Source organism: Sturnira hondurensis, unplaced genomic scaffold, assembly GCF_014824575.4.
Source record: "Sturnira hondurensis isolate 20B ecotype Veracruz unplaced genomic scaffold, ASM1482457v3 Scaffold0002597, whole genome shotgun sequence".
NCBI lineage: Eukaryota > Metazoa > Chordata > Mammalia > Chiroptera > Phyllostomidae > Sturnira > Sturnira hondurensis.
This window is the reverse complement of record NW_028075228.1, coordinates 1-144179: the sequence shown is the minus strand read 5'-3', so window position 1 is coordinate 144179 and position 144179 is coordinate 1. Positions and strand designations below refer to the sequence as shown.

Genomic DNA, 144179 nt, shown 5'->3' with positions numbered 1-144179 from the left:
TAAAGATATAACTAAAGTATATATAAAGTAAATATAAAACTCGATGCCAATAATATTGAAACTTTATACAAAAACTTATTCATGATCAAACAGAAAACTAGAATTATACCATACCCACTAAAGTAAATAAACCACTGCGTAAAAACTTTCCTCTAGGCTTATAAATAAAAATAAGAATAAAAAAAACTGAGCAGAGACATCAACGGCCACATACTATAGGAAAACAAACCACAGAATTAGTCCAAACAAGTCACTAAACAAACAAATTTTAAAGAAAAAAATAAAAACAGCAATAATTCCTGGAAGGATAGAAGTTGCCACATTATATTACCTGAAATGTCATATTTTCAACAAAAATCACAAAACACTAAAAAAAAAACATAAGTGTGTGTGTGTTGGGGGAGGGGCATGAAGGGAAAATAGTTAATAAAAACCATCTCCCAGGAAGCCCAGAAAAACACTTCAAAGCCACCAAACAAGTCTTAATAAATTTGAAGACACTGAAATTATACTAAGTATTGTTTCCAATCACAATGAAATAAAACTAAAAATCAACAGATCAAGAAATCAAGAGCTAAAACTATAAAACTCTTATAAGAAAACTAAGAGGAAAAGCTTTATGAGATTGGATATGGCAGTGATTTCCTAGACATTACACCAAAAGTCATATACAAAATAATAATTTAATTTTGAGCATCAAACAACACCATGCTGTGGTCTCAATGTTTATGTTTCTCCCCACCTTTGGAGGGTGCTGAGGTTGTGAGGGTAGAGCCCTCACAAATGAGATTACTGCATCAGAGTCTCCACAGAAATCACTAGCCCTTTTCACAACATGAGGACACAGTGAGAAAGCAGCAACTATAAACCAGAAAGAGAGGGCATTCTGGTACCATGATCTTGAACTTCTAGTCTCCAGAACACTGAGAAATAAGTGTTATTGTTTATCAGCTACCCAGTATATGACACTTGGTTATGATAGTTCAAATGGACTATGATGCACCATCAACAGAATGAAAGGCAGTTACTCACAAAATAAAATACTTGCAAAGTACATATCCAATAAGTGATTATATACCCAGATGATATAAAGAATTCCAACAAAAACAGAAAAACAAACAATCCAATATTAAAATTGGCAAAAGACTTGAATAGCTATTTCTCCAAAGATATACAAATAGATAATAAGCACAATTGGCAAAGGACTTGAATAGCTATTTCTCCAAAGATATACAAATAGATAATAAGCACATGAAAAAATGCTCAAAATCACTAATCATTAGGGAAACACAAATCCAAACCACAATGAGATACCACCTCATGCCCATTGTAATGGCTATTTTTTAAAGATTTTATTCATTTATCTTTAGAGAGGAAGGGAAGGAGAGAAGGAGAAAAATATCAATCTATGGTTGCCTCTTGTGAGTGCCCTGCGGGGAACTGGCCTGCAACCCAGACATGTGCCCTGACTGGGAATCGAACCACGATCGTGTGGTTCGCAGGCCCAAGCTCAGTGGCTATTATTTTAAAAAAAATAAATATTAGTGAGAATGCAGAGAAATCAAAACCTTTGTACATTGCTGATGAGAATATAAAAAGGTATGTTCAATGTGAAAGACAGTGACAGATCTAGGTAGGCCTAGGAGGGATGGAAATCACCAGGCAGGAAAACTGTACCGTGGGAAACTGTAGTCTGGAAACTGTAGCCTTCCTGGGAAACTGCCTGCTGACCCTACCCAGGACAAATAGATGCCTGGCTAAGATTGGGGTCTGGGGTCAGCCTATCCAGCATAACAGGATGCAACTTTAACATCAGTCTGACAAGATGTATCAAGAACAATGGTCAGCAGAGATGACACCCAGCAACCAGCTCTAGCCAATGACTCTGACAACCCAACGAGTTACCCTTCTCGGGTTTTTGCACTCAAAAACCTGCCTTAAGAACAACCGAGCGAATCCTAACCTCCCCTTGTTCGCTACACGTTCCGTAATCCCCAGCACTCAAGTCCCAACCTCCCTTTGTTGGCTCCACTTTTCCCTCTTATTCCCCGCTAATAAACCCCGCTCCTTAGCTTGCTGCGTCTGGTTTCTTGAACGACTCCAACCCAACAGACAGTATGGCAGTTCCTCAAAAAATTAAACATACAATTACCATATGATCTAGCAATTCCACTTCTGGGTATCTACCCAAAATCTTAAAAGCAGAGACTTAAAGAGATATTTGTACACCATGTTCCTAGTAGTATTATTCACAACAGCCATAAGATAGAAGCAACCCAAGTATCCATCAATGGATGAATGGATAGATAAAATACAGTAAATGTATACAAGAGAGTATTATTCAGCCTTAAAAAGAAACTTCTGACACATGCTACAACATAGATGAACCTTGAGGACACTATACTAAGTAAAATAAGTCATACACAAGCCCTGGCTGGTATTGCTCAGTGGATTGAGCACGGGCCTACGAGCCAGAGGATCACGGTTCGATTCCCAGTCAGGGCACATGCCGGGTTGCAGGCCAACTCCCAGCAGGGGACGCATGAAAGGCAACCATACATTGATGTTTCTCTCCTTCTGCTCCCCTCTAAAGATAAATAAATAAATAAAATCTTTTTTTTTAAAAGGCATACACAAAAGGACAAACATTGTATCATTCAACTCACATAAGTTCCCTTATGGGAAAAATAGGGGAGAAAGGAATTGAGAGTTATTATTTAATGAGGACATAGTTTCACTTTGAGAGACGAAAAAATTCTGCAGTTGAATGCAGTGATGGCTGTACGACCATGTGAATGAACTTAATGCCAATGAATTTTTGTACTCAAAGAAGTTAAGACGGTAATAAATTTGATTATTCATATTTTACAATTGTATGTAAAGAAATAAATGACTCCTATCAAAATAATTAGTACTAAGAAAATAATTTAAACAGCCTAGTGACAAAGTGGCAAAATTTCATATAAAGAGTAAGGATAAATAGCAAATATACTTTAAAAAATGTTAAATCTAATTAATAAAAACTAAAAATATAGTACAATTTTACATTCACTATTATGTAGTAAAAATAAGTAACTTTCTCTAAAGGAGGTCAGACATTTCTCCTGGATCCTGGAATTGTCCAAGAGATAGGAGTGTCTTTGTTTTCATAGTGAGGCCCTTGGACCACACTTGACTGTTTACATTTACTCAGTGATTCCTCGTGGGAGTTGCTCATGCCAGAAAGATGAATTATATGATTAAAGGGTTGGGTCTGTGGGTCAGATGAAATCAGATTCCATAGAAAGGAAGAAACATGGACATTAAGTTCAACCATATGTGCAATAGCTTAATCAATCATGCCTATGTAATTAAGCCTCAATTAAAAACTTTGGACACTGAAGCTCAGGAGAACATCCTGGACTAACAATATTCCATGCATCCAGGGTAAGGCAGAGTAGGTTTATCATTGTTCATGTAGAAAATAACACTGTAAGAATAAACTCTGTGTTTTGCATACTCCCAGATGTAAGCCTACTTTGGACCCACCCTGTACTGTCATGCATGAATGACAGGAAAATGCACCCGAGGACATGGAAACTTCACCTGTGGAACCGTCCCAGATTCGGCCCTGTGTCTCTTCCTTTGGCTGGTTCTAATCCTTTTGCTGGTATTCTTATGCTATAATAAAACTAATCATACATACAGTATTAGGTTCCTGAGTTGGGTGAGTTGTTCTAGTCAATTACCAAATTTGAGGGAGTCCATGAAGATCCTCAACTTTGTAACTAGCTGATCTGAAATGAGGATGACTCTTGGACCCCCCCTTGAATTTTCAGCAAGTGTCAGCAGTCTCGGGCATATTTTGCAGTCTGGAGGACTGTGCACTTAACATAGATGAATACTATAAATGTCCTATTAAGTGAAAAAAATCAGGGACTATGCCATATAGTATGAAACAATTTTTATAATATCCAGTAGCAAAAAAACTAAACACATTGCTTAGGGATACAAACGTACAGGATAAAACTATTACAGTGGCCTTATAGTATAGTCTGATATCAGGAGTTGTGATACCTCCAGCTTTGTTCTTCTTTTGTAAGACTGCTGAGGCTATATGGGGTCTTTAGTGGTTCCATATGAATTTTTGAAAATTTTATTCTAGTTTGGTAAAATATAACATCGGTATTTTAATAGGAATTGTGTTGAATGTATTGATTGCTTTGGGTAGAAAAGACATTTTAATGATGTCAATTTTTCCATTCCATGAACTCAGCATATGCTTCTACTTATTTGTATACTATAAAGTCACTAATAAAAACAGCCTGGTACCAGCATAAGAACAGACATATAGATCAATGGAACAGGAAGAGAGCCTAGGAATAAACCTATAGGGAACCAGTCTGCCTGGCAATGACAACTGTGGCTCAGCCCTACTGAAAAGCCCAACAGGCGTGTTGTGGCATGCAGGAGCCAAACCCACGGATCGGTTCTCCCGTGGGAAATAAGGCCGGCATTATGCCTAGGCTGCTTTGAGACTTGCTCTTGCTAAAACTCCCTCACCCTGAGTTCAGGCCACAAATGCTTACTGCATATATTTAAAGTAACTCCCTGAAGTCTGTGCTAATTCTCCCAAGGACTGAAGTGTAACCAGACCAATTACTCTTATCCTTCCCTTGCATTTGCAACATTTTTTCCTTGTTAATCTGTAAGAAGTAATCAGTAACTTCCTTTCCATTGCTATCTGTAAAAAGTAATTACCTAAAGCAAACCTAAGCATAATGAATGAAAACCTTCTTTGATGTATGATATTAGAAAGTTGAGGGGACTTCCGCCAAGATGGAGGCTTAGGTGGAAACACTGTGCCTTCTCCCACAACCAAGTTTGAATACAACAAAGGTTTGGTAAACAAACATGCAGCCAAAGAACAGAAAATTTAACTATACAGAAGTCCAACAACAACGAACCGTTCAACCGGGACCGGTAAGAGGGGCGCAGCCAGCAGCAGAGCAGAGTCGGGCAGCAAAGATCCCCCAACCCAGGCGCGCAGGCAGCTGGAGTAGCAGCGCGGACCCAGTGAGGGTGCAGGACAGGCCGGCCACGGTCACAAATTTGTGCACAGATAAACCAGCAGAGGAGTGAGCCGTGAGACGGACCACGCAGGCCCCAGTGGGCCAACCCAGTGAGTGCACAAAGCGGCGGGCTGACTGCGGTTGCACATTCGTGTGCAGTGGGATGGACGCGAAGCCCCGGTGGTGGAAGGCATTATGTCAATTGGCGGTCCCTGCCATTGCTTTCCTTTGACCCCGCCCCCACATACAGCCTCAAAATCCAGCAACTGAGTTGCCCCGCCCTGGTGAACACCTAGGACTCTTCTCCTCATACATAACAAGCACAAACAGTCCAAAATATGGCTCAAGAAGAACTCAAAGCCCCAGAGCCAATAACTCTAAGCGACCAGGAAATAGCCAGCCTCTCAGATACACAGTTCAAAACCCTGGTCATCAAGATGCTCACAGAACTGGTTGATTATAGTCACAAATTAGAGGAACATATGAAGGTTAAACTAACTGAAATGCAGGGAAATGCACAGGAAACCAATAGTGATGGAAAGGATACTGGGCCTCAGATCAAGGGAATGGACCAGAAGGAAGAATGAAACATCCAACCAGAAAAGAATGAAGAAACAAGAATTCAAAAAAAGCAGGAGAGGCTTAGGAACCTCCAAGACATCTTTAAATGTTCCAACATCTGAATTATAGGGGTACCAGAAGAGGAAAAGAAACAGCCACGAGTGGAAAACTTATTTGAACAAATAATAAAGGAGAACTTACCCAGTCTGGCAAAGGAAATAGACTTCCAGGAAATCCAGGAAGCTCAGAGAGTCCCAAAGAAGTTGGACCCAAGGAGGAACACACCAAGGCACATCATAATTATATTACCCAAGATTAAAATGAAGGAGAGAATTCTAGAAGCAGCAAGAGATAAGGGGGCAGTCACCTACAAAGAAGTTCCCATCAGACTGTCAGCAGATTTCTCAAAAGAGACCTTACAGGCAAGAAGGGGCTGGAAAGAAGTATTACAAGTCATGAAATCCAAAGACCTACAGCCAAGACTGCTCTATCCAGAAAAGCTTTCATTTAGAATGGAAGGGGAGAAAAAATGCTTCTCAGATAAGATCAAATTCAAAGAATTCATCATCACCAAGCCCTTATTATATGAAATGTTAAAGGGAGTCATCTAAGAAAAAAAAGATGAAAAATATGAACAGTGAAAGGACAGCAAACTCACAGTTATTAACAACCACACCTAAAACAAAAGCAAACCAAGAGGACAGGTAGATCAGGAGTGGAACCATAGAAATGAAGAACACATGGAGGGTTAGCAACAGGGGAGTGGGAGAACGGGGAAGAAGGTACACAAAATAGCATAGACAGTAGGTAGAAAACAGATAGGGGGTAGGGCAAGAATAGTAGGGAAAATATAGAATCTAAAGAACTTGAGACACATGGTCATAAACTAAAGGGGGAAATGGTGGGGGAGGGGGTGTGCAGGGTGGAGGGGAATGAAGGTGGGGAATACAACAACTGTAATGGTATAATCAATAAAATATATTAGAAAAAGAAGAAAGTCGATAAAAGCCTGTCAGGGCAAGGGTCGGGGTGCTCTCCCATTCAGAGGGTGGCTGTGCTGTCCTTTTCCTACACAGGACTCAGTAGTCTGTCTTGTCTCATCCATAACGCTGCGGACACTGCTGGCCAGTATCCGTGTCATAAACCCATGGCTTTATAATAAATAGATAACTGACAAAGGTGGCAAAAAGCATACAATGGAGCAAAGACAATCTCTTTAATAAATGGTGCTGGGAAAACTGCACTGGTATGTGCAAAAAAAAAAAAAAGAAACTAGACCACCAATTTACACCATACACAAGAATAAACTCAAAATTGACAAAATCCATAGATGTAAGTCATGAAACCATAAAAATCCTAGAAGAAAACAAAGGTCCTAAAATCTCAGATATATCATGTAGCAATATTTTTTGCTGATATATCTCTTAGGACATTGGAAACAAGGAAGAAAATAAACAAATGGGATTATATCAAATTAAAAAGCTGCTGCATAACTAAAGAAATCATCAGCAAGAAGAACAGGGAACCCACTGTGTTTGGTTCCCTATATGGAAGTCTGACAACCAAGGAGTTAAAGAAGAAATATTCATCCAAACGGTAGGAGGGACAGAGACAGGAAGTCAGGGAGGCCAGGACTCATGACAGGGCAGGGGATGGCAGACCAGCCTATCCCATATTTGCCTGAAGATAAGCCAGAAGGAACAATTGATGAGACAGACCACGCAATCTAGGGTTCCACATAGGAAACTACAGCCTCAAAACCCCTGGCTGTAAAAATCTGTCGGGGTTGTGGTGTTAGAATAATTTCCCAGTCTCACAGAAGAGTCTGTTGGAGTGGCCCACAGAACCCTAAAATGTATACAAGTGCACCCACCCGGGAATCAGCACTAGGGTAGCACCTGAAAGATCACAATCCACACAATCCACAAGATCACAATCCACACAATTCACTTGAGGAAAGCAATGGAAGAGACTGAAGGCAGGGAGAAAGCCGAGCAAGCAGCATCATCCCTCTCTGACCCCTTGCCACATACAGCACCACACACAGCAAAGAGGGTTGCCCTGCCCTGGTGAATACCTAAGGCCCCACCGCTTACACTGTAACAGCTGCATGAAGACGAAGAAATATGGCCCAAAGGAAAGAACAGATCAAAACTCCAGAAAAAGAAAATAAAGTGACAAGGAGATAGCCAACCTATCAGATGCAGAGTTCAGAACACTGGCAATCAGGATCTTCACAGAAATGATTGCATACAGCTGCGAAATAAAGAAATGGAGACCACAGAAAGTGAGATAAAGGAAAATACACAGGGAGCCAATAGTAAAGGGAAGAAACCAGGACTCAATTCAATGGTTTGGAACCAAAGGAAAAAATAAACATTCATTTATCCACCTTTAATTTATTTTTGTGTATGGTGTAAGTTGGTGATGAAGTTTCATTTTTTTTGCAGGTAGCTGTCCAGATCTCCCAAAACCATTTATTGAAGAGGGTATAGTTGTAACACCATAAAAGTCCTAGAGGAAAACACTGGCAGGAAAATGTCAGACACCCCATGCAGCAACATATTCACTGATATGGCTCCTAAAGCAAGGGACATAAAGGAAAAAATAAACAAATGGGACCTCATCAAATTAAAAAGCTTCTGCATGACTAAAGAAAATAGCATTAAAATGAAAAGACAGCCAACCATATGGGAAAACATGCTTGCCAATGACACCTCGAACAATGGCTTGATCTCCAAAATATATAAAGAATTCACAAGACTCCAGGAAGACAAAAAAAGGGCAATTATAAAATGGGCAAAGGACTTGAACAGATGATTCTCCAAGGAGGACATACAGAGGGTCCAGAGACACATGAAAAGATGTTCAGTATCACTAGCCATCAGAGAGATGCAAATTAAAACCACAATGAGATACCATTTCACAGCAGTCAGAATGGCCCTTGTTAAACAGATCAACAAACAAGTGTTAGAGAGGATGTGGAGAAAAGGGAACCCTAGCAATGTTGTTGGATTTGCAGACTGGTCCAGCCACTGTGGAAAACAGTATGAAATTTCCTCAGAAAAATAAAAATGGAACTGCCTTTTGACCCAGAAATTCCACTGCTGGGATTATACCTTAAGAGCCCTGAAACACCAATCCAAAAGAACCTATGCACCCCAATTTTCATAGCAGCACAATTTATAGCAGCCAAGTGCTAGAAGCAACCTAAGTGCCCACCAGCAAATGGGTGAATCAAAAAACTATGGTACATTTACACAATGGAATTCTATGCAGCAGAAAGAAAGAAGGAGCTACTACCCTTTGCAACAGCATGGACGGAACTCGAGAGCATTATGCTGAGTGAAATAAGCCAGGGAGAGAGGGAGAAAAGGTACAGGGAATAAGTAGCATAGATGGTAGGTAGAAAATAGACAGGGGGAGGATAAGAATAGTATAGGAAATGTAGAAGCCAAAGAACTTATATGTATGACTGATGGACATGAACTAAAAGGAAAGAATGCAGATGGGATGAGGTGTGCAGGGTGGAGGGGAATAAAGCAGGAAAAATGGGAAAACTGTAAGAGCATAATCAATAAAATGCATTTAAAAAAAAACACAGGGTGTGAAGTACGTTACAGGGAATATAGCCAATAATATTATAATAACTATTTAAGATGTCAGATGGGTATTAGACTTATCAATTCAAGTTATATAAATGTCTAATTACTATATTTTACACCTGAAATATAATATTGTACATCAACTGTGATTGAAAAATAATTTTTAAAAAATACATAATAAAATAAAAAGAAAAAAGTAGACCCAATTTATATGAAATAGGATATCTCCTCAAGAGAAAAAAAGGGCTTTAAAATGACAGAATGAAGGCAGATAAGTAGCACAGAGAGTACTTTTCTCCTTATATCTTAGGCCTTTTCTCCACAATTCTTGGATGGGCCTACAAGGGACAGATTCTTGAAACATTACCTTTAGGATTCTGCCTCCCATGCCAGCTGGGTTCTTTTTATTTTACTATTATTATTTTTTTAGAGAGAGTGTAAGGAACAGAGAAAGAAGGGGAGAGAAACCTCAATGTGCAAGAGACACATCACCTGGATGCTTCCCCCATGTCCCCAGCTGGGGACCTGGGCCGCACACCAGGCATGTGCCCTGACTAGAACTTGAACCGGTGATCTTTCAGTTCACAGGCTGGCACTCAATCCACTGAGCCACACTAGCCAGGGTGGTGGGTTCTTAACTGCAGTGCCGTTCCCCAGTTAAATCCTTACTCACCTGGGCACCATCCTCCCACCATGTTCCTTTGCATCCAGGGCTCTTTCCCTTGCTCCAATAAAGAAATCACATCAGGCTTAGAAATACAGAGTCCTGTTTACACAAAAAGATAATAAGATATAGCCATGTTGTTGCTGAATTCAAACCTAGTTCTCAAGAAAATAGGCAACTACATGGAAAGCAATACATAAAATGGAAAGCAAGTTATAAAGTTCTAAAGAATGGAGAAGATAAAGGGATTACAAAGAGCTGCCCATATCCTAATCTGCAAGGCACAAAATAATTCCCTAGGAAACAGAAATGCACCCAGACAGTTGAAAAATACACTCAACATTCACAAGATGTTTGGGGATAAATAACCTTACCTAGTAAGATCAGGTTGCTGTAGTTCTCCAGCATCACATCTCTGTACAAGTCTCTCTGAGCAGGGTCCAGATAGTCCCACTCTTCCTTTGAGAAGTCTACAGCCACATCCCTGAAAGTCACCAACCACTGAAATGATAAAACTATATTGTATTGTTGAAGTTAAAGGAGGCCTTCCCCAAATGAGAATACAAGAAGTCAGCAGTCTGTAATCAGAAGAGAGCCTTCACCAACAACACTGGTACCATTTTAGTCATAAAGACAGAGAAAGGAAACACTGGAGACAATCCAGCAGAAACCTACTATTTATCAGTATTTGAGAATTCCATTGGTGCTGTAGATGACATGCTGAAGATCAAGATGTCCATTTTTAGAAATGAATTGTTGCAGAAGTTGGGCCCACCTGAACATGTAATAGTGGATGTAGTTTCTGCTTACACAACAAATTCGATATTTTGGGTTTATCTGGCAGCTCGGGGAGTTAATCCTAAGGAACATCCAGTAAAAGCAGGAATTGAAAAGAATCACAGGATACATGAACAGAGTCAAGAAAATAAAGGCAAAAAAAGGCTGCACCTCTCACCAGGTGGCTGTTGATTGGAGCATCATCCCATACACCAGATTTGTGGGTCTGATCCTTGGTCAGGGTGCAAATGGCAGGCAACCAATTGATGTTTCTTTCTCACATCGATGTATCTCTTTCTCTCTCTCCCTCCCTTCCTCTCTCTAAAAATATCCTTGGATGAAGATTTTTAAAAGTACTATATTGCACATATGAAAGTTGCTAAGAGTGCAAATAGATTCTGAGTTTTCATCACAAGAAAAAAACTTGCAGCCCTGGCTGGTGTAGCTCAGTGGATTGAGCACGGGCCTGCGAACCAGACGATCGTGATTCAATTCCCAGTCAGGGCACATGCCTGGGTTGCAGGCCAGTTCCCAGCAGGGGATGCATGAGAGACAACCATACATTGATATTTCTCTCCCTCTCTCCTTCCCTTCCCCTCTAAAGATAAATAAATAAAATCTTTAAAAAATTAAAATTAAAATTAAAAAAAAACTTGCATCTATGTATGGTGACATATATTAACTACTTATTGTGGTGATCATTATATATCAAAATAGCTAATCATTATGTTATACACCTGAAACTACATGCCAATTATACCTAAATAAAAATTAGTTTTTAAAAAAGACATTATATTTCAGGAAAGAGTAACTCACTTGGAACATGCCTTTTTAAAATTTTTATGCTGAGACTTCCACCAAGATTGAGGCATAGGTGGAAACACTGCCTTGTCTCACAACCAAGTTTGAATACAACAAAGGTTTGGTGAACAAAGACGCAGCCAAAGAATAGAAAATTGAACTATTCAGAAGTCCAACAACAACCAACCGATCAACCGGACCAGTAAGAGGGGCGGAGCCACCAGAGGAGCAGGGTCAGGTAGGAAAGACCCCCGACCCAGGCGCCCAGGGAGCCCAGCGTCAGGCAGACCCAGTGAGGGCGTAGGGCGGTGGGCTGGCTGCGGTCACACATTCGTGCACAGTGGGACGGAATGTGCGGTCCCGGCAGCAGGAGGCAGCAGGGGGACCACCATTACTTTCCTTTGACCTCTGCCCCCCACATACAGTGTCACAACCCAGCAACTGAGTGGCCCAGCCCTGGTGAACACCTAGGGCTCTGCTCCTCATATGTAACAAGCACGAACAGTCCAAAATATGGCTCAAGAAGAACTCAAAGCCCCAGAGCCAATAACTCTAAGTGAAAAAGAAATAGCAAACCTCTCAGATGCACAGTTCAAAACACTGGCAATCAGGATGCTCACAGAACTGGTCGATTTTAGTCACAAATTAGAAGAACATATGAAGGTTAAATTGAAATGCAGGGAAATGCACAGGAAACCAATAGTGATGGAAAGAAAACAGGGACTCAAATCAAGGGGGTGGACCAGAAGGAAGAAAAAAATGACCAAACAGAAAAGAATGAAGAAACAAGAACTGAAAAAAGTGAAGAGAGGCTTAGGAACCTCTAGGACATCTTTAAACATTCCAACATTCGAATTATATAGGGGTGCAGAAGGGGAAGAGCAACAGCCATGATGGAAAACTTATTTGAACAAATAATAAAGGAGAACTTCCCCAATCTGGGAAAGGAAATAGACTTCCAGAAAGTCCAGGAAACTCAGAGAGTCCCAAAGAAGTTGGACCCAAGGAGGAACACACCAAGGCACATCATAATTACATTACCCAAGATTAAAATGAAGGACAGAATTCTAGAAGTAGCAAGAGATAAGGAGACAATTACCTACAAAGGAGTTCCCATAAGGCTATCAGCTGATTTCTCAAAAGAGACCTTACAGGCAAGAAGGAGCTGGAAAGAAGTATTACAAGTCATGAAAGGCAAGGACCTACATCCAAGATTGCTCTATCCAGCAAGGCTTTCATTTAGAATGGAAGGGCAGATAAAGGGCTTCTCAAATAAGATCAAATTCAAGGAGTTCATCATCACCAAGCCCTTATTATATGAAATGTTAAAGAGACTTATTTAAGAAAAAGAAGATAAAAAATATGAACAGTGAAAGGACAGCAAACTCACAGTTATTAACCACCACACTTAAAACAAAAACAAAAACAAACTAAGCAACAGCTAGAACAGGAGCAGAACCACAGAAATGGACATCACATGGAGGGTTAGCAACAGGGGAGTGGGAGGAGAGAGGGAAAAAGGTACAGATAAGTATCATATATGGTAGGTAGAAAATAGACAGGAGGAGGGCAAGAACAGTATGGGAAATGTAGAAGCTAAAGAAGTTACGACACATGGACATGAACTAAAAGGGGGAATGTGGGTGGGAGAGAGTGTGCAGGGTGGAGGGGAGTGAAGGGGGGAAATAGGACAATTGTAATAGCACAATCAATAAAATATATTTTTAAAAAAAGAAAGAAAAGAAAATTCCTAGCAGGGCAATCAGCAAGCTCAAATGCATAGGGGACAGAATTGAATGTCAAAAATATTACAGAAGATAAAAGTCAGGGAGGTAACAGAGACAGATTACATATGGGTATGTTAAACCACTATAGAAACTTTGCTCTTTATTCTGAGTAAGATGGAAAGCCACAAAAAGTTTTAAGTCAAGCAATAATATAATCTAACTTACATTTTGGAAAAATTACACTGGTTACTCTGTTAAAAAAGGCAGGTCATGAAGGAAGTAGGGAGATCGGTGAATAGTCTATGGCAATAGACTATGAAGGACCAGATGAACTTTCACATGCAAGGCTTCCAAATTCTGAGTTCCCCTCACTCACCTAGGCATAGGCTTATCATCTTTCTCTCCACTACCTGGAACTACCCTTGTTTCCAATAATAAATAAGTCTAGCTACAACTCAAACTATAGTTTTTATAACCTAATTAATTACTGTGTGAAGTTTAGAATGTCAGATATTGCCTATGTACATGCTGTCCACTAAAACATTTGGATTACTTTATCTTTCCTCTCATCGCTCCTTCCTTATTTCCACCCCCACCAGGGCAATATGGAAGCACAAGCCTCTGGAGAAGAAAATTTTTGCCGTTTCAGAGGAGGGAAGTATTCATGGATGTAGTCATCATCTGCTAGGTGGAGGACAAAAAGCTAAATCCTATTCAGAGGGATTTTTTCAAGGATGTGATACAAGAGAAGGAAAAAAGCCTAGTTTTGCTCTTTGAGTGTTCATAATCTGCCTTTTATGACATCTTTTTGTCAAGTGAATCACAAAGGAGTATCTGAAGAGCTTAACTCTATCTAAGAATTGCTCTGCAATTTACCGAGCTGAAAGTTGTGTTCCAAAGCTTTGTCATTCTGAACATCTCAAATTCCTTTGGCCCTTTTTCAAATACTTCTCTTCCTAAAAAAATTAGGGAGGAGATTTAAATAACAATTTCTTGACTATTTCTACTTACTTTAGTGTTTAATGTTAATGTTAATGTTAGTCATAATAAAAATGCATATACTCTATCTCAAATGTAGTATTAGTTAGCTGTATAAAATGCCATCTTATATGGGGTTTACTTAAAATTTCCCTATTTATGAAAACTAATTTTAGATACTATTATCTTAAGTCTTGTCCCAATATGTTATAGTCTCTATCCATGGTTCTACCTTTTTTATAACCCTTAATGAATACCATTACAATCTTCCTTCCCTTTAGAAATCTAATGATGGAGTCCAAGGATTCCAGGTTGAGAACCCCAAGAGGACCATTTGAGTATTTAATTCCAAATAGACCTGAAAATTGACTCAGGGCTTACTTACAGATTACCTGGCAAATCCTTGGTGCTACTGGTAAAGAACTCTTTGATCAATCCCCTAATCTGACTCAAACTGCAAAAATAATGGCAAAGTGAAAGATCCTGTCACCAACTGAGACTAACCAACACCATCCCGTAAGTTCCATGGTTTTCAATAACAGGACTGTGATGTGTAATGTTACATATGCACTAATCTTATTTTCAACAATTCAGTTATTATGATACGGCTTTTATATTTGCCTCTTAGTGATCTGGCACACAGGGGAAACTGTCACAATAAAACTAAGATGAAAGGGATAGACAGGAAACTGGGTTTTGGTTCCAATCCCAAGGCCCCCCCCTTATGTATCTAAATGGGAAGTAGTAAGGACAAGGTCTATTAATTAGGCTTTGATTACTGGAAACTGTCAGAAGAGGAAAAAAATTATGCCCCGAAAAACAATAAAGATCTCAGGGAGAAAAACAACTCCAAAGCACCTTGATCTTGGTCTTTGAATGTTCAATAACCATTTTCTCTTCTTCCTCTTAGTGACAGAACTGTGGAAAGAAAAAATTGATGAGACACTTGGCTTTTCAATTCCACACTTCCTCTAGCCCCTTTTCTACCCACACATACATAAAGAGGAAGACCAGGGAAAACTGAAGAGTACAACCCAATGTACTTACAGGATGAGGCAGTCTCCTAGGTAAAGAAAGTGGTGAAGTCAAACTCACACGGTCCCAGCTCTTCATCCCCCATGTGTACCATGTGTACCATAGGTACACAGTGCTGTACCTAGTTTCCTGGTTACTTAGAATCCCATATGAGCAGGTAGGGGACTCACAAAATCCCAAGTCCACTACCACATCCACCTACCCACTGCCCCCAGCCAATCACAATCTCACACAAATACACACAAAAGGGGTCACACTACTTGCACCTGCACAGTCACAGCTGCCTAATACCACACAGTCACACGGTGCGCTGCACAATCACACACCCAACACAAGGACCCACAATTCCAACAGCACAATCACCGTCCCTCTAACATCCCGGTGCACAATGGCGCAGTCAAGCAGTCATTCTCACATTCCCACTGTGGGAATACACAGCCACAAACATTCCATCCCATCACCCACAGACTGTATGTTATCACCACATACAGTCACAATCACATACCAGGAAGACAGTAATAATCTCAATCTCTCACACACAAACGATCTCCTCACCTCAGCTCCCTTCGGGCACGGAAGACCCCGCCCGTCAGCCAGCTCCAGGCACTAAAGGCCGGGACCCGGACTCCTCACCCTAGTCCTCCCCTAGTTCGGATCTGGTGCAAACTGACCAAGCTGCACCGGGATCCAAAGGCTCCGGAGGAGGTAAGACCTCGTGGCCAACCGGCCCGCCACTCGGTACCGAGGATGCCGAAAGCCCGCGGAACGTCGCGCCAGCCTGCAAAGTCCTCTGGGAAATGTAGTCCCGAGGTGGACCACAACAGCCCGCCACAGCCAGCCTCAACCCGCGACCCGCCCCCCCCCCCCGCCCCCCCATCTCTCTCAGCGCAGAAAGGGTGTTTGAGCTGTCTACCCCTCATCCACACGAAATCCGACAGCAAGGACCTGACGCTTGAACTGCTCTCAGATGGAGTGGGTCTGCTTGACAGAGTTGTCCGTCTTACCCGTCGCTGGCAGCCTGGTTATCGCCGGTAGGGAAAGGAGGAGGGGCCAGTTCTCGGCAGAAGTCCCTTCCAAGGGCAGATCCTATGGGAAATGTAGTCCGAGCGAAAAAGCAGCCCCCGGAATGCGAGCTGATTCCTGTCAGTCAGCCCTAAGCCTAGTTTGCAGAGGCCGAGTTCCAAGGTTACAAAGAAGCATACAGAAGGTTCAGTATGGGACTGAAAGATAGTAAGTAAACAGCCAGCACATGATCATCTTAGGAGTTTCCTTCACCTCTTTCTTATGATCAGTCTCTGGTTTCCTAGCGCTTATGACTTAGTTTTTTTCTCTCAGTTTAGTTGCTTATTTTTGTAAATAAATAAATTCCTCCATTAGCACCTTTAGAAAGCTCAATTTGGAGTAAAATTTAGGGACCCTTACTGACCCGGGCACTGACAAGCAGTGCCCACGGCCTCATGGATGAGATATGAGACAAAATCTCACGAGGAAAAGAGCCGGGAGGCTACTCCCTCTAGGGGGCTAGAGGAGAAAGTCAAAACAGCCTCTCCACCCTCTCACGGGGAGAGCGGCTTGGAGCGGCTGGGCAACTCCCTCAAAGGGAGACAGAATTGCTGCAGCGGCAGGGCAACTCTCTCACCAGAGGTGGGCGGGAGAGAGAGAGAGAGCGCCCCGACCCTTGCCTAGTAGGGATTTTTGCACAGGAGTTCAAGTATGTATAGCTTATTAATCATTATCAAGCAGTAAACAGTAGATAGCATACACGGAACTATTAAGGCTTCTTCTAAATCAGGCCCTGTCAGCTAAACGGCTACAGAACTTTGGGAACATAAACTCTTTTTCTGCTTGGGCCCTTATCATCTAACTAAAAGCATTCTTAAACAAAGCAGGTCTCACAGGGTTTCACATATTCCTTCTCAGGCCTAATTACCCAGGGAGCCCGCCATTCCCAGCACAAGGCTTGCACCACCTTCCCCATCATAGGTTTTTAGGCTTAAGTGGATTAGAGCCAGGAAGCGCTTCTCCCAGAGGACACGGGGACTTGGGCTTCCTCACAGCTCCAGGGGAGAGGGTCCATCACTCCCTCTTGGTCGCAGCACCCCCCCACCCCAAGTCCTTCCATGATGGCCTCCCAAGTGATTGTGTCTGGCCTAGGTTGCCCCTCCTCTGAGGGGTCTCACCTGTCTCTGACCATCCAACCATACTTTGGGGGCAGGGAGATGAAGCAGGGGCAGCATCTGTTGCCAGAGACAAGCCTTGTCTCCTCAGTGGCTTGCATTCTGGAGGTCACTCACAGCCTTAGACATAAGAGACAGTTTACAATTCCTGAAACCAGGAAGGGCGGTCCCCAATACCTTACAACTCTAAAAATGCCTTTATTCTACTCTTTTGGGATGGTAGCTTAAATAGATTTGGAATTTTTGGTTGGACAGAGTTTTCCCTTAGAATTTCAATAGAATTGTATGTTATCGTCTAGTCTACTGTTTTTTTCCTTAAAAAACAGTGACTGTATTTTTATTAATGTAAAAAAGGAAAACTAAATGAAGATAAACAGATGTTAAAAACATAAAGAAAAATCAAGGGATTGATTACCACAGTACATGAAACTGATTATCCTTGATAAGAAGGGACAGAACATAGCTATAGATAAGTGTAGGGGCAATATCTAAGGTAGTGATTCTCAAACTTTAAGAACATCAGAATCACCTGAAGAGCTTCTTAAAAACAGATTACTAGGCCTGACTGATGTGGTTCAGTTGGTTGAACGCTGTCCTGTGTGGTTCCATTCCTGGTCAGGACCTGTACCTGGGTTAGCGGCCTGGTCCCCTGAAAGCAACCAATCAATGTTTCTCTCCCTCTCTTTCTCCCTCCCTTTCCCTCTCTCTTAAAATAAATAATAGAGGGGAAGGGAAGGAGAGAAGCAGAGAAACATCAATGTATGGTTGCCTCTCATAAGTCCCCTGCTGGGAACCGGCCTGCAACCCAGGCATGTGCCCTGACTGGGAATCGAACCGCCCGCACTCAATCCACTGAGCTACCCCAGCCAGGGCAATAAAATCTTTTTTTAAGAAAAAGACAGATTACTGGGTCCCACCACCATCTAATCTTATTCATTATGTCTGTGGCGGGGCCTGAGTATTTCCTTTTTTAAAAAAAATTTAATTGAGCCCTGGCTGGTGTAGCTCAGTGGATTGAGCGCGGGCCTGCGAACCAGAGGATCGGGGTTTGATTCCCAGTCAGGGCACATGCCTGGGTTGCAGGCTGGTTCCCTGCAGGCCAACTCCCAGCAGGGGATGCACGAAAGGCAACCATACATTGATGTTTCTCTCCCTCTCCTTCCCCTCTATAAATAAATAAATAAATAAATAAAATTTTTAAAAAAAAAAATTTAATTGAAAGCTTCTAGGAAAGGTGGCAGTGTAAGTAAATGTGGTACTCGCCTCTTCCCACAACCACATAACAATTACAACTAAACTACAGAACAACCATTGTTTAGAACTGCCTGAAATAGGGCTGAATAGAAGTTTTACCACTAGGGATTTAAAGAAGCCACATTAAGACTGAGACTGGTGCAAGGGGTAGAGCTGTGGAATGGGTTGATCCCACACTCACAGGCAGCAGATAAAAATTGGGAGGGAGGAATTCCACCAGGAAGGAGGCATAGGTGGAAACACTGTGCCTTCTCCCACAACCAAGTTTGAATACAACACAGGTTTGGAGAACAAAGACACAGCCAAAGAACAGAAAACTGAATTATACGGAAGTCCAACAACAACGAACCGTTCAACACGGATGGTAAGAGAGGCGGAGCCAGCAGCAGAGCAGGGTCGGGCAGGAAGGATCCCCAGACTTAGGCGCGCAAGTGGCCCAGACCCAGACAGTGTGTGGGGCAGACTGACTGTGGTCGCACATTCGCGCACAGTGAGAAGGACCACACAGGCCCTAGGGGGCGAACCCAGTGGTGGAGGGCTGACAGCGGAGACACACTCGCGTGCAGTGGGACGAAACGCTCGGGCCCCGGTGATGGTGGCAGCTGCAGCATCTGTGGGGGCTGTGGAGAGAGGCAGCAGACCGGATGCCATTGCTCTTCGTTAACCCCACCCCCACATACAACGTCACAACCCAGCGACTGAGTTGCCCCGCTCTGGTGAACACCTAGGGCTCCGATCCTGCTACGTAACAAACACGAACAGCCCAAAAGATGGTGCAAGAAGAACTCAAAGTCCCAGAGCCAATAACTCTAAGCAACCGAGAAATTGCCAGCCTCTCAGAAGCACAGTTCAAGACACTGTTTATCAGGATGCTCACAGAACTGGTTGATTATAGTCAAAAATTAGAGGAACATATGAAGGCTAAACTGATTGAAATGAAGGGAGATGCACAGGAAATCAATAGTGATGGAAAGGAAACTGGGACTCAAATCAATGGAATGGACCAGAAGGAAGAACGAAACATCCAACCAGACAGGAATAAAGAAATGAGAATTCAAAAAACTGAGGAGAAGCTTAGGAACCTCCAGGACATCTTTCAATGTTCCAACATCTGGATTATAGGGGTACCAGCTGGGGAAAAGAAACAGCCATAAATGGAAAACTTATTTGAACAAATAATAAAGGAGAACTTCCCCAGTCTGGCAAAGGAAATAGACTTCCAGGAAATCCAGGAAGCTCAGAGAGTCCCAAAGAAGTTGGACCCAAGAAGGAACACACCAAGGCACATCATAATTACATTAGCCAAGATTAAAATGAAGGGGAAGCCCTGGCTGGTGTAGCTCAGTGGATTGAGCACAGGCCTGTGAAACAGAGGATCGCGGTTCGATTCCCAGTCAGGGCACATGCCTGGGTTGCAGGCCAGTTCCCTGCAGGCCAACTCCCAGCAGGGGACGGACGAAAGGCAACCATACATTGATGTCTCTCTCCCTCTCTCCATTCCCTTCTAAAGATAAATAAATAAATAAAATTTTAAATAAAAAAAATAATTACATTAGCCAAGATTAAAATGAAGGAGAGAATCCTAGAAGCAGCAAGAGATAAGGGGACAATCACCTACAAAGGAGTACCCATCAGACTGTCAGCGCATTTCTCAAAAGAGACCTTACAGGCAAGAAGGGGCTGGAAAGAAGTATTCCAAGTCATGAAATCTAAAGACCTACAGCCAAGATTGCTCTATCCAGCAAAGCTTTCATTTAGAATGGAAGGGCAGATAAAGTGCTTCTCAGATAAGGTCAAGTTCAAGGAGTTCATCATCACCAAGCCCGTATTATATGAAATGTTAAAGGGACTTATATAAGAAAAAGAAGATAAAAAATATGAACAGTGAAAGGACAGCAAATTCACAGTTATTAACAACCACACCTAAAACAAAAGCAAACCAAGAGGACAGCTAGATTAGGAGCGGAACCATAGAAATGAAGAACACATGGAGGATTAGCAACAGGGGAGTGGGAGGAGGAGAAGGGGGGAGAAAGTACAGAAAATAGCATAGACAGTAGGTAGAAAATAGATAGGAGGGAGGGCAAGAATAGTAGGGGAAATATAGAATCTAAAGAACTTGAGACACGTGGTTATAAAGTAAGTGGGGGAGAACTTTGGGGGAGGAAGTTTGCGGATGGAGGGGAATGAAGGGGGGGAATAGAACAACTGTAATGGTATAATCAATAAAATATATTAAAAAAATTTGGGAGGGACATCTCTGGTGCAGAAGGTCTCCATGAAGAGGAAGTGGTCCAATCCAGAGACCAGGACCCCAGCCCCAGGTTTTAGTGCCAGAAAGTGACATCCTCACAACTTCTGGCTGTTAAAACCATCAGAGATTGTGATGGAAGGTGTCAGGATGGGAGGGGTAGGACAAAATGGCGGCTGGACTACAACCTGGAAAAGACAGCTGACATCAAACCAGAGAGCTAAAAGGGTGGGCTTTGCCAAAGTGGATATCCCATAGCAACCTGAGCCTGAGGAAAGCCACCAATGCCACTTTGTTCAGCTCCCAGGAAGAGAGCCAACCAATAAAACCCTGCCATATATGGCAGCAGTTTTCAACTTTTTTATCTTATGGTACACATAAATTAATTACTAAAATTCTGCAGCACACCCAAAATACATTAGACCTTTCACCAACCTGACAAAAAACAGGTATAATTTTGATTCATTCACACTGAATAACTATAGTTGTATTGCCTGTTGTCATTTTTTTATTTGACAATCTAAGGGAAAAGAGATCAGTGCCCCTAACTAAATAGTCAGGTATTATATGTTTTAAAAACTCTGAGGCACACTGGTTGAATGAAAATCACATCTTTAACCCAGTAATTCCCAATTTTTTTCCTCAAAACTTTAGTTCTTTTAACTCTTCAAAATAGACATTATCATTGTTTTATAGTCACTATTCATTTAATCAAATATTTATCTGTCTTGGCTGATGTGTCTCAGTGGGTTGAGTATCATCCCACTGACTGAAATGCCTGGTCAGGGCCTATACCTGCGTTGCAAGCCAGGTCCTTGGTTGGGGGCATATAAGAGGCAACCAACTGATATTCTCTCATGCATCAATATTTCTTTCCCTCTTCCTCCCTCCCTTCCTCTCTCTAAAAATAAATTTAAAAATTTTTAATATTTTTCTTTAAAATTATTTAAAGAAATAATTTATTTCTTTAAATAGCCCAATTTACCACATTCAAGTAAATGACCTTGGGCAACTTATTGGAGTAGGTACCTTATTTATTTCCATCTAGTGGATTCATACTCCTCCTCTCACAGCTAGTGTTTTAGACTGGTGGGTTGTCACTAAAGGTATGGTATAGGAGGCCAAGGAGACTATCTGAACAGTCCACTGTTCTTACACAGGGTAAAGCAATGGCCTATATACTATCTACCAGTGCTGATTTGTCTCTGTTGGTGCTTGCTAAACATTTGTCTTGTTCTCCTTATTTCAGTGCAGACTAACAGCTTTGCAAGATAGGGTGAAGAAGACTTCTCTGGTTCAATGTTTCAAACCGTTGAATGTATTCAGAGATGCCCCTCTGCTGTCCTGGCTTGGAATATGAATCCAGTCAACTTAACAGAATGATCCTATCTCAACATGGTTTGGAAACTTGAGTGATCAGCTTTATATACTTTGTTACTGATATGTTTAAGTCTGTTATTCCTGTACAAATACATATACCAGTCATATATTTGTTTTTCACAAAACAGTGTTTCTGGACATTTTAATGTAAAAATTCTTATTCTCATTGTAATGACACAAATTTAGCATTCACCTTGGAATGGAAAACTTGCTTGTCCAGGTTACTTCATTCTTTTTCTCTTTATCAAAAGTGCATCTCATAGTGCCAACTGCTTGTTTTGGAAGGCACGTTTATTTTTTTGAGTGGACATTATGCCTGTACCACATGCTGTGGAATATAGACACAATGGCTCACCCATTCTCCTCTCTCTCCAGAACATATGCAAAAGATGTTAATAGGCAGATTTATGGGAGTAAAGAAAGGTACCATGTTGAGGTGGAATGTGTGGTATGTGAGAACATGGGCCCCTTCCTAAGCCCCAACTCCCCTTCCTACCCTATGGGAATATAATGAAAGCCATCTGTAAGTGGGCTGCGGGACCTTGGGAACTGGCCAGCTCCTTGGTCAAGAAGTGGCCAAAATGAAACTATTCTTGGATGTGAGCCAGGATTATAAATAGCTGTTATTTTGATGTCAAACAGCTTGCACACACACATGACCACCCTGCATGCCCTTTACTGTTTTCTGTACTCTATACAACCCTGTGCTGGGAAAGCCTGTGTTATGAAGACTTCACCAGCAGGCTGCCCCCACCCCTCCACCTTCACAATCATGTAAATCCTAATAAACTCCTGTCTTTTGCAGCCAGCCCTCTGGGTTCCTTCCTTCTTTGGAATTGGCAAGCAATATGCTGAGGACTTCTCAGACCTTAGCTCTTTGCATAACACCTTGGTATATTTTGGTCTGGTCATTAGTATTTTCTCCTGTTTTACTTAACCTGTTTTCTACAAGATACCTGATGCATCACTGCCAGGAATTTCCTAGCCTTGATATGCTAATTAACTCTACCCAGCTAACAAAGATGCCCTCAAGTTCATTCCTCCAACTGTAGAAGGGTGCAGCCAGGGGGCCCCCAAAAGAATTTGTAATGGGGTCCAGAACTCAGGGTGTCCAGGAAATATTAAAAACATTGCTCACCCCCACAAGTCTGAGTTGGGGGGATGGGATACATGGAGCAGGGCAATTGAGTTGTTTTGCATAGCAACAGTTTCACAGATAATCTCTAGAATGGTCATTTAACATATCTATAACCTTTAACTGGCTGCATAGATATATTAAATAGCTGTGGCCATACTTTGAACCAGGGAGAAGGGAGTGACTTCCACCCAAGAGGTAACTGGCAGGCAACTCCCAGCCCGTTACAGCGCCTGCGTGAGAGCTTGGAGATGATTGGCTCCACGCCATGGGGCCGCACCTGCCCGGACTCACCATGGCAGCCCAGGAAAGCTGGGAGAATATGGGAGTCCTGGCAAATGCAGCCAATGGTGGGAGGAGTTGGAAATGGGGCTACAGAGGAAGATTGGCACAGGGACTTAAACACAGACTCTGAAGCCATTGAAGAGAGAACCATCTGATTTGGGCCAGAATGAGGACTCCCGCAGCCATGTGAGAGAAATCACCATTGTAGCTTTAGCAGAGAGAACCACGCAGCTTCAGCCAGAGTGGGGGGACCACCCCGTCCCACCGCAGCCATGAGAAGAATCATCAGGCAGCTTTAGCAGAGGACCACCACGCGGCTTTCTATTTCTTTTCCTGAGATACGGTATCTTAGACTGGGCAAAGGGCGAAAGAAAAACTGTGTGTTTTTGTGGGTGTTTTAAGAGACTTTGGGATTTTGATGAAGACATTAAGTCATTACTCTTAAGTCTGTATAACTTGAATAAATGAGTCTTTTCCTTTTCACCAATCTCTAACATGGAGAGCTATAACTCTCTGGCAAAGGGAAAGGCAAACCTAGTACAGGGGGACCCCAGGAGAAGGGGGGGGTCAACTAGGTAACATTGTAGGACCCCCTTCCCTGGCAGCCAATCCGGGAAAACCATGTGAGACCACATGTGTGGTAGCTTTAAAGTAATACTGTTACAGAACAACAGCCCTCCACCCCCCAAGGACAGTATATAATACTGTCCTGACCACCTACTGGGATCATCTGTCTGCCAGAGGAAAGACATCTCTCAATAACAGAGATTTGTGAAAAGGAAAGGAAATGTTTATTTAATGCTATACAGATTTAAAGTAGTGACCCAGCCCTGGCTGGTGTAGCTCAGTGGATTGAGCGCTGGCCTGCGAACCAGACGGTTGCGGTTCGATTCCCAGTCAGGGCACATGCTTGGGTTGCAGGCCAGTTTCCGGCAGCGGTCAGTTCCCTGCAGGGGATGCACCAGAAGCAACCATACACTGATGTTTCCTTCCTCTCTCTTTCCCTTCCCCTCTAAAGATAAATAAAATATTTTTAAAAAAAGATTTTAAAGTAGTGACCCAATGTCCCCATTAAAATACCGAAGTCCTTTAGAATAACCACAGTGTCCTTTAGACGCCCACAGCACTTCCTTCTCCCCCTGCCCTAATTTGGGGTACCGTAACTCTGGAAAAGAAGCACATGCCTGTGTTTCAGGCCGCTGGCACCGTCAGCTGTGTCACCATCAGGCAGGATCTCTAATTAATCCAAAACCATGTGGCACCTTTGCATGGTCTTCTGACAAGAGTTCTTTCACCCTTTTTCCAGGCAAAGTCTCTCCAGGCCACATGGCCAAAGGGAGCACCCCAAAGCCCTGTGGTCCTCTTCGACCAAAGCTGCAGGGCTCTGCACTCTGGTCAAAACCTCACGATTCTTTCCTTCACATGGCTGCAGGAGTACCCACTCTGGCAAAGCCACATGGTTCTCTCTCCAATGGCTGCCATGTCTGGGTTTTAAATCCCCGCGTCAGTCCTCCTTTGTAGCCCCATTTCCAACTCCTCCTACAATCAGCTGCACTTGCCAGCATTCCTGTATTATTCCAAGTTTACTGGGCTGCCACTGTGAGTCTGGGCAGGTGTGACCACTGTAACTCGGGTACCTGCCCCCAGTTACATCTTGGGTGGAAGTCACTTCCATCGACCTGGCTCAGAGCATGGCCACAGCTATTTAACATACCTGTGAAACCAGTTAAAGGTTATAGGTATGTTAAATGACCATGCCAGAGGTTAGCTGCAAAGCCTTTGCTGTACAAAACAGCTCTCAATGGCCCTGCTCCATTTGTCCCTTCCCCCAACTGATACCTGTGAGGGGAGAGGGGGGAGGACATCTTAATATTTCCTGGACACCTTGAGTTCTGGACCCCATTCCAAACCCCTTTTTGGGGCCCCCCTCTTAGCTGCACCCTGTTACAATACAACTACTTCTACACGCACAGTAAAAGCCTGCCAAAACTAGACAGGAAGGATCCACCCTATAAGAATAAGGAGTCCCTCCAGCCCATGAGGTCAGTCTCTGCTTGGAGTTAGCCTGCTCCCATATTCTCTGCTATAAACTCTGGGTGTTCGGTTCAATTCTTTGTCCCAATGACCAAGAACCTGGTTCCCTGTGCCCACTTGTGACACAACCATCTGCATTTTATGTTAAGTTGTGTAGGATGATAATTCCACTATACAGAACTTTCATTAAGTAACACTGCTGAAATTCCCTTTCATGTGGCAGGGTGTCTGAATAAAAGTCTCTCAAGTGTAATAGTCATCTTAGGGTAGAAAAAAATCACTGGAGAAGAACCACCATGAATATGTTTTAGATCAACTCCACAAGATCCCAAAGGCATGCTTCAAACTGGACACATCTTAAGGATGTCTGAAATGATTGCCTGATGAGGAAAAAGAAATTTTTAAAAAAAGATTTTATTTATTTATCCTTAGAGGGGAAGGGGAGAAGAGAAATATCAACGTATGGTTGCCTCTTGTGCTCCCTCTGCTGGGAACTGGCCTGCAACCCAGGCTTGTGCCCTGACTGGGAATCGAACCACAATCCTCTGGTTCCCAGGCCTGCACTCAATCCACTGAGCTACACCAGCCAAGGCAGGAAAAAGAAATTTTTACTAAAAAATTTCAGAATCCTGAACAAGACAGATTTTATTGGAGATGTGTGAGCATGACTCAACAATTAAGAAAACACACATCTTTTTATCTTATCAAATTTTGCATATTTCCTCCTTTTTCATTGTAACCAAACTACTTCACCTGATATTTCACTGGGAAAACAACCAGATAGAAACTTTTATTCTCCACACCACTAAATTCTCAGATCTGCTTGTATTTACACCTATATTCTCCTTCTGTTCACAGAGAAAGTAACCCAGTTCTTATCAACCACTAAATGTATCACCTATGCAACAGGTCATCTTCACTTGGCTTCTCAAATACTTTGCCATGAAGTTATCTTACTGGGTCTTTCCCATAGTTTATAAAAATATATTCTATGGATTCCATCTTTAATAACAAACCCAAAACAAAGAATCAAAAATCCTTTCCTTAATCTTAAATCTGCCTCAAGCTGACACACCTTTGGGCTTCCGACAAAACATTACAACATTAATCTGTCTACACTTGCGGTCAGGTTTTACTACCTTTATGTTATGTTCACTTTTAACCTCAGTAAAATACTGAACATTTACTATGTGTTGAGCACTACTCTACAATTTAAAAAATGTGAATTTAGTTCAACTCTATGATACACTGGAGATAAGGCAACTGAGGCAGATGTTACAAAACTTGCAGAAAGGCTTAAAAACAGTGGTAGATAGGACCAGATTTCAAAACCAGGCAGGATGACAGCAGAGCTATGCTCTTATCAATTTAACCTATGCTACTCCAATCTGGTTTAACACAGGGAACCGATCTGCATGGCAGTAACAAATGTAGCCCAGCCCAATTCAGAAAACCAGCAGGAGCGAGTCTGCACACAGGAACTGGGCCCACAGATCGGTTTTCCAGTAGGACACCACGCCTATATTGTACCTAGGCTGCTTTGAGGTTTGCTTTTGCTAAAACTCCCTCACTCTGAAATGAGGCAGCAAATGTTTACTACATATCTTTAAAATAACTTCCTAAAGTCTGTGCTAAACCTCTGAAGGATGGAGTATAAGTGATGTGGATATCAGCCCACAGTATCCGTGTCATTATGGATGAAATGAGACATTCACGAGTCCGGTGGAGGAAAAGGGATAGCATGGCTTTTCTCTCAAGGGGAACAAAAGCTGAGGCCCTTGCCATGACTAGCTTTTATTGGATTTCCTGGCACATTACATTATCGTCCTCATTTACTTCCGCACAGGTTTGCTATAGATGGTTACCTTTTACAGACAACAAAGGAGTCAATGCTGCTAATCACATCACAGAAGAGGGATATTTGCAAATGAAAAGTGGCTGAACCGGTTACATTCCTCCTTGGAAAGTTTAGCATGGATTTTAGGAAGTTACTTTGCAGTAAATGTCTGCCACTGGGGACTGGGCCCACACCACGCAGAATGATCTACAGTGAGCAGTTCAACCACGTTTCCCCTTGCATTTGCAACATACTTTCCTTTGTTATCTGTAAAAGGTAATCACCTAAAGCAAACCTGTGCGTAATAAATGAGGACCATCCTTGATGTAATGTGCCCAGAAAAGCAATAAAAGCTTGTCCAGACAGGGGTCAGCACTCTGTCACTGAGAGTGGCCATGCCGTGCCTTTCTCTCCACAGGACTTATGCAGTCTGTGCGAATGTTTGTCGCATCCACAACACACACACCCTTCTGGCTAGAGTCCACATCAGTTTGACACCAACAGAGCACCAAAAAGGCTTTTTGTTGACAAGGGCCTGCACAGTGCCAAATCTAAAGGACACTGTTCATTTTATAGTATTTTGTAGCAGCAATCAACAGAATGACTGTATCTTCATACACTTTGCTGTCTTGGCTACTAAGGCATCACACCTGCCTTGTTAGGAGACTGGCAGCATTTTTCTATACGACATGCTGGAGTGCCAAGGCTCAAACCTAGGCTTTCTTGTCCTCTCTATATCCTTTCCCTAAATGACCATATGCTATTACCTGTCTTTAATGCTTAAAGGCTTGATTCCAAAGTTAACAAGTTGTCCCCTCTGATTTCCACAAAGTGTCAAAAATGTTTTCAAATCTAAAACACTGCAAACTAAATTCTATTTGCTTCTAAAGTGCTTCCCCATATCCTAGAACATCTTAACCAGTTGTCAAGGTTCCAAAAGTTGGCACAGTACTTAATGCCTTCCTTTATCATACACACCGCATAAATCTCAGGACTATTCACCTCCACCTATCTCCAATGTACCACCTCTGTTCCAACCTTTACCACCTTGCTGCAGTGATTATTTGGCCTCTAAAATGGTCACCCTGCTTGTACTCTTGCTATTTCAACCCACTCTACACAAAGCCTCAATGTTCTAATAAAAATGTTTGTCACATCACTGCCATTCTTTAAAACCCACTGCACTTATAAAATCCAAGACTGTGACCCAAACATGTGCTCCATGCCCGTATCAACCACATCCCACACTTTGCCCTTTCCTACTAATGTATTATACAAGGCCTGTCCAGAAAAAGGCCAGCCATTGTTAATATAATGAGAATGGTTCATGAAATATGACATTACCCAATAGACAAGGAAAGTCAACCGGAATGCGCATGTGAACAGTTATAACTTCACTGTTCTAGTCAGTGGGTACAGTAGACAATGTTGAACGAGCATGTGTACTGTGTGGCCGTGGCATTCAAAATGACTGAGTGAGCAGAGCAATGCATCTACATCAAATTTTGCATGAAACTTGTAATATTCCTCTACAGAAGGTATTCAGATTTAGCAGGCCACACTTACTGGCAACTTGTCATTGGAAGCTTCATCAGAACCACACACCTGTTCATACATCACATCTCATGCAGTTTTTTGGTAAAACATCAAACCACCCAGGTGACTCAGCCTCTTTACAACCCAGACGTGGATTCCTGCAACTTGTTTTTTCCCAAAATTAAAATCACCTTTGAAAGGGAAGAGTCAATGAGATTTAGGAAAATATGACAGGGCAGCTGATGGTGACTGGGATAAGTGTGTGAGGTCCCCAAATACCTACTTTAAAGGGGACTGAGGTATCATTGTCCTATGCACGTTTGTCTCTTCAATAAATGCCTCTATTTTCATAATACATGGCTGGATACTTTCTGGGCAGACCTTGGTTTTTTGGACATTTTTGAGTGATTTTTAAAAATTTAATCTTTATGTTTTCATTACCATTTAGCCCCCTTAAACCTTCCTGCCCTAGTAATCACCATTGTTATCCATGTTTATACATCCTTTTTCCTCAATTTCTGTACCCCCTAATTTGGCCCCCTCCACACTGGCTGTCATGCCAGGTTATCATTACTTTGTGTAACAAAAAAAAAATCACACTTGAGTTATTCAACAGTAATTAGTAAAATTATAAAGTCATGTTTTTTTAAAAAAACTTGTTAGTTCACAGTATTTTAAAATAAAAAACACCTTAAATGTGAAATATATATACAGCCACGCAAGGAAAGCAGACAGTAGTACTGTTTATATAACAAACAACTATCAAGATTATGACTTGCATTAGTATACGAGTAAGAATAAACAAGGCTATTTTTAGGTCCCTCACATGGACTGGGCACTATACAAGGACATCCAGTGTGGAATTAACCGATTTGACAACTTAGGTGTCTAATATTCAAGTCACTTATACCTAAAGTCTGTCAATTCAGATGGAGTAAGATAAATGTGCTGAGATCTGCCTCCTAACTCAGAGTGAAATGATTCTGAGTTGTTTTTAAGGTTTTTTTAAGACGGGAACGGAGATAAACAGCAACATGTGGTTGACTCTCGAATGTCCCTTACTGGGTATCTGGCCCACAACCCAGGCATGTGCCCTGACTGGGAATTGAACCAGTGACCCTTTGATTCATAGGCCAGCACTCAACCACTGAGCCACACCAGCCAGGGGAGCTCTAAGCACTGGCTTATAAATACATTATTTAAAATATTCCCTGGTTTTGTTATCAGTCACACACAACTTCATTCTGTTGACTCTGAAGCTGCAAAAACAAAAGCAGAGTTCAGAGTTAAGTGAAGTAAAAGAGACTGACTAGTAGTAGCTTAAGAAAACATCTTTTGACTAAAGTCTTGTTTTACCTACTGTGGGTGATAAATGCAGACAATTTTTAAATGTTTACACACATCTGACATAACTTCTTAGTAGATTTAGTATATAACATCCTCTAAAAAAGGGGGTGAGGGATTCCATATTATAAAGGACTGTTTCCTTTAGATAACTATGTATATAATTCATTTTCATCCCTCCAAAAACGCTAATAAAATACACAGTAATGCTGTGGCAATTAACAAGTTCAAAACCTTTGGAAATTTTTTAAAAAATGTATTTGAGTGGGGAAGGGAAAGAAAAAGAAGAGAGAGGGAGGGAAAACATCAATGTGCAAGAGAAACATCAACTGGTTGCCTTTTGTACACTCCTTGACCAGGAACCAAGCGAGCAGCCCAGGCATATACTGTGACTGGGAATCCAACCCATAACCTTTTGCTTCAGGAAACAAGGCCCAACAAATGGGTCAAAGGAGTCATGGCTTAAAAGCTCTTTAAAAAGCAGGTTTGAAGTCAACCTCAAATGCCGTATTGCTGACGTTCACTGCTATTCAAGAAAATCTTTAATGACATAACAATTTACACTGCAAATATGGGCAAAGAAAAAACACCTTCAGGAAGGATTGGTTTACACATAATTCTTCTTAGGATCTGTACCACTTTTCTCATACCATCCCAACCTCTACACTTCTGTAAAAGAAACAACTTGACTGGGGGTGGGATTCCCTTTACAAGGTATATCAAATCACCACATTGTACACTTTTAGTATCTTACAATTTTATTTGTCAACTACACCTCAATAAAGCAGGGGGGGAAACTCAAAGGGATATCAAACCACTGGGAGGGGTAAGAGTCTGTAGCTTGTAAATGAGATCCAGGTGTTAGCATTTAGCTCATATTGTGGATGCTGTAGGAAGCTTTTTTAAAAATAAAACTATCAAAGACATTTATTAATGCATATCTGTTCCCATGGAAATTTACAGACAGGAAATTTGACATTCCAGAAAGTTTATCTAAAACGGCAAGTTATATGAAGTTTGTGTATCTTTAATTTAACTAAAAGTTCTAAAAATTTTCTAAGCTTAAATGTTGCAAAATGTTACAAATGTAGACCAACCATATAGTGTGTACCATAACATGATAAAAAAAAAGACTTGAATTATGCTATAATTTGTAATTTTAATAAAATAGATAATTTCATACTACATAGAGAACAGGTCCACCCACTCATCATTGATAAAATTTTAGAAATATTTTCTATAAAAAGTTTAGTATTTGGGAATAAATCCATTCAAACATGATTTCTATAGGTTATGTTCCCATCCTCACCCCATTCTTATTAATTCTGAGAAAATTTAAAAATACAGAAAAGTACAAAAAATAAGACAAGATAGCCATATACCACAATCCAGAACTACCCAGTATTTTGATATATGTATTTACTTGCAGTCTCTTGTTTTAAAGAGAAATGGATGTTTACATATAAAAAGCAAGTCCCCTTTAACCAACCCCCAATCCACCCCCCCCCCCAACACTTATCTCCTTCCCTTTTCAACTCTTCACAGGAAATCACTATCAAGAGTTTGGTCTGTATCCTTCCAATTCATTTCAAAAACACACATACATACATACATATATGTATCTGTTACTAATATATGGTACTGAACTTTGAGGCAAATATTAATTCAAATATACAAAAATGTCATGGTATTCAGATGTGTCATTCTGCAACTTCATTTCCCCTCTTCAACATATTTGATAGCTTTCTCTGTAATACATGTAGGTAGATTTCATTTGTTACATTTTACAGATATGTATCCCATCATTCAGTACTTTGCACTTTACTCCTCATGGGCATTTGTTTCCAATTGACGGCTACCACAAATCAAGCCACAGTAAATAGCCCGGTACATATTTCCTGAGCATACAGACTCAAGAGTAGAAATGTTATGTATTCTTCAATTCATTATAAGGAATGTTTCCCTACTCCCAAGGTCATAATCAATTTAGTATATAGCTTTTCCATATTCCTGTTTTTAATCTCCATGGATTTTACCTTTGTGCATAGTTCATGGTCTACTTTTTCCCTCAGAGAATTATCTCCCAATCATTTTTTAAAGTCTCATTATCTTCTCACCTCCTGATGCCATTTCTCTATTCTAAATTCTAATAAATGCATAGGTATTTCCAGAATCTCTTCTGTGTGGCTAAAGCAGTATCATAAAAGTAATTTCCTTTCCAATGCTTGCAACTTAATATTCTTACAACATTGGTGAAGATCTCCAAATCTATGCAGACAGTAAAAACAAGCATGTTTTGACTTAGTGAAAATCCATCTAAAGTTTCAGCATTTCCTTTGCTGTAGATTACTTTGTTGGGCACAGGATTTTTATAATACAAGTGTCTTTCTCTTCAGTACAAATTCTCTGGTGTTCTTAAGTTTTTAGTTTTTGTTTCTCTCATTTTTGATGTTTTCCTTCAGAATGGTAATTTCTGATGTGCTATGGGATATAAATTCCTGATGAATGCTTTCCAATAATCAAAATATTCATAGGATTTTTTAATGAGCATGAATCTTCTGATGCCTAATGTGATGTGACTTCTGGCTAAAAGCTTTCCCACATTCACTACATTGGTAAGGCTTCTTACCTGTGTGAATTCTCAAATGCAGAGCAAGAGTTGAGAATTGAGAGAAGGCTTTCCCACATTCATTACATCCATAGGGCTTCTCACCTGTATGGCTTCTTGCATGCACAGTGAGAGATGAACTTTGGGAGAAGGCTTTCCCACATACATTGCATTCATAAGGCTTATCACCTGAATGAATTCTCACATGTACAATAAGTGATGTTCGTTGAGAGAAGGCTTTTCCACATTCATTACATTCATAGGGTTTCTCTCCAGTGTGAATGTTTTGATGTTTTATGAGGTACTTCTTCTGGCCAAAAGCTGTTCCACATTCACTGCATTTAAAGGGTTTCTCTCCAATATGAATTTTCTCATGCTCAGTGAGATTTGATTTGCCACTGAAGGTTTTCCCACACTCCTTACATACAAAGGGTTTCTCTCCTGTGTGAGTTCTCTGGTGTCTAATGAGGTTTGACTTCTGAATGAAAGCTTTCCCGCAATCTTTACACTCAAAAGGCTTCTCTCCAGTGTGAATTTTCTGATGGGTAAGAAGGTTTTCCTTCTGGCTGAAGGATTTTCCACATTCATTACATTCAAAAAGCTTTTCTCCAGTATGAGTGTTCTGATGTTTAATGACATACTGCTTTTGGCTGAAGGCTTTTCCACATTCATTACATTCAAAAGGTTTCTCTCTATTATGAAAATGCTCATGCTCAGTAAGATTTGATTTGTGGCTGAAGACTTTCCCACATACCTTACAAACAAAGGGGTTTTCCCCACTACAAATTCTCTGCTGACTGAGGCGTGACATCTGAATGGAAGCTTTCCCACATTCACAAGGTTTCTTTCCAGTATGAATTTTTTGGTGAATGACGCTTTACTTCTGGCTGAAGGTATTTCCACATTTCCTACATCTGTAGAAATTATCTGTTTATGACCTTTTAAATGTAAAGGAAGAGAAAGGTTTGAGATAAAACCCCTGATAAAACTTTATCATACCAGGTTCAAAGCTTTTTCACCAAGTATAAATTTTCTTCTGCTCAATGAGGTATGTCATGTAGCTAAAGGCTTTTTAATATTCCTTAGAAGCAAACGGTTTCTCTCCAGCTTGATTTCTACATTTCATAAGGTGTGACACATGGGTAAAAGTTTTCCCACATTCAGTAACTTCACAGGGTATGAATATTCTGGTATCAGATGGAGTACAAACTTTTTAAACTGAAGGCATTTCCACACTGATTTACACTTATTATCATAAGGAATAACCTGTGTCAGAATTTACAAATTAATACAACTGATGATTTATTCCTATACAACATCCCTCAAGATCAAGTTTAAATTGTGTTTCAAACTCTCTCAAGGTAAATTGAAAAAAGTGTTGCTTTAAAAAGACGTATTGTCTGAGATCAGAGGAAGTATTTTTCCAATTTTCTTATAATCACTGCTTTTTTCCTTCAGTCTGTACCTCAGTGAAGACAGATGTGACTCCAAAGTCTTGTTGCCTCTCTATCTGCTCATCATCTTCTCAGGGGTCTTCTAAAATGGAGTACAAAGAAACATCATTTAAAGGAGTTAATGTATAAAGTGCTGAGAACTGTGGCTGGCACATAAGACATAAGTACTAAATAAATGTTAGCTTTATATTATCATCATTATTTATTAATTTCCCATACTAGTGATAAAATTTGTTTGGGCTTTTGGAGATCAATTCTGCTAGTTGATTTCACAATATGAATGGAGGTTCATGACCAATGTTACTAACTAAATTCTGATAAGAAAACCCTTGTCGAAAATTAACATTCATTGGTATACAAGGCTTAAATCACTTTGGAAAAATAACCTTTCTCATTTCATAATTAAGCAATGAATGTAACAAACAATGAGTAATTAATAAATAAGATGAAAAGATGACCACATAAAAGTGAGAAAATCTACCTGTGATGCCTAGGGGAAAGGAATAAACCAACACTTGCTTCCTCCCTAAACTCCATTACATGACAAAAGGGAAAATGGACCAAACTCACATGAAAAAGTATAACAGTATGATAGGAGACATCATTATACAGATTTTAAGAAACTTTTTTGTTTTTAAACGACAGTTTTCTTAAAAAATATTTTATTTATTTACCTTTAGAGGGGAAGGGAAAGAGAGAAGGAGAGAAATATCAATGTATGGTTGCCTCTACTGAGTCCCCGGCTGGGAACTGGCCTGTAACCCAGGCATGTGCCCTGACCGGGAATCGAATCACGATTGTGTGGTTTGCAGGCCCGAATTCAATCCATTGAGCTACACCAGCCAGGGCCAATATTAACAAACTTTTTGATAACATAAAGCAAACGGAAGATTTTCAACACAGAAGAACTGAGAAAGTTCAACTAACATAGAGGTACTGAGGTAGAGGATTCGAAAATCAAGCAAGCTTATTTGTGCTGTAAATTATTAACAACACTCAGAAAATGGAGGGAAATTAAATACCTCAAAACAAAGAATAAAGGATGGTGGGCCCTGGCTGGTGTAGCTCAGTGGATTGAGCACAGGCCTGCGAACCAAAGGATGTTGGTTCAATTCCCAGTCAGGGAAAATGCCTGGGTTGCAGCCAGTTCCTGGCAGGGGATGCACAAGAGGCAACCATACATTGATAGTTCTCTCTCTCCTTCCCTTCCCCTCTAAAGATAAATAAAAAGTCTTAAAAAAAAAGTATATGCACACACACATAAATAACTGTATACACATACAGTTGTTGTACACCAAAGAACGATAGTTGTTTCACCTCTGTAAATAATTTAAGTTGTAAGCTAAGCTACTCACTTTTTTCATGGGCACCATTAATTTGCTTTACGTAAATTAATAAATGACTGCCTTAAAAGCTATGATTATTGACAGTTGGATATGGTTTGGCAGGCACTTTCTCCAGACAGAAGACAATCCTTCCTTCAAAGGGAGAAACTGACAGTACACATGGCCAAATCTGAGTTTTAAAAAAATTAGAACTTTTGTAATTTGGCATCCACAAGATTGGTACCTTCCAAATTCTTGCAAGAGTTTCCAAATGCGATTGCTGGTGATGTTAACAAAACATGATATCTGATGTTATATGATAGGATACGTGAACATCTGAAAGATCTGCATAACTTAACTGACCATTTCACTATAGAATTTTTTAAAACTATTTTATTTATTTTTAGAGCGAGGGGAAGGGAAAGAGAAAGAGTGGGAGAGAAACATCAATGTGTGGTTGCCTCTCATATGTTCCCTGCTGGGAACCTGGCCTGCAAACCAGGCATGTGCCCTGACTGGGAATTGAACCGGCAACCCTTTGCTTCACAGGCCCGTGCTCAATCCACTGAGCTACACCACCCAGGGCCTCACTATACAATTTTTGATATACCTTCAAATTCTATATTGAGGCTAATCTTGAAAAAATTACCACTTGTCAAGTGTTACAGGTGTACCAAAAAATATCGATAATTTTCTGGAGACTATTTTAACTGTACCTGTATGAAGTCTCAATTTTAAAAAATACTTCAACTAAAACAGGTTATAAAAGCAGAAATGAGATCCCAGCTGTTATTTTATTAAGCCAGTGAAGATATTTACAAATATGCAAATATCACTTTCATCACTATTTTTATTTTGGAAAATTATTACTTTTATAAGACATGTAATGTAAGTTGGGAACTTCCAGCTAAGATGGAGGTGTGGGTAGACACAGTGTGCTTCCTTGCACAACCAAAAGGACAACACAAATTTTAAAACAAAACACAACCACAACTGACAGGAAATCAAACTATATGTAAGTCTGACAACCAAGGAGTTAAAGAAGAAACATTCTTCCAGACTGGCAGGAGGGGCAGTAATAGGCAGCTGGGTAAAGACTAATCAAAGCAAGGCAGTGGCTGGAGAACTGGGTGGTCCCACATTTGCGTGCAGATAAATCTGGAGGAACAACTGTGGACCAAGACAGATCACACAACCCAGAATTCTAGTAACAGAGAGAATTCTAGCACTGGGAAATAAAGCCTCAAACCTCTGACTGATAACAGCTGTGGGGGTTGAGGTGGCAGCAGGAGAAACTCCCAGGCTCACAGGAGAGTTCATTGGAGAGACCCACAGGGTTCTAGAACATACGCAAACCCATCCACCTGGGAATCAGCACCAGAGGGTTCAATTTGCTTGTGGATAGCTGGGGAAGTGACTGAAAACTGGCAGAGAGCAGAGCAAGCAGCACTGTTCCCTCGAAGACCCCTCTCCCACATACAGCATCACAATGCAGTGAGGTGAGTTGCCCCGCTATGGTGAACACCTAAGACTCCCCCATTATTACATTATACTACATTATAGGTGTGCACAGAGGGGGGGGGGGGGAAATGGCTAAAATGAAAGAACAGATCAAAACTCCAAAAACAGAAACAAAAACAACAACAACAACAAAACAACCAAAAAAACTAAGGGACAAAGAGATATCCAACCTATCAGATGCACAGTTCAAAATATTGGTTCTCAGTATGTGAACAGAATTGGTTGAATATGGTTGCAAGTAAGATAAAAAATGAAGGCTACGCCTCATTTTTGTAAAATAAAGGAAAATGTACAGGGAACCAGTAGTGATGGGAAGAAAACCAGCACTCAAATCAACGATTTGGAGCAGAAGGAAGAAATAAACATCCAACCAGAGCAGAATGAAGAAACAAGAACTCAAAAAAATGAGGAGAGGCTTAGGAACCTTCAGGACATCTTTAAATGTTCCAACATCCAAATTATAGGGATACCAGAAGGGGAAGAAGCAGAGCAACAAGTGGAAAACTTATTTGAACAAATAATGGAGGAGAATTTCCCCAATCTGGCAAAGGAAATAGACTTCCAGGAAATCCAGGAAGCTCAGAGAGTCCCAAAGAAGTTGGGAGTTCCTCCCAAAGGAGGAGGAACACACCAAGGCACACCATTATTACATTACCTAAGATTAAAATGAAGGAGAGAATTCTAAAAGCAGCAAGAGATAAGGAGACAGTTATCTACCAAGGAGTTCCCACCAGACTGTCAGCCAATTTCTCAAAAGAGATCTTACAGCAAGAAGGGGCTGGAAAGAAGTATTCCAAGTCATGAAAGGCAAGGGCCTATATCCAAAATTGCTCTATCCAGCAAAGCTTTCATTTAGAATGGAAGGGCAGATAAAGTGCTTCCCAGATAAGGTCAAGTTAAAGGAGTTCATCATCACCAAGCCCTTATTATATAAAATTTTAAAGGAACTTACCTACAAAAAAGATAAAAATATGAACAGTAAAAGGACAGCAAGCTCACAATCATTAACAACCACACCTATTAAAATAAAATAAAACAAACCACATACACAACTGAACCTCAAACAAACAAACAAACAAAAAACACAAAAAACTACTTGTTTGCTGAGACAGCAAACAACTAGAACAGGAATAGAATCACAAAAATGGAGATCACATGGAGGGTTATCAGTGAGGGAGTTCGTGGGGAAAAGAGGGGGAAAAGGTACAGAGAATAAGTAGCATAAAAGATAGATAGAAAATAGACAGGAAGAGGTTAAGAATAGTATAGGAAATGTAGAAACCAAAAACTTGTACGTATGACTCACGGACATGAAATGAACCAAAGAAGAGGAATGCAGGTGGGAAAGGCTGTTTAGGGCAGAAGGAAATAAAGGGGGGAAAATGGGACAACTATAATAGCATATCAATAAAATATATATAAGAAAAGAAAGATAAGTTTACATGTAATGGGGTATTATTTGTGGTATTTTATTTTTTATTACTATTATTTTTTAAGATTTTATTTATTTATCTTTAGAGGGTAAGGGAAAGAGAGAGGGAGAGAAATATCAATGTGTGGTTGCCTCTCCTCCATTCCCTGCTGGGAACTGGCCTGCAAGCCAGGCATGTTCCCTGACTGGGAATCAAACCATGATCCTTTGGTTCACACGCCCATGCTCAATCCACTGAGCTATACCAGCCAGGACTTATTTGTGGTATTTTTAAATAAATTAATGTTTTAAAAATTTTCTCAATTTTACTTTTTAATAAGGGGAATTATCACTAATTCCATATAAACCAAAGTTCTTGGGGGGGGGTTCTTCAAATTTTAAGAATGTAAAGATTACTGCTAATAGTTATTTGCTTTCCTTCAGTGGTAATAAAAATCTTCTAAAATTAAAAAAATCTTCTAAAGTTTCATAATGGCTATGGCTAAACACCTCTGAATTGAACATACTAAAAACAACTGAATTGTATACTCTAAAAGACAGATTTTATGTTATGTGAATTAATAAAACTGTTCTTTTAAAAAAGTTAAGAATGGAAAGAGACCAAAAAGTATGAGAACTACTGCTCTAAATATTTCTCATTATTTGTTGAACAAATACCCTTTTCTCTCCTTAATATGTGCCTGGCACAGTTCTAAGCTCTAGGAATACAGTATTGAACAAAACTGACAAAATTCTCTGCCCTCATTAAGTTTACATTCTATTTTGACCCAGTTATTCCATCACTAGGATTATTATCCTAATAATTCTGAAACACCAATTCAAAAGTACCCATGTATGCCAATATTCATAGCAGCTTTATTTACAATACTCTAAGTGCCGATCAGTAAACGAGTGGATCAAAAAACTGGTGTATTTATACAATGGAATACTATGCAGCAAAAAGAAGCTCCTACCTTTCATGACAGTATGGATGGAACTGTAGAGTACTATGCTAAGTGAAATAAGGCAGGCAATGAAAGACAAATATGGTATGATCTCACCTGTAAGTGGAACCTAATGAACAAAACAAACAAATGAGCAAAGTAGAATCTGAGTCATGGAAACAAGGAACAGACTGACAATGACCAGTGATAGGAGAGGATAATGAGGAAAAAAGGGTATAGTCAAGCAACATGAATAGAGCACCCATGGACATGGACAATGGGGTGGGGATTTATTGTGGAAGTGGAGGTAGGAGGGGCAGTGGAGAGCAACAGGGAAAAATTGGGACAACTGTAACAGAACAATCACAGAAAAAAAAATGAGTAAAAGTTTACAGTGCATACAAAAGTAGTTCACAAACTGAGAGCTTTTAAATGTAAAAGACTAATGAAGCTCTCTACCATGACATGTCGGGATGGCAAATAAAGATGAGTACGTTGTTTCACAAAAATAGTTTACAAAATGTGAACAAATTTAAAGGAGATGGTTTGTTAAAAAATTCTAACTGCTATAAAAAACATTTTCAGAAGGGGTAGAGTTTTAATTTTAGATACAGCAGCCTCTAAGAAGGCAAGGTTCAGGATATGAAGGAAGAGAAGGATCATTACAACTAAGGAGAAATCCATTTCTACCTTTTAAGCAGAAATTAAACAAGCTCACAGGACCTGAGGAAGAGCCCACCAAGCATATTAAATATGTAATAAATGAGTCAGTCACATTTATGGACATCATGCTCATGTACTTCTACCTCCTATTCCTTTTTTGAATCTATAAAACCTCCTGGAAGCATCTTTCTCTAAACTTTAAATCACAGTCAGATTCACTTTTTCTAAAATAAGTGTTTCATATAAAATATTTTATTTATTTATCTTGGGTAAGGGAAGAAGAGAGGGAGAGAAACATCAATGTATGGTTGCCTCTTGTGGGTCCCCTGCTGGGAACCGGCCCACAACCCAGGCATGTGCCCCGACTGGGAATCGAACCAAGATCATCTGGTTCGCAGGCCCGCGCTCAATCCACTGAGCTACACCAGCCAGGGCTCATATGAAATATTTTTAAACTCAAATTTCTATGTAGTTAAGTCTTAATATCTTAACTATATAGCCTGAGATGCCAGATTGCATTACCGGTTCTACTCTTTTCTTTGAATGGCTGACAGTAAATATTTGTTAAATATTGGGAGCAATATTAAGGGGGAATGGAGAAAAGGAGAGAACATTTTTCATTAAAAACGAAAAAGGCAGCCCTGGATGGTGTGGCTCAGTGGCTTGAGCACAGGCCTGTAAAGCAAAGGGTCACTGGTTTGACTGCCAATCAGGGCACATGCCTGAGTTGCAGGCCAGGTCCCCAGTAGGGGGAACGTTAGAGGCAACCACACATTAATGTTTCTCTTCCTCTCTCTCCCTTCCCCTCTCTAAAAATAAATAAACAAATAAAATATTTAAAATAAAATGACAACCAAATTCAAAGTTTAAACCTTGACTATATTCTGGTACTTAAAGAAAATGCTATATGAGGCATTTGGTAAGTAACTAAAGAATTGTAGACCCCTTTAAAACACGGTAACTCATTCTCTTTTGGTTAAAATTTGAGTCATTGGTCTATCAGCCAACCCTGTCAGCTATTACTTTAACATATCTTAAGAATCTGACTACTTGTGACTAGCTCAAGTACAACTATTTTCTCACCTAGATTACTGTAATCGCCTCCAATTACTCTCCTAGCCTTGCCAACCCACCCCACATAATTTTCTATACACCAGCCAAAAAAGTAATTCTGACCTTATCATTCTTCTACTCAAAACCCTTTGATGGTCTCCCAAATCACTCAGAACAAAGGCCAAAGTCTATGATTTGGCTTGTTATCTAATAAATCTACTCTTATTAACCTTGACCCAGCATTTCCACTTAAAAGTAAATCATTATCAGTTATATCTGCATATCTCTGCAAAACAGAGTTATAAAGAAGTATATACACTTGTATCTTCAATAGCATAAGCCTGGAAGCCACCTAAATGGCCATTAATAGGAGATAGGTTATTGATACAGAATCTCTCCACTATGCCCCACCCCTGCCAAAACAAAACTATATACACAATACATACCACCATTTATATAAAAAGGAAAACTAAGGGCTTATATAGATTCTTATTTGCAGCACAGATACATAATATATGCTGGGTTTTTCACAGACTACCTTAAGAATATATGTGAAACTCTTGAAAGTGTCTGCATCTTTGAAAAAGTACAGTACCAGGGCTCAGAGATTAGAAGAGACTTTTTCATTTTTTACCTTAATGTCCAAAAATTTCTTAGAAGTTCATGTATTATATTAAAAAAAGAAACTCATACATTCATATTCTCACACACACAAATGAAAGGCAGAAATGATTTCTAAGGCAACAACTTTGGAAAGGTACATGGGGCAGGCAGGGAGGGCGGTCAGATTGTTGTTGTATAATGGAGGAGGTGGATGAGACAACAGGAAGTATGATCATGGAGACAAAATATAATGCTGAAGCATTTAACCACTGAGAGAGTGAGAAAGAGTGGTCAATAATAATTTTTTTAAAAGGCCCTAAATGTCAGACAGTATATAAAGACTCAAAACCTATAAAAGACAATTCATGAGGGAAGAAAGCAATACACACTAGGAGATATGAGACTATGAGACTGAAGGTACCAATGAAAGAGAGAACAATCACACAGAGGCAGTACAAATGAAGTACAAAGTGTAGACATTCCAATTAAAGACAATAGGGGGACTTGGTCCTCTCGAATCTAATTAAAGAGGTAGAATACTGAAACAGAAAAAACAGGGGCTGAAAATGTCATTCAAGTATATAAAGAATTCATACCAAGTGATACTCCCAAGACAAGGGCCTGTAAGAAAACATACTTAAAAGCATTTCAGGTGTCAATGCTGTCTGGTTGTCATTCACTCACCTGAAAAAATCTCCTTTTTCACTCCTTTCTCCACCATCTAATTTGTCTTTTTTGCTCCAAAAGAGGTTCACGTTCAGCTTGGTCAGCTTTTAACCTGCTATTGGGGAAATGACATAGTACTAGAATGTTAATGCTGGGACAAAATACCATTCTAGAACTCAGTCTGAGCCCTGGGGCCTCAGGGCTTTCTGAAGGATAAGGAAGGTGCAATTTCCAGGGATACAGAAGAATGGGGACCTGTGAAAAAGAACAAAGTAATGATCTTTTATTTTACAATTACAAGAGCAAAGGGACTAAGATGATTTGAATCTTGAATTTCCAAGCCATACCTATTTAAGCTTCCACACATCCTGAAATGGGCGAAAAAAAGGAAACTTACTTTCAGATTTTTACTTACATAGGAAAGATGTTCATACCTTACCTGACTATCCTTCTCTAGCACCACACCCCTGCATAGGTTCCTGAGTGGATTTTAACTATGGCCCTTATTCCTAGATGAATTCAATACTCTTATCTATGCCTATCAGAACTAAGCCACAAGTATACAATGCATAGGAAGTTGTTTTGACCGTATTCAGGAATAAAAAAAACTCAAAAACATTTTCCTGGAATCCTAATATTTACTTTGTTTATATTATACTCGAGTAAAAGTACGTATCAGAAATGTCCTATAAATGTTCATTCATTCAAAAAAACATTTTTAAGATTATAAAAACTGACACAATCTGAATATGGAATGGATAGTAGTAACATATCCATGTTAAATTTTGAGTTTGAAAAAGAAATGTCCTTGTTCTTAAAAAGTTCATGTTAAAGTATTTATAAAGGGAACATGTATGAACTTAGCCTCATATGCTTCAGTAAAAAATTACATACTTAGAGTTAGAGAGAAGAAAAAAATAAAGTGAAAAAAAAAATGTAAATGATCAGTGGATTTGGGTAAATGATTTATAGAACTTCTCAGAGCTGCTCTAATTTTTCTGTAATGTTGAAATCAACTTAAAAAGCAAAATTCTAGCCCTGGCTGGTGTAGCTCAGTGGATTGAGCGCGGGCCTGTGAACCACACGATCACGGTTCAATTCCCAGTCAGGGCACATGCCTGGGTTGCAGGCCAGCTCCCAGCAGGGGACTCACGAGAGGCAACCACACATTAATATTTCTCTCCTTCTCTTTCCCTCTAAAGATAAATGAATAAAATCTTTTATTTAAAAAAAGCACAGCCCTGGCTGGTATAGCTCAGTGGACTGAGTGTGGGCCTGCGAACCACACGATCGCAGTTCGATTCCCAGTCAGGGCACATACTGGGTTGCAAGACAGTTCCCGGCAGGGGCCAGTTCCCAGCAGGGGATGCACGAGAAGCAACCATACATTAATATTCTCTTCCTCTCTCCTTCCCTTCCCCTCTAAAGATAAATAAATAAATATTTTTTTAAAAAAAGCACAAAATTCTAAAAAACTTAACTTACTGCTCATAAACACACTATCTACACTACAGGTTGCAAACACAAGGCCTGAAATCCAGCCCCCCACCTTGTTTTATCCGGTCCGGCACCTTGTTTCTTCCCGGTAGCAGTGCTGAGCTCTCGCTTAACTGTTAAGGAGCATTTACATTTATACACTTCTAAAATTACATTCAGCCCTTTGAAGGCAACCACAAGGCTGATATGGCCCTCAGTGAAAATGAGTTTGACACCCCTGATTTACACTGTTGAAAAGGCCTGGTCATTATTTTGTACTGGGGTATGGCAGAGATGGATGGCTTAGAGCCTTATTTAAAAAGTAATGTACACAGACAGGAACACGAGAAGGTGAGCTGGCTGAAGACCAATTATACGAGGATCAAATTTGATATTCTGGAATTCAGTGTCAGGTTTCTAAGGAACATACAAACATGTATCATTTGTCAAATTTACGTGCAGATGAGGAGCTCAGAATAGGCCTAGAATAATAATGGGAATCTGTCAGGTGTCAGAATATTGCTGAAGACACAGATGAAATGTTACTATGACTACTTACAGAGAATATACACACTATGTGAGAAAGATGGTAAAGGACAGAGAGACTCCTAAGAACACCAACAATCAAGGAAACAAGAAAAAGTTTGACAGAAACACTGTGGCTGCTAGGTTTTGAAAAATACTTCTTGAAAACCATACAAACTTCAAGAATAAACAAGGAGGAATATCAACCAGCCAATCCATAAACTACCTCTAATTTAGTGAAGCTAGTAGAATATATGTTAACTCCAAATTATATGTAAGTGTGGCACAAAACACCCAAAATAACAGGTGCTATAGGAACCACAATAGTGCAGTAGGTGTAGCAAGAATGGCTAGAAAGCCCTGGCTGGTGTAGCTCAGTGGATTGAGTACTGCCTGCAAAATAAAGGGTCACCAGCTCAATTCCCAGTCAGGGTACATGCCTGGGTTTCATGCCAGGTCCCCAGTAGGGAGCAAACAAGGGGCAACCACACGTTGATGTTTCTCTCCCTCTCCTTTCCCCTCTCTAAAAATAAATACAATCTTAAAAAAAAAAGAATGGCTAGAAAATGGTGAGAAGTCCTTTAACAGTTAACAGTACTCAGAAATAACTAGCAAATATTCACTCTCAGAATGAGGCATTCACCCTGAGTGACTACGTGTAGCCAACTCTAATAACCAAACTAGGGAAAAAATAACCTCCCAAATTCCACATATTGGGTTGGCCAAAAAGTCCACATGGTCCTTCCCATAAAATAAAAAACGTATTTTTCATTTTTACCAATAACTTTTTTGATTTGGATATTTTGAGTATGTCAGTTATCTTTTGCATGGTATAACACTGATTGTTCTCAATGTCTTGATTTGATCACTATGAACTGCAACTGGTCTACCTGACCATAGGGCATTGTCCAACAAGAAATCTCCAGCACAACACTTTGCAAACCACTTCTGACATGTTCAATCTGTCACAGCACCTTCTCTACATGCTGCACAAACCTCTTTGTGTTTCAGCTGTGCTTTTACTTCTTGAATCAAGCATAATATGCCAAAAAAGTTGTGTATTTTCTTCAATCTTCAATATAAAATGGCTACACAAAAATTCACCAATTTTGATATTTTTAAATGCATGCTGATATCACAGCGGTCACAACACAATCTAATAAAATTGTTTAAAATGAAGTTAAAGACCACTAAGTACTACTAAAATCATATCTTTTTTTAAATTTTCTAAAACACTTTTAGATTTTAAACACTTAAAAAATTTTTAATTTATTTATCTTTAGAGGGAAAGGGAAGGAGAGAAGGAGAGAAATATCAATGTATGGTTAACTCTCATGTGTCCTGGCCTGCAACCCAGGCATGTGCCCTGACTGGGAATCGAATCGCAATACTCTGGTTCACAGTCCCACACTCAATCCACTGAGCTACACCAGCCAGGGTCTTAAAATCATCTTACAGGAAAAAAAAAAGAACTTTTTCGCCAATCTCTGCCAAAGGCAGGCTCAAATAGGAGACCTAAACAAGCTACAAAGAAGCCTAGAAAGTACTGGAAATGCTGAGGGAGACTCTAAGGACTTCAAAGTTCAAATCTGCAGATAATATTTCCTTATATTCGAGTAGGCCTCACCCTAAGAAGTAATTGATGAAAGCAAAAACTAGATTAAACAGAAAAGGACTGAAAAGGGAAGCAAAAAAGTAGACTTAAAAAATATAGTAAGCTGGCCTGGCTGGTGTAGCTCAGTGGATTGAGCACGGGCCTGTGAACCACATGATCACGGTTTGATGCCCAGTCAGACCACATGCCTGGGTTGCAGGCCAGTTCCCGGTGGGGGACTCACGAGAGGCAACCATGCATTGATATTTCTCTCCTTCTCTCCTTCCCTTCCTCTCTAAAGACAGATAAATAAAATCTTTAAAAAATATATATATATAGTAAGCCCTTACTCAATATCATCGATAGGTTCTGCAACTTAAAGCAAAACAATGTATAATGAAACCAATTTTACCACTGGCTAATTGATATAAACAAGAGTTCAGTTCCTATGGAATCTTATCAACATTATTTAACAGAAAAAAATGAAATAAAATAAAAAATAAAGGAAATGACATTACTCCAGGACCTACTGTACTTGGGAGTGGGGCAGCCCCAGATTTAGCAACTTCTAAATACAACACTCTAAAAGACAAGTTCTATGAAGAATTACAGGAAACAGAAATAGAGAAGACAACCTCAACCAGTTAGGGTCACTGAGCAAGAGAAGATGCACAAGTTCCTTGCTTTAAAAACTGTAAGGCCCTAGCTGGGTGGCTCAGTTGGTTAGAGCATCCTCATGTACACCAAAAGGTCGCAGGTTCAGTTCCTGGTGAGGGCACATACCTGGGTTACCAATCTGATCCCTGGTCACGGTGCATGTGGGAGGCAGCCAATCAATGTTTCTCACATTGATATCTGTCTCTCTATCCAAAACCAACAAACATATCTTTAGGTGAGTATTAAAAATAAGTAAAAACTAAGCCCTGGCTGGTGTAGCTCAGTGGATTGAGCACGGGCCTGCGAACCAGAGGATCGCAGTTCGATTCCCAGTCAGGGCACATGCCTGGGTTGCAGGCCAGTTCCTGGCGGGGGACACACGATACATTGTGTGTCCTCGGCAGAAGCAACCATACATTGATATTTCTCTCCCTCTCTCCTTCCCTTCCCCTCTAAAGATAAATAAATAAAAATATTTAAAAAAAAAAAAATAAGTAAAAACTAGAAGAGGTACATGAGCTTTAAACCATAGAAAGATACTATGCCTCCATTTTCCTGGTACTCATCTAGGAAAATCTGATACAAACATGAACACAAAATAATTTGGGTCCATAAAAGGATACTACAATAAGCAGTAAAAATGAATAGCATAATTTTCCAACAATTAAATAAACTCATCTGAAAAATACAGACACAAACCAGGTAAAAATATGAAACACAACAAAGTCAGCTTTTAAAAAAAGACAAGAACTTTTAAGAAACAAGCAAAGCTATAAAAAGCACACAAAAGACAAACAGAGGAACTGCATTTAAAAAAAGGAAGAGGGAAAGGAAAGAAAACAGGATAGGAATGGACATCTTACTGGGCATGTTTGTCTTTTTTTTTTTTAAGATTGCAGTATCACAGTATGGAGGGATTTTTGTTTCCTTGATGAACATGATCTTTCCTGGTCTTGTATCGACACAGCAGTAGCCTGAGCCTTATTACACTTTTTTGTTTCTATTCACATCTCTAGAGACCCAGGAAGCATGAGTAATCTTTATAGATAATTGTAATCTATCAGAACCACAAAAGCCATATTTTTATTTAATGCAAAAACACTGGAGGCATCTGTATAAAATTCTGAATTAAGATAGGATGCCCATATATTATTTAATATAAACAATAGTTCAGTAAATTAAGCAGAGAATAAAACTAATTTATAGATTATCAACAAGCTTCCCATATGACTCCTTGATAATAGTAATATAAAAGATAAAGTACCTAGAAACAAATTTAGTAAACAGTATCTAAAACCTATATAAATAAAACAGGAGTATTTAACATTGAAAAGGCCTAATGTTCCTTTCCACTAAATTATTTTATAAGTTTAATGAAATACAAGTAAAAATAAGGTTTCTTTCCCCCTAGAATGACAAGTTGATTCTAAAGTTTACATAGAAAAACAAATAAGTAGAACAGCTGGGAAACTCTGCAAAGGACAAGCAGTAAGAGACTAGTTACAGCAGATAACAAAACAAAAGTATAAAGCCTCAATAATAAAGACATAAATATTGGGCCCTAGCCTCAGTTGACTGGAGCATCGACCTGTGCACAAAAAGGTTGAGGGTTTCATTTCCAGTCAAGGCACATACATACCTAGGGTGCAGCTTTTATCACCTGTTGGCGCATGTACAAGAGGCAACTGATCAATGTCTCTCTTCCTCTCTTTCTCTTCTCTCTCTAAAATCAATAAACTTATCCTTAGGTGAGGATTTTTTTTTAAAAAACATAAATATTGGTACACAAATATAGCCTTGGAAGATGGAGAATATGAAGTCTAGAAATAAACTAAATACACATAGAATTTAGTATATGATCAAAATGTAATCTTAAAATAATCAACGCCTTAAATAAACAGCGTTGGAAGAAATGGGTAGCCAATTAGAAAAAGATAAATCTGGATACACACCTAATACTATATACCAGGACAAACTCTAATTGAATTAAAAATATGAATATGAAAATGAAACCCTATAAAATTTACAGTCTTGTAAGGATTTGAAAGTACAGCTGAATTTGGAATGGGAAAGGCATTCTATGACTATAAGTGAAAAAACTAACACATCTAACTATATAAAAATAAAAACCTCCAGATTCTGTATTGTTAAGAGAAGAAATGACCACCACAAACAATATCAAAACAAACTTACAACTTGAAAAAAAAGTTGCAACTCATTTCACAAAGAGCTAAACTTTCTAATGCAATTTACTAGGTCTTAAAAGAAAAAGGCACCCCCAAAGAAAAATAAGAAATGAGATATTAACAAACAGTTCTCAGATAAACACATGACCCTTAAACATATAGAAGATACTCAACCTCACTCATAATGAGGAATATAAATTAAACTGAGAATGAGATACCAATTTTTATTTATGCCTTTGCCTTGCCCCCCCCCCAATCAATTATTCAATACTATATTCTGATGGTAAGGTTGTGGGAAAATAGGTTCTCTTGTACTCTGCTAAGTGCTAATGGGAGTATTAAATACTTAGTAACAAGGGCAACTCCACTTGTGCCAATCTACTTTAGAGATATTTCTGCGTTAAGGACAAAATAACACATATAAAAAAGAAATTATTCATTATTGCAGTTACTAACTGCAAAAGACTGGAAATAACCCGAGTGTCCAACAACAGAATGAATTATGGTACATGCACACAGTAACATTTATTCAACAGTTACAAAGAAAAAAAAAGATAATGATTAAGAAAGGAGATCTCCATGACATATTGTTAAAAGTGAAGAAAGTCAGTAAAAGATGTATATAGTATGCTACCTTTAATGTAAGGAAGGTGGGGTATGTGAGAGAAAAAGAAATATACACTAGTGGCCCAACAAACAAATAATCCACTTAATAAACAAGAAAAAATACTTGAAGATTGTGATAGGGGAGGGGAACAGAACGAGACAAGTATCTCTGAAATATATTTTGGTAAATCAGAAATGCATTACTTTTCTAAATAATCAAATTCATTTTCTAAAAAGCAGTCCTTGAACTGGAAAACAAATAGAAACAAATGAACCCAACTTGCTACCATTAACTCAAAGGATTTATCTCAAATGACTTAAAAACAGAGAACTTGACTACATACCTTTAGTACTAAGCTTTCTAACCACAAAAATAGGTACAGTAGTTTCTCATGTAATAGAGTGTTTATATTTACTATTAATATCAGTGGTATTTTGAAAGCTTTTTTATATTGCAGGACAAAGCTAAGAAAGTTAAGTACTTATGTTAACTTGTTTCAGAATTTTTACTATAAAACACGCTAGGGGCTAATTATTAGGTAAAAATACTGTACTGTACTATTTTTTTAGGGGAGGAAGGAAGGAAGGGAAGGAAGGAGAGAGGGAGAGGGAGAGGGAGAGAGAGAGAGAGAGAGAGAGAGAGAGAGAGAGAAATATCAATGTATGGTTGCCTCTTGTGCATCCCCTGCCAGGAACCGGGAACTGGCCTGCAACCCAGGCATGTGCCCTGACTGGGAATCGAACCGCGATGGTATGGTTTGCAGGCCCGCGCTCAACCACTGAGCTACACCAGCCAGGGCANACAGCTAGGGGCTAATTATTAGGTAAAAATACTGTACTATTTTTTTTAAAGACTTTATTTATCTTAGAGGGGAAGGGAAGGAAGGAGAGGGAGAGAGAGAGAGAGAGAGAGAAATATCAATGTATGGTTGCCTCTTGTGCATCCCCTGCCAGGAACCGGGAACTGGCCTGCAACCCAGGCATGTGCCCTGACTGGGAATCGAACCGCGATGGTATGGTTTGCAGGCCCGCGCTCAACCACTGAGCTACACCAGCCAGGGCAAAAATACTGGACTATTTATAATGAATTAGAAATACTAACATGAACTCATGATTTTTAAAAATCAATTTCCTAGGTCTGTCAATGAAATGGCCTTGAAATAATGTTACCCCTGCAGCAATGAAAACATCCAGTACCCAGCCTTGCTCTCTCAATACCATTCTGCTGTAAAAGAAACCAGAGCTCCTCAGAGACATGGCCATTTCCTTGTCTGGGAGGGAAAGTACAACCTGGGCCTAGAGTAGGAAAGCTCTCAAATTTAAATGGTGGCATGTCAAAATAAAACAAGTCAACTTGAAAGAGAGTCCCTGAGCTAAAAATGTGATGAATGAGTGTCAAAAAGAACACTAGCTGCAGTTATCAGAACTCAACTTTAATATCAAAGGAATGAAAAAGAACAGAAAGTTATCACTCTGTAACCTCTTGGCTATTGATGAGCCAAGAATTATTTATTGGTGTTAAAACAATCCACTCAATGATTGGTGGGGAATGGACGTTTGTATGGTACCAAAGTAAAAACATACACACTACACCTTTGTCCTAAAAGGAAAAACACAATTAATGGTGGCCAAGTCACACAGTATGTCTCTACTGATATTATGCAATTTGAAGATCATCTTCCAAAAATCACAATTGGGATTTTTAAAAATATCATCAGAGGTTCTGAATTAGAACCATAATAAAGTAACCACCACAGAAATCAAAGAACAAACGTCACGAAGGCAGTGATGATGAGTTTCTAAGATGAATGTAACAAACACAGAAAGCTAACTTCCTCATTCCGGTTTTAAAAAGAAATGTCCCCCACACAAAACTGTTTAAAAATAAAAAATAATAAGAGCCTCTTTCACAAATCTCTAACAGAAACAGTAAGAACAGCTGTACTATTTCTGAGGAAGTATTTTATGGATAGTAATAACAGTACTAAAATTTATCCAGTACTTGCTACATACCAGGCACTATTCTACAGAATTTAGAATTCCATGATCTGCACAACCACCCTGTAAATCAAGCATCATTTTTCTCTATATTACTAGATAAAAAACTGAGGCACAAGTTTTAAGTGACTGCCTAAGGTCACCAAGGTACAAGGTGGCAAAGGAAGGAGTTAACAGAAGCAATCTTGCTCCAGGGCCTAGTTCCTCCTTTAAAAAAAAATAGCAAACACTAACTATTGAATACATACTAAGTTCATATAGTTAAAAAACAAACATAAAAAGGTATTTGCCTTTGCCCTACGTATCCCTGTACCACTTCTGTTAACAAAGATAGCCAGTTTCCTTATTTCTCCCTTTTCTTACTCCATACCATACATTCTGCATTCTTGTTTTTAATTTATTCATGGAGTTATTTCAAGAGTCAGTATACAAAAAGCTTCCTTTTCATTCTTTCTTTTGGGGGGGAATATGAACTGTGTTTATTTCATTTTTTTTGTATAGCTGCATATAATTGTTACATAGATGTACTATAATTTTATCTAAGCAGTCTCTGAATGATGGGGAAGAATTGTTCCTAATCTTTTCTTATGCCTAACACTAATGCACTGAGCAACCTTGTATCCTTATTATTCCATGCAAATGCAGGTACACTTGTAGGATTAATTTCCAGGTATGAAATAGCTAGCTCCAAAACAACAACAAAAAAAAACACAAACAAACTTGTAGTTATATAGATATCGCTAAATTGCTATTCCTAGGCCAGCTTCATGCTACTATGTTACTTTCCAAGGATTTATATTTGCAAATGTCACCAGTGGCTCCCACTTTCATGCACCTAAACTGCTTTCCTTTTCCAGTTTTACTGGGTGTTCTAGCTTGCCTATTTTTCCATCTGAAGTGCAGAATCAGTTTATCTAGTTCCAAAGGGAGAAAAACTGTAAATACTTTTATCAGAAACATATTAATCAATTTACTCAAGTTTGCACACTTTTACATCTTATTGAAAAACATGGTATTTGTTCACACTTTATGTTAACACTCCTTAGTACTTTAATTTTCTATTAGTTTTGTCTATTTGTTTATTCCTCAATATTTATTGCTCTTGTAAATATTGGTTTTCTTATGTCTTATAACTTCTGTTGTTTGTCTATTTGAATTTGGAGTCTATGGCCACAACACATTGAACGTGCCAGATCTGATTTTGGAACCCAAGAACTTTAACCCTACATAACTATAACATAATTATTAAAAGTTATGTGAAGTATAAGACACGAATTTCCTTCATTACTTCACAAAATCCACAAATCTATGACTACCTCCATTCATCCAGAGTCTAATCCAGATTCTTAAATAAAGATGGCAACAGCCCTGGCTGTTGTGGCTCAGTGGATTGAGTCCCGGCTTGGGAACCACAGGATCAAGGTTCGATTCCCAGTCAGGGCACATGCCTGGGTTGCAGGCCAGTTCCCAGCAGGGGACTCACCAGAGGCAATCGTGCATTGATATTTCTCTCCTTCTCTCCTTCCGTTCCCCTTTAAAGATAAATAAATAAATAAATAAATAAAGATGGCAACAGAACCGGTTTCTTGAAAGAACGAAAATAATGCTGGACTCCCTAATTATGCGCTTTCTGAGCTATATGACACTGTTTCTCAAAGTGTAACATTGATATTTAGTCTAGGACTCTTTTGGATTATTTAAGTAACCCAAAAGATCAGGAGATCTTAAGTCTTAAGTCTTCTGAGGCAGGCACTCTCAAAACAAAAAATTCAGCCCTGGCTTGAGTGTCTCAGTCGATTGAGCGTCAACCTACGAAACAAAGGGTGGTGGGTTCATTTCCAGCCAAGGCACATACATGCCTCAGTTGCGAGCCAGGTCCGCAGCAGGCGGCCTGCTAGACGCAACCACACATTAATGTCTCTCTCTCTCCCCCTCCTTTCCTATCTCTAAAAAATAAATTTTAAAAAACCCCTTTTAAACATTCATGGTTTTAAAAAGAGGAAGAAATCATGGGGCTTTGCATTCTACCGCAATTAAAAAGAAATGTGCTTTTATACAACAATCCATTTTTTAATTATTTACAACTTAGCTCCCCCACCCCCCTTCAAATCTTCATGTAAAATTGATACTCCAGGAAGATGGCACCGTCATCAGCACTTTCGACAAGGGAAGTGCGGCTCAAATATAATTATCTCAATGCTGGTCTCCTACAGCTCCCTCTTAAACACAGCCACACACAATCCTGCACTCAGTTTCTCACTCAATAACTTCCAACATCGGTAAAACTGAAAGTTCATGCTCGAATCCTCTTTAAAGGCCGCCAACCCGACCCCACACGTAGGCCAGAAGCTGTTAAACCCACTCCCCCGCCCCCACGCCGCATCCCAAAAGATCTGGCGTTCTCCCCGTCTACCTTCCGAACCCGACCGGACCAAGACACCCACATCCCACCTCCTACTTTCGCGCCACGTGGACCCACGGACCGACTGACCAGCGGACAAAGACCAAAATGTCCACTCGGTGCGCTGCGCCTGCGCTTTCGGAGGGCGGCTGAGCAATCCCACAAGTCTCCGCGACTCAGCACGCACAGTCAACAAGGCCCATCCCAGGGTGGTATCTGATGGCCTACTATCAACAGCAATGCAGTTTTTCTGGCCTCCGACTACATTTCCCTTAAGGCTTTGCTGGTCGACACTTTGCCTCTCCCTACGCGAACTTGATGCCTCTTCCTGTGATTGTGGCGCTCTCGGGACGACTAGTCCTGCCTCGGAGGAAGTTCAGCTAAAGCCTAGTGAGAAGTTTGGAATAGGAACTCCCCCTTTGAAATCTCCCGAGAGCAGTGTCAAGCGAACCAAGTTCCAATTCTGAAATACGAGGACGCCATCTTATCTGGCTGGTCCGGACCTGAACTACGTTTCCCAGAGTCAACGGCGGCGCGACGTTCCCTCTTTCAAAGAGGAGGCGAGATTGCTTTCTCCGCAGGGACCCACCCGGGAGTAAGGGGAGGCACAAGGTGAGGGGTCTGGAAATCGCAGGCGGGAATGGGGCGTGTCCAGAGCTTCGGATCGGAGTGCTGCCAGTAGCGGGCTCAGGACGTCGACTTTGAGTGAATCTTTGTGGCCATGGTTGGGTGCCTCTGAGTGTGCGGTTGTGAGTGGGGTGTGTGTCTGGTTGGGTTTTTTGTAACCACGTGTGATAGTGTTGGATTGAGGGGGTGGTGAGAGTCTTGCGTCTGGGCGGTAATACTGCCTGTGCCCCTGTTGTGTACATATGACCACACGCCTTGTCCTTGGAGGTGTGAGTATAGTTGTAACTGTGTGATGGGCGTGAGTATGTGGGATATGATAACATGTTTCTAAGGTGAATGTATGGTTGCGTGGTATTATGACCTTGTGTGGTACCATGGGCATCGTGTGTCTGTGACGGTGTAGTGACACTGTCATCCCAGTTACAACTGTGTATCCGTTGTTTTGTGCGGGTGTGGCATGTCTTTCCCTGTGTGAGTGTAGCCATGTGTCTCCAAAATGAATGTTGAATTGTGACTGGTTAACATTGAGTTGGCCAGAGTAGAGTGTCAGTGTATGGGTGTGTCCCCTAAGTAGGTATGTGATGTGTCTGTGTGGAGCATTTGTGAGTGTTGGTGTAGGGAGTCTGTGACTATATGAGAGAGATCTTGTGTGTCTCGGTGGTGAGGTTTTGTGACTATGTGTCTTTTTAGTAGGTGTGAGATTATGACTGTCTATGAGTGTTGAGGTATCTATAATTAGTGTGATTGTGTCCTGTGTGTCTCAGGAGTGGATGTGTGGTTGTGTTTGTGTGACACTGACCATTTGTTCAGCACCAAGTGTGTAGATGTGAGGTGTCTGTGACTCCAGTGCTGTAATCACTGCAGAACCTGTGAAATTAAGACAGATTGTGGCCCTAGGCAGTGAGAACCTCAGCCTTAAACTGTAACACTGGGATTGGGCCGAGTGGCAAGTCTTCTCTGACTTCTCTCCTGTTTGAGAAGTAGGGAGTTGACCCTTCAAAAATATCTTGGTCCCTCATTATTCCTTTTTTCATAAAAATGTATTTTATTGATTATGCTATTACAGTTGTCCCACCCCCCCTTTATTGCCCTCTGCCCTGCATACCCCCTCCCACCCACATTCCCCTCCTTTAGTTCATGTCCATGGGTCGTATATATATGTTATGTGGCTTCTGCATTTTCCATACTATTCTTAACCTCCCCCTGTCTATTTTCTACCCACCATTTATGCTACCTTTTCCCCGTCTCTCCCCCACTGCTAATCCTCCATGTGATCTCCATTTCTGTTCTAGTTGTTTGCTTAGTTTTTTTTTGTTGTTGATTTTTGATTTTTTGGTTCAGTTATAGCTATGAGTTCGTTGTCATTTTAACTTCATATTTTTATCTTCTTTTTCTTAGATAAGTCTCTTTGACATTTCATATAATAAAGGCTTGGTGATGATGAACTACTTTAACTTGACCTTATCTGGGAAGCACTTTATCTGCCTCTCCATTCTAAATGAGAACTTTCCTGGAGAGAGTAATCTTGGACGTAGATCCTTGCTTTTCATGACTTCAGATACTTCTTTCCAGACCCTTCTTGCTTGCATCTTTTTGGTGTTTTTTTTGTTGTTGTTTTTTGAGAAATGAGCCAGTAGTCTAATGGGCACTCCTTTGTAGGTAACTGTCTCCTTTTCTCTTGCTGCTTTTAAGATTCTCTCCTTATTCTTAATCTCCGCTAATCTAATTATTATGTGCCTTGGTGTGTGCTTCCTTGGGTCCAACTTCTTTGGGACTCTCTGAGCTTCCTGGGCTTCCTGGAAGTCTATCTTCTTTGCCAGATTGGGGAAGTTCTCCTTCTTTATGTTTTCAAAAAAGTTTTCAATTTCTTGGCCATCTTCTCCTTCTGGCACCCCTATGATTCAGATGTTGGAATGTTTGAAATGTCCTGAAAATTGCTAAGCCTCTCTTCATTTTTTTTTTTTGAGTTCTTGTTTCTTCATTCTGTTCTGGTTGAATGTTTATTTCTTCCTTCTGCTCCAAATTGTTGATTTGAGTCCTGGTTTCCTTTTTGTCACTGTTGGTTCCCTATAGATTTTCTTTATTTCACATAATGCAACCTTTATTGCTGCCTGGGTCTTTTTATACTGTTGAAGTGCCCGGTGAGTTCCTCTTGCATCCTGATAACCAGTGTTTTGATCTGTGCATCTGATAGGTTGGCTATCTCTTTGTCTCTTAGTTGTATTTTTTCTGGAGCTTTGAACTGTTCTTTTACTTGGGCCATTTTTCCCCCTCTGGGCACGCCTGTTATGTAGTAAGGGGGCGGAGCCTTAGGTGTTCACCTTGTGTGGCAACCCACCTTACTGCATTGTGATCAGAGTGTGAGGGAGGGGTCCAAGAGGGATCAGTGCTGCTTGCTCAGCTCTCTGCCAGTTTTCAGGCACTTCCTTTGCTATTCACAAGCAAATTGGGCCTTTCTGGTGCTGATTCCTGGGTAGGTGAGTTTGTGTATGTTCTAGGACCCTGTGGGTCTCTCCAATAAACTCTCCTGTGAGGCTGGGAGTTTCTCCCACTGCCACTTCAACCCCCATGGGTATTTTCGGTAAGAGATTTTGACTTTATTTCCCCATACTGTAACTCCGTGTTTCGTGGTCTGTCTTGCTCCCCAGTTGTTCCTCCTGCTTTATCTGCATGTGAATGTGGGACAGCCCAGTCTGCAAGCCACTGCCTCACCCAGCCACAGCCACCAGCCACTGCCTTGCCTGCTTAGTCCTCCAGCAGCTGCCTTGCTGCAGTCCTCTCTGCCCCCGTCTCTGCCCCTCCTACCAGTCTGGATGAATGTTTCTTCTTTAACTCCTTGTTGTCAGACTTCCATACAGTTCGATTTTTCTGTCAGTTCTGCTTGGTTTTTGTTTTTAAATTGTTGTCCTTTTGGTTGTGCAAGGAGGCACAATGTATCTACCTATCTTGGCTGGAAGTCCATTATTGCTTTTTCTTGACTCCAAGAGAGATGTTCAGAGAAGGAAAGAATTTCTATTGAACATCTGAAAGCCAAGTTCAAGATTTATCAGGTTTTCTTCTAATTTCCCTAAAATTCTTCTTGTTTTTCAAGATGTGCTTTTCTTTCCTTCTTTTTTGAGGGGAAGGGGGGAGAAAGAGAGAGAAACATCAATGTGCAGCTGCCTCTGGGCAACCAATGTGAGGATTGCCTCCCTCCCTACTGGGGTTTTGGCCCACAATCCAGGCTTGTGCCCTGACTGCGAATAGAAGAGGCGATCCTTTGGTTTGCAGGCCAGCACTCAATCCACCTAACACCATTATCTCCCTCCCGCCAACATGTCCTGGTAGGTGCCATTGAGAGGTAAATTACTGGGTGCCCTGGAGGTGAGCTAAAAGGCCCTCCCTGCTCTCTGCACACCTAATGTTCATTTAAAAAAAATTTTAACTTTTCATTTTGAATTAGTTTTAGACTTAAAACTGTTACGAAAAATAGAATTCCCACATGCTCTTCACCTAGCTTCTCCATATGTTAACATCTTGCATAATCACAATATATGATCAAAACCAGGAGATTAGTGTCTCTTAATGTCCTTTTTCTGGACAAGGATCCAATCCACAATCATATGTTGCCTTAGTTAGTAAGTGTCCTTAGTCTTTTTGATCTGGCACAGTTCCTCAGTCTTTCTTTGTCTTTCCTGACCTTGACACTTGAAGAGGTGTGCCATTTATTTTGTAAATGTTGCCATGGAGAATGTTCCTCAAATTGAGATTGTCTGATGCTTCCTCATGATTTAATTCAGATTATGCATTTGAGGCAAGAATACCCCAAAAATGATGTTTTCAGTGCTCCATATCAGGAAATCCATGAAGTCATTTGTTTCATTGTTAGAGTGTTAACTTAGGCAGTTGGTGACTGTGGTATCTCCACTATTTTTCCTGTTATGATTAATGTGTTTTATGGAGAAATACTTTAAATCTATATACAATCCCTGTTTCTCATTCTAATTTTATCTATTAACCTTTTTAAAAAATAAATAGTGCTGCTTTCTTTTTTAACTTTCTTAAAGATTTTACTTATTTATCTTTAGAGGGGAAGGGAAGGAGAGTGGGAGAAAAATATCAGTGTATGGTTGCCTCTCATGCATCCCCTTCTGGGACCTGGCCTGCAACCCAGGCGTGTGCCCTGACTGGGAATCAAACCACTATACTTTGGTTCCCAGGCAGGCCTGTGCTCAATCCAGTGAGCTACACTAGCCAGGGCCTTTCTTTAAAAAAAATTTTTTTTAAATTTATTTTTAGGGAGTGGGGAGGGAGAGAAAAGAGAGGGAGGGAAACGTCAATGTGTGATTGTCCTTTACACACCCTGTACCAGGGACCTGGCCCACAACCCAGGCATATGCCCTGACTGGCAATTGAACTGGTGACCATTTGCTTTGCAGGCCAGTGCTCAGTCCACTGAGCCACACCAGCTAGGGCTCACCTACTACTCTTGATCCATTGATAATTCTTGCTTGAAAATGTTATTACTAGCTGTTTGCCTAATGGTATCTTTTTTGTTTGTTTCCATAATTTCTTCTTTAATTATTAATTAGAATCTACAGATAGAGATTTTCCTTCTCCCCCATTTACTTATTTACTAAATTGTATAAGTATAGACTGCATTCATTGTTATTATTCTATAGGTTACAATTGATTACTCTCACTATTTTGTTGGTCAGATTGTTCCAAATTTGGCCACTGCGAGCCCCTTCCAGTTGGTTCCTTTCTCCTTTCAATGTGTTCTCTTTATTGCTTTATTTTTTAGTACTTTCTTATTTTCATGCACCACAAAATGTTCCAGGCTGATACTATACTTTACCAGCCTCAATCCTGAATCAGGAAATTTCCCAGGGAACACTGGCTCTTTTTATTAGAAAATAATACTTATTTTTCTCAAGATTTTATTTTTTTTAGAGAGAGAGAAGAAGGGAGAGAGAAAAAGGGAGGGAGAGAAACATCAATGTGTGGTTACCCCTCATGTGCCCTGCACTGGGTACCTGGCCTGAAACCCAGGCATGTGCCCTGACTGGGAATGGAACCAGTGACCCTTTGGTTCTCAGGCCGGTGCTCAATCCACTGTGATCACACCAGCCAGGGCAGAAAATAATATTTAAAAATCAAGGTTAGATGTACGTATTGCTACTGGAATGTCATTGCTTCTTGCCCCTCTCAACTATGAAATATGTATGTATCTACACATATGCACATCTCTATTTATCTGCATGTATACCTATCCAGATAATCCATGATTTGATAGGATATCTTCAGTCCTGCTTCAATACCATCGGGCTTATTTTTGCTGCCTCCATTTGCTCTTTTGTAACTCCTTTCCCCAAATTGAAAAACTTGACTCTAATGAGCCACAGTACATTTATTTGCTTAATCCTAAGTAGAAAATTTAAGAATTGCTAACAGTACCCCCACACCTCATACAGTTCTTTTTGTCTTTAGTCTTTTGTGTATGTGAAACATTAACATGTTTCCAAAAGTCAGAATTAGACAAAAGATCTACTCAGTCACTCTTCATCATTTCTTCTCTCCCAGTCCCATTCCTCCATTTTTTCCACTGTACCCAATCACCCATTGTGGGTAACCAATCTCATCAGTTTGTGAGGGGTTTTTGTAGATAAATATTCATAACAGAAAATTTACCATTTTAACTATTTTTAAGTAGTTGGGTGGCATTAAGAACATTTGCACTGTTGCACAGCCATCACCACCATCCATCTCCAGAATTCCTTCCGTCTCCCAAAACTGAAATTCTATACCCATTAAACAGTAACTCCCCGTTGCCCCCTCCATCCAGCCCCTGAAACCACCATTTTTCTCTTTATCTCTATTATTGGATAATAATTACTAATTTGTAATCAAATTATTAATTATAATTTGTAGCTTTGATACCTTTGGCTCTGTTCTTTTTTCTCAGGGTTGCTTTGGCTATTTGGGTCTTTTGTGGTTCTACACAAATTTGATTTTTTTGTTGTACTTTAAAAAGTGCCATTGGGATTTTGATGTGATTTCATTAAATCTATATTGCTTTGGATAATATGGCCATTTTAATTATGTTGATTCTTGTAATCTGTGAACATATAATATATTTCCCTTTCGGTGTCATCTTTAATTTCTTGTAATAATGCCTTGTAGGGTGGTTTTTTTCTAAAATATCATTGGATTTTTGTTCGTTTGCAACTCTGCTGTATATCTTTATTGTTTCTAGCAGTTTTTTGGTGGAGTCTTTAAGATTTTCTACATAAAGAATGACGTCATCTGCAAAAAATGACATTTTTACTTCTTCATTTCCAATATTTGTATGCCTTTTATTATTTTTTTCTCTTGCCTGATTGCTCTGGCTGAGACTTCCAGTGCTATGCTGTGCTGAATAACAGTGGTGAGATTGGGCATCCTTGTCTTGTTTCTGATCTTAGATGAAATGCTTTCAGTTTTTTACCATTGAGTATATGATATTAGCTGAGGTTTTGTCATATAGTGTTTATTATGTTGGGGTACTTTCCTTCCATATCTATTTCATTGAGCATTTTAGTCATAAATGGATACTGTATCTTGTCAAATGCTTTTTCTGCATCTGTTGATATGATCATATGATTTTTATCCTTTACTTTGTTAATGTGGTGTATCACATTGATCCATCTGCCTATGTCGAACCATCCTAGTCCCCCTGGAATGAACCCCACTTGATCATAATGTATTATGGGGTGTTAAATATTCTTTGAGTGTTTGGTAGAATTCACAAATGAAGCGATCTGGTCCTGGATTTTTACTTTGGGAAGGTTTTTGATGGTAATTTCAATATCCTTACTGTTGATTGGTCTATTTAGATTTTCCATTTCTTCATGATTCAGTGTAAGAAGGTTATATATTCGTAAGCATTTGTCCATTTCTTCTAGCTTGTTGAATTTGGCACTAGAGACCTTATTTTGTCATGTATAATGTGCTCCTGTGTGTACTGCACACTCACGTTTTTGGGCCAAACTTTCAGGAAAAAACTCTTTCGTTTTAATTTTTAATTCAATTTTTATTTATTTGTTTGTATTTAGAAACAAAATCAGTTATCATATTCCAGGGTATTACTTTGCATATGGACATTGTTATTGCTTTCTAGAGTTACACTCTTAATGCATAAGCATAAATAAAAGAATTTAAAACATATATATGGATAGGGAATTTGTACTCCCCATGTGTAATGTGCATCCTTATTTTTCCCTCAAAAGTTGGGGCAGAAAAGTGTGCGTTATAAATGGCAAAATTAGGTAAGTCTTTCATTTCATTATTATATAGTTCTTGTGTCTGTAACTTCTTTTCTTATTTTGTTTATTTGAATCTTTTTTCTTGGTGAGTCTAGCCAGAGATTTATCAATCTTTTTAAAAAATATATTTTATTGATTATGCCATTTTTATTGTCCTATTTCCCCCCTTCATTCCCCTCCACCCTGCACACCCCTCCCCTACTATTCCCCCCTTCTTTAGTTTATGTCCACGTGTCTCAAGTTCTTTAGATTCTATATTTCCCATACTAATTCTTGCCCTCCCCCCTATCTATTTTCTACCTACCGTCTATGCTACTTAGTCTCTGTACCTTCTTCCCCCTTCTCCTCCTCCCACTCCCCTGTTGCTAACCCTCCATGTGGTCTTCATTTCTATGGTTCTGCTCCTAATCTAGCTGTCCTCTTAGTTTGCTTTTGTTTTAGGTGTGGTTGTTAATAACTGTGAGTTTGCTGTCCTTTTACTGTTCTTATTTTTTATCTTCTTTTTCTTAGATGAGTCCCTTTAACATTTCATATAATAAGGGCTTGGTGATGATGAACTCCTTGAATTTGACCTTATCTGAGATGCACTTTATCTGCCCTTTCATTCTAAATGAAAGCTTTGCTGGATAGAGCAATCTTGGATGTAGGTCTTTGGATTTCATGACTTGGAATACTTCTTTCCAGCCCCTTCTTGCCTGTAAGGTCTCTTTTGAGAAATCAGCTGACAGACTGATAGGAACTCCTTTGTAGGTGACTGTCCCCTTATCTCTTGCTGCTTCTAGGATTCTTTCCTTCATGTTAATCTTGGGTAATGTAATTCTGATGTGCCTTGGTGTGTTCCTTCTTGGGTCCAACTTCTTTGGGAGTCTCTGAGCTTCCTGGATTTCCTGGAAGTCTATTTTCTTTGCCAGATTGGAGAATTTCTCCTTCATTATTTGTTCAGATAAGTTTTCCATTCATGGTTGTTCCTCTTCCCCTTCTGGTACCCCTATAATTTGGATGTTGGAATGTTTAAAGATATCCTGGAGGTTCCTAAGCCTCTCCTCATTTTTTTGAATTCTTGTTTCTTCATTCTTTTCTGTTTGGTCATTTTTTTCTTCCTTCTGGTCCACTCCCTTGATTTGAGACCCAGTTTCCTTTTCATCACTCTTGGTTCCCTGTGCATTTTCCTTCATTTCAATTAGTTCAGCCTTCATTTGTTCCTCTAATTTGTGACTAAAGTCGACCAGTTCTGTGAGCATCCTGATCACCAGTATTTTGAGCTGTGTATCTGATAAGTTGGCTCTTTGTTGCTCAGAAGCATTGGCTCTGGGGCTGTGAGCTGTTCTTCTGCTTGAGCCTGAGACCAATGTTTTGGTCTGTTCCAGCCTGTTACGTATGAGGGGCAGAGCCTTAGGTGTTCACCAGGGCGGGGCAACTTAATCACTGGGTTGTGATGCAGTATGTGGGGGCAGGGTCCAAGAGGGGCAGTGTAGGTCCCCTCTGCTGCTTCCTGCCGCTGGGGCCTGCACGGTCTGCCTCACTGCTCACTCCTTCACCTGGTTTATCTGCGGGCAAATGTTGGCTCGTGGTCAGCCTGCTGCCTTACGCTCTCACTGGGTCTGCCTGTTTCAATCCCATGCCTGGGATCTGCCAAACAACACGGGTGCACCTGGGTGGGTCTGGCCGCTGCAAAACCTTGCTCTGCCAGCCACTGGCTCTGCCCCTCTTACCAGTCCGGCTGAATGGTTTGTTGTTGTCAGACTTCTGTATAGTTCAATTTTCTGTGTTTTGGTTACGTTTTTTTACTAAAACTTTATTGTCTTTAAACTTGGTTGTGTCAGGAGGCACAGTGTTTCCACCTACACCTCCATCTTGGCTGGAAGTCCTTATCAATCTTTTTAAAGAACAAGCTCTTTGGCCCTAGTGGAGTGGCTTGGACCATTGTCCCATACACCAAAAGATCGTGGGTTCGATTCCTGTCAGGGCACATACCTAAGTTGCAGATTTGATTCCTGTTGGGGCATTTATAGGAGGAAACCAATCAATGTTTCTCTCTCACAACAGTATTTTTATTTTTCTTCCAATTTTTCTTATTCCCTTCCTTTTACTGAACTTAGGCTTCATTTGTTCTTTTTTTAGTTCTTAAAAGTGCAATGTGGGGTTGAGATTTTTTTTTTGCTTCTTGAGGTAGGCCTGTAATACTATAAACTATTGCCACTTTTGCTGTATCCTAAAACTTTTGAGATGTCATATTGTCATCCTCATTTGTCTTTATGGCATCTTTGGTTATTTTGTTATTTTTTATTTGTTTTTTATTGTTGTTCAAGTACAGTTTTCTGCCTTTCCCCCCACCCCTCCCCACCATCCCAGCCCTCCCCGCCTCCCTTCCCCATTTCCACCCCCCTCCTTGTTGTTGTCCATGTGTCCTTTGTAATTGTTCCTGTGAACCCTTCACCCTTTTCCTCCTTTATCCCCTCCCCTCTCCCTTCTGACCATTGTCAGCCTGTTCTCAATTTCAATGTCTTTGGCTGTATTTGGCTTGCTTGTTCGTTTTGTTGATTAGGCTCCTGTTAATGGTGAGATCTTTTGATCTTTTAAAACATTTCTTCTTTGACCCTGTTGTTGTTTAGTAGCATGTTGTTTGACTTCCACATATTTCTGATTTTTCCTGCTTTCTTTTTGCNTGAGGTAGGCCTGTAATACTATAAACTATTGCCACTTTTGCTGTATCCTAAAACTTCTGAGATGTCATATTGTCATCCTCATTTGTCTTTATGGCATCTTTGGTTATTTTGTTATTTTTTATTTTTTTTATTGTTGTTCAAGTACAGTTTTCTGCCTTTCCCCCCACCCCTCCCCACCATCCCAGCCCTCCCCGCCTCCCTTCCCCATTTCCACCCCCTTCCTTGTTGTTGTCCATGTGTCCTTTGTAATTATTCCTGTGAACCCTTCACCCTTTTCCTCCTTTATCCCCTCCCCTCTCCCTTCTGACCATTGTCAGCCTGTTCTCAATTTCAATGTCTTTGGCTGTATTTGGCTTGCTTGTTCGTTTTGTTGATTAGGCTCCTGTTAATGGTGAGGTCTTTTGATCTTTTAAAACATTTCTTCTTTGACCCTGTTGTTGTTTAGTAGCATGTTGTTTGACTTCCACATATTTCTGATTTTTCCTGCTTTCTTTTTGCAGTTGATTTTCAATTTCAAAGCATTGTAACTGAAGAATATGTTTGGTGTGATTTCAATCTTCTTAAATTCACTAAAGCTGCTTTTGTTTCCCCAACATATGGTCTATCCTTAAGAATATTCCAGGTGCATTAGAGAAGAATGTATAATCTAGTGTTCTTGTATGAAAAACTCTGTAAATATCAATTATGTCTATTTGGTTTAATGTCATTAAGGAAGATATTTAGGTCCCCTACATGATGATATTTTTGTCAGTTTCTTCCTTTAGTTCTCTTTGTATAATTGCTTTATGTCTTTTGGTGCTGTCAGGTTGGGCGCATATATATTTAATAAGTTATGTCTTTTTGATGTATTCTCTCCTTTATCAGTATAAAATACCCATCTTTGTCTCTTGTTACTTTTTTTAATCTTGAAATCTATTTTGTTTGATACAAGTGTGGCTACACCTGCTTTTCTCTGAATGCCGTTTGCGTGGAGTATCCTTTTCCACCCCTTTACTTTGATTATATTTGTCTTTGCAGCTAAGATGTATCTCCTGAAGGGAGTATATAGTTTTTGTTGCTGTTTTTATTGTTGTTGTTGGTGGTGGTTTTTTTTTTTTTATCAATCTCACTATTCTATGCTCTTTTTATTGGTGAATTCAGTCCATTTACATTTAGGGTGATTATAGATATGTGTGGATTTTTAAGCTCATTTATATTTTGTTATCTGATAGTTTTGTGCTTCCATTGTTTCTTTTCCCTTATGTTTCTGTCTGTGATTTTAGTTTGGTGGTATCCTATGATTTTCTTTCCTCTTTTTGTTTGTATGGGGGGGTTTTGTTGTTATGAGTTTCAGTTCTAGACTTGTATGTGAGTGTGTATGTGTGGTTACCATTAGGCTTATGTAAAAGAAAGCTTAGTTTCAGATACATAGTAGTTCTTTTTCTTCTGATTGTACCTTATCCATTCCTTTGTGCAAATTCAGACCTTTTCCCCCTCCTCTTTTATGTTTTTGTTTTCACAAATTATCCCTCGTGATGCTGTGAGTTCATTTCTGACTTGCAGTAGATACTATGTTCTTTTTTAAATGTTTTTGCCTCCTTTAACATTTATGTTATATTTATCATTTGATATCCTATTCTGAACAAGGATTACAGTTTTCTGCTTCTGTCTGTCATCTTATTCATAATTTTGAGTTCTTTTTTCTTTCTGTCTCAGGTAGAAGAACACCCTTCTGTGTTTCCTATAATTCAGATCTTGTGAATTTCCTCAGCTTCTGTATGTCTGGAAAAGTCTTTATTTCTCTTTCATATCCGAAGGATAACTTTGCCAGATAAATTATTCTTGGCTGGTGATTTCTCTCTTTCAATAATTTGAATATTTGGATTTAGATACAGAAACTCTTTTCTAGTTTTTACAGGGTTTCTGTTGAAAACCCCTGTAATAATCTAATGGGATCCTTTTTAGGTTACCATCTTCTTTTTCCTAGATGCCTTGAGAATTTTCTGTCATAAATTTTTGACAGTTTTAATACAATGTGCCTTAGAGAAAGCCTTTTTTGGACTGAGATAATTAGGTGTTGTATTAGCCTCTTGAATTCAAGGATCAGTTCTTTCTATAGGTTTGGGACGTTCTCGTTGGTTATTTATGTCACTACACTCTCAGCCCCTCCTCCTTCTCATCTCCTTCTGGTTTACCCATTATTCTTATACTGCCCTTTCTGATGGAGTCGGATATTTCTCCTAGAATTTTCCTCTCTTTTTACTCTCAGATCTCTTACTTCATCTGGGTCATTTCTAGATTTCTATCTTCAATATCACTAATTCTAGGTTTTTTAGGTTTATTTTGTTCTCATTTGAGAACGAGTTCACAGATTTTTAGAAAGAGAGACACAGACAGACCGACAGACAGATAGACATTGATCAGCTGCCTTCCATTGGCAACCTGACCAGGGATGGAACCTGCAATCTAGGTATGTGCCCTGACCAGGCATAGAACCAGCGACCCTTTGGTGTATAGGGACAATACTCTAACCGACTGATCCACACCGGCCAGGGCAGTATCACTAAGTCTTTTCTCCATCTGGTCTGGTCTGGTCTGTTTCTTAAGCTCATTCTTCTTCTCTTTTATTATTGAGTTCTTCAGCTCCAGAATTAATTTATTTTTATAGTTTTAATTTTTTTAGGTAAAGTACTTGTTTTGTTCATTGATTTTATTTATGAGTTCATTCAACTATTTTTCTGAGTTATCTTGTATCTTGTTGAGTTTTTTCAGAATGGCAATCTCAACTTCTCTGTCATTTCAATTATGTTTCTATGTCTTTAAGCTTATTTTCTGGAGGTTCTTTATTTAGTTTCTCAGTTACCTAGTTACCTTGATTACTCATGGTATTTGATGGACTACATTTCTGCTTTTATAGGAATGAAATCTGCTTTTTTAACAGGTGTTCAGTGCTTCACTGTTTTAGGTTGGTAAGTAAAAGTCTTTATTTTGTTTTCCAGTAGGTGGCACAAGTTTTATTTTTCTCTTAAGTTGCACTGCTGGGGCTTCTGGGATCTCTGTAGGATGGCGTTACCTCACCTGTGGAAAATGCCCTGTCCTCCCTGGGAAGGTGGGCATCCCCTCTGTCAACAGGTCTCCTTTGTCTCAGGGCTCTATGCTGGTGGGGAAGTGTCGTGGACAGTGGGGCTCCTGAGATGCTAATGCTGCCTCCTGCAACTAGATTCTTCCAGCAGTGCTGTACTGCCTGAGGTGTCCCAGGTGCCTCCACTGCAACGGATGGGGACAAGTTGAGCCTGTTCCTGCATTTTTTACCTTGTTCTCCTTCTAGTAATGGTGGCTGCCAGACCTCAGTTGACACATCTCTGTGTCTCTTTTCCTGTCAGTGGGTTTAGCCACAGTATGTGCCTGCCGCTTGGAGAGAAATGTGTCTGCTTTTCTAGTCCTCAGGGCTGCCTAGAGAGTGTGTGTTGCAGCCTAACACTTAGCAGCTACAGGGTCTGCGAGGGCCACTTCTCTGGGAGGTGAGGGGAAGCAGCTATGTGTCTGGGGCTTTGTTTCTTTCTCTCTTTTTTTAAGATTTTAAAAAAGATTTTATTAATTTATCTTTAGAGGTGAAGGGAAGAAAAGAAGGAGAGAAATACCAATATATGGTTGCCTCCTGTGCGTCCCATGCTGGGAACTGGCCTGCAACCCAGGCATGTGCCCTGACTGGGAATCCAACTAGTGACTCTTTGGTTCACAGGCCTGTGCTTAATCCACTGAACTACACCAGCCAGGGCCAGGGCTTTGTTTCCTACCCGGTAGTGGCAGCTGCTAGACCACAGCTGGCACACCTTTATGTTCCTTTCTGCCCCTGTCACTGAGTTCAGCTGCAGTATGTGCTGACTACTTAGGCAGGAGTGTTGATTTTAGCCCCTGCTCCTTAGGGCTGCAGAGTGTGTCCACTGTAACCCAACTCCTCCCCTGCTCCTGAGTTTTCTGGAGTCACAGTGAGCTCTGCATTTTGGATCTGTAGCACCCATCACCATCCTCCCCTGTTCTTTCAAATGTGCCCACCTTCAGATGTTTTAATGCAGGGATCTCTCAGACATGTTTGTGTATTGAACAGGGACTTCTTTGTTGAATTATAGTTGTCCAGCTTGTAACTTCAAGAGCAAAAAGCTGAAGGACTGACTGCTCATGCCTCCATCCTGCTGATATCACTCTGGTATCACTTTATAAATTCTGTAATCTGCCTGCCTTGCTTAATAATGCATTGTTATGGTACTGTTAGTTTTTAAATACTTTTAAAAATATTTTATTTATTGATTTTCAAGAAGGAGAGGAGAGGAGAGTGAGAGAAACATTGATTTGTTGCTCACTTATTTATGTATTTGTTGGTTGCTTCTTATATGTGCCCTAACTGGAGATTGAACCCACAACCTTGGCATTTCAGGACGGCACTCTAGCCTGCTGAGCTACCTGGTCAGAGCACTGCTGTTACATTATAAATTCACTGTATTGTATTTCATTATTGAGATACACCTTAATGTATTTATTTTACTGCCTACTAGAAAGTACTTATGTTTCTATATTTTAGTTTTGAAATAGTCCCAAAAGTATTCCTGTACATATAACTTTGTATGTTTTTATAATGAATTTATTGGGGTTGGGCATTACACATTTATTAAGAATTTGTAAATATGAAGAATCTGCTAGAATTCAAGAGAGAGAAAATATTTTTTTTAAGTTATGCTCACTATTTTTAAATTGCAAATAATGTTATGGGAGAGATTAAATTTGTATACAAATGACCAGAGTAAAGGATGACAAAGGGGACTAGTGTGGCCTGATAAGTATGCTGTGAGAATTCATGATAGGGAAATATTTGTATGACCAGAGTAGTTGTTATCATGTCATATCATATTATCATATCTAAGTCAGCTGATCCAATAAGAACTTTGTGGAAATGGATTCATTTTCTTGAATGATCTATATTCCCTGCAGTTTTCATTCTAATTATCAGAAATCCAAGGTATTGACCAATGGATGGAACATGATGGTTCTGTAGCTGTTTGGAGAACATTGGGGCAAATAGGACAGCTGCAGAAACATAATAAACCCATCTGGGAAGAAGGGCTGAAAAGAAAAGCATCACATACAGAGGACATAGACAAGTGACTTTTAGTTTTTTTCCAGGCAGTTCTCCAGTACACATGAATATAGTTACCAAATCAAGAAGTTTTCAACTCTTGGTAGCTGATGAAGCAAAAACAACAAAAGGCATCTATAAAAATACCCTGAGCTATTATCTCATGTTCAAAGGAAGCTATTTTTAAAGTAAGTATTTTTTATCTGCTATTTGGCAACAGCTTACATTTATAGAATTTAAAAATACACATTTAAAAATTAATGCATTATTATTGAAAAAGTACACTTAGGTAAAACTAAGAAAACTAAAGATCACAGCCCAGAGGTAACCACAGGAATCTTTTTTTAAAAATTGTATTCTTTCCATTACCCTTTATCGCCTTATACCCTCTTCCCCCCTACCCCCACCATCACCCCCACAAGTCCACACTGTTGTCCATGTCCATGAGTCCTTTTTCAGTTATTTATTTATTTTACAGAGAGGAGAAGGGGGGCGGAAAGAGAGGGAGAGAATCATCGATGTGAGAGAGAAACATAGATTGGATGTCTATTGCACATGTCCCGACTGGGGAACAAGTCTGCAACCTAGGCATTTGCCCTGACTGGGAATCGAACCCACATCATTGGCCAGCGCTCTGTTTCATAATCTACTTTTTTCCCACTGGTCATATTTTGAACAGTTTCTATGTATTAATTATTACATAAGTACTAAATTTGTAAGTATTCAGAATTACTTTTTTTAAAAAGATTTTATTTATTTATTTTTAGAGAGAAGGGGAAGGAAGGAGAAAGAGGGGGAGAAAACCATCAGTGTATGGTTGCCTCTCACATGCCCCACACTGGGGATCTGGCCTGCAACCCAGGCATGTGCCCCGAGTGGGAATCGAACTGACGACCCTTTGGTTCACAGCCCACGCTCAATCCACTGAGCTACACCAGCCAGAATTACTATTTTATAGAAATGTTTCATTCATTTAACCTGCTATTGTATGACTCAGAATACTGAATATTGCCTGAGAATGTACATGTCTCTAGTGTATTGATTTTTGGTTGATGTGTATACTGGAAAATCTTAGGTTTACATCCATATAATTCAGTACAACATTTTAAAATATGACACATAGGAAAGGTTTCAAATTACATCAGAAATACAATTAGTAAAACAACAGAGTTATATGAATATTTTGATCAGTATATAGATTGGTATATATCAACAAAATGGATGTGCAGATGTTCATGATATTAAGAGAGGCCATGTTATTGCACACAAAGCAACTAGCTGTTAATAACCATAATATTGTTTGACCATCAGATGTTTGGTGATCAGCAAGTGATATTTTAAGAAATTTTTGTCCAAATATTATAGTTTATATTACTTATGTAGGTGTTTTCTTGTTTAATTGTGTTTTAGAAAATAATTTGGGGGTTTTACATTAAATGTGATGCATTATATTTTTCACTTTTTATTTTATTTTATTTTTTTCAATTTTTTTATTTAATTATTTTTCAAGTACAGTTTTCTGTCTATTATATTTTTCACTTTTTAAATATTGGGGAAAAGGCTTCTCGGTGGAGATTTTCACTCAGAAAGATTGCTTTTTCAAGAATAGTAAGGTGGAGAGACCTATGTAATATCTAGTTCTCATAACCTGGCAACACCCCCCAGTCCCCTAGTCCCCCAGCCCAGATCCTGTGTGATGCAGGACTTATGTATGGTCTCTAAAAAAGTGAGAATGTCTGTCAATTTAGAGATAGGGAAAAATCTAGCATCGAGCTTTACGAGGTGTTACATAGATGGCCAGGTTTTGCTTAGAATTTGTATTGTACAGAGATCTGATGTTAAGAGATCTAGAGGAGCATGGTTTTGCTAGGTCAAGATCAACTTGTGCCATTATTTCTAATCTGCCTTTTTAGGGCCTTTTGTTTCATGTTGTGGGCTTGTGAAAAATCTCTTTGAGATGTGCAGAGTTGGAAATGGTCACCTCTGCTCTGTTATTTCTGTAGCTTCCTCTTCTTCTTAATTATTCTTTCTCATATTGACCAAGGCTTTGAGTCTGAATTTTGATATAGTCATAGTATAACTGAATTAGTATATTAGTTAGGATAAGCTATCATGCTCTGTGTTAATATAACATGCTCTGTTGTTCCCAAACAACCCCCAAACCTCAAATGATTTACAAAATAACTTTTTATTTCTTGCTCACGTTCCATGTCCAGTGTCAACCAGCATAGACAGGGTCCTAGACCAAAGGAGGTTCCGCCAACTTATAGCTGTACCACCCTGAAACACACAGCCTCCTTTGCCACTACATCACGGAATAGAAAGATTAGGAACTGTGCAGTTTTTCCAGTGCCTCAGACTGAAGTGACACAACACTTCAGCTCGTATTTAACCAAGTACAACCAGATTATGGCCCTGCCTAACTGCTAGGGCGTGAAATATGTTATCTTCTGTGTGCCCAGAAGGAGGTGAAAACTGGATAACTGGAAAACTGGACAATGGGGATGAAACATTAGTAATAAAATTGGTAATATCTACCGCACTGGCTAAGGCCTATTTCTTTTTCTATATGTAGGAAGTTGATTCTGTAAGTTAGGAATGATTTCTCTTTGTAGCAAGGACATCCTGGACTGTGGAGAGAGGGTTAACAAGAGGCCTGTGCCCAGGTGAGTGAGGGGACTGAGGAATCGGGAAGCCTTTCTTTCTTGTGAACGTTCACCTCCTCTGTGGGAAGTCAGAAACTTTAAGTTATTTGAGAATATTTCCCTGAAAGGCTCTAAAACTATGAGAAAATAGAGCTTCTTCAGCATATAAATTCCCAAAGTCACCTACCCCACTAACACTCATGGATTACTCCATTCATATTTACTTTTATAATATACCAGTGCCCTCCATTAAAAAGAAAGGGATTAGTTGTATTAATTATGATTATAAAACATGCTTAAGGGGAAACTTGAAAATACAGAAAAAAAGATCCCCCATGAGTATATACCTAGAGACAAAAGTGAAAATTTATTTTTTGAAGTATATTTTATTGATTATGCTATTACAGTTGTCCCACTTTTTTCTCTCCTTTATCCCCCCGCTGCCCTGCCCTGACTCCAACCAGCATTCCCTGCCCTTAGTTCACTCATATATATAAGTTCTTTAGCTTCTCCATTTCCTATACTATTCTTGAGCAACCTATTTTCCACCTACTATTTATGCTTCTTATTTCCTGTGCCTTTTTACCCATTCCTCCCTCCCTCTCCCCACTGATAACAACCTTTGAGATCCCCACTTCTGTGATTCTGTTCCTGTTCTAATTGTTTGCTGAGTTTGGTTTTTTTGTTTGTTTGTTTTTTAGGTTCAGTTGTTGATACTTGTGAGTTTCTTGTCATTTTACTGTTCATATTTCTTATCAGTGTCCCATTTCATATGACAACAGCTTGGTGATGATGAACTCCTTTAACTTGACCCTATCTAGGAAGCACTTTATCTGCCCTTCCATTATAAATGATAGCTTTGTTGGTTAGAGTAATCTTAGATGTAAGTTAGATGTAGGTCTTTGCCTTTCATGACTTCAAATAATTCTTTCCAGACGCTTCTTGCCTATAAGGTTTCTTTTGAGAAATCAGCTGGTAATCTAATGGGAACTTCTTTGTAGGTAACTGTCTCCTTTTCTCTTGCTGCTTTCAAGATTCTCTCATTATCTTTAATCTTGAGTAGTGTAATTATGATGTGCCTTGGTGTGTGCTTCCTTAGGTCCAACTTTTATGGGATTCTCTGAGCTTCCTGGACTTTCTGGAAGATTCTTTGCCAGATTAGGGAAGTTCTCCCTCATTATTTTTTTCAAATAAGTTTTCAATTTCTTTTTTATATATATTTTATTGATTATGCTATTACACTTGTCCCATTCCCCCCTTCACTCCCCTCCACCCTGCACACCCCTCCCCCACCATTCCCCCCCTTTTGTTCATGTCCATGTATCACAAGTACTTTAGATTCTGTATTTCCCATAGTATTCCTGCCCTCCCCCTGTCTATTTTCTACCTACCGTCTATGCTACTTATTCTCTGTACCTTCTCCCCCCTTCTCCTCCTCCCACTCCCCTGTTGCTAACCCTCCATGTGATCTCCATTCTGTGGTTGTGTTCCTGTTCTAGTTGTTTGCTTAGTTTGCTTTTGTTTTAGGTGTGGTTATTAATAACTGTGAGTTTGCTGTCTTTTCACTGTTCATATTTTTTATCTTCTTTTTCTTAGATAAGCCCTTTCTTCATATAAAAAGGGCTTGGTGATGATGAACTCCTTGAACTTGACCTTATCCGAGAAGCACTTTATCTACCCTTCCATTCTAAATGAAACCTTTGCTGGATAGAGTAATCTTGGCTGTAGGTCTTTGGATTTCATGACTTGGAATACTTCTTTCCAGCCCCTTCTTGCCTGTAAGGTCTCTTTTGAGAAATCTGCTGACAGTCTGATGGGTACTCCTTTGTAGGTGACTGGCCCCTTATCTCTTGCTGCTTCTAGAATTCTCTCCTTCATTTTAATCTTGGGTAACTTAATGATGATGTGCCTTGGTGTGTTCCTCCTTGGGTCCAACTTCTTTGGGATTCTCTGAGCTTCCTGGACTTGGTGGAAGTCTATTGCCTTTGCCAGATTGGGGAAGTTCTCCTTTATTATTTGTTCAAATAAGTTTTCCGCTTGTTGCTCTTCCTCTTCCCCTTCTGGTACCCCTATAATTCAGATGTTGGAACATTTAAAGATGTCCTGGAGGTTCCTAAACCTCTCTTCACTTTTTTGAGTTCTTGTTTCTTCATTCTTTTCTGTTCAGTTGTTTCTTCCTCCCTTCTGGTCCACTCCATTGATTTGAGTCCCAGTTTTCTTCACATCACTGTTGGCTCCCTGCGCATTTTCCTTCATTTCACTTAGTGTAGCTTTGATTTTTCATCTAATTTGCGACCAAAATCAACCAATTCTGTGAGCTTCCTGATCACCAGTGCTTTGAACTGTGCATCTGATAGGTTGGCTATCTCTTGGTCGCTTAGATGTGTTGGCTCTGGGGCTTTGATCTGTTCTTCCATTTGAGCCCCCCACCCTTTTTTTTGGTCTGGTCACAGATGTTACATATGAGGGGCAGACCCTGAGGTGTTGACCAGGGTGGGGCAACCCAGTTGCTGGGTTGTGACCCTGTATGTGGGGGCAGGGTCAGAGAGGGAACATTGGTGCTTGCTCCGCTCTCTCTCTCGGATTTCAGTCCCTTCTGCCACTTCCCACAAGCAAATTGGGCCCTTCTGGTGCTGGTTCCCAGGTGGCTGGGCTTGTGTATATTCTAAGACCCTGTGGGTCTCTCCAACGAACTCTCCTGTGAGGCTGGGGGTCTCTCCCCTCATCTCAGCCCCCACAGGTGTTTTCAATTGATGCTTTTAGGCTTTATTTCCCGGTGCTGGGGCCTAGGGTTGCGCAGTCTGTCTCACTGCCCACTTTCCCCTGGTTTACCGGTCTGGATGGATGTTTGTCAGACTTCCGTACAGTTCAATTTTTCTGTCAGTTCTGAGTGGTTTTTTGTTTCTAAATTTTTGTTGTCCTTAATTTTTGTTTTGCGAGGAGGCACAGTGTCCACCTACGCCTCTGTCTTGGCCGGAAGTCCAGTTTTCAATTTCTTGATCTTCCTCTTTTTCTTCTGATACCCCTATAATTTGGCTGTTGGAACATTTAAAGTTGTCCCAGAGTTTCCTAAGGCTCTCCTCATTTTTTTGAAATTCTTTTCTCTTCATTCTGTTCTGCTTGAATGTTTATTTCTTCCTTCTGCTCCAAATCATTAATTTGAGTCCCAGTTTCCTTCCCTTCACTGTTGGTTCCCTCTCTATTTTTGTTTATTTCACTTTGGGTAGCCTTCACTTTTTCCTCTATTTTATAACCATACTGAGCCATTTCTGTGAGCATCCTGATTAATAGTATTTTGAACTCTGCATCTGATAAGTTCGCTATCTCTTCCTTGATTCCTTAGTTCTGTTTACAGAGTTTTCATCTGTTCTTTCATTTGGACCATATTTCTTTGTCTCAGCTCACCTGTTACGTTGTTAGGGGCAGAGCCTTACATATTTCACCACAGTAGGGCAACCCACATGCTGCCTTGTAGCTCTGTATGCGGGGTAGGGGTCAGACAAGGAACAATGCCACCTGCTTAGCTCTTGGCCAGCTTTCAGTCACTTCCCCCACTACCCACAAGCAAATTGGGCCCTTCTGGTGCTGATTCCCAGGTGGGTGGGTTTGTCTTCATTCTAAGACCCAGTGGGTCTCTCCAATGAACTCTCCTGTGAGGCTGGGAGTTTCTCCTGCTGCCACAACCCCCACAGGTTTTTACTGCCAGAGGTTTTGAGGCTTTCTTTTCCCACGCTGTAACCCTGGGCTGTGCAGTCTGTCTTGCACACAAATGTGGGACCTCCTAGTCTGCTGGCTGCCCATCTCTGCCTTTCCTACCAGTCTGGATAAATGATTCTTCTTTAATTCCTTGGTTGTCAGACTTCCATACAGTTTGATATTCTGGCAGTTCTGGTTATTTTTTGTTTTTAAATTTGATGTTGTTGTCCTTCTTTTGGTTGTGCAAGGAGGGAAACTGTATCTACCTACACTTCCATCTTGACCAAAATTCCAAATGTGAAAATTTAATTTAAAGAGTTCAGTCCATCTTTTATACACATACACGCATACACACACACACACACACACGAGGTCTGTCCAGAAGGTATCCAGCCATTTACTATGAAAAATAAAGACATTTATTGAAGAAGATACAAGGTACAAGAAACATTGTACATAGGACAATGACACCTCAGTCCCTTTCAAAATAGGCTCCTTGGGACCTCACACTGTATTCCCAGTGTCGCTTCCTTTGTTCCAAACCCTGCAAAAACCCTTTGTTGGAATTGCCATCAGCTGCCCCATTGTTTTTTCCTGAATCTCATCAACTGTGTGAAATCTCTTCCACTTCAAAGTTGATTTTAGTTTTGGGAGAAGCCAGGAGTTACAGGACAGGACACCAAATCTGGGCTGTGGCAGGGCTGAGTCACCTGGGTAACTTGATGTTCCCAGGTGAACAGGAAAGTCTGCATGAGATGTGATGCATGAGATGTGATGAAGCTGCTGATTATAGTTGCCCAAAGCTGCAGCCATTTTTATTGTTGCATCTCAACTGACAAAGAACATTGAGGTAGTACTCCTTATTAATTGTTTGGCCTGGAGGGACGTACTCATGATGGACAACACCTTCCCATTCAAAAACAACAGTTAACATGTTCTTGATCTTGCTGCAGCTTTACCACGCCTCCTTTGAGCATGGAGTACCAGGCAACTTCCACTGGGACCACTGGGCCTTTATTTCCAGATCATAGCTGTAGAACCACCATTCATCTCTGGTTATGACCTCAAGGAAATTTAGTCCACTGATTGTTGTGTGCACTGACCAGCAGTGCCCACGGCGTCATGAATGAGACATGAGACAAATTCACACGCACTACCGAGTACTGTGGAGGAAAAGAGCCGGTGAGGCTACTCCCTCAAGGGGGGAGAACGTCAGAACGGCCTCACCACCCTCTCATGGGGAGAGTGGCTTGGAGCAGCCGGGCAACTCTCTCACCAGGGGAGAGAGCGCCCTGACCCTTGCCTAGTCAGGCTTTTATTGGGATTTTTGCACAGGAGTCCAAGTATGTATAGCTTATTAATCATTGTCAAGCAGTAAACAGAAGATCGTATACAAAGAACCATTAGCGTTTCTTCTAAATCAGGCCCTGTCAGCTAAAAGGCTACAGAACTTTGGGAACATAAACTCTTTGGGCCTTTATCATCTAACTAAAAGCATTCTTAAACAAAGCAGGTCTCACGGGGTTTCACATATTCCTTCTCAGGCCTAATTACCCAGGGAGCCCGCCATTCCCAGCACAAGGCTTGCACCACCTTCTCCATCATAGGTTTTTAGGCTTAAGTGGATGAGCCAGGAAGCGCTTCTCCCAGAGGACATGAGGACTTGGGCTTCATCACAGCTAGGGGGTGCGGGTCCATCACTCCCTCTTTGTCACAGCCCACCCCCCCAGTCCTTCCATGGTGGCCTCCCAAGTGATTGTGTCTGGCCTAGGTTGCCCCTCCTCTGAGGGGTCTCACCAGTCTCTGACCACCCAACCATACTTTGGGGGCAGGGAGATGAAGCAGGGGCAGCATCTGCTGCCAGAGACGAGCCTTGTCTCCTCACTGGCTCGCATTCCAAAGGCCACTCACAACCTTAGAGGGTTGCAATTCTTGAAACTAGGCAGGGTGGTCCCCAACAACTGATAGTGGTTTGAATCACGTCATTAGCAACTGCAGCACGATTTTCCTTCTGCTCTGGTAGCAGAAGCTGCGAAATGAATTTTGCCACAACATGTTTCATGCCAAGATCCTGCATCAAAATCTTGGACACAGTAGTTTTTGGAATCCCCAGATCAGCTTCTAGTTCTTGTGCCATCGGTCAACCATCTTTGTTGATTGCAGCCATCTTTGTTGAGAATGTAGTACACATTCTACATTCTCAGGTGCTCTGCTTGTTGAAGGACTTCCAGAATGTGGACCACTTTCAACAGATTCTTGACCATCTTTGAAGCATTTGTGCCATTCTTTTATTTACGCTGCAGTCATTGCATCATCTCTGAAAGCCTTCTGAATCATCTGAATAGTTTCCATGGAGGAATGTTCAAGCTTAACACAAAATTTGATGTAGATTTGTTGTTCTACTTGCTCAGTCATTTTGAGTGCGACAGCCACACAGTACATATGCTGACTCAATAGCATCTACTGCCCCCACTGACTAGTACAGTGAAATCATTGTTCATGCATGTGTGCATTCCAGTCCACTCTCCTTGGCTGCCAGGTTTCATTGATGATGTGCAAACCATTCTCATTATATTAATGATGGATGGACTTTTTCCTGACAGACCTCATATATATATATTTTTTTTCTATAAAATAGGGTTTAATTAATTAGGGTGAGACAGAAATAGGTTAACAGTTGTGCATGTGAGAAACAGAGTTTATTGTATTATTTATTATATTATTTTTCATGTGGACAACTGGAAACCTACATTTGCCCTACCCTCTAAGGTTATATTACTACCTGCCTTATTCGCTCAAGGTTGTTTTTTAACATCTTAACATCAGCAAAGATAGGTATCACTTAAGGGCAGCAGTGTCTCTATTGTATGGATACACTATGGTGTATCTAATCAGTCCTCTTTCGTAGGCTATTTAAGTGCTCTCCAAGTTGTTTCCATTGTCAGCAGGGTCTATATAATCACACACACATCTGTTGGACAGAGCCTCAGCTATGGAATTGCTTCATCAGAGCACATGGTAGTTTAATTTCTACTAACATTGCCTTGTTGAAAGTTTACACTAACTACAGCCTACTGTATGTGTCCAATTCCTCATGTCATGCTCTTGTGGAGTGTCATCAGTCTTCTAAATTTTTGCCAAATCAGTAACTATAAAATGGTATTTTGTTGTTTCAGTGCAGTCCCTTCATTACTGAAGTTTAAACACTTTTGATAGGTCGAGCCACTTTCTTACTTAGTGAATTGCCCATGTATAGCCTTTGCTCATCTATCTAAAATTACTGCTTTTTTCTGAAATGTTAATTTTAAAAGCACTAGCTATGAAGAGTTTTTATTGTTTTTCTGACATGTGAGTTAAAGATTTTTTTCCCATTTTATCATTTGCCTTTTCATTTTGATTTTAATATTGGGGGTGGAATTTTTTATCTCAAATGTTTCTTCTTTTTGTTCTTCTGTGTTTTAATGTCATGTGTCCAAAAAATATAAATATATTATACTTGTCTGAGATACTTTTACAGTTATTTAAGTTTGTATAGTAAATATCTTACCAAGTTGGAACTTTTTTGGCTTATGATATGACCACAAAAAATAGGATGAGAAATTTCCACTTTGATAAATTCCTAAGGTTTTCATTGTGATAGTGTGCATTCGTTGAAGTGTTTGTGTGCCTCCCATGCATTTTTTGGTGTCTTGACTAATAATGAATAAAACTACCAAGATCCCTGCATTTAGGTTTAATAGGAAGAGTCAAATAGTAAAGCAGAGAAGGCTAGAAAGAATGGCAATGGGTAATATTTTAGTAGTTTGGTCACAGAGGTGAAGTGTAAGCAGAAACCTTCATGAAGGGGAAAGCAAGCTCTTTAACGACCTAGTGGGGGAACATGCTTGGCATTAAATGGTGAGTTCTAAATAGTCCAGGACACTTAAGAATAATGAATAATCCATTGGTAAGTACAATTTCAGAATCATTATTAGGATGCATATAGGTGGGGCTCTTTATGAATTTTATAAGCTCTCAAGAATTCTTTTTAATGTAAAGGTTCAGATCTCTGATTTCCTCCAGAAAACATTTTATTCATTATCTCCAGCTGTTCTGTTATCCACTTTTATACATATTTTATGTCTTCTGGATCTCTCTCTGCCTTATCTCTGACCTTTATTTTCAGAGTCCATTCTTCTGTATCTTTTCCTTCTGAATTCCAAGGTGTTCTCTAAGGCTCCCCCTAGCCTGATATCGAAGACATCTGGTATCTTCTCTAATAATTATTAAAATAAACTATTGTCAGGACTGTCTCCTGTGGCAAAGCACTTACAAAAGGTTCTTAGTTTCCTTCTTCTGTTAACCTCCAACTCTTTGAATTATCCCCTGCTACTCTAAGAATTATTGTTTATTCCTTCATTAATGGCAGCAACCACAGGGATCCAGTTTTCTCAGAAATTTCTGAGGGCATCAACAGAGAACACTTGTGTTTTTATCCCATCTCTGATTTTTTTAGCATTGTGGCCACAGGTGGATCTCATAACCTTTCAGGCATTCTAGGTTCTCTTCTCTGTGATATGGGGAATACAGTCAACTTTATTTAACCCACAGGGTAGTTGTAAAAATAAAAGTAAGCAAAAAGTATATCTGAATAGTACCACATCACCTCACCCTGGAATCCTGGGGGTCATTTCTATGGCTGTGTATTTACTTTCCCCAAGGATAAGTTATCTGTGATCTGTAATTCAGTCCCTAACACTTGGGTGCTAGTTCCCATCCCCTCTCTTCTACTCAAGGTCGTTGCTCCAGCAATTGGCTCTTATGTTCCTGCTATATTAATTTCTCGCTATTGTATCATTCCCATCACTATAAAACATGCTGTAATTTCTCCCACATTCAATACAAACAACCCTGCCTGGACCACACACCCACCTCTGCCTCTGTTTTCTGTTCTTTTCAGCACATCTCCTTGAAAGAGAGGACTCTCCTGTCTCCCTCTCATGTCCTCCTATTCTCTCTTGAACCCAACTCCAGCCAAGTTTGTGTGTCCTCCATTCCAGAGTTTCAGCTTTTGTCCAGATTTCTAATATATCTTATAATGCCAAATGAACAGTTCTCATTTTTGATTTGGTCACTGTTCTTAACCTCCTTCTTGGTACACTTTCTTCATTGGGCTTCCAATGAAGCCCAGTTCTCTCTATTTTTCCTTCTATTCCAGTGGTGTCTCCTTTTCAGACTCCTCTTTACCTTTTTATCTCCCAGTTCTGTAACCAAATCTGAGCCCCCTGGCTCAGGTCTTGGACCTTTTACCCTAAAAATAAATGGCCAGAGTAAGAGCTAACGATTTTTTGTCTGAGATCCAGGAAGCACTGGGTCTCAGAAGTACTGATGCGGAAGCACCGATCCAGGCAGAATCCTGAATTGGTGTTCTGATTAGGAGGAGATAGAGGCAAGGGATACTGATGAGCAAGGGAAGGGGGAAATTACATCGATAGAAGGAGGGCATTCCTATAGATAGAGATTAGCTAACCTAGTGATGCTAATTCTAAAGGATAGTTTTCATTTTCAGTCCAGTAATCATAATATGTTCTTTGCTGTTATCACTGCAAACAGTTACTTGTGATACAGTGTTACTTCATGCCCAGTCCAGAGGTTCTTTCTCCCAGTTTTAATGTTCCGAAGGCTTAAGGAGTAAGACTGCAAGGCAGTTCCTCTGGGATTTCTGCTCTGGCTCCATTTTAGAGTGGTGTCGTTTATATTATTTTTTATAGACATTTCCCTTATTTTCACTCACTCTGTAGGTGAACTCATCTGGTCTCAGGGCTTTAAATGCCATCTGTGCATCAGTAATTTCCAATTTTATTTATTTTTCAAAATATTTTGATTGATTGGTTGTAGAGAAAGAGGAAGGGAGCGAGGAGAGAGAGAGAGACGTCAATTTGTTGTTCCACTTATTCAGCATTCGTTGTTGCCTCTTGTATGTGCTCTAGCCAGAGATCGAACCCGCAGCAACCTTAGATGACTAAGACGATGCTCTAACCAACTGAGCTACCCAGCCAGGGCTCCAATTTTATATTTGTACATTCAGACTTTATTCTGAACTTCAGAACCAAATGTCTAATGGACATTTCATTTCCATAAGTGACATTTTCACTTACGATTATTGAGATGATTATTAAAGTCCATGATGGATGGACTTTTTCCTGACAGACCTCATATGTATATTTTTTTTCTATAAAATAGGTTTTTATTAATTAGGGTGAGACAGAAAAGGTTAACAGTTGTGCATGTGAGAAACACAGAGTTTATTCTTGTATTATTTCTTCTTATATTATTTTTCATATGGACAGCTGGAAACCTACATTTGCCCTACTCTCTACTGTTTTATTATTACAGTAGAGGTATATAATAATCATCTCAAGTATTAAAAGTCTAAAACAGAACTCGTAATGTTCACTCCAGAACTGCTTCTCTCACACTCCTTTGTGTTAAAAAAAGGCAACTTCATATTTCTGGTTGCTCAAGCCAAAGACCTTAGTGTCATCTTGGTTTTCTTTTCTTTTCTTTTTTTTTTTAAAGATTTTATTTATTTATTTTTAGAGGGGAAAGGAAGGGGAGAGAGAGAGAAATATCAATGTATGGTTGCCTCTGGTGTGTCCCCTGCCAGGAACTGGCCTGCAACCCAGGCATGTGCCCTGACTGGGAATTGAACCACGGTTGTCTGGTTCGCAGGCCCGTGCTCAATCCACTGAACTACACCAGCCAGGGCTTGGTTTTATTTTCTGATATACCTAAAATTAGCCGATCCTGTCAGCTCTGCCTTAAGAGTGTATCTAAGCTCTGCAGTTCTCATCACCTCCACCACCCTAATGCAAACCATCCTCACCCCTTGCCTACATTACTGCAATGACCTTCTTCTCACTGGTCTCTCTGCTTCCCTCATCCCTTTGTCCTCTTCAGTCCATTTTTCATGAGTGATCCTTTTAAATCTAAATCAGATCGTGCCATTCCTTGGCCTAAAACAGTTCAATGGCTCCCCGTCTTACATAAGATTAAACGCCTAAGTTCTTACAGTAACGTAGAAGGCCCATGTGATCCAACTTCCAGCTACTTCCAGATGAGCCTCGGACCTTCTTTCTCTCATGTACCTCATGCCGCCTCTCTAGTCTCCTTCCTGTGTTGGTCAAAGAAAGCCTGCTCCTGCCTTGAGGCCCTTGCAGTTGCTCTTCTCTCTGCTAGGAATGCACCTCCCCTAGATATCTACGTTACCCACTCTGTTTTTACAGGGCACCTTCTCAATGAAAAACCTCCTTGGGCCACCCTCTGTGCCCCTCAAACTCTCTATGTCCTTATTTTATTTTCTCCATAGTACTTTGGCCACCTGGCATATGAGTAGCAATATCAGTGTATTTGCGACTGCCTTTTTTCTTTGGAATGTGGAATCCACTAGGACAGGGACTGGATTTATTATCTTCCTCACAAATAGAACCATGCCATCTGAACCAGGAACTTAGTAAATATGGAAGAATTCTTTACTCCTCCTTCTCTCTCTGCCTCCCTCCAGATCCAGTTAGGTACCAGAGCCTGTTGATTATACTTCTCTACACCCGAATTCATCCCTCCCTTCTTACTTCCACTTGTCACTAACTGTCCTGGGGTTAGACAAGTACAAGCACCTTTCTGTCGATATTCCTGACTTCAGTTTTACTCCTCTTCAATAAAATAATCTGGTCATATTGGCCTTATCACTTCCTTCTTTAAATTCTTCAGTGTCCTTCCACTTACTAATGAATGAAAAGCAAACTTATATTCAGTGAGTATTCATTGATCAGTTATACCCTTCAGATACCATGGCAAGTGTCAGTCACAGAGATGATGAGACCTGGCCCTTGCTCTTAGTTTATTTCATTCATACACCTTTACTTTCCAACCCCTAAGGTGATCTCCAGCAGAATCTTCCTCTGGTTTCTCAAACTAATTAAATTTAAATTTGGATTGATTAAAATTAAGAAGTTTAGTTCCTCAGTCAAATGGGGCTAATGGCTATATTATTGATGGCACAGGTTTCAATCATCACAGAAAGCTTATTGGCTAGCACACACTGGTCTAGACTTTTCCCAAACTATACAAGTCATTCCAGATTATTCTCTGCTCCTCAAACACATTATAAACTTTTGGTCCACTGTTTTACCACTGTTCTTCACTCTTCTCTGAATGCTCTTCTTCCCTTTTTCTGTCTATTAAAATTTTCTGATTTTAAGATCCCATATCATGTTCTATAACTTATAGGAAATTTTCCTTGACACCATCCCTATTGATTAAATCAGTCCTCCCTCTGACACCCCCACCATGGAAGCTTCTTGCCCCTCTAATTAAAACCAGCCTTACTATCCTTCCTAAAACCCTTGAGATCTCAATACCTGGAGGAACTGGCCATTCTCCACAGAACTCCAACCTTAGCAACTGCCAGCCAGTGAGGAAGTGATATTCTGCAGGAAAGCAATAGGAGGGATTTGAATGAAGAATTAGTGTTGGGCCAAGAGGCTGCTACCAATTGAGTTTCCACTTAGGTCATTATTCTGGATGGGCAGGTGTGCTTATAAGATACCTGTATTTCTGTGGTTTTCTTCTTCTTTCTAATGAGTCCATCTGGGACTGGAGGCTTTGATGAAGCCTCTAGAGTGAGTGGTATGTACTTAAGAGAATGTAGAGTCAGGGAGCTACCCAAGAGGTTTTGCCTGTTGAGCACACAGAAACTGAAAGGCTTGGTTTAAGAATGTCTTTCCCAGGGTTTGGCCTGTACAGGTGTGCTATGCCGGCACTGTCCTCATCCTTAGAGGGTAAAGTCTGGGCTATGATCCTCCTTGCTGCAGCTGCAAAGGAAGATCTGCTTGGAACAGGCAGAAGCTCGCTAGGCTTTATCTAAGGTACAGATTAACAGCTACAAGATGAGTGAATGTCCAGGCCATAATCCTTCCTGCAGAGGTGCATCGATTCTTTGTCAGTGCGGGAGCACATCTGCTTTGAGTCCATCTTTTGGTTTCCCTAGGGTTTTAGGAGGGGCTGGATCTTGTTTACTGTAGTTCTTAGCATTGGCGAGAGACAAGGGGAGGGCAGGGGAAGTAGAGCAGGCACACTGGAAGTTTGCTGTTTTTCAGCTCATGTATTTCAGATTGTTAAGGCAAGCTAAATTTATGAGAGATTTGCCCCTTCTCCCCCCTACTCTGCTTTTTCAGGACTCTGTACTTGTCTAAGAGAAGAACCTAGAGTAATCTGAGCAGGTCAGGTAGTTCTAAAAAGCCATGGCCCAGGTAAGTGGAAATTCTCTCTCTACTTCAAATAATCTATCTTCCCTCCAGCTATGAACATGTGTCATCTCTGTGCTGAAATTTCCCTGTCTGAGCCCCACTCAGTAACCTGCTTCCAGTCCCTCCATTCCAGGGAATGAGTGGTAGTGCTTCCCCTCCCCTAGTGGCCCTGTCTACCAGTGTTCACATATGCACACAGTGCTTTTATCAGAGCACCAATGGAGCAGAAATAAATTCTCTTGTGAGCCCTCCTTATTAGAACCATGGTTGAGTGGGGCCAAAGCTAAGATAACTTTGATGTTTTTCATTAACCAGGGTAGTTTCTCTTTTTTTCTATTTTTAAATGTCACCCCCTCTTTAAAAATCATAAAATATTTCACACTATCAGAAGTTCTCCAGTCTTGCAAGGGAATTTACAAGAGATGAATAACTGAAAAATGGCCCATTGAAGCTGAACAACCTGTGTTGGTTATGGGCCGCATTTATGAGGCTGAGGTACACCCTCCCTCAGCTCTTTTATTGTAGAGACAAGGAAAAGTAGACAGTGAAGAGGGATAAATACCAACAAATCTTGCTTAAGCTAAATGTCCTCAAGATAATAGAATGATTATATCTTATATAGAACATAAATATTATATTATTGCAATATTATATAACAAATAAAAATCCCCGTGTTTATTATAAAATTCGCTATAACCAAAAATTGCTCGTATGTCTAGCAGACAGAATCAGTGAGAACACTATTGTCATCATCAGCAGTATAGTTCTTTGCTGTATGGGACTGTCCAGGGTAGATAGCACAGCTGATTCAGGGTGTTTGACGTTCCTGAGCCCCCAGCGCACTACACCCCCAGCCCAACCACCCACAACACGTGACAACTGGCCCACCCTCTGCATGGTCCCAAGTGTATTGTGTTTTGTGAAAGAGAAGGTATAACGTATGTTGAGATCCACAGACTGCTTATGACCCTGAGTCTTCAGGATAGATTTTAAACTTCTATAAATCCTCTATTTTAGGATAGAGGTTTATAGGATATTTTGGATCCTTTTTTATATCAAGGGAGAAAAATGGTAAAAAGGGATGCGTTTTTAAAGACGTTATCATTTGCTAGGCCGATGTTTGCTGTGTGTTTTGTATATGTTTATTTATAAGACCCTACTTAGCTAGATTTTGCTCATTCCCAGACCTTGTAGTGAATAGGAAAGGAGATCTTTCTCATCTGTAGCCATGTGGGCCTTTCATTGTGTATATTTGCATCTTACACATTCTCTGTAGCATGGACATCCAGCCTAGCCTGCTGGTTTGCTTTATCACCTCCTTTTCTACAGCAGCTTTCTCTTTCCACCTTACAGACATTTTCTGGATGGATCAGGTTAAAACCTCAACCTACTCATCAATTTTAACCTCATTAAAAATGGGACAACAATTATTGCCTCCTATTGGCATAGTACAGGAAGTACACAGGACCACCTCTAACATATTCATGCCCTCCTCAAAAAAAAAGTCAGTCAGGCCTCCAGATCTTACTACCATTCGCAGAAAATAAAGAAGTAGAATTTGTTAAACTACAATCATGAAGATGCAGTCGGCCAAATCCAGAATGTGGGAAACTGTACTGACTTAAATGTTTCTTTTTTTAAAATTCATTTCTAGAGAGAGGGGAAGGGAAGGAGAAAGAGAGGGAGAGAAACATCAATCAGTTTCCTCTCATATTAGAGCATAACTGAACTAGCAGTTAGCTCTGAGCTAACAGGGCTAATAACTATTGCACAGGAACAGATAAAAACCATTATTTTCACTTTCCTAGCAGCAAGGTTCATGTGTAAAATATTTTTGTGTTTAGTTAATTTAAGCTTTATCATGGAATAATTTTTAAAAATATTTTCTTTACTCATTTCTAGAGAGAGGGGGAGAGAAAGAAAAAGAGAGGGAGAGAAACATCCATGTGTGGTTGCCTCTCCCACGCCCTCATCTGGGGACCTGGCTGGCAACCCAGGCATGTGCGCTGACTGGGAATCGAACCAGCAACCTTTGGGTTTACAGGCCAGTACTCAAATCACTGAGCCACACCAGCCAGGGCTAAATGTTTCTTAATAAATAGATAGCAATAAAAATGTTTAAGGGCCTTTGGGGACTGTTACAGATTTGTGAGACTTTAGAAAACCTATCAGCTGAACACAGTGTGTGGAGCTTGTTTGAATCCTGATTTGAACAAATCAACAGTAAGAAAAACCGCTTTTGAGGAAGTTGGGGCAATTTGAAACTTGATCTGGTTACTAGGTAATTGTTACTAATAATATTCTGGTTATGCTTTTAAAAATCTAATCAGATAGTAAAGCATTTGTGGGTAAAATACTATGATGTTTGGTACGTGGGATTTGCCACAAGACACACCAGAGGTAGAAAATGGAAAGAAAGAAATGAAACCAATTTGCAAACTCTTATTAATTGTTGAAGCAGAGTGATGGATTTATGGGGTCATTATACTAGTCTCTATACTTTTATGTATTTTGAAGTGTTTTGTAGTAAATGAAAAAATTAAAAAGATCTTTCACCCTGGCTGGTGTAGCTCAGTGGATTGAGCACGGGCCTGCGAACCAGAGGATTGCGGTTCGATTCCCAGTCAGGGAACATGCCTGGGTTGCAGGCTGGTTCCCTGCAGGCCAACTCCCAGCAGGGGATGCACGAAAAGCAACCATACATTGATGTTTCTCTCCCTCTCCTTCCCCTCTAAAGATAAATAAATAAAATATTTTTTAAAAAAAAGATCTTTCATTTTACTAGTAATGCATGGATTTATTGTTTCAGGGATTGGTGACATTCAGGGATGTGGCCATAGAGTTCTCTCAGGAAGAATGGAAGTGTCTGGACCCTGCCCAGAGGGACTTGTACAGGGATGTGACTTTGGAGAACTTTGGCAACTTGGTCTCACTAGGTAAGGATATTGTATAATACGGGGACAGACAGAAACAAGGCTCCCAGGGACTACAATAGTGGGAGGCTGTTACCAACTCTGGCCAGAAGGGGTAAATGGAGGAAAACACTCCTAGTGGAAGATTGTGGAGAAGGGCCTGGCTGGCAGCAGCTAAAGCTGCTTCCAGAACTCCTGAGTCAAAGGATGGAGGGAAAGGGCTAAGAAATAGCCTGAACTCTGTTTTCTCCTACCAAACCAAATGAAAAACCAAAGGACCAGTATCCTACAGTCCTTGACAAAGAAGCTGTCCAGAGCACCGAGCAAGGTCAGGAACAGCAAGGAATGGAAATGGAAGCAGATAGTTCCATTGGCACCTCCACCTTCCCACCCTTTGGACAACTTTCATGCCTTCCTTTATGGAATTGCCCTTCTTCCTTGATAACTAAGAGACTAGGTTTGAATTTTGGAACAGCATGATCATTCCCTATATCTCTTCCTATAAACAGGACTTTCCTTTTCTAAGCCTGATGTCATCTCCTTATTGGAGCAAGGGAAAGAACCCTGGATGATTGCAAATGATCTAACAGGATCATGGTGCCCAGGTGAGCAGGAGTTGATCCAGTGGGGGAGGTCACTGGGATTAACAGCCCATTTGGGTGAGTCACCTGATAACAGTAACTTGAGCTATTGTCTGGGGGAAACTCCTCTCAAGCCCTAACAACTAAGAAAAATGAAAGCCCAAGACGTGAAAAGCAAACACCCTGTCAGCCTCAGCTCCCAAGGGAACCTTGTCCTTACCCCCCAATAATTCCTTTCTGTTCTTTCTCCTCTCAGATTTTTATCCCATTTCAAAAAGAGATGTGCTCCCAACTTCCCCAGAGGCAGCCGTTTTACCTGTACTTTGGATTCTTTTTTCTGCAAGTCTTTTTATCCATTTAAATATACTTATTTTTTTAAATAGCTTCTCACTTTACCTAATTCAGCGATTCATCTGTAAACTTTTGGAGGTAAAGATTTGTAGTAGCTGAGGACAGACTCTGGAGTCAGGCTGCCTGAGTTCAAATCCTGGCTCTGCCACTTCCTACATTTGTAAATTTAGGTAAATTATTTACATTCTCTATGCTTCAGTTTTCTTCTCTACAAATGGGATAACAATAGTATCTTAAGTAGTTATGGTGGCTTTTGTATGCATTAATAATGGGAAAATTCCCAGAACAATGCCAGGCAATCATGACCACTAAATAAATGTTAGCAAATATTATTAATTGGTACTTGCTACACACTATTAGAACTTTTGATACTTAATTATAGGCTACCCTCTTTCCTGACTAATCTGCCGTTGTCATTATTTTTCATCTGAGGTCATTTTTTCCTCTTATATGAAGAACACCCTTAAAATTTTCTTTTGTGAAGGTCTGCTGAAAAATTCTGTTTTTGACTACATGAAAATGACTTCATTTTTTTTAAAACGTTTTGTTTTTGTTGCTTCTTTTTTTTTAAGATTTTATTTATTTATCCTTACAGGGGAAGGGAAGGAGAGAGGGAGAGAAATATCAATGTATGGTTGCCTCTCATCATTGATATAATTGATATTGAGTACATATCTTACTATAATTTTATCAAGTTTTTCCATAATGTCCTTCCTCTGTCTCAGGATACAGTCCCAGACCTCACATTTCATTTACTTATTGTATCTCCTTAGCATCCTCAAATCAGTGCCAGTTCTTCAGTCTTTCATGAAAGTCCTGGAGGTTCCTAAGCCTCTCCTCATTTTGTTGAATTCTTGTTTCTTCATCTTTTTCAGATTGGATGCTTCTTTCTTTCTTCTGGTCTACACCGTTGATTAGAGTCCCAGTTTCCTTCCCATCACTATTGGTTCCCTGTACATTTTCCTTTATTTCACTTAGCATAGCCTTCATTTTTTCATCTAATTTGCGACCAAATTCAACCAATTCTGTGAGGATCCTGATTACCAGTGTTTTGAACTGTGCATCTGATAGGTTAGCTACCTCTTCATCACTTAGTTGTATTTTTTTCTGGAGCTTTGATCTGTTCTTTCATTTGGACCATTTTCTTTTTTTTTGTATTGATGCACCTGTTACATAGTGAGGGGTGGAGCTTTAGGTATTCACCCAGGCGAGTAACAAGAAATCTTAAAGCACCTATTCAGATGGCCAGAAGGCTTTTAGAGGATTTATTTAGAAATTGTCTTTTGGCAACTTTTGTTTATCAATTAAAGTATGTATTTTATTGTCCCTGAGAGTTTTGGATTTTTATCTTTATGAAATTTCTTGTGACAATATAACAGAGACAAGAAAAGGAAACAAAAGCATGCAAAATTAAGTAAGTGCTTACCACCCTGGCTGGTGTAGCTCAGTGGATTGAGCACAGGCCTTCGAACCAGAGGATCGCAGTTCAATTCCCAGTCAGGGCACATGCCTGGGTTGCAGGCCAGTTCCCTGCAGGCCAACTCCCAGCAGGAAGACGCACAAAAGGCAACCATACACTGATGTTTCTCTCCCTCTCTCCTTCCCTCTAAAGATAAATAAATAAATAACATCTCTTTTAACAATAAATAAATAAATAAGTGCTTACCCATCAAAGAGCCTCCTGTAGAGTTGTTCATCACCCCCAGGGCACTTGCTACAAGTGGGGGCTGTGACAACTCCCTCCGGAGAAAAAACACCTCCTGTGCAGCAGTAAACTCCTAGGGCATCGCTTCGCTGGCTGGCACCTAGCAGTCGCTGCCCCCACCCCAGGAGACACCCCGCTTGGTCTCAAATAAAGGCACCTCAACAACAACAACAAAAGAAAAGAAAAGGAGGGATGTTTGAATCTAAGAGGGCTTCACAGTCGAAAGAGACAGCAGTCCATGGGAATGGGGACCACAAAAGAGGCTCTGCAGTTAGCATAGCAGGTTCAAGGGAACACTGGACCTGCTATGCTATATGGGACCATGCACGTGACGCCACTTTAAACCCTATTTACTACACCAGATATGTTAATTTAAAAATAAAAAGGCCTTTTGAAGTGAGAGGCAACAAAGTGTTTGAGTTCAATAAAAACCTTTTGGGGGCTTTTGCCTTAAATAATGATTCCCATTCCCAAATAGCTATTCTTTTTTTTTTTTTTTAAGATTTTATTTATCTTTAGAGGGGAAGGGAAGGAGAGAAGTATCAATGTATGGTTGCCTCTTGTGAGTCCCCTGCTGGGAACTGGCCTACAACCCAGGCGTGTGCCCTGACTGGGAATCGAACCACGATTGTGTGGTTCTCAGGCCTGCACTCAATCCACTGAGCTACGCCAGCCCGGGCCCAAATAGCTGTTCTTATTGATCTCAGATAAACACTTTGTTGTCTCTCAATTCAGAAAGTCATTTTATTTTTAAGTTAGCACCACTATGTTTCCTTCCAGTATTTATATGGTTTCTATTTTCTTTTAAGAGGAAACTCAATTTGGAGTTGTTTGGGGTGTTTGGTGGCATAATGTATGGATCCACTTTTATTTTTTATCTTACCCCAATGCTATTTATTGCAAAAACTATTCTTATCCCCTCTGAGACGCCACCCTTATAATAAATTTAATTGTCATATAAACTCCACTATACATCTGGCCTGTTTGTGTTCCATTGGTCTGTCTCTAGAAATCAATATTTATTCATCAAACAACCCATTATGCTAAATTTTTGTGACAATGGCTAAAGAAAAAGGCATTGTTTCTGTGTTTCAGGAGACTTAGGAGCATGAAAGCAAACAGGTCAACAGATAATAAGTAAATGAAAATGTAATTACAACTGATAAGGTACAAGATGTGAGAAAAAATCAAGGTGCATGCCTAGGGTTATCAGGCTGAGAGGTTTTTTTGGAAGTGCATGTTTTGATCTGAGGCCAGAAGGATGAGAAAAGCAGCCATACAAAGAATCCAGGGTAGGATTCCTGATAAATGGAAGGACAAGATGGAAAGAACCCGAGGTCTAAGATGGGAAACACCTAGGGTTAGTCTAGATGCTTGAAAGGAAGCCTGTGGTTTTGGTACATAGAAGGTGGGGAGGGGAGTGTGCAGTGTGAAGGTGCACTGTCCTCGGTTGAGACAGAGTGACAGCAATGAAAATCAGTGACCTGCTTTGCCAGGAGCTCATGCACATGTGTTTAGGGTTAGTGCCATGGGAAGGCTGTGAAAAGTTTAAGCAGAGGTTTTCATTTTAAGTGGCATCAGCAGTGTGTTTGAAAGAGCTAAAAATAGAAATGCCTTATTTATATGAAATTCCCAGAATGGGCAAATTTATAAAGACAGAATTAGTGGTTCCTTACCATTAGCGATTTTCAGGGGCCAGAGGAATAGAGAGTGACTGCTCAATGAGCACAGGATTTCTGTCTGGGGTGAGGAGAATTTTCCACACAACTAGATAGTGGAGATGGTTGCATGATGACATTAGGAATGTCTTGCAAACCATTGAATTGTTTTAAATCAAATGGAAATTTTTTATGTTATATGAATTTTACATATAACTTTTAAATATAGAGAGGTAGACATGTATATATACATGGGCACATGCACACACACACCTTAGCCTTACTCCTGGAGATTTTTATTCAGTCTGGGGTGGTTCTTGGACATTGGTATTGTTAACAGGCTTCCAGAATAATTCTGATTTCTATCAAAATTGAGACCCCCTGGCTTAATGTGTTTTCATACCCTCTGGCACCATATAAGCTCTCATATTTGTGCTTTCAAGTGCTTTTTAGAAATTGCACAGTGATATATGAGGCTTATATTGTCAGCAGACCAGTTCCATTCCAGGGGCAGGTAAAGTTTGGGACCTCCAGGCTCTTGACTCACACAGGAAAGAATTCAGGAACAAGTTCGAGTCAGAGTGAGTGAGAGCAAGAGCAAATTTTATTCAGGTAGAGGCAAATAGGATTCCTGGAGTCAGGATGAGAGGTTGAGTGTCCTGTTACTTCCCTGGCTGCAAGTCTCACAAGGCATTGCTGTGAAAAAGTGAAAGTGTACATGCATGGGGACACCAGTGAACTCCTAAATGAGTTGCGTGCTAGGTCAGTCAGTCCTTAGGATTTTGTATGTTTCCAAGGGTAGATTATTTCTGAACTTGGTGGCACCAAATTCTGACTCCTTCTGGTTGGGAGGGACCTTGTCCCTAATGTAGTTCTTCTGAAAGGGTCATGGCATTCTTCCCTTTAGCCCCCCTTCTACTTGTGGTGCCAGTTATCATTATGGGTCTTTTCTCTGGCCAGTTTTTCCTTCATCTTGGATTGATCTGGCTTTAGCTAGTATTTGTTGTTGTTGACCTCCGCAACCACCACAGCAGGAGTTGCCTGCCATTAACTGTTTCCCTATGATCATGGATGGAGCCTGGGGCTCTGGTGAGAGGACCTAGCACTGTGGGCCTGTGAACCTTTCCTCATTCCACTTAGGGAGTTTTCCCTAACTGCTTTCTGTCTTGCTCAGTATAAGCCATTCACCCTTTATGGTCATTATTTTCATTTTTTCTCTCTAGTCTACTATAGAATTATTTCTTATTTCTCTGGGAAGAGGAGAACAGCTTGTGTTCATTTTTTTTTTTTAATTTTTCAGACTTGGAATCCAGATGTCAGAAATTTCCACATAAAGATATTTTAGAAGTGAAGGCATTCAGTTGGAAGCTAATGGAAAGCCTTAAATGCTGTGATTTTGAGAGCACTGATTTTAAAGAAGACTGGGAATACAAAGACCAATTTGAAAAACAAGTAAATAAGGAATGTTATTTTAAGCAAGTGAAAATCACATATGAAAACATACCCACATTTGAGCATCATACATCCCTCACTGTACATCAGAGCAGTGAGATTGGCAAGAAGCTAATTGAATGTAATGATTGTGGGAGAGCATTTAGCCGTGGCTCACACCTTATGCAACATCAGAAAACTCATACCGGTGAAAAACCCTATGAATGTAAGGACTGTGGGAAGGCCTTTAGTCGAGCCTCACACCTTGTTCAACATCAGAGAATTCATACAGGTGAGAAACCTTATGACTGTAAGGAATGTGGGAAGGCCTTTGGTCGTTCTTCAGAACTTACTCTACATCAGAGACTTCATACAGGTGTCAAACCCTATGAATGTAACCAATGTGGAAAAACCTTTAGACAGCACTCACAACTCATTCTGCATCAAAGAACTCATACAGGTGAAAAACCTTATGTATGTAAAGATTGTGGGAAGGCTTTTATTCGTGGCTCACAACTGACTGTGCATCGGAGAATTCATACAGGTGCCAGACCCTATCAGTGTAAAGAATGTGGGAAGGCCTTTAGACAGCATTCACAGCTTACTGTGCACCAGAGAATTCATACTGGTGAGAAACCCTATGAATGTAAGGAGTGTGGAAAGGGCTTTATTCATAGCTCAGAAGTTACTCGACATCAAAGAATTCATTCTGGGGAGAAACCTTATGCATGTAAGGAATGTGGAAAGGCCTTTAGACAGCATGCACAGCTTACTCGACATCAGAGAGTTCATACTGGTGACAGACCCTATGAGTGTAAGGACTGTGGGAAGGCCTTTAGTCGTAGTTCATACCTTATTCAACATCAAAGAATTCATACAGGTGACAAACCCTATGAATGTAAGGAATGTGGGAAAGCCTTTATTCGTGTTTCACAACTGACTCATCATCAGCGAATTCATACTTGTGAGAAACCCTATCAATGTCGAGAATGCGGAATGGCCTTTATTCGTAGTTCACAACTTACTGAACATCAGAGAATTCATCCTGGTATCAAACCTTATGAATGCAAAGAATGTGGGCAGGCCTTTATTCTTGGTTCACAGCTCATTGAACACTATAGAATCCATACTGGTTAGAAAGCCTCGAACATTAGGGATGTAGAAAAACCTTTATATGGAGTTTACACCTGACTTAATATTAGATAAAGCCTAATGTAGTATATCAGAAAACCTTCATTTGTCATATCCATTGTGGAACACCAGGCATCTCATGCCAGAAGAAAATTTAATAAATGTGAGAATTCTTTTTGCCTCACACTCACTGTTTACTATGTATAAGAGAAATTATTGTGAAAAAATATTAATATGAATGTAAAACATCTGTTACTACTCAGAATGTATTAAACTTCTGAGAATTCCTAATGGAAAATGAATCTATTAAAATATTTTGTGAATGTGCCTTTTGCCATGGCATATACCTTAATATTTCATTTCTACCAGTTACTGACTGTATAGCATTGGGCCAATTATGCTGTCTCTCTTTTCCTCAGTTTACTTATTTTTTAAGCCGTGATAATTATACCTACCTAATAGAGTTTTTGTGAGGACTGTCAGGTATTTTATATAAAGCCTGTGCTGAATAAATGAGTATTAGCTATTGATCATTAATAAATAATGTTACCATTAAGTAGGGCCTCGTGAATATGTCAAATATCAAAATGCTCCTATAACCACTTGTGATCATTCATTCCAAAAACCAGTAGTAAAGTACGTGACAAGTATTTCATTCCAAAGGTTAGAAATGCACATTGGTCCTGGGTACCTATAGCTATCTGTTCACAAGAGCCAAGTCAATAAAACATCGTCTCCTCTGTCTTTTAGCTGAAAAAAAAAAAATCTGAAGATTAGAGGTTAACAGAAAAGTAGCCAACAGAAATCTGCAATTTATAAAAACAAGTATACCTTGATTTCAAGAAAAACCAAACTAAAATTATAAACTAGGAATGAATGACAGTAAATTCTACATATCAAAACCAGTTCATTGTAGCCAAAGCTGTACTCCTGTCAAAAGCCAAGGATAGAAGGTAGGGGTTGTGTTCTTCAAATATTGGTCTTCAAGTCATTGCAAGTCACCTACAAGCACATTGAATGAATGGCCAACTCTAAAAGTTAGGAAAAAATTACCACCTAAAACCCAAGACAACAGAAAGGATAATTACTGAAAACAAAAGAAAAAAATTAGTCAAGTAGAAAATAGACTTAACCTAGAGGTTGTTTATTTAATAAGATACATAAAATGATCAACAAGTCTGATCTAGAAACAACACATTTACTATTATGAATGAGGAAGGGACAGACTCTTTTTAAGTAGTTCCTATGCATGACTTTAATATATTTGAAATCTAGAAAGAATGGATTTTTACAAAATTGGCTCAAGATGTAGAATACCTGAATAAGTTAGTGATTGTAAAAGGACATAAAAAGTCATCAAAGTTTCTACCCTTTCAGGGAAAGTAGTTTCACCTACAAAAACAAAGGATTATCTGCCAGTTCACTTTCAGGGCTAAATAAAATTATGATTAAAAAGCCCTGGCTGGTGTAGCTCAGTGGATTGAGTGCGGGCCTGTGAACCACATAATCGCGGTTCGATTCCCAGTCAGGGCACATGCATGGGTTGCAGGCCAGTTCCCAGCAGGGGACTCAAGAGAGGCAACCATGCATTGATATTTCTCTCCTTCCTTTCCCCTCTAAAGATAAATAAATAAATTTTTTTAAAAATTATGATTAAAAAAACTTGACAAGGATAGCTCCCAAAAAACAAATTGTATATGGTTATCATTTGTAAAGATTAATATAAAATTTGTTCTAATTTAATCCAATCTATTAAAATGAAAAAATAATTTTAAATGGAGTATCTAGGATTTCACCTGTTCTGAATTAAGTATGTCTTTAGAATTTAGGTACTGTAGCTGCAGGTGATGACAATGATGGGGAGAAGAGCCTTGATCCAACCCCAGTGACATTTGGATCAGGGCTTGTGAATCTGAGAGATTTTAAGAAATAGGTCCCCTAAGCCCTTGGGGAAGCCAGGCAGTGTTGCATTCCACATATCATTCACCTCAGAAGTCCTGCACGTTGCATAAAAGCATATGCATGTGCCACTGCCTACAAAGGCTTAGAAAGCAGTGATCTGCACGCCACTTTTGTTTAAGTGGTTTAATGATTAAGATGTACAGTTGGAGGGGCTCGACGCTATGACATTAAGAAGTCATACATGAATTGTTAATACACATGCACAAGACAAAATTTTTAAAGGTACACAATGTAATACACAGACATAAATCTCCATACTATCTGTGCCCCCTTTTCAGCCCATCAACTACTATTTAGTAATAGCTGGTATCAACGTCTTGTGTATACTCACTTTTATATTTGCATAAGGTTATACATAACACTAAGAATTTACAAAAATGGTAGCTAATCCCTCTCTATATACATTGCTATTTTTACTTATCTATACACCATGAAGATTAGACCATATCAGTACCTACATAACCCTTATTTTTAACAGCTGCATAGTATTTCATCATGTTTGGTTTCATTATTTGAAAACTTAATTTCATTTTTATTATTTTTGCTTTTTTAAACAATACTGTAATAAATGTCTTTGCACATAAATCTTTAGAAATGGAAGTACCAAATCAAAATGTGTACACTTTTTAACTTTATTGTGAAAATGTGAACATATATAAAAATACACAGAATATTATAATGTACCCCAAAGTCCCCATCACCAGCTTCAGTAATTATCAACTCATGGCCAGTCTTTTTTTAAAGATTTTTTTTATTTTTATTTTTATTTTTAGAGGGGAAGGGAAGGAGAAAGAGAAGGAGAGAAACACTGATCATTTGCCTCTCGCACACTCCCAGCCTGGAACAGAACCTCCAACCCATTCGTGTGCCCTGACCAGGAATTGGTCAGGCAACCTTTCACTTTGTGAGATGACAGTCAGCCCACCAGTCAGGGCAAAGCCAGTCTAGTTTTATGTGTAATCTTACTCTCGCCACCTCCATGTTACAATATTTTTTAAGTAAATCCCAGATATATTATTTCATCCATAAATACCTCAGTGTGCATCTCTAAATGCTATATCACAACTTTAGAAAAGATTTTCAAGTCCTTAAAAAAACTGACAGTACTGCCTTAATGCCATTATATATATGATAGTGTTTTCTAATTATTTTATAAATGTCAATTTAAAAAATAAATAATGTAAAAAATTTTGAATTACATAAAGTAAAAATTAAACAATGTCCATAAATTACAGTTGATTGTCATGTCTCTTCAAGTCTCAATCTAGCATTTTCCCTTGTCTTTTTTTCTTGCAATGTATTTTTTTTGAAGAAACAAAGTTTTTTGCCTTGTAGAATTTCCAGAGCCTGCTTTTCCTTGACTGCATCCTTGTGGTGTAGTTGAACATGGCCCTCTATCCTTAGTGTTTCCTATTAATCGGTAGTTGGTATCTAGAAGCTTAATCATACTGAGGTTAAATTTTTTGTTAAGACCACTTACAGGTGATTAATATTAAAAGGCACAACATTTAGGTGTCTTTTTATGACTTAGCAGCCACTGATACTCAATTTATAAATCCATTCATTGGGGATTGCAAAATGATATCCTATTATTTATTCTTCCTTTGTTAGCTAGAATATTTTTATGAAGAAAACCCCCTTCAACTACTATTTGGCTATCCATGTTACAGTAAGGAAAGACAAGATAAATGCTTCTTTCTTACTTACTCTTTATTGATTTTCAAAATAATGAGTTGGTTCCCTAGTATTTTGCATGGTAATCAGTGAGTTGGGTGAGGGGGATGAAGTATATTTAATCTATTTAACCTTATTGATATTCAAATTGTTCCATGTGTAGTGTGTGAATGCCTCTTTCATTTGGCTCCTGTATCCTTTTGAGATGACCACACTAGTCTTTAAAGTTCATTATTATTGATTTGAGAGAGAGAGAGAGAAATCAGTTTGTTGTTTTACTTACTTATGCATTATTTGGTTGCTTCTCGTATGTGCTCTTACCAGAGATCAAACCTGCAACCTTGGCATATCAGGACAGTGCTCAAAGCAACTGAGCTACCTGGCCAGGGCTGAAGTAGCCTTTAATTGCTTGCTACCTGTCACAACAAGATGTGCCACACTCATCTTGTTCATTTCCTGCCTTTCACCTTGAAGTAATCACTTCCAAGGAGTTCTCTTTCTTTTTGATATTTTGGTACTTTCCCAAATTGTATTTGGAAACTACATTGTATTGCTAGAAGTGCAATCTCACAGTCCTGGTTGGACATTTTTTTAGAAATATATACATTTTAAGCTATTTTATACACATTGCTCAAGTGCCTTCAAGAAGATTATGCATCTACCTGCAGTAAAAGATCCTAAAGCACCACATTTTTCTAACCCTGGAGGGAACATTTATTTTGAACATAGACCATTTAATGAATGAAAATGAAAAAGTCATTTTTGTTTTCACTTCCATTCCTTTGATTGTGATTAATGTAGAGATGACCATTTGTTTACCTATTTATTGACCAATGGCATTACATTTAGCATGGGCCTAAAACATAGTAGGTACTCAGTAAATATTTTTCAATTGAATAAATTGTACATAGCCTTTGTTCACTTAATATTGGGATAGTCATATTTTTCTTATTAAAATAACTATTTTTGAGAGGAATAAATATGTATAAAATTCCTAGCACAATGTCTGAAACTCATGAACTGTTAGTTCCCTGCCTTCTTATTTGCATACATTGTCATTTGTGTCTTTTTTCCTACTTTAACAGATAAAGAAATTGAGAGTCAAAGAGATTAAGTAGCTTGTCCAAAGCTTCTTAAATGGAGAATCCTAATTTCAAGAACAAAGACAGCAGAGGGTAGAGTCTCATGTATATAGTTTTCAGAATGTATGACTGTGAAAAGAAAATCTATCAATTTATAAGGGAGAAAAATGCAGTCCTAGTGGTAAAGATATGAAAGAACTTAAGAATTTTTTAAAAAATATTTTTATTTTGTCTTTATGAAAAGTAAAAATGTTCAAATAAAAGAATACAGAGAACATAGAAAAATTAAAACATTTTTATATCAATGTTTCTGGTTATATTTTGTTTGCTTGTTTGTTTTATTGATTAGGTTCCACTTATAGAGGAGATCACATGGTATTTATCTTTCACTACCTGGCTTATTTCATTTAGCATAATGCTCTCCAGTTCCATCCATGCTGTCATGAAGGGTAGGAGCTCCTTTTTCTCTGATGCATAGTATTCTGTTGTATAAATGCAGCAGCGTTTTTTTTATCCACTCATTTACTTGTGGGCATTTAGGTTGCTTCCAGCACTTGGCTATTGTAAATTGTGCTGCTATGAACATTGGGGTGCACAGGTTCTTTTGAATTGGTGTTTGTTGTACTTGAACAACAATAAAATAAATAAAAACATTTTTAGTACCTTCACCCAACCACAAGTGTGTTCATCTCTTCAATGTGTTTCTAACTTCTTTGGTTTTAAAAATGTATACTTTATTATAGAAATCTTCAAAAACATACAAAAGTAGGAAGTATAACATCTGTAAATATTTCAGTAATTATCTCTAAAAGATGATTTTTAATTGAATTTATTGGGGTGACATTGGTTCACAAAACCATACAGGTTTCAAGTGTACAGCTCAAAACATCTGCATACTGCATCATGCATCCATTCCCCCAAAGCTTTCCATCCCCATTTTACTCCCATACGCCTACCTCCACCTGCCCTCCCCTACCTCCCTTTCCCTCTGGCTACCTTTCACCTTCTGTTGTCTGTGTCTTTGTGATATACATGGTGTTTTTTCTTTTCCTAATCATTTCACTTCATTTCTGGGATGAAGTGAAAATATATTCACTTCTATATCTTAAGAAATCAAAAGATATTTTCTTTATCATTTTTATTGTTCAAATATAATTGTCCCCATTTCCCCACCAATCAAAATGAGAATTTCCCCTGTCTCACCACCCCACCTCCAACCCTCAATCCTACCCTCCTTTAGCTTTGTCCATTGGTCCTTTATACATGTTCCTTGATGACCCTTGCCCTTCTTTCCTCCATTATCTCCCTCCCTTCTCCCCTCTGGTTACTGTTTGTTTGTAATTTCAATTTGTTTGTAATTTTTACTTTATTTCAATGATTCTAGTTATATTTTGCTTGATTGTTTGTTTTGTTGATTAGGTTCCAATTATAGGTGAGATCATACAGTATTTGTCTTTCACCACCTGGCTGAAATTGAAACAATAAAGACACTTTTTTTAAAAAAGGGAACCCTGGCTGGTGTAGCTCAGTGGATTGAGCACAGGCCTGCAAACCAAAGGGTTGCTGGCTTGATTCCCAGTCAGGGCACATTCCTGAGTTGCAGGCCAGGTCCCCAGTAGGGGAACAAGTGAGAAGCAACCACACATGATGACTCTCCCTTCTCCCTCTCTAAAAATAAATTTAAAAATATTTTTAAGTAAGAATTTATAATCTTGAGCCTTTAATGGGAAGGGAGAACAATAAAATTTTCTACCAAAATATGATGTGGTGCTGATTCTCATTTTGATTACAGAGAAAGTTGTCTCATATGTATTAGGAGAATTGGGAATCTAGGAAAAGGTTTTCCTAGGAGTATTTTTTCCCCAAAGTTCTCTCTCTTCAAAAAAAAAAATACTTTCACGTGCAATTGTGAAATGTAAAGGAGTTTTTGTTTGTATTAAAATTGACTGAATTGGTATAACTTTACCATAGTTCTAAATTCTTAATGTATTGAGAATTGTATCTGTTCCTAGAAGGCAGTCAGATATTTGTTGAGTGACTGGGTTAAAAATTAGACAAATGATAGAATATTTTTATGGTAAGAAGACATAGGTGGGGAAGCTTCCCTTTACAAGAAAAAAAAAAGATATTAGATAGAAAATTTGACACTTAGAAATCACCATGCCTTAAATTCTAGCTGAAGAAGAATTTTACAAGTTACTCTGAGGAATTCACATGTTTTAACTTTGGACATAATGTTTGGTATCTTGTTAGACTCATAAGTAACATTAATAATGCAACAGCTTGCTGTACTACTCCACCTAGCTATCCCTCAGACATTTCAAGTGTAATATCCAAAGCCAGATTTTAAACTCCACTCTCCCTACCTTATAGCTACAAAATTATTTTTATTTCATATTGCTAATATATCTTGATATTATAGTTTAATGATATTACAGTCCGCCTGCCATGTCTCCCGAGCCAGAAATATGTCAGCTAAGACCTGATACCTTATCTTCCACTTATAAAATACTAGCTTTAGAATCAGTCTGGCTTCTTATCACGAGATAGGTGGTGATAACCTAGGCTCCTAAGCTTTCTTTAGTTTTTGGCTCATAATTGGCCAAGATGGGGGAGTAGGTAGAAATTCTTTGCTTCCGCAAACAGCCAAAAGAAGGATGAGAACCAATTTTAAAACAATAAACAACCAGAACTGCCAGAACATCAAACTGCATAGGATTCCAACAACCAAGGAGTTAAAAGAAACATTCACCCAGACTGACAGGAGGGGTGGAGATGGGAGAAGAGAGATGGGCAGCCGAGCAGAGAGGACAAGCAGCAAGGTGGCAGACCATGCAGGAAGGCCGGGATGGCTGAGTGATAAACTAAAAACTCAAAGCTAGGTGTAAACTACCGCGGGGGTGGCAACAGCAGGAGAAACTCCTAGTCTCACAGGAGAGTTCATTGGAAAATGGGGTTAGAGCTGAGAAAGTGAGGGCATTGTTCCCTCTCTGACCACCCCCACCCCTTGGCAGACAGAGCCACAACGCAGCATGTGGGTTGCCCCGCCCTGGCGAACACCGAAGGCTCTACCCCCTTACAATATAACAGGTGTGCCAAAACAAAGACATATGGCCCAAATGCCCAAAAGCACAGATCAAAACTCCAGAAAAATAGCTAAGTGACAAGGAGATAGACAACCTATCTGATGCAGAGTTCAAAACACTGGTAATCAGGATGCTCACAGGAATGATTGGGTTCAATCACAAAATGAAGAAACAATTGAAGCCTACCCAAAGTGAAATAAAGCAAAATGTACAGGGAACCAACAGTGAAGGGAAGAGAACCAGAACTCAAATCAACGATTTGGAACAAAAGGAAGAAATAAGCACCCAACCAGAACAGAATGAAAAAAAAAATTTTTTTAATGAGGAGGGGCTTAGGAACCTTTGGGACAACTTTAAGTGCTCCAACATCTGAATCACAGGGGTGTCAGAAAGAGAAGAAAAACAAGAAATTGAAAGTGTATTTGAACAAATAATGAAGAAAAACTTCCCCAGTCTGATGAAGGAAATAGACTTTTAGGAAGTCCAGGAAGCTCAGATAGTCACAAAGGAAATGGACCCAAGGAGGAACACACCAAGGTACATCATAATTATGTTACCCATGATTAAAGATAAGGAGAGAATCTTAAAAGCAGCAAGAGAAAAAGGGACAGTTACCTACAAAGAACTTCCCATAAGACCATCAGCTGCTTTCTCAAAAGAAACCTTGCAGGCAAGAAGGGGCTGGAAAGAAGTATTCCAAGTCATGAAAGGCAAGGACCTCCATCCATGATAACTCTCTAGTAAAGCTATCATTTAGAAGGGAAGGGCAGACAAAGTGCTTCCCAGATAAGGTCAAGTTAAAGGAGTTCATCATCACCAAGCTCTTATTATATGAAATGTTAAAGGGACTTATATAAGAAAAAGAAGATGAAAAAGATGAACAGTGAAAGGACAGCAAACACACAGTTATTAACAACCACCTAAAACAAAAGCAAACCAAGAAGACAGCTAGATCAGGAGTGGAACCATAGAAACGAAGAACACATGGAGGGTTAGAAACAGGGGGGTGGGAGGGGGAGAAGAGGGGAGAAGGCACAGAAAATAGCATAGAGGGTAGGCAGAAAATAGATAGGGGGGAGGGCGAGAATAGTGGGGGAAATATAGAATCCAAAGAACTTGAGACACGTGGTTATAAACTAAAGGGGGGAGAATGGTGGGGGAGCGAGGGTGTGGGTGGAGGGGATTGAAGGGGGGGGAATAGAAAAACTGTAATGGTATAATCAATAAAATATATTAAAAAAAAAGAAATGTTAAAGGGACTTATCTAAGAAAAAGAACACGATCAAAACTATGAACAGTAAAATGACAACAAACTCACAATTATCAACATCAGAACCTAAAACAAACAAACAAACAAACAAAAACTAAGCAAACAACTAGCACAGGAACAGAACCAGAGAAATGGAGATCACATGGAGGGTTATCAGTGGGGAAGGAGAGGAGAAGAATGGGAGGGGGAAAGGTACAAAGAATAAGAAGCATGCGGGGCGGAGGGGGGATAAAGGAGGAAAAATTGGGAAAACTAATAGCATAATCAATAAAATATACTTTAAAAATATAAATAAATAAAGGGCCTACACAGAATTCATCATCACCAAGCTATTATTACATGAAATGTTACAGGGACTAATTTAAGAAAAAGAGGAAGATCAAAATTATGAACATTAAAATTACAACAAACTCACAACTATCAAAAACCGAATCTAAAAAACAAAAACAAAAACTAAGTGAACAATCATAACAGGAACAGAAAAGGGGAGAGTAGTGGGAAAGGTTAAGGGTTTAAGAAGCATAATTGGTAGGTACAAAGCAGACAGGGGGATGTTAAGAATAGTATAGGAAATGGAGAAGCCAAAGAACTTATATGTGCAACCCATGGACATGAACTAAGGGGGAGGGATTGCCAGAGGGAAGGAGGGTACTGGGTAGAGGAGGCAAAGGGGGAAAAAGTGGGACAACTGTAATAGCACAATTAATAAACTATACCTAAAAAACCCCTCCAAAACAGCCCTGGCTGCTGTAGCTCAGTGGATTGAGCATGGTCCTGTGGAGCAAAGGGTCATTGGTTTGATTCCCAGTCAGGGCACATGCCTGGGTTGTGGGCCAGGTCCCCAGTAGGGGATACATGAGAAGCAACCAAGCATTGATGTTTCTCTCCCTCTCCTTCCCTTCCCCTCTCTCTATAGATAAATACAATATTTTAAAAATATAATTTAAAATCTTTAAAAATAATGTTAAAAATAAAATTAAATTAAAACCTCCAAAACATTTATGACCGTGTCTAGCATTCTCAATAAATGTTAGCTATTATTATTCCACCAGAATATTAGCTGCACAAATATATAGTTTCCTCTGTCTTGTTTCTTGCTGATCCCCAGTATCATACAGCGCCTGACACACAGTTGGTGCTCAAGCAATATACTTTATTTTTATTTTTATTGATTTGAGAGAGAGAAACATCAACTTGTTGTTCCACTTATTTATGTCTTCACTGGTTGCTTCTTGTCTGTGCCCTGACTGGGTATCAAATCTACAACCTTGGCATATTGGGACAACACTCTAACCAAGGGAGCTGCCCAGCCAGGGCTTATTTTAAATTTTAATCTTGGAAAATTTCATACAAAAACAAAAATAGAGCAAATAGAATAATGGACAGACACACACATTCTTATCACCCAGCCGCTGCAAACTTGCTTCATCTACACTCCCACTCATTTTTGCCCCTCTATGGATTTTAAATCAAATTAAGACATCATGTAATTTCACCCATAAGTACTTCAAATTGCATCTTTAAGAGATAACCCCATATCACACCTAAACAATTCAGATTAATTTCTTTTTTTTCTAGAGGAATATTTTATTTATTTAGTATAAGATATGGAAATGAAGAAAGCAGGACAATTGGTTAGGACTTATAAGCACACCTCAACACCAGAGAGGTAGGTGGACACTGCTGAAGAGTATCATCTCAATTGGCTGGCCTACTCTTGGCAAACCAGTTACCTGTAGAGATGTCAGCTGAATTCAGTCTTCAGCTGGATGTAATCATTCATTCATTCAACAAGTATTTACTGAGCAACCTACTATGTGCAAGCCTATGCTAATTGTCTCCAGATCATTCAATCCATAGTTACAGTTTTGGCCTTTGCTTATTTTCAATAATAGGCCCTCACCCCTACTGCCAAACACAAGTCAGCTTGGCCTCTCAACTTGAAGATCAATAGTTCTATAGCAAAAAGTACAAAGATTACCTGCATGCAGAAACAGTTGACCAAGGGACCACATTATATGTGTAAATAAAAATCAGATGGATTCAGAGCAGAGAAGCACACCAAAGAATCAAATGTAGCCAGCCCACAAGTTAACACCAAAATCCCAGCAAAACTACTCAGAATGAGTCCCATTCAAACAATACTTATTACCAGACAGAGTCTGGACTCAGAGCGTGTCTGCTTCAGCCCACTGATAGTACGTGGGTTCTTTTTAAAAAAATGTTTTATTGATTATACCATTACAGTTGTTCTATTCCCCCCCTCATTTCCCTCCACCCTGCACACCTGCTTCCCCACCATTCCTTCCCTTTAGTTTATGACCATGTCTCAAATTCTTTAGATTCTATATTTCCCTTACTATTCTTGTCCTTCCCCCCTGTCTATTTTCTACCTACTGTCTATGCTACTTATTTTCTGTATCTTCTCCCCCCTTCTCCTCCTCCCACTCCCCTGTTGCTAACCCTCCCTGTGTTCATTTCTATGGTTCCACTCCTGATCTAGCTGTCCTCTTGGTTTGCTTTTGTTTTAGGTGTGGTTGTGTTCTGCTACCTTTCCTCAAACCTAAGGCAGGATACATAATTTCTTTATATCTTATAGTTATTCTTTTGTCACAGTTAATCATTCTTTATATTAAACTTCCCTGTTTAACCTAATAGGTGGTTTCTATCTCTAGACTGGACACAGACCACTACAGTGAGTATACCATTTTGTATTTTCAACAACAATGTATGAGAGTTACAATTGTTCCACATCCTCACCAGCATTTGGTATGGTCAGTCTTTTTAATTTTGGCCATGCATTAGGCAGGTAGTATTATCTCACTGTGGTTTTAATTTGTATTTCCCTGGTAATTGATAGTATGAGACTGGGCATCTTTCATCGAGAATAACCATCATCTCATTACCAAAGAGCAAGTGGGGTCCTACTGCCCACCACCACCCTCCAGACAAAATTCCAGAACCAAAGCTTCAGTAATAAAGAAAAGGAGTCTTTATTTAAAAGCTGCACACTTTCATCCCTGGCTGGTGTGGCTCAGTGGATTGAGTGCCAACCTGTGAACCAAAAAGTCACCGGTTTGACTCCTAGTCAGGGCACATGCCTGGGTTGAGGGCCAGATCCCCAGTTGGGAGCATGCAAGAAGCAACCAATCAACATCTCTCACACCATTGTTTCTCTCCTTCTCTTTCTCCCTCCCTTCCCCTCTCTAGAAATAAATAAAAACTTTTAAGAAAAAAAATTTTTTTAATCAAAGCTACACAATTGCAGAATAACAGCTTTCCATATCCATTTGTCATTTAAGGCTACGGAGGAAAGCTAAAGTCTTTAACTCTTTATTTAAAGCTTTAATGAGTTAAGCCTATCAGTTAAGGCTAAAACCTTTAACTCCAGTTCCCTTATCCTTCCCCCACTAGTTTTCAATTACCTTATTTCTATAGGATTTATTTATGAACTAAAATATAAAATACAAAAGCTACTCAATTTTGGAAGAATAGCAGGCTTCTGCCTCAGAGCCCAATTCCGAGGCTGCACCTGCAGTTTCTTTCTCCCATCCAAAATCCAGTCCTTTGGGAAACGCAGACAGCTGCAGCACAACCACCCAAGCATCCTAGAGGAAGAAGAGCTCTAGAGAACCAGTCTCTTCCCTCCTTTTATTTTAAATCTTCTGTCTCATAATTCTATGTGGTCTGCAGGCGTTCAGCTTCTCAGACAATCCGGTCCTAGACTGTTTACCATTACTACCTCAGGCAACCTCCCCCGGCATCATCCCACTCCTCCCCAATATTCTAACCTGCAGACAGTTTTGAATTGATTAATAAAAATTAAGTGAGGAGTCCTGGCTGGTGTGGCTCAGTGGATTGAGTGCCATGCTGTGAACCAAAGGATCACCAGTTCGATTCCTAGTGAGGGCACATGCCTGGCTGCAGGCCTGGAGCCCAGGAGGGGGCACGGGAGAGGCAATCACACATTGATGTTTCCATCTCTTTCTCCTTCCCTCCCCCTCTCTCTAAAAATAAATAAATAAAATATTTTTAAAAATTAAGTAAGGACAAAGGACTCACAGATACAGACAACGGGGTGGTGATTGCTGGCGGAAGGGGGTATAAGGAGACTAAATGGTAAAGGAAAAAATATAATAAAGATTATATATTTCATGATGGGAGAAGATGGTGGCGAGGTAGGTGGGAGCGGAGCCCAGTTCTCCCTGTGCCCAGCGGAAACACCTAGCCAATCTTCTGAAGAACAGAGTGAACAGCCAAAAGAGTCCCAGCTTATATGAAGTTTGGAAGCCAAACATTGTAGAGGACATTGAAAAACAGTGAGGAGATTGCACTGGGACGGTAAGGTCCCTGGGATCTGCCCAGGGTCCTAGGCCACTGCGGACCCCCACAGGATATAGGGAGGAGAGTTAGATCACCAGCTCTCTGCCCTATCAGAGTAGGGAGAACAGCCCGGCTGCCGGAGGGACGTGGGTACTGGAAGTTGCTGGGGGAAATAGAGACAAAGTGGGAGACACACAGAGGCAGTCCACATCGCTGGGACTGCAGACACTGGGACCAGAGAAATTAAGGTGCTGGGCAACATCTGGAAGAGGGAGAAGTTGGGCCGTATTGGACCCTGACTCGGATAGTCTCTTGACTGGTTGGAAACTGGACTGTGTGAAAAGCTGTACTCTTGCTTGGCGGCTGCTTTGTAAGGAACTCTCGCTAGCAGCTGGCTCACCATGAGGATAATTTGAACTGTGCACGCCCAGAGGCCCACTAGCTGAGTGGAACAGCCCTGCGATTGACTCACACTGTGGGCCGCGAGACTGAGTGACTGATTTGAACCTGGCAGCTCATCGAGGACCTAGGCCAGAAGCTGAGCAACTGTGAATATTGCGGCCCAGACCTGGTCCCCATCTGCTCAAAATCATAGGGAGAAAAGCGAAGCCCACCCCCCTCTTCCTGTGGCATCTACTAAGACCAGCAGAAATCACTGAACAGGTTTAAAGTCAGCAGGAGGCTTATGCCCCCCGGCCCTGCCCCTGCTCTCCCCTCTTTCTTTTTTCCCTTTTCCCCGCAACTGAGACAACAAGACATAGAGTTATGAAGGGTCCAGAGATAGATCCAAAGGGGGAGCACAAGGCGAACTCCCAAAATTAAGAAACTGAGACAAATATCACTTCGCTATCCCATAGAGCTGGCATTATATTGTTTATATGTGTTATTTATTTCTCATTATTTTTACCACCTTTATTATTTTATTTTCTTTATGTTTAGTTTTCCTCATTTTATTTCTCTGTTTAATTGCATTATTTGACTGGTTTTCCTTATTCTCTCTGTTTTGTATTTTAATTTTCCTTCTTTTACTTCACTCGTGTACCAATAACCCACTACTCTTGATCAGGTACTTTCTGTTCTGGTTATCCAAATCACATATTTCTTGTCATATTATTGTTCTTCTGATACTACTGTAAATAATTATTGTTCCATACAATTCTACATACTACAACCATCGCATAGCAACCATCCCTGATCTTAGCCCACTTCACTTTAGTCCTGAGCATTATTACTGTTGTGGAGTAACTACTCTCTCTCACACTGCACCTACTTTCTATCCTTCACTCTCACTATATCTCATCACCTAACCTTCCACAAGTGCTCTGTTTTCTGGATTCAGGTAACAATCCTTCTCCCCTCTAACAAGAGTCTTATCTCTCTTTCATCTTTTATAAAAAGTGGCTAGTTAGGTGAAATATCACAGGTAATGCTATACTTATCCAAAGAATCTCCTATCTCCTCTCTATTTGCTGGTACCTTAAATCCCATAAAATACTCTCCTGCTGTCTTAATCCATTTGGCCTACGCTCTGCCACTAATCACAAACAAGAATACGTGGGAGGTGCAAACATCAGTATACCTGCTGGAGGAGGGAAACCACCAACAAAGGAAGAACAAAAAAGTACAAACCCAAGTACAAACCCAAGTACAACAGGATAGCCCACATGAACAGAAGAAAATGCAAACCCAGAGGGTCCAGACAAGAAGATCAAAGAGACCATACCACTGAACCCCACAGAATTCCTGCCATAGACATTCACCCGACAAAGACAGCTCACAAAGCAAAACATCAGGAAGTGCAGAAACAAACCAAAAATGGGGAGACAAAAAAAAGAACATGTAATCAAAAGGAATGGAAGACTCGCCACGAAAAGAGCTAAATGAAATGGAGGTAACCAAACTATCAGATATAGAATTCAAAATCATGCTTACAGAGATGCTCAAAGAACTCACAGATAATGACAAGGAACGGAAAGAGAACTACAACAGTATAAAAAAAGGAAATAGAAACTATAAACAAAAAAAACAGGAAAAAAATGAAAAATACAATTTCTGAAATAAATAATACACTAGCAGGAATTACAATCAGGCTGGATGAAGCAGAGGATCGAATCAGCAAGCTGGAGGACAAGGTAGAAAAAAACACCCAGTAGGAACAAGAAAAGGAAAAGAGACTCAGAAAGAATGAACAGGTGGTAAGAGAGCTGCAAGACAACATGAAACATAATAATATCCGTATAATAGTGATACCACAAGGAGAATAAGAAGAGCAAGGGATAGAAACCTGTTTGAAAAAGTAGTGATGAAAAAATTCCCTAATTTGATGAGAGAAAAAGTCACACAAATCCAGAAAAACACACAGTCCCAATCCAGAAGAACCCAAAGAGGCCACTTCAAGATACATCATAATTAAAATGGAAAAATTCCAAGGTAAAGAGAGAATCTTAAAGGCAGCAAGGGAGAAACAGGAAGTAACATACAAGGGAGCCTTGATATGGCTAGCAGCTGACTTGTCAATGGAAACCCTCCAAGTCTGAAGAGAATGGCAAGAAATATTCCAAGTAATGAAAACCAGAGGCCTGCAACCAAGGCTACTTTATCCAGCAAGGCTCTCAATTAAAATGGAAGGCCAAATAAAGACCTTCCTAGACAAAAGAAGCCTAAAAGAATATGCCTCCACCAAACCAGCTCTGCAAGAGATGCTAAAGGGACTGCTTTAAGAAAAGAAAGGAAAAGAATGAGAGAGAGAACAACACAGGTATGAAAAAATGACAATGAATAAATGATATTCAATCTATCAATAATAACCTTAAACATAAATGGATTAAATGCTCTAATCAAAAGACACAGAATAGCTGAATGGGTAAGAAAGCATGACCCACACATATGCTGCCTACAAGACATCCACCTCAGGACCAAAGACCTACAAAGACTGAAAGTGAAGGGCTGGAAACAAATATTCCAAGCAAATAGACAGAAACAACAAAAAACAAAGTAGCACTACTTATATCAGACAAAACAGACTTCAAAAAAGAACCATAAAAAGAGACCCAAAAGGTCACTTCATAATATTCAAGGGAAGAATCCATCAAGAAGACATAAACATTATAAATATATATGCGCCCAACACAGGAGCACCCAAATACATAAAGAAACTCTTAGAGGACTTCAAGAAACATATTGACAGCAACACAATTATAATAGGGGATTTCAACAACCCATTGTCAAAAATAGATAGATCTTCCAAACAAAATATCAACAGACGTATCGTGGCATTGAACAATTTCCTAGATCAAGTGGACTTAACTGATATATATAGAGCCTTTCATCCAAAAAAGCAAAATACACATTCTCTTCAAACGCACATAGAACATTTTCAAAGATAGACCACATAACAGGATACAAAACAAGCCTCAACAAAATCAAGGAAATTGAAATCATATTAAGCATTTTCTCTGACCACAAGGGACTGAAATCAGAAACTAACCTCAAGGAAAAAAAAACCCAAAACACTCAAACTCATGGAGATTGAAAGCATGCTATTAAACAATGAATGGGTTAAGAATGAGATCAAGGAAGAAATCCAAAAAGTTTCTGGAAACAAATGAAAATGAACTCACAATGGTTCAAAACTTATGGGACACAGCAAAGGCAGTCCTGAGAGGGAAGTTCATAGTGATACAGGCCTGCCTAAAAAAAGATAAAAACATTCCAAATAAACAACCTAACTCTACACGTACAAGAACTTGAAGAACAACAACAAAGACAGCCCAGAGCAAGCAGACGGAAGGAAATAACCAAGATCAGACCAGAATGAAATAACATAGAGACTAAAAGCACAATTCTAAGGATGAATAAATCCAGGAGCTGGTTCTTTGAAAAGATAAACAAAATTGACAAGCCTTTCAGCACGCTCATCAAGAACAAAAGACAGAGGACCCAAATAAACACAATCAGAAATGAAAGAGGAGAGAGGACAACTGACACCACAGAAATACAAAGGATTTAAGAAATTACTACGAGGAACTACATGCCAAGAAATTTGAAAACCTAGGTGAAATGGACAAATTTCTAGAAATTTGCCCATTTCCAAAACTTCATTTCCAAAACTCAATGAAGAAGAAGCAGAAAGCCTGAACAGACCAATAACAGCAGATGAAATTGAAGCAGAATTCAAAAAACTCCCAACACACAAAAGCCGTGGACCAGATGGTTTCACAGGAGAATTCTACAAAGCATTTAAGGAAGAGCTAACCCCTATTCTTCACAGACTATTCCAAAAAATCCAAAATGATGGAAGACTCCCAAACTCTTTTTATGAAGCCAGCATCATCCTAATCCTAAAACCAGATAAAGACACAACAAAGCAAGAAAACTTCAGGCCAATATCGTTGATGAACATAGACACTAAAATCCTCAACAAAATATTGGCAATACATTAAAAAGATCATACACCATGACCAAGTGGGATTTATCCCAGGGATGCAAGAATGGTACAATATTTGCAAGTCAATGAATGTAATACATCACATAAACAAAAGCAAAGACATGAAACAAAAATCACATGATCATATCAATAGATGTGAAAAAAGCATTTGATAAGGTACAGCACCCATTTATGATCAAAACACTCAGCAAAGTGGCAATAGAGGAAGCATTCCTCAATCCTCAACCTAATAAAGACCATATATAAGAGACCTACAGCCAACATCATCCTCAATGGACAAAAACTAAAAACTTTCCCACTAAGATCAGCAACAAGACAAGGTTGTCCACTTTCACCACTTCTATTCAATATAGTATTGGAAGTTTTAGCCTCAGCGATCAGGCAAGAAAAGGAAATAAAAGGCATTCAAATTGGAAAGGAGGAAACAAAACTGTCATTGTTTGCAGATGACATGATAGTGTACATGGAATATCCTATAGACTCTACCAAAAAAGTGCTTGAACTAATAAATGAATTTGGCAAAACAGCGGGTTACAAAGTCAATATCCAGAAATCAAAGGTATTTTTGTATACTAACAATGAATCAGCAGAAGCAGAAATCAAGAAAAAATCCCATTCGATATAGCAACAAGAAAAATAAAATACCTAGGAATAAACCTAAACAAGAAGGTAAAACACCCATACTCAGAAAACTACAGGACACTGAAGAAAGAAATGAAGAAAGATACAAACAAATGGAAACATATATCGTGTTCATGAATTGGAAGAATTAACATCATCAAAATGTCCATACTACCCAAAGCAATTTATAGATTCAATGGAATACCTATTAAAGTACCAATGGCATATTTCACAGATATAGAACAAATACTTGAAAATTTTATATGGAACCATAAATGACCCCGAATAGCTGCAGCAATTTTGAGAAAGAAGAGCAAAGCGGGAGGAATCACAATACCTGGTACCAATCTGTATTACAAGGCCACTGTAATCAAAACAGCCTGGCACTGGCATAAAAACAGACAGACCAATGAAACAGAACAGAGAGCCCAGAAATAAACCCAAGTCTCTATGGTCAATTAATATTTGACAAAGGGGGGCAGCAGCATTAAATGGAGCAAAAATAGCCTCTTCAAGCCCTGGCTGGTGTAGCTCAGTGGATTGAGCGAGGGCCTGCAAACCAGACGATCGCGGTTCGATTCCCAGTCAGAGCACATGCCTGGGTTGCAGGCCAGTTCCCGGCAGGGGATGCAACCATACATTGATGTTTCTCTTCCTCTCTCCTTCCCTTCCCCTCTAAAGATAAATTAATAAAATATTTTATTTAAAAAAATAGCCTCTTCAAAAAATGGTGTTGGGAGAGCTGGACAGCTACATGCAAAAAAATGAAACTTGACCAACTTACACCATACACAAAAATATATTCAAGGTGGGTAAAAGACTTAAATGTAAGTTGTGACACCATAAGAGTTCTTTAGGAGAACATAGGCAGCAAAATCTCAGATATTCCATAGAGCAATATTTTCACTCATATGTTCCCTAGAGCAAGGGATATAAAGGAAACAATAAATAAATGGGATCTCATCAAAATTAAAAGCTTCTGCACAGCTAAAGAAAACATCATTAAAATGAAAAGAGAACCAACTATAGGGGAAAACATATTCACCAATGATACCTCAGACAACAATTTGATTTCCAAAATATATAAAGAACTCAGACAACTCCACTCTAAGAAGACAAGCATCCCACTTGAAAAATGGGCAAAGTACTTGATCAGACCTTCTCCAAGGAGGACATACAGAGGGCTCAGAGACATATGAAAAGATGCTCAGCATCACTAGCCATCAGAGAGATGCAAATTAAAACCACAGTGAGATACCACTTCACACCTGTCAGAATGGCCATCATAAACAAATCAACAAACAACAAGTGTTGGAAAGGTTGTGGCGAAAATGGGACCCTAGTGCACTGTTTGTGGGCTTGCAGACTGGTGCAACCACTACGGAAAACAGAATGGAGTTTCCTCACAAAACTAAAAATGAAACTGCCTTTTGACTCAGCAATTCCACTGCTAGGATTATATCAGAAGAACCCTGAAACACCAATCCAAAAGAACCTATGCACCCCAATGTTCATAGCAGCAGTTTACAATAGTCAAGTGCTAGAAGGAAGCGAAGTGCCCATCAGTAAATGAATGGATCAAAAAACTATGGTACCTTTCCACGATGGGATTCTAAGCAACAGAAAGAAGGAAGGAGCTCCTACCCTTTGTGACAGCATTATGCTAAGTGAAATAAGCCAGGCGGTGAAAGAGAAATACCATATGATCTCACCTTTAACTAGAACCTAATCAACACAACAAACAAACAAGCAAAATATAACCAACGACTAGAAACTGGGAACAAGTTGACAGTAACCAGAAGGGAGAGGGGAGGGGATAACGAGGGAAAAGGGTGAAGGGTTCACAGGAACAATTATAAAGGTCACATGGACAATAATAAGGGAGGGTGGAAATGGGAGCGAGGTGGGGAAGGCTAAGGTGGTGGGGAAGGGTGGGGAGAAAAGGCAGAAAACTGTACTTGAACAATAAAAATCAAAAGTACTAAAAATAATAAATTAAAAAATAAATATTTTTAAGTGGGGGAAAACAAGTAAAATATCATTGGCAAAAATTTCAAATATATTTGTTGCATGTGTTAAGGCCTTGAAAAAATAGCCAAGTATAACAGTTTGGAGAATATCAGGGTAAATAAGAACAAAGCATGGGTGTGTATATGCATAAAGAGATATGGATATGATATGGACAGGGATATAGATGTCGACACATGCATCTTTTTTTTTAGATTTTATTTATTTATTTATCTTTAGAAGGGAAGGAGAGAGGGAGAGAAACATCAATGTATGGTTGCCTTTTGTGCGCCCCCTGCTGGGAGTTGGCCTGCAGGGAACTGGACTACAACCCAGGCATGTGCCCTGACTGGGAATCGAACCGCGATCCTCTGGTTCGCAGGCCCGCACTCAATCCACTGAGCTACACCAGCCAGGGCCTGACACATGCATCTTTGACATGAATGCAGTGAGAAGCCAGCCACATCCCAGCCATATATGTAGTTTTACCAAACAGAGCACTCAAAATGTTAAAGAAAATTTATAAGGAATCATTTGTCAATGAAAATCTTTAAACTGTTTTTTATATAAAGTGGCATTATGAGTATTGTATTCAAAAAAGGTATTTTGCTTCACATGTGAAGAATCAACAAAATACGAATTGCAATAAAATGCTTATCTCAAAAAAAGATTATATATTTCAGAATAAAAAAAACAGGTAAGAAAATATGTAAGACAGTCAAAACCATGATGTTAGTATTTTTTGTTAGGAAATCTAAGTATTTAGTATTTTAAGTATTTGTAAGATATAAGATAAATTGGCCTTATCAAGTAACAGGCCAATTTTACACATATAATTTCAATTTAAAATGTAGAATCCAGTTAATGACTAAGGTTCACTTTTCAGTTGAAATCTTACTAGTTATATACACTATTTGGAACAAATAATGGATTATAAGATTTGCCACATTTATACGTTTGTCATTTTAGACTCATAAAACTTTATGTTAAGTACTGAGGAGAGACTGTTCTGGTAACACCCTATGTAGTTCATAAATAGAAAAAAATCTTACACTCAATTTACAAGCATAGTTTGAAAGCGTCAAGGAAATTAAATTGTTATAAAAGCCCTTTTTAAAAGAGATTGCTGAAACCGTTTAGACTCTGCCATAATCACCACTGGTTACTAAAACTATGCTCAACCCTGCCTGTACATCTAAATCAGACAGAACTAGAGGCAGATATAGACATATGACTTGTTTCTTAATCATTCTGCCCAAGTTACAGATCTGATACCCTATTACTCCCCAGAACTTCAACATGTATTTCCTAAAAACATTGTTAAACAACCATTGTAAAATCATCAAAATCAGGAAACTGACACTATTATTGCCTAATCCAAAACCTTATTTGAAATGTACCCATTGTTCCGCTAATCAATTTGTTTCAGTTTTTAATGTTTTTTTTCTAATTCCTGATTCAATCTATAAATTGCGGTTCGTTAGGATTTTCCTTAAGTCCCTGTTAGAAATACATATGCAATGAAAATGACATTGGGGTTTGCTTTAAAATACATCAATACAAAAAAAGTTGAGTGAGGAGATACATGAAAAGCACTATATTGGTAATAACTGTTGAAGCAGGTGTTGGGTCCAAGATGGAGATTCTCTATACCTTGCTCTCTGCTTCCTTTGTTTGAAATTTTCCAGGATAAGCCCTGGCTGGTGTGGCTCAGTGGGTTGAGCATCCGCCTGCAAACCCAAAGGTCACTGATTCCATTCCCAGACAGGGCACATGCATAGGCTGTGGGTCACGTGCCCAGTTGAGGGCCTGGGAGAAACAACCAGTTGGTGTCATATCCATGTTTCTCTCCCTCTCTCCCTCCCTTCCCCTCTCTAGAAATGAGTAAATAAAATATTTTAAAAATGTATTCCATGATAAAACATAAATTAACTAAATACAAAAATATTTTATATGTGAGCCTTGCTGCTAGAAAAGTGGAAATAACAGCTCTTATCTGTCTCTGTGCAATAGTTTTTAGCTCCGATGTAACTTAGCTCACTTGTGCTCTAATATGAGCTCATTTAGTGCTCCCAAAACTTTAAGTCTCTTAATCTCACGTTACAGATACAGGGAATAAGACTCAGATGTCCAATCGCTCGGTCTAAGTAAATAGAACGAGAAGTTCCAACCCGTTTAGCTGCGCCCTCACACTCTCTGCAGTATCAATCCTGGCGTGAGGAGATCCGAGAGGGAGGGAGGGAGGGAGGAGAAAATGTACTTGCCCCAGGCTGGTATCTCCACAAACACAAACCCCAAAATATATTTCCTGGAACTGGAACTTGGACCAATGGAAATTCCGAACTGAGTAACAGACGAAGGCCTCAACCATTTGGTGCGGGGGTGGGATTACAGCAGCTTCTCCACTGACCTATTCGGGCCGCCGTTTCTCCGGGCTCCACCCCACTCTGGCGAGGGCCACAGGGCTTTTGTAGCGCACCCGGGGTGTGGCCAGGGATTCCAGGGAGGGAAGGCCGCTGTATGTCCTTGGGCGGAGAGGATAGGTGACTCAGGCCGAAGAGGACTCAGAATGAGGGCCTTGAAGGTGAGGGTCCACATGCGCTGGGCCGGGACCCCCAGCCCGAAAGCCATTACCCCAATACGAGAGTCCCTAAACATCCCGGGATCTTGGGGCTTGTAATGAGCCCCTTTCAGGGTTCCAGTCCTCCTCCTCAACAGTCTGGGACACCCCTCTCACCTCCCTAACATGGGGGCCCCTACATGGCCCATAACTCTGGGTTTGAACGGCTTCCCTTCGTCCAGGGCACCAGTCGGGACCCAGGCACTGGGAATGCAACACCCTTTCCCTTGCTGAAACCCCATGGAGTACCCCGGATCCAGTCACATTTCCGGGACCTGGACTCCTCTCGTTAATTCAAGAAACCCTCCCCAACAACAGCATCGCGGGACTTGGACCCGCAGGTCATTAGTCTCCCTTTTGGGACCGCCCCTCTACCAGCTCCTTCTAGACGACTTGATAAACTCCAAGTACAGCCCTTTAGGCACGAGTCCCCTTCTGGGTCTTTCTTGACAGAACACCCTCCCCCACTCGTGCTGGCAATTCTGATCTTGCCTTTGGGAAGCTCCCAAAGCAGAGTAATAGTCTGGTTCCCCTGACCAGACTCACCTTGAGACGCTTCTCCAGGTGCCTCTAACACCCACCCATCAATCCCCCCCCCCCCCCCGCCCCAGGTTTCCCAGGCATTGATTCGCTCCTTCAGTTCAACAGCCCGGAACCGCTTGGAGAACCGAGTGGCTGAGAAACAGAAACTCTTCCAGGTAGTCAGAGTGGAAGGGGAAGGGGAAGGCCGGGAGCCGGAAGTTCGAGCGTGAGGGAGGCTGTGGGGGGTACCCTCGTTGCAACCAACACTCCTTTCCTATTGGACGGCCCCAACCTCAGGCGGACAATGACCTCCCGGTGCACCTGAAGGGCGGGGGAACTGACAGCATTCTCTACCGACTCACCATGGCGCTGTGTCTTGGAGGTGAGTGCAGAGCTGGACTCAGCCTCAGCTGCACGAGGCGGGCTCTAGCTGGAGTGAAGGGGGCTAGTTCTGGGACTGGGGTTTAGAGGGGGGATTGAGCTGTGAGGTGGCCAGGTTTGGGGACAGTACTGGAATGCAGACTAACAAATAGGAGGGAGCTCCCTGGGCTTGTGCTTCTGTCCCTAGACGGGCCCTGGCGCCCTGACACCCTGACGTGCTGGGTGAAAACCCAGGGCCTGGTCTGGATCAAGGACCAGGGATTCCCCACCTGAAATGCAGTTTTGGGATGGAACTTGACCCATAAACTGGGGACTGGCATACAGATTGGAGACTGGCAAGTCTGCAGAGGGGCATAAAAGCCTAAGATAGGGTTCAGGGAAGCAATTAGGGTCTCATGTATCCCCCCACACTCCCTTCCTAGGCACCGTCTACAGTCTGTATTGTCTTGGCTGGGCTTCCTTCCCCCATAAGAAGTGAGACCAAGAAGCCTTCAGGACCTGAAGAGACATCAATAAATGTGCTGGTTTCTTGGGGAACCCAGCCCAGCTCTGGCCTCTGTGTGTGCCCCTCTATCCATCTTCCCACTAACAAGCAATTGCCATCCTATGGACTGCCCACTGCCCCTTGCCCCAGCCTTTAGTCCCTCATTCTAGACCACATCTATTCTTAGGATGTCACTGTTTCTTAGCCTTTCCATAGGGGTTGAGGACTCCAAATGATGCCTCTGGGCTGCCCCTCAGGCTGGTATCCTCAAGTGGGACAGAGTTATATATCCTGTGATAGCAGCCTCTCTCCCTGGAGGCCCACAGGGTGGGAAGGAAGATATTGAGTATGGTCATGACAAAACAGGCTGAGGCAAGTAAGGACAAACTCACTCATGCACTGATGAGAGTGGGACAAACATGAGCTTGGGGGACAGAACCAGGGGTGGCAGTGACACTTCCCACCAGCCCCATTCTTGCAGCAGGAGCAGAAAGTTCCCAGGTCTCTGGGTCCCAGTCTGTTTCCACAGAATCTGTGAGGCATCATAGAAAGAATGAGGCTACAGCTCAACTGGAATCCAGTATGAGAAAGGCATGCAGACCCAACCTTGGGGATAGACACAAAGACCCACAAAACCACCCCTACTCCACCATCAGGACCTAGACAGGACCTGAGCCAACCCTTCCACTCTCAGAACAGGAGGCACATCTCAGCAGCAACTGGGGTAAATTTATTTCCTACACGGCCTGGCAGGCTGGGAGCAGAATACAAAGGCACTGGAGCATGTGGGCCTGTTATCGCCTGGAGTTCAGCCGCCTGGGTAATTAACTGAACAGGTGTGCCAGGGTGCACAGGGACAGGGTGATCCTCCCAGAACTTAGAGAAGGGCCCTTGGGGAATGGAAGCAACACAACTTGGCACAGATATATGAGAAAGGTCATGGATAGGGTGAGAAATGTGTGTGCAGAAAGTGGAGGACGCATGGGACAGGGTGTGTTAGAATGTCTTAGAGCCAAGGTAACTTGGGGCATGGCGTGTTGGGACACGTTGGGCCCTAGCTGTTCTCTGAGAAGCAAGATGCCAATGGCTGGGAGAAAGGAAAAGCTGGTGAGTCAACACGCCCCACAAAGACATGAGTACAGACAGGATTGGCCCTGGGAGAGACCAAAAAGTCCAAGGTGACCCCTACAGCAAGGTGATGGGGGAAGAGGTCTGGGGTTCCCATTCAGGAATACATAGTCAGCTGCAGCCACTGGGGAGAGAAGGACACAAAGTGAGGAGGACGGGAATTAGGAATACCAGCAGCCCTCTGCCCTCACCCAGGGGTTGTTGCAGAAATAGGAGGGAAGGAGCCCACTGCAGGGCTATAGGGGAGGGGTCCCTCCCTAGAAACCCACATTCCACAATGGGAGTTCTTACCTCCTGGATGTTCACCTGAATTTGTCCAGTGCCATCTTTGTCAAGAGATTTGAAGGCACCTAGAGAAAGGAAGAGTGAGGGTGACAAGCAGTTGGCTTTTAGGATAAAAATATACTAATATATGGAATGACGATGATAATGGCTAGTACTTTATTGAGTTCTTTGTGTCAAGCACTATATAAAGTGCTTTGAATGTATTAACTCATTTAATCCAATTCTGTGAGATAAGTGTCATTTTAAAATTTGGCACAGGGAAGTGATGTGCTGCAGGTCACACAGTGAGAAAGTGAGGAAATTAGGATTGAAACCCAGGCTGTTACCCACTTCAATAATAATGGCCTCCAAAGTGGGTGGAGGTGGAAGAGGGTATGGGGAGATAGATGGTAATGGAAAAAATACAATGAAAAAATGTTAAATAAATAATGCCCTCTACATTACCCTCTGCCCAGGTCTCACCCTCCTACCAACCTCTAAACCCTCCAGTTCTAGCCTAAAGACTATTGGAAACTGAGGCTCTGCAGGCTCCACTTCCCACCTTACAGTCTGGTAGGGTTCCTACTCCTGCCGTGAAACTCCACTCTATGCTCCCCACCCACAGCTAAACCTGGGCAAACTGGTACCCAAACTACCTCTGCTTCCCCTCTTTCTCTCTGCACTTAGATACCATCCTCAGATGTTCACATACCTGGTCTCCTGATACTGCACTGACTGCAGTTACTATTGACCCTCTTGCTGGTAAATCCAATGGGCATTTCTTAGGCTTTCTCATATGTGACTTTCAGCATCACCTGCCCTATTGTGCACTCCCACCTTCCCCTCACATCCATGACATACCTGTCCCTTTGCTTCTTCCTAAATCTTAATGTACTGTCCCCCCAGGTCTTTGGACAGCTGAGAAATCATAGCCAAACCTGCTCCTGCACCCTGCCCCAGAACCTGCTGTAGGTCTCAATTGCTTCCCTTAGTGTCTGAGCACCCCACTGACATCGGCATTCAAAGCTCTACATACGTGCTCACTGACCGACCTTCCCTTCACTCAACTGTCTCAGGTCCAAGTTCAAATTCTGGCTTTGCAACTTCCTTGCTGAGTGACTGTGAGCAAGCAATTTTGCCCCCTAGAAGCCTAGGTACCTCCTCCATAAAATAGGAACAGTAATTTCTACTTCTCAGAGCCATCTTAAGAATTCATTGAGTTAATGTTCAAAACAGTCTTCCAGATCCAGACCCTGCTGATTTCCCCTCACAGCCTTATATAACACCATCCCGCCCCCTGTTCAGCATGCTGAACAGGGATGTGAGTCCAACAAAAAATACCAAAAGTGCATTTTTTCCCCTGTCTAGGCCTTCACACAGGCTGTTCCCACTGCAACACTCATCTTCACTCTTACCCTAAGGCTCATATGTGCCTTACTCCAGGAAGCCCTCCTTGACTCAGGCTGCCTCTTAAGTTTGAAGACCTTAGAGCTTCCCCAGTCACAAATCTAAACCCACTATGCCCCGAGTTTCCCCTGACAGCCCCCATCACTCTGCCCTGAGCTTTCCCTACCCTAGCGGTAACAATTCGTTGTAGTCTCTGGTGATTTGCCTTTCCTCCACTGGACTGTGAATGATTTGAGGGTAGGATCTGTGGCTGTGTTCAACCATTGCTGTGCCTTTACCACTGCCCACCTCAGGCTCAAAGACTTTGGCCAATGGAAGCGGAACAAATAAAATCCCCACCCAGGAAGACAGCGAGGGTATCACTCACGGAACATGGCATCCAGCCTGACCAGGCAGCTGATGAAGTTGTCAAAGTCCATGTTCCCTCCCTCATCAGAGTAACGTCGGATGATCATGTTGTAGAGATGTTCATTTAGATGGAATCCTGACAATAGTTTAATCTTTCAGGTGTGGGGGCCACATAGCCCAACCCACTCCCAGCCCCGGGATTCAGGCTCAGACCAGCTTGGTGGGGGCTGCCTCACCAATCCCACCCCTGCCAGCCCTACCTGCTGCCTCAAAGGCCCCCGGGAGTTCACTGCTGCCAATGGTCCCTGAATGGTCAACATCAAACTGTTTATATATGGCCTGTGGGAACAGGGAGAACAGAGATCAACTAAGCATCAGGAGGCACAGCATCTTCATGGCTTAAGAGTCTTCATGCAAGGATTGTCATAGGTCACCACACACCTGCCACTTTTTGATATTGTTCCACAAATACTTGAATTCCTCAAAACCCAGCTTGCCTGTTGTGTCACTCTGGCATACGGATGTTAAGAGTAGCTTTTCAAAATGAGTGCATTGCACACCCCATCACGTGGGGATGACAAGAGCCACGCAGGGAAACATGGGCTAAAACCCCAGTTCCTGTCTCATCCTAGTCATGTCACCTTGGGTGTGGTGCTATTTCTCATTTTATCCATACATACTTACTTTGTTTTTTTCCCCCCAAGATTTATCTATTTATTTATTTTTAGAGAGAGGGGAAGGGAAGGAGAAAGAGAGGAACATCAATGTGTGGTTACTTCTCACATGCCCCCTACTAGGAACCCAGCCCCCAACCCATGTGCCCTGACTGGGCATCAAACCAACAGCCCTTTGTTTCACAGGCCTGTGCTCAATCCACTGAGCTACACCATCCAGGGTCTATGTTTCTTTTCTTAATTGATTTTAGAGAGAGGAAGGGAGAGAGAAAAACTGATTTTATTGTTCCACTTATTCACACATTCCTTGGTTGTTTCTTGTATGTGCCCTGATCTGTATAACTTTGGCTATCAGGACAATGCTATAACCCACTGAACTACTGGGCCAGGGTCACTTTATGTTACTAAATGGTAAGGACTCTGTTTAAACATAACCATGTGGAATTAATAATAAACTTTTCCAAACTACAAATTTCTCACCAGAAAATAGTTGCTAATTCCTCATTTATTCTTGTCTCTCTTTTTTTTAATCCTCACCCAAGAACATATTCAATGACCTTAGGGAGGGAGAAAAACATCAATGGTTGCCTCCCATATGTGCCCTGACTGAGGACCAAACCCACAACCTAGGGATGTGCCCTTACCCGGATTCAAACCCGTGACCTTTTGGTGTATAGGACAATGCTTGAACTACTGAGCCACGCTGATCAGGGTGCTAATTCCTCATTCATAAAATCCTTGATAGTACAAGTAATTTGATTTCCTAAATGTTAGGACATGTAAAAAACAAGAGCAACTTGGAGCTCTAAGAGAATGAGGTGACAGCAGTCAGTACCTGCTGGGTTTGTGATCAGAGCAGAATGAGATATTAGCAGAAAGCCCTTAGCTCAGGAACTGGCACTTGATAAATTCTCAATAACAATGACAGCTAAGACCTACCAGATTACCTAGTACACATTAGAAAGTTCTAAGCTTCTCAGGAATACCACTTTTCTCACTAAAGCCTCAAGATACCAGCTCCACCAGGGTTATTTCTAAATCAGAGACAAAAGCAGATTCAGAACTGAAAAATCTACCTGTGTAAGATCATAGTAATAGCTAATGTGTACAGACTGTGCTAAACCTTTGGCATGTGACTGCATTGTGGTATCACCATCATCATTCAGCCCATTTTACAGATGGACAAATTGAAGCACAGAGGAGCTTAGTAACCTTGCTAAGGCACAGACCCAGAATTGTTTTTTTTTAAGATTTTATTTATTTATCTTTAGAGAGGAAGGGAAGGAGAGACGGAGAGAAATATCAATGTATGGTTGCCTCTCGTGAGTCCCCTGCTGGGAACTGGCTCACAACCCAGGCATGTGCCCTGACTGGGAATCAAATCATGATCGTGTGGATTGCAGGCCCAAGCTCAGTCCATTGAGCTACACCAGCCAGGGCTCAGACCCAGAATTGTTTAAACCTGTGCCACACATGTATGTCGTCACATGACAGGAGTGTATATATATGCATCTCCACTGACCTATGTCCTAAGTGTGGATGTACCTAAAATTAGCTAATGACTGGCCCATGTGCAAATAGATATGCCATCACATACCTTCATGTATATGGGTATGCCCTTGTGTTTATATATGTGCTCATGGGCATATCTATGGCAGTTATAACCTTGGGTTCTCAAATCCAAAAGACCTGGAGTCCAAATTCCTATCCTGCCACTATTCTTTATTTATAACCGGACAAATAACTGACTTTCTGTCTCAGTTTCTTTACTTATAGAATGGAATAATTGTATATATCTAACAGGATGGCTGTGAAGTACATGTAAGTGCCAGCTATGACAGCTGATATTATTATTGATTACCCCATGTCCACAGGTGGGTATGTGTTATAATGTAGTCCTGTCCACATCTGTGGGTATGAAAGCTGTACCCTGGCTCCCGCTCTCAAAATTTCCTTCTTCACCCAAGACCTCCCCTAAACTGTCCACAAGGATACATCCATCACGGCCACCATGCTGCGACATGTGTCAATACCAAAACCATCAGTCTTCAGATCAGGGTCTGTGGGGGACAGATTGAAAGTCAGACACCAGAGGTCACAGCTACCCCAGCTGCCATACCTCTAAACCTGCCCTGTGTGTTGTTGACCCCAGTCACTCACGTCGGGTCACGACCTTGTTGAGAATGTTCATGAGTTCTGTTGCACTGACCTCCATGTCCTGCAGAAAAGTTTGGGGTGGATCAGCATGACTGAAAGGGGCCTGGGTGTGTCATGAAGGAGGATAGGAACTTTGGGATTGCCATTGTTGAGTGTGTGTGTGTGTGCAAGGGCCACCCAAGGAAAAGTAGGGAAGTTAGGACAGGTCTGGGGACCCCAGGTTACTTACATCTCCAGCCAGCTGGGCAAAGAGCCTCCGGAATTGCCGGACCTCCTCACTCTCATTTGCTTCAATGTTGGAGTAATGAGTTCGTGGGGGCTGCAAAGGGAGGAAATCTCAGGAAAGGTAGGGGAGGGCTAGTACAGACCTAAGTGGTAAGGTCAGAGTGGACTGGGTAGCTGAGTGATCAAAGGAATGAGAGGTGCTCAGTGAATAGGAGGTGAGTAATAGCTAAGTTTGAGGACATGACAAGGGACAGACTTAATGAGAAGGATCTTATAAGATGGAGAAGAGGTAGGGTTTCTCCAAAGTGACAAGGAGGTGTGCTGAAAAAGGCCTCAGAGTGAGAAGAAAGGTACCAGGTTGTGGAGGGCATCTTACCGGGGGTTCTGGGTTGTACTGAGCAGCGGCTTCACTGGAGGAAAACAGGGGAATTAGCACCAGGGAGCAAGGCCTTCAATGGGCAGCCCTAGCTCCCACACCCCAACATCCCCCAAACCCCAGCCTGACACCCTCCCTACCTGTTCCCTCTGCCAGCCTTATCTGTCCTTGTCCTCACCTCTCCCTATTCTTGCTGCCCTGGTTGCGCCCACGAGGAAACTCAGAGATCTGACCTCAAGGTAGGCTCCACTCCTACCAGAGCACACCTGCCCAATGGATCTTCCTCAACAGATCCATCCAGCCCCTTCCAAGGCTCACTTCATAAAAGCTCTGCCCCAGCTCCTCCAGGACCCTAACTCCTCAGATCCCATCCTAGGAACTTATTTCATTGCTAGGGCTTCCTAATACTTGTGTCTTCCCAGCACCCCACTCAGATCCATTAGTTTCTAATGGATCTCCCTAATGGATCTTGCCCCTTGTAGGGATCATAGCTCAGTGGTCAAGACTATTCAGGCTCCTAATTAGGCAACCTGTCCTACCTCCACCAAGACATTTTTCTATTTTGATCCAGCCAGTTCCAGGCCAGGCTGAGCCCCCCCAAGACAATTTCTCCTATCTCAGTAGATGTCAGCCCCTTCTGGACACACCTTCTCATTGACCCACCTAGGACAGCCCCACCAGGCTCGTAAGACAAGCCTTGCCCCAGTGAAGTAACAGCCAGCCTCACTGACTCCGCCCCCTTAACGTTCGTGTCCAGGTTAGCGGAAGCCGGTAGGGTCCAGCCTCAGTAAGCACCACCTCCCAAAACCCATCAACAGATCCAACAGATCGCAACCCACTAGGTAAAGCCCCACCCCCATGAACTGCAGTCAACCTCACTAGGGCCCGCCCCCTCACGGCCGGCTTCCCAGCCCAGGGCCGGCCCGGCCCGGCCTAATTAAGGCTCCAGGTCAGTCTCCAGGTTACCCCATTCTATCCTTGCGGGACAAATCTCCAACGCAAGGCCCCGCCCCCTCTGGCCCCGCCTTACCTGATCGCGCTAATGACCCCGCCCAGGATGCGCATGGCAGTTCCGCCGCCGGCCCCGGCGCCGCCGCCTCCTCCTCCTCCTCCGCCGCCGCCGCCCCCTCCACTGATCAGGCCTCCGAGCACATTACCAAGACCACCCCCCAGACCCCCGCCTCCCCCGCCACTGCCGCCTTTCAAGAACGAGTTAACCAGGAACATGGTTGCGACTCAAGATGCCTAAGGGGAAAAAAAGGACTTAGGTGACCGCCTCATCCCGTGCCCGCCTCCTCCCCATAAAAAGAATTTCCTGCACTTGGACTTGGGAGATTATAAGGCTAGGGCTTGAAGAGTCCATTCTGGACGGGGTCCGAGCTTCTGGGGAGGGCAGTTCTCGGGTGGATGCGATAGAGACGATCAGGTTTGAAGCCCCTTCCGGATTCAAAGGATCCCTCCCCATCAGGCTTGAGTCGATACATAGACATCATTAAGAGTGGGCTTCTCGGGGACCCCGAATAGTATAAGGCATCCTTTATGTGTTTGGGCGCTGGAATCTGAGCCCAAAGCTCCAGAACTGGACTGTGGGTCTTGTGTGGGGGATCAGATTCTCGGCCTAGAGACTCCCGGGACAGGGTTTTGGAAATCCGGAATGTGGGTTTGGAAGTTTAGATACTCCTAGCAGCCAGATTACCCTGTCACTGCTGGGTTTGTGGGCTCCGGTCTGAGATCGGGGGTGTAGGACCCGGGCCTGGGACAACGGAGTTCCCCATTAGAGTTGGGAGCACGCATCTAGGATCGTAGTTGTGAAAATTCCCCCACCCCGGGCATAATTTGGGAGGTACATAATTGTACCTCCCAAATCCGTGGGCTCGTATTTTAGATCCTGAGACAGGGTGGAGGGGTGTCAGGGGCGGCATAATGGAGACGGAATAGATCTGGAGGTTCGAATCTGAGACCGTAAGGCTGGGGCCCCTGAAGCTGGGACTTCAGGGTTTCGTCGGCCCTGGGGCCGTAAGGGCCGGGATTATGGAATACAAGGGTAGACTGGCCAGGGTGCTCACCACCTCTCTCACAAATCCGCAGATCCGTTCGTTCAGGCGGCTCCCGGGCCTCTGGCTGCGTCCGGCTCTGTAGGGCGGGGCCCGTGACTCAAGCCTCTTGGACCTGGTTAGCCTCCGAGGGGCCGCCGGCCGGCGTCCGCGCGGTCCTATAGCCGACCTTAAAATGCGCCTGCGCATGTGAGCTCAGCCTAGCTAATAGGTCAAGGCCGGTGAGGGTGTGCTCAGCAAAGCTTGTTTCCGGCGCTACGACTGAAGCCCTGTCACTGATTTCATTGGTCCGAGGTCTTCCCCACACCTTTCTAACCCGGGTGAAGACCTATCGAGACAGGAACCCCAAGGTGACCCCGTAGGTTGTGTGAATTTCTTCCCCGAAGCCGGTTTCCGCCTGGCTACGGATGAATTTTTAGGTCCGCGAGAAACAGGAGTCTTGGCTCTTGGCCCTTATCCGGGCCTGGTCGTGGCAGCATCTGGAGATTCCGAGTTTTATTTGGCTCACAGTCGGGGGACAAGTGCCCGCCTTCCTGGCGGGGTCTGAGGCTAGACTAGACTTCCCTGGACCTTGCAGCTGCAGTATGGCGGTCAAACTAGATAGGACTTTGCCGCCTGCGAAGGTTGACTTGTGCCTCCTCCACCCGCACTCCTTTACACTCTGAATCAGTATCACCAGAAGTATTTTTCCTGGACCATCCCAAAGTCCTCTCTAAAGAGGTCCTAGACACAGTAAGAGTCCACTGGCTAAGGTCTGGTTGAGTGATGTGCAGAAAATGCAGAAACTGGGAGAAAGTAGGACGACTCCAGCTGCCTTCCGAGGATTTTCTCTTGCTCTCTGGTTCCAGTTTCCAACCTATACCCACAAAGTTCTTTTTCAGGCTTTTCAGATGAAGCTAAAGATAGCTTCCAAGCAGGTTGACTTCTCTGGCTCTTAGCCTCTCCTCTGGAGACTGGCTAGGCTTGAGTTTGAATCCTGGCTCTGCCCCTTAATAACTGTGGCGTATCAAAACAGTGACTTGAAATTTCTGAGCGATGATCTTTTAATTCGTAAAGTGGGAGCAAAGATCCCTATTTCTCCCTCACTAAACCCCTATTATAATTGATTGTACCTATTCTCTGTGCATATCCATGTAGTTCCCTACTCCTGGAGCCCACGTGGATTCCTTGGGTGGTTGACTCTTACCCATTCTTACATAATACCGATAACAACTCCTAAACACTTTAGGCATATCAGCTCATATACTTATGTAAACTGACTCTGAGGTTAAACTCCCTAGCTTGTTCTCTTAACCACCACCCTAATACATTGATTCTTCAATAATATAATTAATATGACAATAGCTCAGATAACAAGATCAAAATAGATAAAACCCATAGTCACTACTAATGCTACCTGAGGGCTTCCTGGGGCCAGGGCAAGGAACTACTACACAAGACTTGGTCACCCTGGCTGGTGTAGCTCAGTGGACTGAGCGCAGGCCTGCGAACCACCCAATCTCGGTTCAATTCCCAGTCAGGGCACATGCCTGGGTTGCAGGCCAGTTCCTGGCAGGGGACTCAGGAGAGGCAGCCATGCATTGGTACTTCTCTCCTTCTTTCCTTCCCTTCCCCTCTAAAGATAAATAAATAGCCCTGGCTGGCGTAGCTCAGTGGATTGAGCTCGGGCCTGCGAACGATACGAATGTGGTTCGATTCCCAGCCCAGTCAGGGCACATGCCTGGGTTGCGGGCCAGTTCCCAGCAGGCGACTCACAGGAGGCAACCATACATTGATGTTTCTCTCCTTCTCTCCTTCCCTTCCTCTCTAAAGATAAATAAATAAAATCTTTAAAAAAAATAAAAATAAAAAAATAAAGATAAATAAATAAAATCTTTAAAAAAAAGACTTAGCCCTGGCTGGTGTAGCTCAGTGGATTGAGCGCGGACCTGCGAACCAGGCGATCGCGGTTGGATTCCCAGTCAGGGCACATGCCTGGGTTGCAGGCCAGTTCCCTGCAGGCCAACTCCCTGCAGGGGACACACGAAAGGCAACCATACATTGATGTTTCTCTCCCTCTTTCCTTCCCTTCCCCTCTGAAGATAAATAAATAAAATATTAAAAAAAAAAGACTTGTCTATGAAGCAATAACTAACAGGAGAGAAAATGGAGACTCTGAATGCAATGTAAATTGCCTGAGGTCACAGAGGATGTCAGGACCAGGTCTGAACCTGGGCTTGGCTAGGCCAAATGTTTGGTGATGACTAATCCAGATTCCCTTCTCACCACGCCCCTCCCCACCCGAATGAGCAACTGCTGTTTGCCCTCTCCAGGGCTCACTTGCTGCCAGGCCTTTCACATTGGCTCTACCCTCCACCTAGAACACTCCACCTCATTTTTTTGCTTGGTTATGTAGCTTCTCTGGCTTTGAGGTATCAGGAGTCACTTCCTCTAGGAAGCCTTCCCTGTATCCACCCCCATCTGAGACAATGTGCAACTTCCAATTAACATGCTTGTAATGTGCACATTCTCATAGCACTCTGCCAGTTACAATCATATTGTCATCCAGGTCTCTCTGCCCAGCCTCTAACCCTGGCCAACTCTAAGTCTTAGATCTTAGTCCATCTCTCTAACCCACTCATGCCACAGTAGATCTCCCTCACATGCATGGCTTAAATTCCATCTTTAGGCTATCAATACCCAAATTTCTGTCTTCAACCCAGACATCTTCAGGCTCCTGCATCCTACTCACCATCTCCACAGGGGTCTTAGAGGTGTCTCAAGCTTCATGCATCCTAAACTGACCTACCTCCCAAACCTGAGCCCTCTCCACTTTCCCCATCTAGGTTAATGGCACCTCTGTCGTTCCAGTGACTAAAACCAAACATCCCGAAGTTGCCTTGACCTCTCTTTCACACCCATTCCAACCTGTCAGCAAACCACGTTGACCCTACCTACAGAATCTAAATTCTCCCCTCCCACTGCCCCACCCTGTCCCAGACTCTATCCTCTCCCTCCTGGACCTCACAGGAGCCTGTTCCCCATCTCTTGTTCTGTCATCCCCACCCCACAGTCTGCTTACCACATGCAGCCAGAGGGAGTCTGTGAACCCAAGTCAGATCAGGGCCCTCTGGGCTCAGCCTTCTGTGGCTCCACCTTACTCCAGGTACGAGTCAAAGTTCTACTCCTAGCCTATGTGGCTCACTTGGGCATCAGCCTGCAAAGCAAAAGGTTACTGGTTCAATCCCCCATCAGGGCACATGCCTGGGTTGTGGCCTGGTCCCAGATTGGGGCACGTGTGAGAGGCAACCAATCAATGTTTCTCTTCCTCTCTTCCCCTCTCTAAAATAAATATTTTTTAAACAACAAAGTTCTCACCACAGGCACCAAGTCACTAGAGATCTGTCTTGTCACCTCTGCAATTTTTCCCTCCCTCTTAAGAAAGAAGCCCTACCTGCAGCTTGATCCAGATGTTCCCAGCAGAACACAGACAAGAGTAGGGGGCTCTGCAAGCATAGAAGTATCCAAGCAGCCCCTCTCCTGGCACACACGAGGGCCCTGTCTTAGTGCCTCACTCTTCAGTGCCTCAAGCCTACACATCTAGTGATCTCAGGAAAGTCCTCTCAGATCTCTGATTTCACCCCCACGTTCCCCATCCCACCCCCACATTGCTCTTACCAATGATTATTCACCTACTGACATTTTATTTCTCTAGTTTCTTGTCTCTCTCACCCACTAGAATGTGAGCTCCTGGAGGGCAGGGATTTTTTACTGTCTTGTTCACTGCTTTGAACAAGTTCACGCAGTTCCTAAAACAATGCTTAGCACATCTTAGGTACACAAATATTTATTCAATGAATACAATGTTTTGTGTGGATTTGCTCACTGAATTGTTAGCACTATCAGTGAGATAGTACAGCAAGTACTACCAAAGTTTTCCACCATCTTCCAGACTCCTTGGAACTCAGGCATAGTGGTGTGACTTGCTTTGGCTGATAAAATGTGAGTGGAAATGTTGGTAGAGTCACTTTCTAGTGGTAGCGTTGAAAAAGCAGTGCAGGATGCTCCATGCTCTCATCCCCTGCCTAGGCAGCCTTGGTAGCTATACAGGCACAGAGGTGCCGTATCAGGGATGCTAGCTGGATCACTGAGCCACGAGATGGAGAACATGTGCCTGTTCTATGAGAAAGAAATTTTGAGACGTTAGTCCACTAAGATGTAGAACTCATTTGTTACCACAGTGTAACCTAGCCTATTCTGACTGATGGGGATAGAGGTGCCAGAGTCAAGATTCAGACCCAGGAAGGCTGGCTTTATAGCTCATGCTTTTAATCCTCCCAATTTGCTGCCTCAGTGATGTCAATTTTGCAAAGCTACCTATTAATAAATAGTCATAACTACCCTTGTTAATGTATCCTAAAGACATGATGGGAACTAGGCCGAGATAACTTCTATACAGGTAGGTCTGGCAAGGCCTCTCACAACCCTCTGAAAACGGAATAAGTGGAGGTTCAGAGAGGTGGAGTCAAGTCATTTGCCTGAGGACTCGCAGAGCCAGGTCTAAACCTAAGCATGGCTGAAACTAAATAGCTATGTGATGACTAATCCGGATTAGTGTCCCACCACTGCCCTCCTTTCAATGGTGTATTATTCAGGGTTCTGTAGAGAAAGAACCATCAGGCTATAGAGAGAGAAAGAAAGATGTATTATAATGAATTGGCTCACACGATTATGTTGGCTGAGAAGTCACAGGAGCTGTCTGCAAACTGGAGGTCCAGGAAAGCCAACCATTTAAATCCTGGTCCAAGTCTGAAGGACTGAGAACCAGGGAAGCTAACCATGTAAGTCCCAGAGTGAAAGCAGGAGAAAACCCACGTTCCAGCTCCACAGTCAGGCAAAGGTAAATTCTTCTTATTATTTATCAGAGTTATTTCTAATTATTTCTTCTTTTACCTCTTGTTCTATTCAGGCCTTTAAAGGATTGGATGAGACCCACCCACATTGGGGAGGGCAATCCGCTTTACTCAGTGAACTGATTCAGATGCTAATTTCATCCAGAAACATCCTTGAAGACATACTCAAAATGATGTTTAGCTAAATGTCAAGGCATCAAAGTGTCCTGGTCAGGTGGACACATAAAATTAATCAGAAATTAATTAATTAAAGAAAGTAAAAAAGAATCACTCTGTTCCCACTCCTCTCCCCAGGCTTCCTTGCTGCCAGGCTCTTCCTTACACAGGCTGTGCCCCTCTGCAGGCACACCCCCTCCTGCTTTTTTACTTTGGAGTCAAGCCGTTATTTGACCTCCCCCATCCCAGACTAGAACAGGTTGCCCTGTTATAAGTTCCCAGGACTCCTACAACTTCTTCCACAAGACACTCATGACAGATAACAATCTGTAATGTTCAACAGTGTCTGTCTACTAGACTGGATTAAGGGCCTCATGATAAGGGGGAGGGCTATCTTAGCCCAGCTCAGGGTTGGGCATGCAACACAGGATCAAGAACTTCTCAGCTATCATCATCATCATCCTTTGGGGAATTATTTATACAATTCAGGCGTCATCATCAGAGTGAAAACTCTGCCAGGAGCATGCGCTTTCATGGTTGCACATCAAAACTTCCCTATCCTTCTAAACCACAGTTCAAATGACTGCCCTCCATAAGCCTGATCACTCTGATATGTGAGTGTTCACTTCATAATGATTCCATATACTGGGCAATCTGTATTTTTTCTTTTTCTATAGTTATGCCGTATTCCACAATTAAAGATATTTAAAATATCTGGTAGTATTTACTCATTGTAGAAAATGTATAACATAGACAAAACGTATTTTATTTTAATTGTTTAAATGTTCATTGATTTTAGAGAGGAACAAAAGGAGAGAGACATTGATGCAAGAAACATCGATTGGTTTGCCTTCAATACGTATCCTGGCTGGAGATCGTACCTGCAACCTAAGTATGTGCCCTGACCTAGAATTAAACCCCCAACCTTTTGGAGCACAGGACAACACTCCAACCAACTAAGCCACACCAGCAAGGACAGAGTGAAATATATTTTAAACGGAAAAATGTACCAAATTTTCAGAGACAACCTTGATTTAGTAATATTTCCCTTCTGACTTTTTTCTGGGAATGTTTTTGTAGATTTCTGACAATATCATATATGGAAATTTGCAGTCTGCCCATCTCTGCAAACAACTTGTATTACTCTGGAATAGCAGCTATATTCCCTTTAACTGCTCACCTGTGACCTGACCTTACTGTTATACATCTGCTCTTTGCCCTGGCAAGTAACAAAGGAGACAACACTTCCAGTATAGAGGGCAGAATAAATGAGACACCAAAGCAAAGATTTTATTTCTCAGTTCACTTGTGTTCGGAAGGAGCAGAGTAAGTCTCCATTTCCTCTTTCCCCTTCCTTCTGCCTGGAACGTGGATGTGATGGCAGCCATCTTGGACCACGTAGACCAGGGCACTACCATCCGTAGAAGCAGCTTGGCTATCTGATGCTGAGGAACACTTGAGCTAGCTCTGTATTGCTTCCACTCAGGCTTTTGTAGGAGAAAGTTCTATTTGACATAAGCCACTGCTATACTGAGTTCTATTACAGAGTTTATGTTCAATCCTATCTAACCAACAGTGCCTACTATATACTTCTTGAGCAATTTTCTATGTCCCTAAAGATATAATTTTGTGTGTGTTCATAATAGTCTATCATCTGAAAGTTACTAACTTTCATTCCTTCCTTCATTCATTCAACACATTTATTGAGTGTCTCTTATATCCAGGCTCCTGGTTGTGTGATGGGGATGTGGTGGTGAACAAAACTTATGGAACTTATGTTCTCACAGAGGGGGACACACAATAAACAAGGAAATAAATAACCCTTCTGTATTTTTAGATATGGCACATCCCAAAATATGTGGCAGAGATTGGCTAATTGCTCACCAAAATTACTTCCCTTTGTTCTTCCACACACAGCTGAACTACATTTCCCAGCATCCATTGCAATTTTATATGGTTCTGTAACTGACATAGAGCCATGGCACTTGAGCAAATGTCTGTCAATCTCTAAGCCTGATGGTAAAAACCTCCCATAGGTGGTTTTCACTTTTTTCAACACTCACTCACTCAACAGAGGAAACTCTAAGGACTTAGAGGTGGGTGAAACCACAGGACAGAAGAAGCCTGGGTCTCTGCTAGACTCTGTGGGATAGTGAACCCCATTGACTTGCATTGGGCTATGTTATGAAGATAAAAAATAGGATTATTAAGCAACTGAGTTTTAGAGATTCTTCAGTAAAAAGCTACTAGCCTTACTTACTTTAACCAATGCACTCCATGAAAAAAGGGTTCTGTGGTACACTGATTACAAAAACACCCTAATTTTCCAACTCTTCTTATATCATTCCTTGCTGCAATTTGACTTTACAGCTTCTCATATCAAAGAGTAGCGTCTCTTTCCCAGCCCATTGAAGCTTGAAGCTTCACTAGCAGTGTCCTTAAACAACAGAACAAGGGGAAACGATAGTGTAATGCTTCCCAGCATAGGTCTCCAGGGGCCATATGTGCTCTGGACTGTCCTCACATTAGGGAAACTATAATTTAAATCTTTGCTGATTTGACAGACAAAAGAAGGTATCTTCAAATAGTAATGGGCACTGAACTTAGCTTTCTGTTCTTTTTTTTTCTTTTTGTATTTCTTCTATGAATTGTCTTTTTTTTAAAAAAGATTTTATTTATTTATCTTTAGAGAGGAAGGGAAGGAGAGAAGTAGAGAAATATCAATGTGTGGTTGCCTCTTGTGGTTCCCCTGCTGGGAACTGGCCTGCAACCCAGGCATGTGCCCTGACTGGGAATCGAACTGCAATCCTCTGGTTCGAAGGTCCGCACTCAATCCACTGAGCTACACCAGCCAGGGCTATGAATTGTCTTTTAATTTTTCATTCCTCTTTTTATATATTGGCTTTTTATGTTAATTTCATATTACTTTATTTTTCTTTATTTATTTTATTTTTTAAAAATATATCTCCCTGGCTGGTGTAGCTCAGTGGATTGAGCGCGGGCCTGGGAACCACACGATCGCGGTTCGATTCCCAGTCAGGGCACATGCCTGGGTTGCAGGCCAGTTCCCAGCAGGGGACTCACGAAAGGCAACCATACACTGATATTTCTCTCCCTCTCTCCTTCCCTTCCCCTCTAAAGATAAATAAATGAAATCTTAAAATATATATATATATATCTTATTGATTATACCATTACAGTTGTTCTAATTCCCTCCTTCATTCCCCTCCATCCTGCACACCCCTTCCCCCACCATTCCCCCCCTTTAGTTTATGTCCACGTGTCTCAAGTTCTTTATATTCTATATTTCCCATACTATTCTTGCCCTACCCTGTAACTGTTTTCTACCTACTGTCTATGCTATTTTCTGTACCTTCTCCCCCTTATCCTCCTCCCACTCCCCTGTTGCTAACCCTCCATGTGATCTCCATTTCTATGGTTCCGCTCCTGATCTAGCTGTCCTCTTAGTTTGCTTTTGTCTTAGGTGTGGTTATTAATAACTGTGAGTTTGCTATCCTTTCACTGTTCATATTTTTTATCTTCTTTTTTTCTTAGATAAGTCCCTTTAACATTTCATATAATAAGGGCTTGGTGATGATGAACTCCTTTAACTTGACCTTATCTGGAAAGCACTTTATCTGCCCTTCCATTCTAAATGAAAGCTTTGCTAGATAGAGCAATCTTGGTTGTAGGTCTTTGGATTTCATGACTTGGAATACTTTTTTCCAGCCCCTTCTTACCTGTAAGGTCTCTTGAGAAATCAGCTGACAGTCTGATGGGAACTCCTTTGTAGGTCCTTTTATCTCTTGCTGCTTCTAGGATTCTCTCCTTCATTTTAATCTTGGCTAATGTAATTATGATATGCCTTGATGTGTTCCTTCTTGGGTCCAACTTCTTTGGGTCTCTCTGAGCTTCCTGAATTTCCTGGAAGTCTATTTCCTTTGCCAGACTGGGTAAGTTCTTCTTTATTATTTGTTCAAATAACTTTTCCACTTGCTCTTTTGGTTCCCCTTCTGGTACCCCTATAATTTGAATGTTGGAGCGTTTCAAGATGTCCTGGAGGTTCCTAAGCCTCTCCTCATTTTTTTGAATTCTTGTTTCTTCATATTTTTCTGTTTGGTCATTTTTTTCTTCCTTCTGGTCCACTCCCTTGATTTGAGTCCCAGTTTCCTTTCCATCAGTATTGGTTTCCCATGCATTTTCCTTCATCTCAATTAGTTTAGCCTTCATTTGTTCCTCTAATTTGTGACTAAAGTCGACCAGTTCTGTGAGCATCCTGATCACCAGTATTTTGAACTGTGCATCTGGTAGATTGGCTATTTCTTGGTCACTTAGAGTTATCGGCTCTGGGGCTTTGAGTTCTTCTTGAGCTATGTTTTGGTCTGTTCGCACCTGTTATGTACGCGAAGCAGAGCCCTAGGTGTTCACCAGGGCAGGGCAACTCAGTCGCTAGGTTGTGATGCTGTATGTGGGGGCGGGGTCAGAGAGGGGCAATGGCAGTCCTCTCTGCTGCTTCCCGGTGCTGGGGCCTGTACAGTCTGTCTCACTGCTCGCTCCTTCCCTGGTTTATCTGCACACACGGATGTGTGACCTCGGTCAGCCTGCGGCCTTGCACCCTCACTGGGTTTGCCTATTGCTACCCCACACCTGGAATCCACCCACGGCTGCCTGCATGCCTGGGTTGGGAGATCTTTCCTGCCCAACCCACTCCACTGCTGGCTTCACCCCTCTTATCGGTCTGGTTGAACGGTTCGTTGTTGTCAGACTTCTGTATAGTTCCATTTTCTGTGTTTTGGCTGCATTTTTATTACTGAAATTTTGTTGACTTTAAACTTGGTTGTGAGAGGAGGCACAGTGTTTCCACCTATGCCTCCATCTTGGCAGAAGTCCCCCATATTACTTTATTTTTAAAGTATATTTTATTGATAATGCTATTATGCTACTAGAATACACTGCCTACAGGCCTACAGTGTGTCCTATTCGGGTCTCCTCTGCCAGTTCAATGAAAAGCGGGTGCTGGAGAAGTGGATCAATCTGAAGGTACCCAGTCTTTCTGCTATCAATGGGGGAACCACTCTTTCCATGACATGGTCTCCTGGGACCCTCAGCAGTCTTTCTGCCCGGTAGTTGATCACACCAACCCTGGGTTGGCTTCAAGTTCTGCTTGTGCGACTCTGGTGAATGACTTTGCCTCTCTGAGCCTCAGTGTCCTCCTCTGTAAAAATGGAAATACTGCTGCCTACCTCAGAGTCCATAAGGGAGTCACATGACATAATATAGGTAAGGCACTTCATACAGTGCTTGGTACCCTGGAATGGGGTTGTGGGGTAAAGGTGACGGTTGCTTTCCTCACTGTTTGATTCAGTTCCCATTTCTCTACTGAACACTCTTGACTAATAGGACAACTGTACTTTTTTTTAAAATGTAGGTATCATTGACTTAGTCATTTTGGTCAAAAAAGACTATACCAAAAACAACATTTTACTTATTTATTTTTACACAGAGGGGAAGGGTGGGAGAGAGAGAGAGAGAGAGAAACATCGATGTGTGCTTGCCTCACCGCCCCCCACGGGGGACCTGGCCCACATCCCAGGCATGTGCCCTAGACTGGGCATCAAACCAGCGACCCTTGGGTTCATGGGCTGGCACTCAGTCCACTGAGCCACACCAGCCAGGGCCAAAAACAGTATTTAAACTAAAGGATCAGTAAATTGCAGAACCACCTCCCTTCAGGATCTGAGGATTTGAGTCCCAGCTGTCTTTCTCTTCTCAGATTTGGATGCCCATTTCCCTGTCACAGCTGTTTTCCCTCCTTCTATTCCTGCTCTGTGACCCCGTGCAGCTTGTCTTTAGGGTTAATGGCGTGGTATCAGGCATATGGACAAATTCTGAGTCTTTTCTGTCCTTCCTAGTTCTTTCTTTCTCTTTTTTTTCTTCTTTGAATCCTCTTGCTGGAACTCCTGCAGCGTTTAAGCATGTCAGAAGGTTTTGACAGGTAGATGTGTAGCTCCTGAGCAGTTGTCATGAATGACTCATATATTAAGTCTATAGATTTGGAAAAACTCCTCTAATCAGTGTCCAGAGTTGTGGCACTTCTTGCCTGTCTAGCTACATGTCATGGCAGTGTAGACAGTCCTTCCTATATGCAGGAATTTTATTCTATGCTGCTTTGAAGTATAATCTCAATGAAGTTGTTTTTAAGCAATAGGGAATAACATTTCAGCCCAAATTTAACCCTGTTACCACAAGTGACCTATCTGAAGTCCTGGTCTACTGAACAGATATTTTCCACCCACAGCTGCATTGTTCTGTGGGTAGCAATGACAGCCCTTTCCTAATCTGTGCCTCTGTCTGCCTACTGGCACGTTTCCGTCAATAGTGACCTTATGCTGTAGCTGACTTCAAAAACCTTAAAATGTACTAAGATGGGCTTCTTAGACCCAAGAAACTATAAGGCTTCTCTAGGGGCCCAAGGCTGCTGTCCTGTCAGTCCCCATGTCCCTGAACTGGGCCACACGAAGCACAAAGTCCATTTGGGTCCCTTCTGCCCCCACAGGTCTCCCTCTCGTCATGCCTCTGCATCAGCCAGGAGCTCATCTTCTGTGGCTGCACCAATGGGATAGTTCGCATCTTCCAGGCCCACAACCTACACTACCTTGCCAACCTGCCCAAGCCGCACTACCTTGGGGTGGATGTGGCCCAGGGCCTGGAGCCCAGGTACTACCCGGCAAGGGGAGGGAGAGGGGGAGGAGCCCACCCAGAACCTGTCTGCTGGTATGCCTCCACACTTCTAGATCCATCTACACACTGGCCAGCCCTAGGCAAGGAGCAGGATACAGCTATAATGAGGCAGCAACATTTCTGCCACCGTGGTCTTCAGTCTAGTGAGGGAGCTCGATGACAAACAAGTACACAAATAAGATAATTTCAGACAGTCATAAATGCTTTTGCAAAATAAAACAAACTCAGGAAGGAGAGTGGCTGGGGGTTGGGGCTGTATTGTTTGGGTGGCCAGGGGAAGCCTCTAGTGAGAAAGAGCCAGCTGTGTGGAGAACTGGGTCCTGACAGCAAGTGGAAAGGCCTTAAGGGGACAGCACACTGGTCCTGTTGTGTTTCAGGGACACCTATGGGCTGTGTGGCTAGAGTCCACTGTGCCAGGGGAGGGAGTGGTGTTGGGGTAGGGGAGAATTGATGGAGGCTGGTGGGAGGAGCTTGTGTATTCTGAGGGCCATGGGCAGCTACTGGGTATTTTAGGCCTTGGCATTATGTGACCGGGCTTTGAGCATTAGATCCCTCTGGCTGCCATGTTGGGAGTGGGTGGAAGGGCTGCGCTGGGACATATTTTCCCTTTGTTGTAAGGCATTTTGGGGAGGTGCGGGAAGCTACCTAACCAGGGGGTGCTGGGTGCCTGGGGGGGCCTCTTTGTAGATTGCGGGACACTACCTCCGGAGTGCCTTTTCTAATAGCCTGGAGGGGCTATTGGGTGTCTCAAAGGAAAGGGAGGGTGGGTCAGTAACCCACAGACAGTGGTTTGTTGTAGCAGCCAGGCTGCCCATCTCTGCAGCTTCTGCTTTGCTCTGCGGACTCAGGCAAGTCACTGTATCAACCCGAGCTTCAGTCTCTTCCTCTGTAAAACAGAGGACCTACCTCTCATGGAGGTTGTGGGGATTCAGTGCAGAAAGTTCTTTGCTTGGCTCACAGTAGGTGCTCAGTAAACTGTAGCCTTTGCAGGGAGGTGCCAGGCCAGGGGACGACTCCCCTGCTCCCTTGCACAGAGATTTTTAGTGATGTGTGGTAGAGCCCTTGAGAGAGAAGGCCTGAGATAGGTGCCCATTGTCCTTCCATGCTCCGAGAGAGAGGACAGAGCTTGGGTTGGATGAAATGGGGGGAGAAAAATACAACAGAAGTAGAAAATTCAGATGCGCTCAGGCGCCAAATGGAAGCTGTCACTTTACAACCTCTGTCTTAGAAACAAAGCGAAGGCAGACGGAAGAGGGAAAAGTGGAGTTGGAGTGGGGTAGATGTGATGCAGACACTGGCCCGCAGTGTCTACGGCATTGTGGATGAGACAAGAGACATTCACGCAGACTGCCCAGTCCCGTGGAGAAGGGAAATGGCACAACCGCTCTCTCAAAGGAGAGCGCCTTGACCCTTCCCTGGCCAGGCTTTTATGGGGTTGAATTTGCACAGGAATACAGGGTATATACTATACGTAAAGCTCATCAGTCCTTCTCAGACAGAAATGATTAAACAATAGATAACATTCAAAGAACTCTGAGGGCTTATTTCAAGTCAGGGTCAGATAGTTAAAGGGCCATAAAACTTTGGGGAACAAACTCACTTCAAGCTCAGACTCTTATCATTTAAATTGAGGGCATTCTTAGCAAAGCAGGTTTCCCAGGATTCTATGCATTCTTTCTTAGGCCTGATCACCCTGGGGAACCCACCCTTTCCAGCACAGGGCCACACCCACCTCCAGCATTGTTTTAGGCTTAGGTCAAGCAGGGGAAGTAAGGCAGTGGAGAGATTAGGAGATTTCTTGCAGACAGAATGAGGACTTAGGCTATGTCAAAGCTGAGGGGTGAGGGTCCCTCATCCCCTTTCTCCATAGGCCCCCAAGTCCTTCCCTGAGGGTCCTCTTGTGACTCTGTCTGTCTTAAGTCATCCCTCCCCTGAGGAATCTAACCCATCATTGGCTAATGACGGGTCATACTCTGGGGGCCAGGCAGGATGAAGTCCTGCCAGAAGGATAAGCTGTGTCTCCTTAATGGCTTATTGTCCCAAGGTCTTTTTACTCAGCCTTAGCCATGGGGGATTACAGCTTCTGAAACCAGGCAGGGCAGTTCCCAGCACAGATGGACCACCATGGCATTGACTTGAGGTAGCTCAAGTGTCTGTTACTACCCACAGTGACACTGATGATGACTGATGACCTGTCATTGCCTTGATAGCTTCCTCTTCTGTGGGAAGGCAGAAGCAGTGTACCCGGATACAGTGGCACTGACCTTTGACCCCATCCACCAGTGGCTGTCCTGCGTGTATAAGGACCACAGCATCTATATCTGGGATGTCAAAGACATCAACAAAGTAGGCAAGATGTGGTCAGAGCTCTTCCACAGCTCCTNGTGACACTGATGATGACTGATGACCTGTCATTGCCTTTAGCTTCCTCTTCTGTGGGAAGGCAGAAGCAGTGTACCCGGATACAGTGGCACTGACCTTTGACCCCATCCACCAGTGGCTGTCCTGCATGTATAAGGACCACAGCATCTATATCTGGGATGTCAAAGACATCAACAAAGTAGGCAAGATGTGGTCAGAGCTCTTCCACAGCTCCTACGTGTGGAATGTCGAGGTGAATCCCTCGCTGCCTCTCTGGCCCTTGCTCAGCCCCCATTTGAAGAAAGCTTCTGCAGAGTTTGGGGAACCCATTAAGCGGTTCCTTCAAAATAGACCCCAGCTATGTGCCAGGTCCTGTTCTGTGTGCTGAGGATACAACTGGGAAGGAAACTGACAAAAGTCCTTCCATCTTGGAGCTCACATTTGGGTGGGAAGGTAAGCCCGTTAACAATAAATATAAAACATGACAAGCAGCAGTACCTCTCAGAAGCAAAGTGAAGCAGAGCAGGGAAGAGGAGCCCAAGAGTGCTCGCTCTTTTAGAGAGGAGAGTGGTCAAGGAAGGCCTCTCTAAGGACGTGACTTTCAAGCAGAGACCTGCAGGAAAGGGGGTAAGGGGGGGTAGGAGGCATGTGACTTCTTGGGGGAAGGAGAAGAGCAAAGGACCAGTAGCAGGAGCCCGTGTACCTCAGAGAGCCTTCTGTGGAGGCTGTTTTTGTCGTTTAGTGCTTTTTTATGCAAGTGTTGAGGAAGTTTTTATTTTCTGAGAATGAATCTGTGGGGATTTTTTATTCTCTAAATTTGTAAGTTCTCCTTGAAGATTAGACAACTGGTGGAGAAAGAATTATATTCTACTTTTTTTTCCCTGAAAATTTCTTACTACGAGCATGTTTGTCCTAGAGAATTTGTTTTCAGTGTCCCAACTGAGAATTGAGAAAAATAACTTTTTTTCAAAATATTTTACTTAGTTATTTTTAGAGAGAGGTGAAGCAAGAGAGAGGGGGAGAGGAACATCTATTGGTTGCTTCTGTAAGCCCCCTGCCTAGGGACCAAACCCGCAACCCAGGCATGTGCCCCGACTGGCAGTTGAACCGGAGACCCTTTGGTCCACAAACCAGCGCTCAGTCCACTGAGCCACGACAGCCAGGGCTTACCTGCTTCTTTTAGGAGTTAGGAGTGTATCTTGTCACCTAGTTTTGCAGTAAATATTGTCCATAGGGTTTTGGTTTTGCTATCTGGTTGTTCTTTTTTCATTTCAGGATTTTTGGATTTAAAAATCTATGCTGGTGCTATTATCATTTTCTCAGGAACCAGTCTTCCATATTTTGAAATTTATATGTTGTCTCTGTCTTTCTGAGTAGTGTCTAGTTCTGTCTCTCCATCCCTTAATTTTCGACTGTGTCTAATCTTTGGTTTTTAATGTTTTATTTTTTACTATTTATTTATTAATTGCCTATTTTGTTAGTTTATTTTTTTCATTAGATTCTACATATAAGTCAAATCATATGGTAATTGTCTTTCTCTGGCCTATTTCACTTAGCGTAATACCCTCTAGGTCTATCTCGAGAAATAAAGGAATATTTTCCCAGAAGCCGCTGAAAGGCTTCTCTCAGGTCCCACTGGTCATGATTGCTCCAGCTGTGAGAGAGGCTGGGAATAGTGATGACAGGAGGTGCTTTCAGTGTGGGTGGGGGG

The 144179-nt window shown here is 41.2% G+C and overlaps 5 protein-coding genes and 1 long non-coding RNA gene across 18 annotated transcripts in view; 3 read left to right on the top strand and 3 right to left on the bottom strand.

Moving 5' to 3' along the window:
* Positions 1-15977, bottom strand: part of LOC118982935 (zinc finger protein 850-like) — a 25180-nt gene extending 9203 nt beyond the window's left edge. The window contains exons 1-4 of one of the 2 annotated variants that reach the window (XM_037040090.1): positions 15705-15977; positions 15023-15082; positions 10256-10382; positions 9891-9983 (exon numbers count right to left, since the gene is read on the bottom strand). In XM_037040090.1, coding sequence (XP_036895985.1) covers positions 9891-9983; positions 10256-10382; positions 15023-15055 — 253 coding nt within the window. In that variant the 5' untranslated portion in view covers positions 15056-15082; positions 15705-15977. The remainder of the gene's footprint in view (positions 1-9890; positions 9984-10255; positions 10383-15022; positions 15083-15704) is intronic. The other variant, XM_037040091.1, reaches the window with a different exon arrangement.
* Positions 15978-31571: 15594 nt separating this feature from the next.
* Positions 31572-54410, bottom strand: ZNF146 (zinc finger protein 146). 5 transcript variants are annotated; one of them, XM_037040114.1, is made up of 4 exons: positions 54174-54410; positions 42699-42935; positions 34506-34576; positions 31572-33978 (listed from the first exon to the last, which is right to left on the bottom strand). In XM_037040114.1, exon 4 carries the CDS (start codon positions 33849-33851, stop codon positions 32973-32975), a length of 879 nt encoding a protein of 292 aa, XP_036896009.1. In that variant the 5' UTR covers positions 33852-33978; positions 34506-34576; positions 42699-42935; positions 54174-54410; the 3' UTR covers positions 31572-32972. The 5 variants fall into 5 exon arrangements, with proteins under 5 accessions (XP_036896009.1, XP_036896012.1, XP_036896010.1 ...); XM_037040117.1 differs by lacking the exon at positions 34506-34576; XM_037040115.1 differs by having other exon boundaries at positions 31572-34576; positions 42699-42795.
* Positions 54411-54436: 26 nt separating this feature from the next.
* Positions 54437-96656, top strand: ZNF565 (zinc finger protein 565). 4 transcript variants are annotated; one of them, XM_037040098.1, is made up of 6 exons: positions 54437-54735; positions 69857-69997; positions 85366-85440; positions 88247-88373; positions 88859-88954; positions 93945-96656. In XM_037040098.1, the coding sequence occupies exons 3-6, from the start codon at positions 85432-85434 to the stop codon at positions 95210-95212; spliced, it is 1500 nt and encodes a 499-aa protein (XP_036895993.1). In that variant the 5' UTR covers positions 54437-54735; positions 69857-69997; positions 85366-85431; the 3' UTR covers positions 95213-96656. The 4 variants fall into 4 exon arrangements, with proteins under 4 accessions (XP_036895993.1, XP_036895995.1, XP_036895994.1 ...); XM_037040099.1 differs by lacking the exon at positions 54437-54735 and adding an exon at positions 67647-67787; XM_037040100.1 differs by lacking the exon at positions 69857-69997.
* A 21490-nt stretch (positions 96657-118146) lies between these two features.
* On the top strand, positions 118147-119755 carry COX7A1 (cytochrome c oxidase subunit 7A1). 2 transcript variants are annotated; one of them, XM_037040087.1, is made up of 4 exons: positions 118153-118262; positions 118910-118996; positions 119118-119202; positions 119624-119755. In XM_037040087.1, the coding sequence occupies exons 1-4, from the start codon at positions 118248-118250 to the stop codon at positions 119677-119679; spliced, it is 243 nt and encodes an 80-aa protein (XP_036895982.1). In that variant the 5' UTR covers positions 118153-118247; the 3' UTR covers positions 119680-119755. The 2 variants fall into 2 exon arrangements, with proteins under 2 accessions (XP_036895981.1, XP_036895982.1); XM_037040086.1 differs by lacking the exon at positions 119624-119755 and having other exon boundaries at positions 118147-118262; positions 119118-119303.
* A 639-nt stretch (positions 119756-120394) lies between these two features.
* CAPNS1 (calpain small subunit 1) lies at positions 120395-128465 on the bottom strand. Of its 4 annotated transcripts, none has more exons than XM_037040083.1 (11): positions 127753-128465; positions 127295-127509; positions 126265-126298; positions 125893-125982; positions 125667-125724; positions 125502-125566; positions 123274-123342; positions 123093-123171; positions 122852-122968; positions 121105-121163; positions 120395-120937 (listed from the first exon to the last, which is right to left on the bottom strand). In XM_037040083.1, exons 2-11 carry the CDS (start codon positions 127489-127491, stop codon positions 120911-120913), a joined length of 795 nt encoding a protein of 264 aa, XP_036895978.1. In that variant the 5' UTR covers positions 127492-127509; positions 127753-128465; the 3' UTR covers positions 120395-120910. The 4 variants fall into 4 exon arrangements, with proteins under 4 accessions (XP_036895978.1, XP_036895979.1, XP_036895980.1 ...); XM_037040084.1 differs by having other exon boundaries at positions 128331-128465; XM_037040085.1 differs by having other exon boundaries at positions 128334-128465.
* A 9870-nt stretch (positions 128466-138335) lies between these two features.
* LOC118983046 (uncharacterized) lies at positions 138336-142478 on the top strand. The gene is made up of 3 exons (XR_005065631.1): positions 138336-138406; positions 139923-140083; positions 142318-142478. It is a non-coding gene; the product is annotated as an uncharacterized LOC118983046 (long non-coding RNA).
* The last annotated feature ends 1701 nt before the right edge of the window (positions 142479-144179 follow it).

What these genes read in the sequence shown, in the direction of transcription:
- ZNF565 (XM_037040100.1), top strand. An exon ending in TGGCAACTTGGTCTCACTAG is followed by an intron (nt 88,374 to 88,858) that starts GTAAGGATATTG and finishes TCCTATAAACAG; the next exon opens with GACTTTCCTTTTCTAAGCCT. An exon ending in AACAGGATCATGGTGCCCAG is followed by an intron (nt 88,955 to 93,944) that starts GTGAGCAGGAGT and finishes TTAATTTTTCAG; the next exon opens with ACTTGGAATCCAGATGTCAG.
- CAPNS1 (XM_037040082.1), bottom strand. Translation starts at nt 127,491, where the DNA reads ATGTTCCTGGTTAACTCGTTCTTGAAAGGCGGCAGTGGCGGGGGAGGC. An exon ending in GCATGGTGGCCGTGATGGAT is followed by an intron (nt 123,343 to 125,501) that starts GTATCCTTGTGG and finishes TCCGTATGCCAG; the next exon opens with AGTGACACAACAGGCAAGCT. An exon ending in ACAATATCAAAAAGTGGCAG is followed by an intron (nt 123,172 to 123,273) that starts GTGTGTGGTGAC and finishes CTGTTCCCACAG; the next exon opens with GCCATATATAAACAGTTTGA.
- ZNF146 (XM_037040114.1), bottom strand. Translation starts at nt 33,851, where the DNA reads ATGTCACGCCTCAGTCAGCAGAGAATTTGTAGTGGGGAAAACCCCTTT.
- COX7A1 (XM_037040086.1), top strand. An exon ending in AGAAACAGAAACTCTTCCAG is followed by an intron (nt 118,997 to 119,117) that starts GTAGTCAGAGTG and finishes CCCCAACCTCAG; the next exon opens with GCGGACAATGACCTCCCGGT.